Below are 144,179 nucleotides of genomic sequence, written 5' to 3' on the forward strand. Positions count from 1 at the left end.
CGTCGCACACAAGCCACTTTCCTACAGGCTTTTGCATCCCACCTCCACCCCATTCACCTCCATAGTAGCTCCTTCCCCTGCTCCCCTCAAATAGCTTTATCGGCACTAGAAATCCTACTTTCACATTGCTAAAGTGGAACAATCGATTAAAACATAACTTTCTTCTCTCCTACCTTCTCCCCCTCTCCCATTTCTCAGGTTCCTGCTGGGGGGTGACAGTCCATGCGCGCCGCAAGACGAACGCCATACGACCTCCTCCCCAAAGACTCCAGGGCCGGCGACCCCCCCCCCTCTGGAACCTACACACCCCATTTCATTCATTCATTCATTCATTCATTTACGGTCAATAAATCCCTTATACTTTCTCAATGGTGCGTTTCCTCCAACTAGTGAAGTGTCATTTACGTCCGGGTAGCTCAGTTGGTAGAGCTCTCGTCTTTGGACGACAAGGTCATGGGTTCAAACCCGGGCACCGTGAACTCGCCGTAGCACCATGGCTTGAGTCCTGTGGTAAGTGCTGGGAGCTGATGTTAGGTGTGTTAACAGAGAAAAAGGGAGATAAGAAAGGCAGCCACAGTCATGAAGGAAGTAAGCAGGAGTAAAATGAGATAATAGGTAATGCTGCATTCACATGGAATCAGGCAAGCGGTAGATGGCAAAAACTGCTGGACGGCATGGAACGGTAAAAAGATTAAATATTTTAACATTGATGCCGTCTGCCATTACCGTCGACGGTTCTGGCTGCCGGGATGCCGAGCCGTCCTGCCCCCATCCACTAAAATGAAGTTCGGTTTGCCGTCTACCGCTTGCCCGATTCCATGTGAATGCAGCATAAGGCAAAGAGAGGTGATGAGAGCTAAGATAAAGTATATGAGATGTACAGTAAGTATATGAGAGGTAAGGCAAAGAGAGATGGTGAGGGAGGGAGAAAAGGATTTGTACCAATTGGCTAGACAGTAGACAGTAGTGTAACAGGTTAAGGTGAGTATAGATGATAAGATGGTAGTGAGACCAACCATGCTGTACGGCTTGGAAACGGTGGCACTGATGAAAAGGGAGGTGGCAGAATTGTGGATGCCATGGTTCTGATTAGGAGTGACAAGGAAGGACATTATCAGAAATGACTAAATTAGAGGATCAGCCCAGGTTAGAAGGTTTGGAGATAAAGCAAGAGGTGAGGTTGAGATGGTTTGGACATGTGAAAAGGAGGGATGAACTGTATATTGGGAAAAGGATGCTGAAGCTGTAGCTGCCATGAGGAAGGCCAAAGAGGTTTAAGGATGCTGTGAGAGATGACTTGAAGGTGGCAGGTCAATGAGGTCATAGAGGAAGATGCAGAAAACAGAACCAAATGGGGTCCATGTGTGGTTCAGCCCTATGGAATGTAAAATGCATGTGTAGCAGGGTGGTATTAATTAAGGTACCCAACTACGCCTGCATCTAGGGAATTGCGCCCTAGGAAATCGTTTTAGGTGAGCTAAATAACTATAAGTAAACCTCCTGAACACATGATAACTCCCCACAAGGTTCGTTGTACTGAAGGATTAGAGGCAGAGGCGTGGCATCAAGTACAACAGTATACAAACACTTCATTCACTAGGTAAAATATCATAATATTTCTTAGACAACAGGTTAAAAACTGTATTAAGGTACTTCAGGATTACAAATTGTGCCACTCTGGGACTAGTGCTGAGGGTTACCAAGGGTGACAGCAGGTTGAGAGAGCAGATCACATCACATGGGCAGTAGGTGTGGTCCTGTGCTGTATGGTTCTTCTCGTCGTTGTGTGTAACATCCTGGGTCTGGTTCTGGGTCCTCTGGGACTTGAGCCTAAAGCAGACCCCATCGTTCGGTCATCCACTGCCCACTGTGGAGGCATCGCCCTGTTGTTTAGTGCAGGTTTCATCTTCCTGTTCTCCTGGCTGCTCATGGGGGTGGTATTAATGCTGTTTGTTCCAGGAGGGAACATGTATGCTCTGGTGTGTAAGCCCTGGAATGAGGGAGAGCAGTCAAAGCTAATTGACACTGCAGGTCTGATTGGGTTTGAGTTAGGTTCGATGCTGGGACTGAAAAACAACCTCACACTCACTGGTGTTTACAGTGACTGTCAGAAGAACATGTCTCTGTGGTCCACACTGCACATGGATGAGCTTATAAACCTGGAGGAGGGACTCAACATGTCCCAATACACTGATGTGATCATGAGTAGCGTTAACATTACTCCCATTATTTTGCTGAGCCATGTTGTTGACCAGATCGACAAGCTCCATGATGTCACCATCAACTTCACCAGGTTTACGGAGCAGATCGACATGATCTACAGCATTGATCTAAATCATATGTCAGAGGAACTTCAGAAAATTAAGGGGTATCCTAGGGGGATAACTATAGCGCATCAAAAACTGGGTAATGCACATAAAGAACTAATTACTCTAAAGAAAGTCCATGTATCTAACCTGAATTTGACCATAGAGAAACTTCGATCCAATGTGAATGAAACCAATAGAAAAGTCAGCAACGTGTTGGGCATAATGGGAAACGCTCAGGAGGTCATCAACAACTGCACAACACAACGGTTCATTAAGACTGAACACAGAGCATCTGTTGACAGTCAGTTGGACAACGTCACCGTCACATATGCTGAGTGCACCAACCTGACACAGCATGTGGCCCGTTGTGGACCGGTGGCCAGAGCTGTTGACTCAGTGAAGAACATCATCTGTGAAGACATGCTGGAGTCTCTGAACACTTTCTGGTTCAGTCTGGGCTTGTGTCTGATCTTCTTCATCCCCAGCATCATATTTTCTATTAAACTGGCCAAGTACTACAGGAGAATGGAGGAATCGGATAGGTACTACAAGAGAATGGAAGAAGCGAATAGATACGACAGGAGAATGAATGAATCAGATAGGGCTGTCGAATCATCTGTCAGACACGCGTCATCTCAAAACCTATAGCGCTTGTGCAAGGTTGCGCTGAAATTAGCCAGTTGCACTTGTGCACTGGCTAATTGATATACTTTATCGGCCCAAAACGTGCAGAGTTGTGGAAACTACAGAGGAATAAAGCTGATGGGCCATACAATTAAGTTATGGGACAGTAGTGGAAACTAGACTAAGGGCAGAGGTGAACATTTCTGAGCAGCAGTATAGTTTCATGCCAAGGAAGAGTACTACAGATGCAATATTTGCTTTGAGGATGTTGACAGAGAAGGTCAGAGGGAGCTGCATTGTGGGGGTTTTTTTATCTGGAGAAAGCATACGATAGGGTGCCGAGAGAGGAACTGTGGTATTGTATGAGGAAGTCTGGAGTGACAGAGAAGTATGTTTGAGTGATGCAGAACATGTATGGAAGTTGTAAGACAGTGGTGAGGTGTGCTATGGGTGAAGTTGTAAGACAGTGGTGAGGTGTGCTATGGGTGAAGTTGTAAGACAGTGGTGAGGTGTGCTATGGGTGAAGTTGTAAGACAGTGGTGAGGTGTGCTATGGGTGAAGTTGTAAGACAGTGGTGAGGTGTGCTATGGGTGAAGTTGTAAGACAGTGGTGAGGTGTGCTATGGGTGAAGTTGTAAGACAGAGGTGAGGTGTGCTATGGGTGAAGTTGTAAGACAGTGGTGAGGTGTGCTATGGGTGAAGTTGTAAGACAGTGGTGAGGTGTGCTATGGGTGAAGTTGTAAGACAGTGGTGAGGTGTGCTATGGGTGAAGTTGTAAGACAGTGGTGAGGTGTGCTATGGGTGAAGTTGTAAGACAGTGGTGAGGTGTGCTATGGGTGAAGTTGTAAGACAGTGGTGAGGTGTGCTATGGGTGAAGTTGTAAGACAGTGGTGAGGTGTGCTATGGGTGAAGTTGTAAGACAGTGGTGAGGTGTGCTATGGGTGAAGTTGTAAGACAGTGGTGAGGTGTGCTATGGGTGAAGTTGTAAGACAGTGGTGAGGTGTGCTATGGGTGAAGTTGTAAGACAGTGGTGAGGTGTGCTATGGGTGAAGTTGTAAGACAGAGGTGAGGTGTGCTATGGGTGAAGTTGTAAGACAGTGGTGAGGTGTGCTATGGGTGAAGTTGTAAGACAGTGGTGAGGTGTGCTATGGGTGAAGTTGTAAGACAGTGGTGAGGTGTGCTATGGGTGAAGTTGTAAGACAGTGGTGAGGTGTGCTATGGGTGAAGTTGTAAGACAGTGGTGAGGTGTGCTATGGGTGAAGTTGTAAGACAGTGGTGAGGTGTGCTATGGGTGAAGTTGTAAGACAGTGGTGAGGTGTGCTATGGGTGAAGTTGTAAGACAGAGGTGAGGTGTGCTATGGGTGAAGTTGTAAGACAGTGGTGAGGTGTGCTATGGGTGAAGTTGTAAGACAGTGGTGAGGTGTGCTATGGGTGAAGTTGTAAGACAGTGGTGAGGTGTGCTATGGGTGAAGTTGTAAGACAGTGGTGAGGTGTGCTATGGGTGAAGTTGTAAGACAGAGGTGAGGTGTGCTATGGGTGAAGTTGTAAGACAGTGGTGAGGTGTGCTATGGGTGAAGTTGTAAGACAGTGGTGAGGTGTGCTATGGGTGAAGTTGTAAGACAGTGGTGAGGTGTGCTATGGGTGAAGTTGTAAGACAGAGGTGAGGTGTGCTATGGGTGAAGTTGTAAGACAGTGGTGAGGTGTGCTATGGGTGAAGTTGTAAGACAGTGGTGAGGTGTGCTATGGGTGAAGTTGTAAGACAGTGGTGAGGTGTGCTATGGGTGAAGTTGTAAGACAGTGGTGAGGTGTGCTATGGGTGAAGTTGTAAGACAGTGGTGAGGTGTGCTATGGGTGAAGTTGTAAGACAGTGGTGAGGTGTGCTATGGGTGAAGTTGTAAGACAGTGGTGAGGTGTGCTATGGGTGAAGTTGTAAGACAGTGGTGAGGTGTGCTATGGGTGAAGTTGTAAGACAGTGGTGAGGTGTGCTATGGGTGAAGTTGTAAGACAGTGGTGAGGTGTGCTATGGGTGAAGTTGTAAGACAGAGGTGAGGTGTGCTATGGGTGAAGTTGTAAGACAGTGGTGAGGTGTGCTATGGGTGAAGTTGTAAGACAGTGGTGAGGTGTGCTATGGGTGAAGTTGTAAGACAGTGGTGAGGTGTGCTATGGGTGAAGTTGTAAGACAGTGGTGAGGTGTGCTATGGGTGAAGTTGTAAGACAGAGGTGAGGTGTGCTATGGGTGAAGTTGTAAGACAGTGGTGAGGTGTGCTATGGGTGAAGTTGTAAGACAGTGGTGAGGTGTGCTATGGGTGAAGTTGTAAGACAGTGGTGAGGTGTGCTATGGGTGAAGTTGTAAGACAGTGGTGAGGTGTGCTATGGGTGAAGTTGTAAGACAGTGGTGAGGTGTGCTATGGGTGAAGTTGTAAGACAGTGGTGAGGTGTGCTATGGGTGAAGTTGTAAGACAGTGGTGAGGTGTGCTATGGGTGAAGTTGTAAGACAGTGGTGAGGTGTGCTATGGGTGCAGTTGTAAGACAGTGGTGAGGTGTGCTATGGGTGAAGTTGTAAGACAGTGGTGAGGTGTGCTATGGGTGAAGTTGTAAGACAGTGGTGAGGTGTGCTATGGGTGAAGTTGTAAGACAGTGGTGAGGTGTGCTATGGGTGAAGTTGTAAGACAGTGGTGAGGTGTGCTATGGGTGAAGTTGTAAGACAGTGGTGAGGTGTGCTATGGGTGAAGTTGTAAGACAGTGGTGAGGTGTGCTGTGGGTGAAGTTGTAAGACAGTGGTGAGGTGTGCTATGGGTGAAGTTGTAAGACAGTGTTGAGGTGTGCTATGGGTGAAGTTGTAAGACAGTGGTGAGGTGTGCTATGGGTGTGACAGAGCAGTTCAAGGTGGAAGTGGGTCTGCATCAAGGATCAGCACTGAGTCCCTTCTTGTTCGCCATGGTGATGGACAGGCTGACGGCTGGACAGACGAGGTTAGTCAAGAATCCCCATGGACCGTGATGATTGCAGATGATATTGTGATCTGTAGTGAGAGCAGTGAGCAGGTAGAGGGATATCTAGAGAGGTGGAGAAGTGCCCTGGAAAGGAGAGGAATGAAGGTTCGCTGCAGCAAGACAGAATACATGTGCGTGAATGAGAGGAACCCAAGTGGAACAGTGAGGTTACAGGAAGTTGACGTGAAGAAGGTGGAGGACTTTTAAGTGCTTAGGGTCAACATTTCAGAGCAATGGAGAGTGTCGAAAAGAGGTAAAGAAACGAGTGCAAGCAGGTTGGAATGGGTTTTTATAACTGTGTCATACCATTGTGTTTCTCATGAATATCTGGGATATCTGTATCCTGTACATACAGTTGGTTGCTACTGAGATCGGCACATTTTTTTTGGCCTGTCCCACAAGTCACGCACCACTTGTGTGATATTCCTCTATGTGCCACTAGGGGCAGCAGCCATCTACTGCCTTGCTTGGTCACTAATCTCTCAAGAAAGATTCAGCTCAGAAGCTGAAAGGAACCCTTTTTTGCTTGCTCAGCAGCTCCTCTGAATTGAAAAATTGTGAATTCGTTCATTTGTTTGTTTCGGCTTGGGCTTATTTCAGGCTCAAATGCTAGTCTTAAAAAAACCTTTACTGTCATTTGTATTTAATTTAATTTGATTAAAGAAGGACTATGTAGCCTACAGTACTATTTGAAATGCCACCCATATTGTGAGTGGAAGTGGAACAAACTTCTTTCATTGCCTCATCACGCCATGCATGAATTTGCCATGTTTATAACATTTTAGACTGCACACGTAGGTGTTTATTATTAAAGAGGGAGTGCCACACATTTTTTGTATTTTTCCAATTTTGTCTCTATGAGGTGACAGTACTTCATTAGACACCCTGGACGAGTCGTTTTTATGTGCAATGGTGTATTAACTTTGTATTTTGGGTTTCTTCCTGGAGGCTGAACCCTTGACAGTCAAACGGGTCAATAAACAGTAATATAGTGACATCACACCATCAGCCCCTCCCCTTTAAAATACAACTACAGCTGTGGGTGCGGCTTCAGTTCAGGTGGATCACCACCAGGCAAACCAGATGATCATGTTTTAGGGTGGAAAGAAATCACGGCACTCCATCTTTAAACAAGCTTCTCCTCTATATGTTCCCAAAAGAATAAGCTGTCAACAGCCATGACGTTGATAGCTTATAATGTTTGTTGTTTTGGGTATAGCGTGTCACGTTACGCGCTGGACAGCGCAACATGAACCAGCTGAGGTTTAGCCTATACTAAATGTAGGCTACTCTGATTAATAGCAGACCTACAAGCTACAAGTGTGTTCGCAACTCATCATGAGCTTCAGAGCTTGTATCTCAAATCTGCTATGCAGGACATCGTAAAATATTCAACAAGAGAGCAGTGTTGTGCTACTTTTAGAAGTGGGGGGACCGGGAATGCCCGATAAGACACGTGTGCGCACATATGCGCGCATTTGCGCGTGCACGTGTGCAATGCGCGCAGACACACTATAAAACATGGAGACATGTAGGCCTATAGCCTATTTAGAAACAGGGTACAATCGTAGCCATAAAAGTAAAAAACTTAAAAACATATTTTTGCCCTAAAATAAATTTAGGCTTGAGAGAGGTGGGGGGATGACACCCCCCCCCCCCCCCTCTTAACTGGACTGTAAGATATCTTGTCCAGTGTGGTAGGGTCCACTTTAGGACCATTTTGATAGTGTTTGGGTCTAAAAATATGCATACGTTCTATCTGCCCAATATATAATTCTACCATGCAAAGTACTGTATGGACTGCATTATACCAAATTTTAGGTAAACGATAACAATTAATTCGTCTGAGTAGTAGCCATAACAAAATGCTTAAGGAATCCCTCTAGTACAGCGGATAACAGGAACCATCGTTCACTTTGTGATACAACGTGAAACTTGGGCATGTACATTCCTCTGGTCATCTCTTTAACTTTTTAAATATGGCAGTCATTTTGAAAAATGAATGAAATGCACGTAACTCGAGAACCGTTTGACCGTTTGACCCATCGACTTCACATTCGACACACACGTTCCACACCCCCACAGGGAGTGCAGTGCCAGGTATCGAGTCGGTCAGACCCACGGTTCTCCAGAACCACCACAAAAGGCTCTGGTCAGGCTCTGCCAGTGGGCCTAATGAGGCCAACTCCTTTCACGTGTGCAATTTCCAGCCTCTGCTTCAGCCAACTGAGGCTCAACCAATCAGGCTCTGCCAGTGGGCCCAATTGATTGCCAAGTACACTTTTCAGTTTGCAGTCTTCACACACAGGCACATACACAGATATCCATGTGGGACACCGGCTGACAGTTAAAACGGGTGCTATGGCAACGTATATCATTAGGTTCCCAAGTTGCATCGTTCCCAAGTAGGCCGGTGGCCGACTGCGACGGGCACGTACAGGTCTAGTGTGTCAAATTTGAAGTCGGTGGGGCGAACAGTTCTCGAATTACATCACACACACACACACACACACACACACACACACACACACACACACACACACACACACACACAACACACACACACACACACACACACACACACACACACACACACACACACACACACACACACACACACACACACACACACTTTATAGTTAGATGTAGCCATCTTGTTGTAGCCCAGGTCTCTTCTTCTAAAAGAGATCATTAAAATATGTCAATGGGCAATGCCATGAGTTTCGGAGGGGTTTTTAGTTCTAGGGGTGGACTAGAGGATAAATATAGGTATATTTATGGAGTTGGTTGGAACAACAGATGTTCAGGAGGTGGAGAAACACACATTGACTGCCCTCCACACCGATCTACCTGTCCCCATTTATACCTGCCCAATCCCACCCAGAAACCTCCATGTTTCTGCCGCCTCGCTGCGTCGCACACAAGCCACTTTCCTACAGGCTTTTGCATCCCACCTCCACCCCAGTCACCTCCATAGTAGCTCCTTCCCCTGCTCCCCTCAAATAGCTTTATCGGCACTAGAAATCCTACTTTCACATTGCTAAAGCGGAACAATCGATTAAAACAAAACTTTCTTCTCTCCTACCTTCTCCCCCTCTCCCATTTCTCAGGTTCCTGCTGGGGGGGTGACAGTCCATGCACGCCGCAAGACTAACGCCATACGACCTCCTCCCCAAAGACTCCAGGGCCGGCGACCCCCCCCCCTCTGGAACCTACACACCCCATTTAATTCATTCATTCATTCATTTACGGTCAATAAATCCCTTATACTTTCTCAATGGTGCGTTTCTTCCAACTAGTTAAGTGTCATTAACTTCCGGGTAGCTCAGTTGGTAGAGCTCTCGTCTTTGGACGACAAGGTCATGGGTTCAAACCCGGGCACCGTGGCGTGAACTCGCCGTAGCACCATGGCTTGAGTCCTGTGGTAAGTGCTGGGAGCTGATGTTAGGTGTGTTAACAGAGAAAAAGGGAGATAAGAAAGGCAGCCACAGTCATGAAGGAAGTAAGCAGGAGTAAAATGAGATAATAGGTAATGCTGCATTCACATGGAATCAGGCAAGCGGTAGACGGCAAAAACTGCTGGACGGCATGGAACGGTAAAAAGATTAAATATTTTAACATTGATGCCGTCTGCCGTTACCGTCGGCGGTTCTGGCTGCCGCGCCGTCCTGCCCCCGTCAACTAAAATGAAGTTCGGTTTGCCGTCTACCGCTTGCCCGATTCCATGTGAATGCAGCATAAGGCAAAGAGAGGTGATGAGAGCTAAGATAAAGTATATGAGATGTACAGTAAGTATATGAGAGGTAAGGCAAAGAGAGATGGTGAGGGAGGGAGAACAGGATTTGTACCAATTGGCTAGACAGCAGTGTAACAGGTTAAGGTGAGTATAGAGATGGAAATGTTCTAGCAAGCTAAGCCAGTTTATTGAGAATATGGAACGGAATGTGTCAGGAGTTATTTGTGACAGAAGGGTACCAGTGAGAGGGAAGATGTATAAGATGGTAGTGAGACCAACCATGCTGTACGGCTTGGAAACAGTGGCACTGATGAAAAGGGAGGTGGCAGAATTGCGGATGTCATGGTTCTGATAAGGAGTGACAAGGAAGGACATTATCAGAAATGACTAAATTAGAGGATCAGCCCAGGTTAGAAGGTTTGGAGATAAAGCAAGAGGTGAGCTTGAGATGGTTTGGACATGTGAAAAGGAGGGATGAACTGTATATTGGGAAACGGATGCTGAAGCTACATGTAGCTGCCATGAGGAAGGCCAAAGAGGTTTAAGGATGCTGTGAGAGATGACATGAAGGTGGCAGGTCATAGAGGAAGATGCAGAAAACAGAACCAAATGGGGTCCATGTGTGGTTCAGCCCTATGGAATGTAAAATGCATGTGTAGCAGGGTGGTATTAATTAAGGTACCCAACTACGCCTGCACCTAGGGAATTGCGCCCTAGGAAATAGTTTTGGGTGAGCTAATTAACTATAAGTAAACCTCCTGAACACATGATAACTCCCCACAAGGTTCGTTGTACTGAAGGATTAGAGGCAGAGGCGTGGCAACCAATCAGCATCAACCATGCTCATTTTTTGAGCACAGACAGACAGACTAACAAAGCCAGTTGGTGGTTTACACCACTCAAAAACTGTATTAAGGTACTTCAGGATTACAAATTGTGCCACTCTGGGACTGGTGCTGAGGGTTACCAAGGGTGACAGGGAACCAGCTAACCCGTCCACCCCAAGCCACAGTACACAAAAACAAATAAAAACAATCTGACGGGCACACAAAAAAGGAAGGGGACGGGCGTCGCCTGGTCCGGACGTGGGGCCTCAGCACCGGACCGAACAAAGAGAGACAAATTATGCATTAAGGAGGATTCAGACAATACACGGTTAAACACATCCGATCAGGGCATTCCCAGTTCATATAACATAATAATCAGAATGTTTCTTCCTTTGATTAGTGGATCAGTGGTTCAAGTGGTTGGTCAGTGTTGAAACTATATTCAGGCAAGGCAAAACAGCAGCGAGGCTTCCTTTCACCAAGCCCTGGAAACACAAGCCGCAGTGTTATACCAGCCAGGCCATTTCAATAAGGCGTCCGTGCAGAGACGGACAGTAGCACACACACAGGGACTAAAACGCAAGAGACAACCGGTCAAATTCATGCCCATAACTCTATAACAATATACACTGACTGCAGGCTTACCCGGGTTGAGCATAATGAATCAAGTGTGGTATCTGGAAACCACAATTAACATTAATATAGCATAAATAACCATGTTTTAAACTACAATGTAAACCTGGATCTTTGTCTCTCATGAGTGACATGTTTAGACAGGATGCATGGGCAGCTGCAGGAGGGACCCTAAAGATCTGGCTTGCTGATAGCATGCAGTAAACGGCCAGGACACCTACGGTTCTTCCTGTGCTTCCTTCCTGGTGACCATATATGGAGACAATTTGGACAATGTTGACCACTTTAGACTTCAGGGGGGTGGGGTAACCTGAGACCATCTTTGCATCTGTTGTTGTCTCTGTATAAAGACTCTACTGAAATGTCTATATGTGTTAGTCAGTGGCTCACACGCCGTGAGGCGGGTGGCCTAGCCCCATGGCTGTATTCTGTAAAAATAAATGGAACTCCGGAACAACCTTCATCTCCCTGTCTCTGCTGTTGACTTCATTCTCCGTGTTTTTAGTCTAAGTATTTAATATAAGGTCTGTTTATGCTCTATAAGGAGAGGAAAAGCAGACTCTCTTTGTAGTACATTTACTTCACAAGCAATACTGAAACCCATCAGGCCAGCTTTGTTTGAGGGACACATGTCATTAAGGACCTGCACACGCTGTGGGACTGCGTGGCATGCTGAAGCCCAAAGGGCAGCTCTGTTTGAGGGACACATGTCATCAAGGACCCGCACACGCTGTGGGACTCCGTGGCATGCTGAAGCCCAAAGGGCAGCTCTGTTTGAGGGACACATGTCATCAAGGACCTGCACACGCTGTGGGACTGCGTGGCATGCTGAAGCCCAAAGGGCCAGCTCTGTTTGAGGGACACATGTCATCAAGGACCCGCACACGCTGTGGGACTCCGTGGCATGCTGAAGCCCAAAGGGCAGCTCTGTTTGAGGGACACATGTCATTAAGGACCTGCACACGCTGTGGGACTGCGTGGCATGCTGAAGCCCAAAGGGCCAGCTCTGTTTGAGGGACACATGTCATCAAGGACCTGCACACGCTGTGGGACTGCATGGCATGCTGAAGCCCAAAGGGCAGCTCTGTTTGAGGGACACATGTCATCAAGGACCTGCACACGCTGTGGGACTGCATGGCATGCTGAAGCCCAAAGGGCCAGCTCTGTTTGAGGGACACATGTCATCAAGGACCCGCACACGCTGTGGGACTGCGTGGCATGCTGAAGCCCAAAGGGCCAGCTCTGTTCAGGAACAACACACACCAACTGAGGAGAAGCTAAAACATGAAATGAAATGAAATGATTACTATATTTACCCAGGGTATCTGGGCTAAGCTCAAGAACTTGTTTCCAGCCAGGCCCTGCTCATAGAACATTTCATCGTAGTGGTTCAATGCCTTGTTCAAGGGCATTTCAGCGGTGGTAATTTGAACGTGTCGGACCGCTGATTCGAACTGGCGACCTTCCGGTATCAAGACCGCTCTGCAATCCGTTCGGCCACCGCTGCAGAGTGTGTGCTGCTTAAATACTGCAGGCAATCAGTCCACTGATTATTGGGAGGAGGATGGGCAGAGTGGAAACCAACGCCCATACTGCTACACATGCATGGGCTAATGTAAAGTATTTAAAATATGGTTTTGATGCTCATATTATTATCCTTAGGAAGTATTACATTGTTTTTTAGTTAGCACATGTATTTCATATACTCCATAGGGCATCATCAACATCATCAACTTGTGCTGTCCCTATTGAGTGAATGACGAACTATAAAATAAATAAAATATTGAAGGTGTTTTAAAATTTCATTTTTTGTTATAGGCCTATAGGGCAAGTATAATGTATTAAGGCATATAGCACTTTATCTGTATTGCACTTTGTATGCATCAGCACTTTCTCCTGCCAATGTTGTCGGCTCTCTTTACTTTTTAATGTTTTTAAAAGTCTTTGCCTCTTTTTTAATGTGTCTATTGTTTTTAAATGTGAAGCAAATGTGAAGCATCATGAGTTTTAGTGGCAGCGGTGGCCGAACGGATTGCAGAGCGGTCTTGATACCGGAAGGTCGCCAGTTCGAATCAGCTGTCCGACACGTTAAAATGACCACCGCTGAAGTGCCCTTGAACAAGGCATTGAACCACTACGATGAAATGTGTTCTATGAGCAGGGCCTGGCTGGAAACAAGTTCTTGAGCTTAGCCCAGATACCCTGGGTAAATATAGTAATCATTTCATTTCAGTTGTGGAGAACGGTATCTTGCTCCCCTGTATGCCCAGTGTAGTCTATATTGTTGTATCTTGCTCCCCTGTATGCCCAGTGTAGCCTATATTGTTGTATCTTGCTCCCCTGTATGCCCAGTGTAGTCTATATTGTTGTATCTTGCTCCCCTGTATGCCCAGTGTAGTCTATATTGTTGTATCTTGCTCCCCTGTATGCTCAGTGTAGTCTATATTGTTGTATCTTGCTCCCCTGTATGCTCAGTGTAGTCTATATTGTTGTATCTTGCTCCCCTGTATGCTCAGTGTAGTCTATATTGTTGTATCTTGCTCCCCTGTATGCTCAGTGTAGTCTATATTGTTGTATCTTGCTCCCCTGTATGCTCAGTGTAGTCTATATTGTTGTATCTTGCTCCCCTGTATGCCCAGTGTAGTCTATATTGTTGTATCTTGCTCCCCTGTATGCTCAGTGTAGTCTATATTGTTGTATCTTGCTCCCCTGTATGCCCAGTGTAGTCTATATTGTTGTATCTTGCTCCCCTGTATGCCCAGTGTAGTCTATATTGTTGTATCTTGCTCCCCTGTATGCCCAGTGTAGCCTATATTGTTGTATCTTGCTCCCCTGTATGCCCAGTGTAGTCTATATTGTTGTATCTTGCTCCCCTGTATGCCCAGTGTAGTCTATATTGTTGTATCTTGCTCCCCTGTATGCTCAGTGTAGTCTATATTGTTGTATCTTGCTCCCCTGTATGCTCAGTGTAGTCTATATTGTTGTATCTTGCTCCCCTGTATGCCCAGTGTAGTCTATATTGTTGTATCTTGCTCCCCTGTATGCCCAGTGTAGTCTATATTGTTGTATCTTGCTCCCCTGTATGCTCAGTGTAGTCTATATTGTTGTATCTTGCTCCCCTGTATGCCCAGTGTAGTCTATATTGTTGTATCTTGCTCCCCTGTATGCCCAGTGTAGCCTATATTGTTGTATCTTGCTCCCCTGTATGCCCAGTGTAGTCTATATTGTTGTATCTTGCTCCCCTGTATGCCCAGTGTAGTCTATATTGTTGTATCTTGCTCCCCTGTATGCCCAGTGTAGTCTATATTGTTGTATCTTGCTCCCCTGTATGCCCAGTGTAGTCTATATTGTTGTATCTTGCTCCCCTGTATGCTCAGTGTAGTCTATATTGTTGTATCTTGCTCCCCTGTATGCTCAGTGTAGTCTATATTGTTGTATCTTGCTCCCCTGTATGCCCAGTGTAGTCTATATTGTTGTATCTTGCTCCCCTGTATGCCCAGTGTAGTCTATATTGTTGTATCTTGCTCCCCTGTATGCCCAGTGTAGTCTATATTGTTGTATCTTGCTCCCCTGTATGCCCAGTGTAGTCTATATTGTTGTATCTTGCTCCCCTGTATGCCCAGTGTAGTCTATATTGTTGTATCTTGCTCCCCTGTATGCTCAGTGTAGTCTATATTGTTGTATCTTGCTCCCCTGTATGCTCAGTGTAGTCTATATTGTTGTATCTTGCTCCCCTGTATGCTCAGTGTAGTCTATATTGTTGTATCTTGCTCCCCTGTATGCTCAGTGTAGTCTATATTGTTGTATCTTGCTCCCCTGTATGCCCAGTGTAGTCTATATTGTTGTATCTTGCTCCCCTGTATGCCCAGTGTAGTCTATATTGTGGAAGTGACAATAAAATCTGATTCTGATTCTGACTAATGCTCATTATAATATGGTACCATTTCTGTCTACTCAGTCTGTCTCTCAGAGGAGAGCTGTGGACAGTCCAGAAACCTGCCTACCAGTGACATCATCGATGGGGAATCCAAAGGCTTTCTATTACTGGAAAGTTAGCATGCTGTAAAGCAGTGGTTCCCAAACCTTTCCATGTCAAGGACCCCCAAATTGACACTCATCAGCCCACGGACCCCCATTTGAAGAGATATGCCATAAGAGAAGATTTTTACGGCTCTAGCAGTGATTCTCAACCCCCAAGGACTGGACCCCCAGTTTGACATGCATATTAGTCTACAGGCCTCCCATTTAATGGCATTTCTATCTCTGGGACCCCCAATTTATTTTGTAAAATCAATGTTAATTTAACTCTGAAATGGAAATGGTCCATTTGGTTCCATTTGTACACTCTCAGAGTTACAGACCCACAAGGTTCTGCTCCCTCAAGGACCCCTGGGGGTCACCGGACCACACTTTGGGAACCACTGCTGTAAAGGAAGCCATTGTTCTTGTGTTAATAAAAAATCACACCTGTGTCCAATGGACAATGTGTTAGGACAAATTTTGGGTTACACACACCAAAAGCTGGACATAGGAGGGGCTGTCGCCCCTCAAAAATAAAAATAATAATAAAATAAGCAACAACAACAACAACCTCAATCAATCAATCGGATTGATTGATTGATTGAAATATGTATTAACAGTTTGCAGAATTACAGTACATTTCAAGCACAAACTCAATACAAAGACTGTTAACTGTGAGTGGACGACCCAATTAAGCATTACACTTGTTTACAAGAGGGTCCACCATGTTCAATACATCAAAACATTTAGAGACGTACAAATAGACACTTCTATATACAGAACAGGAATTCATCTAATGTTTATGTCACTGGTTGGTGGGTTTCTGAACCCTCCTATGAGACAGACGAAAAAAGTGTTTACCATTTTATCATGAGCATACCCCAATTGTTTACTGTACATATCTATAATCTTTCTTATTACTACTTGTATATGTTGTTGTTTTTTGTTTTGTTTTTTTTGCATATTATTAAGGACTTGGGCTATCTGGGTCATCATTTTTATCCTTTTTAACATATATATATTTTTTTGTTAATAAAGTAATCAATCAATCAATCAATCAATCATGGATGTGTGATAGCGGATGTGTGGCAACGGAAATGTGGTCAGCTGAAAGGTTCGCGGTTTTCAATCCACTGTCTGTCTCCCTCAAGTGGACAAAGTTAAAATTACATGTAGAATTCTCATAACCCGGCCAAAGCAGCATGATCTTTTTTTATATAAAAACGTACAATGACCAATAAAAAGCCGTTATTCCTTTTAATATCGGTTTCTTTGATCGTGTTTGAAGTATGTTGGGAATTTTCTCATGGAACTATTTATCTATCATGGAGCTGTAAAGTAAAACGAATAAAATAAACCCTGTTCGGAATCCCTCGGACGCAACGTCACTTCAAGGCGACATGGTCTCACAATTTGAGTTTGAGCGCAGTGCATCAACAGACAGCAGTTATATATTTGTGGAGAGAAATATTTACATTTTAGACTTGTTTGTTCCATTATAGTGAACATGAACGTTGACATGCCGTCAGACGTGGACTCTTACGGGATAGAAGAATGTCCCAGTGATGAGGAGAGAGCAGCCAGCAGGTCAGAAACAACACCTTTTATTATTATAAACACATCTGTTATTAGCATGATGCTAAGCTAATGTCCCAGTGATGAGAGAGCAGCCAGGCTGCCAGCAGGTCAGAAATAACACCTATGTCCTATTATAAACACATCTGTTATTAGCATGATGTTATGTGGCTGCTAATGTCCCAGTGATGGGGAGAGAGCAGCTAGCAGGTCAGAAACAACACATTTTTAGCATGATGCTATGCTAATGCTAACCCACCGCTAACATGTAAACAAGGTGGTCACTAGCCTTAGTAGCCTAGGAACAGGGAGTGGGGAAAGGCAGATCTACCAAGCCCAAAACAATGGAGGTCCCTGATGTAAACAAGTCTTAATGCTTTTTCTCGTTTTATCCTTTTGGCAGTTTTTGTATTGACCTGTACCTTCCTTGGACTGTCACTGTACCCATTCTGCAATCTGTTAATACATTTTTGAGTGGTGTAAACCACTCCTATAACTGGCTTTGTTAGTCTGTGCAGAAAAAATGAGCATGGTTGCTATGTTCACCCTGTTGGGTGTGATTTCATTACGTCAGACATGATTTCATTACGTCAGACAGGCTATATAATACCTTACACCACTCAGTTCACACGGGTGTGATTTTTCAATCAATCAATCATCAATGTTAATGCATTTTTCAATCAATCAAACAACCATAGTTCACAACACGTCACTTAAGTTAACTGTTATATTGTGTGTAGTGTAGTTGTGTACTGTTATAGTTAGTGTAGTGTAGTCTATATACTTGACAAATTAGACTGAAATAGAGGGATATTTTCTCCTGGACAAATAGTCTATTATGGGGGTACAGCAATACATATTGAGTTTTGCTCTAAGACATACATGCACTCTAACTAGTGCATGTAGTGTAACAGTGTATGTATCTTATAACCAAACTTTGTGCAACATGAAACATGACCACGGGACAGCTACACTATTCATTTTCTAAGCTCCTGAGTCACAACAAGGAGCCTAATGCATGCAAGAAGCACCTTTGTTTGGACCTTGGCTTCAACACACATGACATTGATTCCCTTTCCCTATTCACACGTGATGTCACTGTAGCTAAAAGGATGTCTGCAAGATGGGGGTCCCTGACCCTCATCTCAAAAATATTTTGCTCCAAGGACCCCCAGAAGTGCATTCAAAGATTTGCACAAATTTTCCAAATAATAGCAGATTGTGACGTGCTATGAGCTTGTATATCTGCTATATGTAGCCAAATAAATCTAAAATGACACTGATGCTTTCCCGGTTTAATAGGTTTTAAGAGGCTTTAGTAGGCATACTCTTTAGCCTCTGTCATGAAGTGATGTTGAGTGTATATTATTATTTTAGATAGAATGGCTCGCAACTCACTTCTGTAACGATCCATTCCAAACTATATTAGACATGATGTTTGCACCCTTCCTCATAGGCTGGAAGATTGATATTGCATAACTTGCATGACATGGTGTCCATTTCAGCTGTTATGCATTTGGTACCTCACATGGCCACCAGGTGGGGTCGATACCTAATTTGTTTGTCTTTATAAATTCCTTTTGTTGCTTAGTTGACCGGGGTCCCCCAGTGCTCAATACCAGTAGTTCTCAAACAGTTAAAATATGTGGGACCCCCCCATGCTGTGCACAAGGAAGAATATACTGGAGTGGAAATAATGAAAAAACAAGAAAGTGGCCACACACGCTGATATTTTATTTAGGTCGCAGAGTAGACAGAAAAACAACTTTCGGACGTTAAGCCTTCTTCAGGGACCCCCCATACAACATTTGTGTTAAAATGTTTCAAAAATATTTAAAATCTTTCACTTTCTTTCCCCAGGATCTTTAGAAAATAACTGATCGTGATGTGTAAGCTATATTAACTAATTTCGCTGGGGTCTCCCCTAGGTCCTGTCATATTCGTCGAGTCGTGTGAGAACTACTGATTTATAGAAGGCATTTGTAGAATCAGACTCTTAAGGTCTTAACAGGCTAAAGCCAGAATGTAACGGTGTAGTAGCAGCGGGCGGCGGTGGCTCAGGAGTAGAGTGGCCGGATGGCAACCGCAAGGTTCCCAGTTCGAACCTCGGCTCCCCCACAGTTTGTCAAAGTGTCCTTGAGCAAGACTCTGAACCCCTAATTGCTCCTGATGTGCAGGTTGGTGCCTCTGGTTCCTCTGCCACACATTCATACACAGGTATGAATGTGTGTGTGAATGGGTGAATGTCACCCAATCTATGTAAAGCACCTTGGATAAAGGCGCTATATAAATGCACCATTTACAATGACCTTGTGGTGTGGTTCCAGTTCAGAGGACGAGCTGGAGGTCCTGCTGAACGGAACCCCAGACCAGAAGAGGAAGCTGATCCGAGAATATCTGACCGGAGAGAGCGAGTCGTCCAGCGGAGACGAGTTTGAGAAGGAGATGAACGCAGAGCTCAACTCCACCATCAGGACCATAGAGGGAAGCTGGGGAGGCACAGGTCTGAGACCGCACGCACTCACACACACACACACACAGGTCTGAGACTGCACACATTTACACACACACACACACACACACACACACACACACAGCCACACGCACAGGTCTGATGACCGCACGCACTCTCTCACACACACACACAGCCACACGCATGGGTCTGAGACTGCACGCATTCACACACACACAGCCAAACGCACAGATCTGAGACCGCATGCACTCACACACACACACACACACACAGCCACACGCACAGGTCTGATGACTCAGACCACGCACACACACACACACACAAACACACACACACACACACACACACACACACACACACACACACACACACACACACACACACACACACACACACACACACACACACACACAGCCACACGCACAGGTCTGATGACCACACACATGCACAGGTCTGATCACCACACACACGCATAGGTCTGATCACCACACACACAGCAACTTCACACCGAAACAATTGCCACATGGAAGGGCGGAAAAGAATAATAGACAGACCAGAGAGATGTGGAGAAGACCAGGGACGTTTGTGTGCCAGACCAGTATTTATTGATCTGATGTTGTTACAGAACATGATTCCCTTCACATGTATCACATTTAAGGACCGATAATGTATATATACTGTATATAATTGTTGTCCACCCTGTGGAAAATGCCTTCAAAGCCTAGTTACTCTTACAACCAATGATTTGAGATGAGACGAAACCGCTTTTAACATGATTTAAAATTATAAGACAAAAAGCAAAAACAGAATGCATGGATGCAAGCTTGTTGGTCACACATGAAAATGTCTGTCTGTCTGTCTTCCAGCAGAGGCAGCGGGACAGGCCAGTGTCCTCCCAGAGGGACAGACCAGCGTCCCAGTACCCCAAACTCTATATGACGATGTCTACTTTGACTCTGACTCTGACGAGGAAAACCGTCCAAGTACGTATTTTCTTCCATTTATTTGTGTACATACACTACAGTAATGTTGGTTTTACTCACTTTAGTTTTAAGTGCTTTAGCACTATGGTGCTTTGTAAATTAAGTTAATATTATGCATCTCTTCAGATTTGGTAGTGCTCTGTGAAAGTGTTTTTAAACATGACTCTTGTTAGATTCTCTTCTATTTCTAATTCCAGGCGCCACAGGAAAGAGGCGGAGCCAGCGGAGGATTCTGACCAATGACGAGCTGTTATACGATCCTGATGAGGATGACAGAGACCAGGCCTGGGTCGATGCCAAGAGGAGAGAGTACGACATGCCTTTAGTTCTGTCTTTACCACCGTGGTACCCCAGTGGGGACCCCCCAAAATAATCATATCTGAACTGGGGACCCCCCAAAATAATCATCTCTGAACTGGGGACACCCCAAAATAATGCCATTTGAACTGGGGACCCCCCAATATATTAATATTTGAACTGGGGACTCTGAAAACTATTTGGAATTGTCAGAGTTGATGCATTACATTTAGCTTGACTCCGTTCCCACAGATACATACTGTATTGTGAAAATAGCAGATTTACAACACTTTTAATTTTAATATTAATTTCACAATTTTTGCCTCTTATATTATTCTTTTTTTGAGGTATTAAAAAGGTCTTAAAAGTCCTTCCATTGTCGCTTAACTGTCATCAGGAGGGTCCCGACCCACAGGTTGAGAACCACTGTCTTAGACATATCTAGCACACAAGACTCCTTGTCTTGTCTGTCTCTATTGTCCAGGTAGAGTGGAAAGTAAGGTCAAATAATCTGTCTCCTTGTCTGTCTCTATTGTCCAGGTACAGTGGAAAGCGTGCCAAGTTGTGTAAAGGGACTGTCCAGAATCTGTCCAGCAGTGATGCTGTCCTCAACTGCCCCTCCTGTATGACCACACTCTGTCTGGACTGCCAGAGGTAAGAATATTAATACTAAGGATGTCCTCATGTGAATTTCAGCCATTTAGACCAGTTGCACCTATACATTTAATAATTTATATTAGGAGTGAACTCATAAGTGAAATGTGAAGTGATGAAACAAATGCAAAACAATGAGCAGACAAAATTGAAACCGGAGCACTATAGAATTGAAGCTGATGCATTGTCCTCTCTCTCCTGATTGGATGAAAATTGGTAACCCACCTGAAAGTTTATTTTCTGTTGGAGCTGGAGAGACAGGGAGACTGAATATAGAACGGAGCTTAATTATTTTATCTCAGCATACGTATCACTTTTATGTTTTAATAAAAATATAACTGATGATCCCACATGATTCTGCATTGATCAAGTGTGAATGTCTTTTTGGACTAAATATGGCTCTTTAGAGATAATTAGAGCACTAATAATCATCCTGCTGTTTGTTATTGTCATCTCTAACCAACCTCTGGACACAACAAATGCCAGAGTAATCGACTGCATGCAGTACTGTATATTTGAGCCTTTCTAGCCTCCCTGCTTGGCACTCAGCCAAGGGCTGTTTTGGGAGGCACATACTAGCGTCATGTCCATGGGGTGTTCTTACTTGTACATCAAGCTACCTCACACTACATGGTACATTGGTACATTTATATAGCGCCTTTTTATCCAAGGCGCTTTACATATATTGTGCATCATTTCACCCTTCACACACACACACACACACACACATTCATACACCGATGGCGGCGGAAACCATGCAAGGCACCAACCAGCACATCAGAAGCAATTTGGGGTTCAGTGTCTAGCTCAAGGACACTTCGACACTAACTCTGGGGAGCCCGGTTTCGAACAGGCAACCTTGCGGTTACCATCCAGCCACTCTAACCCTGAGCCACCGCCGCCCTATGGGCCACATAGCTTGGGAACCAACAAGGCTACTTATTTATTATATTTGATTATTTTTGCTTGATATGTTATACTGTTGAGGCATCATGTTGTATTATACTAAACTTGCATTGTGACATGGTCGTGTGTTTTTCTTCTGTTCCAGACACGACAGGTATCACTCTCAGTACAGAGCCATGTTTGTTCTGAACTGTAGCGTCAACACTGATGAGGTGCTACGATACAAAACACAAAACCACAAGAGAAACAGGAACAGGAAGAGGAAGAATACGCCGGCAGCAGCATCAACAACAACAACAACAACAACAACATTGGAAGCATCAACGTCAGCAGCAACATCAGCAGCCGTGTTGGACTCCGACGAGGTTTACCATCCTGTCCTGTGTTCAGAGTGCTCCACTGAAGTGGCCGTGTTTGATAGAGACGAAGTCTATCATTTCTTCAACATCCTGGCCAGTCACTGCTAAACTAGAAGGAGTGAATGTGAGCAACGACTTCGGACTGCGGTCGAACAATAACGACATGACACACTTACTGGCTGGGTTCACTCACGGCTCCAATGAACAGAATAACGGCAGCACTCACAATCTGTCCTTAACCCATTTAGGCCTGAGGACGATTCTACAAATGCCTTCTACATCCTGACAGTTTTCTGAAAACCCCATGTTTCTATATCAGTGCTCAAACTATTTCATGTCAAGGACAAAAATTATATGTATTTGGCCTCCGACCCCCATGTCAAAATATGTTGTTCCAGGGACCTTCCAGAAGCAAAGATTTGAGTTAAAAACGTTCACTCAAAAAGCTCGTAGCGCGGCACCGAGTGCCACGCTAGAATGGGTTAAAGTACTTTTATTTTAAAGTGAGAACAGACATTTTGCCATGTTGCCTGATAAACACACACCTGAACACACACTGACTCTGCTCAACACAGTGTCTGTATAATGTGTTGTAATATCAGACTGTTTGAGTTAGTCTATACAAGATGTCGAGTCCAACATCAAACAGAACCCAGGTGTTAGAGCTCCCATATCCTGGAGGAACAGTCAGCAATACATCATGCACTTCAATGAGAGAAATTTAATCTACCCTGGAAAATGGAATAAAAATAATCGAATACAGTGACAGACTTATCTTTGTTTTGTTAATTTGTTTTGGAGGTCTTTGAAGAGGTCTTAGAACAGTGGACTAGGGGATCTACACTCCAGCCTCCCTTGCTTTTAGGCAACCAATCGCTGTGATCCGTGGTTCGCAAAGTGGGCTCCAGGCCAGCCGAGGGCAGGGTGGGTTGTAGGTTAAGGCAATAGAATGACAGGAGAAAATTGAGTAGCGATATAAAATAACACTAACTAACTAGGATAGTAGCCCCTTCCCACTGATGTAACGTGACGTTGGGTCTTTGCTCTTTGGCCCCTAGATTAAGTCACATAAGGGAAGGCTACCATACCTGGTTTGAAGTTTATAGACACCCATATTTGGAACCAATAAACAATTTAATCTTTAAACCTTCACATAAGGGAAGGTTACCAATTACCATACCTAGTTTGAACTTTATCGACACCCATATTTAGAACCAATAAACGATTTAATCTTTAACATAAGGGAAGGTTACCAATTACCATACCTGGTTTGAAGTTTATCGACACCCATATTTAGAACCAATAAACAATGTAAATTAATCTTGCTTGTAGGATAATCGAAATAATTAGAAGCAGTGTTTTTTTTGGTAATCTTTTTATTTTGCCATTTCATAATCATACATACCAAATTTAATCAACTAAATTGATAAGTCTGTTGTACAATATGGTATTGTGAAAATAGCCAATCTACAAGCTCACGCATCGTTTTTAGGCATGTATATCATCCCCATTTATTTTGAGCATGTCATATGTGGGCATGTTAGAATATGGTGCCCGGATTTGGAGAGGTGAAAATGATTGAGCTCTGCAGAAGATTCATGATGCCAACTGTTGGTGTAATTGATGAATTCAGTTGTATAAAGGAGGCCCCTCAAAAAGTAAACATGGTACATGGTAACATTGTTACAGACTGCACTAAATCATAATTCCTTGCATGAAAGGCATCACATGAGTAGTAACTGATACATCACTTTTTGTTTTGTTTTTAGACCATGTCGAGACGAACAACCCACACTAATTTTCCATAATAAATTATGGATACGTTTTACAGGACCTATAGGCCTTTTCAGGGAGGGGTCAGAGTGAAGCCGTGACATCACTGACTAATCCTAGTAGGTATCTATCAGGAAGTGAATCAGTGAGTGACGTCACCAATCATACCTTGGAATGTTCACAGTAGTTTCGACACCAGGAAGTGAATCTCATTCTGAACTTCTGATTCCACAGAGAGAGGAGGAAAACAAGAAGGAATAAAAGTCTCTTTATTCGCAGTAGTTTTTAAACCGTTAAAGCAGTGATCGGTGTAATGATGTCGCTGGGAGACTGTTGGAAGCAGCTGTCGTGGTTTTATTACCAGTACCTGTTGGTCACAGCTCTGTACATGTTGGAGCCCTGGGAGAGGACCGTGTTCAGTATCCTTTTATAGCACTTAGCCTAGCATCATGCTAATACAAATTATTTGATGTTTACTCATCTTCTTAAACTGTGTTATAACCTTGTAGTAGCCTAGGATGCTAACGTGTAGCTTTAGCAGGCTAACATTGTGCTACTTGTGTCTGGACTTAGAAGACAGAATGATTGAAGGTGCAGCCTGTATGTGATGTTTTTCTGGTTAAAACAAAGTGTTTAGTTGAATAGCTTAAAGCTCTATCTACTGTATATTCTCATAGTAGTAATCAATCATTGCTATGGAGTGTTTGTTAAGTAACTGTGGTCAATGAGCTCTTTGTATACATTTTCAGATGGGTGACAAATTTGAATCTCTTGCCATCTTTACTCAAGTAATTTCATCGACTGAGGAGTGAATTGTACATGTTGTTCCAATTCTTAATCCTCAGTCCTCACTGTATTGTATTTTTTATTTTCTGTGTATGCTCTATCTTTGGATAAACTTGGTATCCTCCCCTGAAAATTCTATGGAGAGATACTCTAGCAATGATTACTAGTATAGAGCTATTTAACACTTATTTTAAATGTTAAATCACTTACACCTCCTTTTAATGTGTGCACTTTTACACATTTAAAGCAGACATTTAAGGGCCAGGCATTCCATTTTGATGGACTCGTTTTCCACAAATAATTATGAAAATAGCAGATCTACAAGATCACAACGCCATGCGTTGCGAGGTGTTGTGAGCTTGTATGACTGTAGATCAGCTATTTTCAGAATGTCTTGCGAATTCACTTTAGATGTTGTTTGGCAGAAACCTCATACATCTCAATATTTTAACATTCTATGTGTGGAAACCTTGCCCAAATTGGGAGTCATATGTAATGGATACATGTCATAAATGACTGGTGTCATATATAATGGATGACTGATGTCACATGCTGCTCACATGAAGTCTGAGATCCAAATGAGATTGAACAGTTGAAATCAAATAGCAGCGTTAAGTAGTGTGTAAAAAGTGTTTTATATGTGGACATGTTGTGTTAACATACTCTACCGGATGCTATTGGACGCTTTAAAGCCATGCCATGGCCCATAGCACTTACCCTACCCCCTTAGACAGCACTTTTTAGACTTAGATAGCATTTGATACAGACTTATAGCATGTTATGTAGACAGCACAATAATTGCATTGTATGTAGTCATAGCACTTCATAGTATATATGTACAGCATAGTATAGTATATATGTATAGTTTATATGTACAGTGTCATTATATAGATATGTTCTAGCTACGTTCTTAGCTTACGCATGTTTCTTGATAAATGCTTTTTATATATGTGATGTATTCCCATGCTTTTGTTCTTGCTAAATGTAAGTCGCTCTGGATTAAGAGCGTCTGCTAAATGCCTAAATTGTAAATTGATACAACCTAGGGCTGGGCATTTCACTGAAAATAATCAAAACCGATAGGTATCTCATAATTGACTAAATGAGATACCTAGTCTCTGAATACGTTAATTACATTATTGAATTCATTAATCGGGTCCCCTGCCGGAATTAATTTTGTATTGTCACAGACTCACAGCCTTTGTTATTAACTACAAATCTATTCATTACTGAACACATTTTCTCTTTAGGGTGAGTGAGTGTTGCTCTTCCTATGTCTCTCTCTCTGTAAATAGAGATGTAGTATATTGTTCTTTAACCGTGTTCCTCAGACTCTCTGCTGGTGTCGGTAGCAGGCATGGCCGTTTACACCGGCTACGTGTTCATGCCTCAGCACATCATGGCCATCCTGCGCTACTTCCAACTGGCCCAGTGACCCCGCGCCCACAACACTACTGTACCTGACTGACCACCTCCTGGACCAATAAAACTGGCCACACCACCCGACCCGACACAACCTGTCTGCCTGGCTTGACCAGCGGTTCTCCTCCTAGTGGGTGGGTGGTCCGGGGACCACCACAGGGGGTCTTTTGACTGGGTTCCATGACGTCATTCCCACTGCTAAAATGAGTTAATATAACATCACTTTTAACCACTGTAGATTGGCTATTCTAAACAAATCTTGGAAGACAAAAACATTTGAATATATTTTTTAAACAACGAAAATCTTGCATGGGGTCTCTCTGGCACAACATATTTCCAGATGGGGGTCCGCGCTCCGCGGCCAAATACATATTCATTTGGGGGTCGAGAAGAACCACGTGGCTTCACCGCTGTGTGTCTTTTATGAATTATGGTTGGAGGGGTGGAGGTCCCCTCAATGTTACTCATTCCCAACTACTGTAGTTTTCTGAACCTCTACCACGTGGATAAGCTGCTGCTGTGAAGGATATGGAGGTGTGTGGAGTGGACCAGGTCTCATCACTGACCTCCTTGAAGGGTTGTTATTTGCTGGATTCGGGGTGACACGCAGCATCTGTTTGTTTTCAGCTTTTAGTTTGTTTTTCTTCTCCTGCTGTGTCGCACACAAAACATGTCTAGACTCCAAATGACATGAAACATTCAAGCCTTGTTGATGTTGGCGTCTGTAAGGAGCGAATGGAATGGATCCGATATATCGCTGAAGTTGTTTTGCTGATTGATGGCTCGTTTGAACTTCTCCACACATGATAATATATTTTTATTTGATATGTATTCCACCGCTTCTGAAATCTCTTTTTATACATGATTCCACTGCTTAAACACCAGGAAATTTCCCCTTCAAAATGGCATATCTTTCTCACGAGGTGTGTTTATAATCTTGCCTACACATTTGTAAAGTTTTGTAGTTGGACTCATGACCTAATATACTGTAAATATATTATATTATTACTGGAAATAGCAACTGTAATAATTAAATATTTTCTCATTAGCTTTAAAAATAGAGTTGACTATCTCGGATCCGTAAGAAGTTATCAATAATAGATACAGCCTATCACTGATGTACAGAGTTAAATTAATAGCGTCAGAATTATCTTTTATTGCCAGGTATGTTTTGCACAAAATGCGGACTTTGTTTCTGTGCGGTTGGTGCATTAACACTGAAAGACGACATTAAACAAGAAAGACTCTTAATGACAACTTGGCCTCACTGTCCCATCTTTAGCTATCAATGTGGTTTGGGATGCTTTAGGATTCTTAAGGATTCTCTCTTAACGGTCCGATTCCTTAAGGGTTCCCTTTACAATTCCTATACTATAAGAGGGAGAGTGTACTGTACAGGGTCCATTTGGTTCCATTTGTACATAGTTATGGTGGTCCTTGAAATTATAATATTTGAGAACCACTGGTAGCCTATTGTAATTACATAGCAGACGTGAAGTCCACATGCAGTACCTACCAGCTCTGACAGTGTGATACAAATTGGTTCCGAATTCAGGTCCCTTAATGTTGGATCCAGTTCCTTCAGTTCCAGAACCCAAGCCTAGCTATCAATGTGTCACCTTGCTAAAATAATGGCCTATGACTTTCATTCTTTTTTAAGTTTATCAGAAAATAGGGAAAAAAAGTTAATCAAAACAAACTCTTAATCATTTCACGCAAAAAGTTTATAACAATATGTGTCGTATCATTATACAGTACGTGACTTACCCGGGCCATGCATGTAGACTTGGGCCATTATATATATTTGTTTGCCTAAGTCACAATTGTTTTTGACTTTGGCAGCATGAGATGTCTTAGGGCACACACACTCTTGACAGTCGTAGGCCATACTACTGGGGCAGGAACAGCATGCTCTTTTCAATAAGGATATACGTGATTTTAGGTGGTCAGTGTCATGAAGAGTTGATTAAGTCAACATTATCATTGTCCTCAAAATAATGACTTGGGCCATTATTTTAGGAAGGTGGTGTGTGACCTTTATGAATCACCATGTGGTGAGGCATGGACAGGATGGACCTGGTCCTTTACGGATCCCTCGAGGGAAACTCAATTCAGGTTATGAAATGGAAAGATAAGCAGCACGGCCAAGTTCAAAAGGGAGAGAAAGAAAAAGTTGTCTGGTTGTAAAGACATTGATTTAGTCTGTACATTTAGATACAGAACAGTAGTGTAATTTAAGACAACATTGAGTCCAGTGGTTTTCACCCAGTGGTCCTTGCGGGATTCCAGGTGGTCCCCAGCTAAATGATGGAGAGTTGTTTGTTGGTAACCAAATGGACCCTGATTAGATCTTTAACTCTTGAGAGTATAACATTAAATGCTTTTTGTTATTGCTTAATGTAAGTCGCTCTGGATTAAGAGCGTCTGCTAAATGCCTAAATTGTAAATTGTATGAAACGATCAAGTTACAATCTCAAGAGTTAGATTATTGTTAAACATCTGCATTACTTAATTTACAAGAAGTGGTATGTGCATGCATAAAGTCAGTGGCAAAGTGAGTTTAACGTCATTTAATGCATTCAGATCTGACTTTTCTGTTTGGATGTCTGGGCTCAAGGTCAGAAAGTAGTTTTTTGCCACTCAGTAGTGAAATGAAATGAAATGATTACTATATTTACCCAGGGTATCTGGGCTAAGCTCAAGAACTTGTTTCCAGCCAGGCCCTGCTCATAGAACATTTCATCGTAGTGGTTCAATGCCTTGTTCAAGGGCACTTCAGCGGTGGTAATTTTAACGTGTCGGACAGCTGATTCGAACTGGCGACCTTCCGGTATCAAGACCGCTCCGCTATCCGTTCGGCCACCGCTGCCACACAATAATGATGACGTGCGCAGATACTCTATTGTTATTTTGATCAACCTTTTGCCTGTTATCTCCCCTATGGTACAACATCAATACAACATGGAAATTCATGGAAATTGGACAAAATCTTATCCAATGACAACAAAATATTCTAAGGTAAATCTCTTCAAATGTGGTCTGTGGCTCAAATGTTGAATATATAATTATGGTCCTTGATATGAAAGGGTTGAAACCCAAAGTAGTCTATAGAGATGGATTCATTAAGACACCAGCTAGTCCAGTGGTTCCCAAAGTGGGGTCCGGGGACCCCTAGGGGTCCTTGAGAGAGTTCCAGCTAAATGATCATTAGGAACCAAATGGACCTATGGGTCTGTAACTCAGAGAGTATACAAATGGACCCGTTCAATTTGTATACTCTCAGAGTTAAATTAACTTTAATTTTACAATATACATTGGGGTCCCAGAGATACAAATACCATTAAATGGGGGACCGTAGCCTAATTCAGGTCAAACTGAGGGTCCTTGAAATGAAAATGGTTGAGAATCACTGCTATAGTCGTAAAACTCTATGGGGGGTGCTTGGCATATATTTTTTAATGGGGGTCCGCGGGCTAATGAGTGTCAATGTGGGGGTCCTTGCCATGAAAAGGTTTGAAAACCACTGAGCTAGTCTATATAAAGACGTTCATTAAAGACGTGCATTGATCTCTAATCAATAAAGCAGACCTGGGCAGACGTAAAAGGTTACTTTGAAATTAGAAAATAAAATGTACTGTAAATAGAAGAGCAGGGAGACAAAATGAAACGGCCCCAATTATATACAGTAAGTACAACATTGCATTTTATTGATTAAGAACAAATTACATCGTGCTTTATGACTTGAACTCTGATATGTTACATATCGCCATCACTTGGGTGATTTTCAAAATTTCAAGCCTTTTCATATGGATGGATCATTATCTGCATTTGAGCCACGGACCATCATTATTTTTATGAGACAAATTTTGTTGTAGAGATAATGTTGATCAAAAGAACAATTATTCTACATTCTCTAATTGAGGAGACTTCTTGTAATGCAGATGTTTAACATGTCAATAATTTAACTCTTGAGACTCTCAAGAGATCTATGGGTCCATTTGGTTAACAACTCTCCATCATTTAGCTGGGGACCACCTGGAGGCTGAGCCTCCTTAAGGACCATTTAAGGACCACCAGACCACTGGTTGAAAAGCCACTAGTTTAGGCAAATTACATTAGGCATATTATTTAGACTTTTAGCCCATATATTTCACAGACTCACACTGTGTCAGACCAAATGAAATGATAGAAAGGGGACTTATTGATCATTCAGCTCTCTAGCATACTTGTATAGATAAGTAAACCCTATGACGTCACGTTACGTCACACCGGAGAGAGTTTCCCGTCCCGTCGTGCATCGCGTCGCATGGTGAAGATGTCCCATCGTGCACCGCGGTAGCAGCAGAGGCTGGGAGAGCCAAAATGGCGACAGGCTGAATCCACAAAAACTCTTCTTGTGACAGACAGTCAAAAACAAAAAAACAACAAGCAAGCACAGCCTTCCCTCAAACACCTCCCCAGCTAACTAAGACACTAAAACAGAAAACAGCGCTCCGGGAGGGGGACGGAAAACAAACAACAACACAAGAAGGGAAAGAAAGTCAGGAGAGCAAAACAGGAGGAATAAATAGATTTTCCAACTACTACTTCTACTGAAAGAAAAATGGAAGAACACCCCGGCGACGGAGGAGGAGGAGGAGGAGGGCTTGTCGGGATGGCCGGGAATCAGCAGCAGGCAGGCCGGGAGCAGCACGCCGCCACCCCGGCGCCCAGCCCCGTGCCCCCCGCCGGTCCTCCTCCGGGGAGCTCCGGCGGATCGGGCTCCGGCAGCAGCGGGCTGCTGCAGCACGGCCAGCCGGAGGAGATGCTGCCTCCCCGGCCGCAGCAGTACACCATCCCCGGCATACTGCACTACATCCAGCACGAGTGGGCCCGCTTCGAGATGGAGAGAGCCCACTGGGAGGTGGAGAGGGCCGAGCTGCAGGTCAGACAACCACCGTACTACTAATGGAATAATAAAACATATTACAGTTAAACTTTATCATTTTAAGGCCCCCCCTTGTTTGGTTACGGTATGCTAGCCTTCACGACCATATGGGCACCCATAAGAGTGTACAAATGGAACCAAATGGACCCTTTTGCGTCCATTTGGTTCCATGTGTACAGTACTCTGAGTTACAGATCTGTAAATACCAAAACAGAATAAAAACTATAAGAAACACTTAAGTTATTCTGACTGTCGGCATGCTTTGCTAACCTTTTTTTTCCTGAGTGTACAAATGGAACCAACTGTTTTTACATAGATGTAAAAACAGTTATTACATATACCCAAATAAAGGGTCCATTTGTACACTCTCAGACAGAATAGAATATGAATGCCCAAATAACCAAAGGGTCCATTTGGTTCTGTTTATTTTCTACACTCTCAGAGTTACAGATCTGTAAAAAAACAACAACAACCCCAAAACAATAGTCAAACTGACAACAATAACAAACCCTTAGGTTCTGAGACTGCCAGCTGCTAAGTGCTAACTAAAAATCCTCAGTGTTATTTTAACTCTGTAACTGTAAACATATGGACCCTTGTGTCACCAATGTTGTTTGTTTGATATTGAAGTGTCATAACTATACTAACTAATAATAGATGTCTCAACTAAATTCCCTATACAATCCATTAATGAATAAAATTAACACTGTCCTATGTTATGGTGTAGTGCTAGGTTTGATGATTATATATACCCAACAGCATATTGTGTGGTTATTTTTGATCAGAGAAGTGATTTGTTACTTGTAGTAGTTAGTACCAGCGTAGCCATATTGGATTGGTCCACAGCCACTCGATACTAGTAGTAGTAGTACTACTACTGTCATGCTAGCTTTAGCTAATGTGTTGATTTGTTGTTGTCATCGTGGACAGACTTCTAATAACACACAACAGTAAAGAGAAGAGACGCTATAGAACCACGAATGGTTGTCATGCTAGCCTAGCAGCTAACTGAAGCCATGCTGTGCTGAGAATGATCCTCTGATCAACAGCATTGATGACACTGACCCCTCTGTGTCGGTCAACCCACCGTCCAGCCTGGGTGCAAATCAATTTATAGTATCATGATGCCTAATGGAGAGAGAGAAAGACAGATGGTCAGAGAGAAAGAGAAAGTGAGAGAACGAGAGGAAGAGATAGAAGACAGAATGAGTGACAGAGTGAGAGAGAGAGAGAGAGAGAGAGAGAGAGAGAGAGAGAGAGAGAGAGAGAGAGAGACAGTGGGTCAGAGAGAGCGAGAGAAAAAAAAAAGACAGAATGAGAGAGAGGTGAAGTGACAGTCCGTATTTGTCCTAACACACCCTCAAGTAGGTTAACTGAACTGGAGGCGTGCGTGTGTGTGTGTGTGTGTGTGTGTGTGCATGTGCTCATGCGTGTGCATCCCTGTAGAGATGTGTGTGTGTGTGTGTACGTGTGTGTGTGTGTGTGTGTGTGTGAGTGCTGCATGCCTTTACCGTGACTGCATCTGACGTCAGAAATAAGAGCTGCTCGCTGTCCCCCACCGCTGTGGCTCACAAACATGATTCAACCTAATATGGAATTCCATACAGTTTACAGAATGAATACACAGAGCATAATAATATACACATACAGCACAGTTTGAATATCTAATACTGTACAACAATACATGCAGTATAAAGAATGTGTCCTCATGTACAGTAAGGTTCTCTGCCTGTGATTCATGGGATCTGGTAACCAGGGTATTGCACAATAATATGGCTATTACTCAACAACTATTGCTTTATTAATATTACAAAACGATTACTCTATTCTTTATGTTACTATAATAATACAGTAATGTGATTATTGGAATGATGTGGTTGTGTGTATATGTCACAGTGTGTGTAGAAAGCAGAGCCGTGTCCTCTGATGACCTCCGAGAATGGCCTTCGTGATGATATCAGACACAAGAAGAGATCAGACATCTTATTTCGGCCCTAAACCATTCACTGCTTTATAAATCAACAGCAGTAAATTGAAAGTAAATCCTTTGACAGACAGGGAGCCGGCCAGGGTAAAGCTCTTAAGAACTGGAGTGAGATCATGAGATGATCCACTTTCTTGGTATTTACTAGGACGCAAGCAGCATATCAGAGTTCTGAATCAACTGCAGTCGTGTTGTGTGATTGTTTTAGTAGACATTTATAGTGGTCAAGTCTACTTGAACTTGAAGGTGAATGCATGGACAAGTCTTTCTGCTGACACATAAGTCCTTCAATATATGTTTAAGCTGATGGAAGCTGATTTTATGTTTTTATTCTTCATTTAAAAGTGTAACTGCAATTTCTAGGATGCACAATATCATTTCACCCAGGTCCCAATCACACCTTTAATTTATACCCGGTTTAAACTTGTGATGTAACAAGAAGACTTGAATAACTTGACGTTCACATTGTTATTGGTTTGGCCAAGTCTATTAGTGTTTTACTTGTACAGTTACAGTAACTGACAACAAGTCTATTAGGCTGTGTTTTACTTGTACAGTTACAGTAACTGACAGATTCAGCCCTATTGATTATAGAGCGCCATCGATATATTTTTGGCCACATATCAGTGTGTGTCTAATGACAACTGCTTAAGCTTTATCAACTGTAACACATACAGGGTTCTAGGAATGGACAATTAATCGGTTATCATATCGGTATCGAACGATGTTGTTGTTAAAATGCAATATCAGTATCGAACCGGTATCAAAATAATGTATAGTTTCTAGCCGATTTTATAATAATTATGTTTGAATGTGAAGTTGAAAAAGCCAAGCCTTTTGTGACGATGATGAAGGCTGCAGATCGATGATGAAGGCTGCAGATCGATTCAGTGCTTTCTGGGTAAGCTTTCAAAAGAGTCAGCAAGTTGGAATACTATACTACATTTACATTCAAGCTGTTTAACATTAACAACATTTCAGTCTATCCGTAGTTTGGGAATAAAGAAGAGCAGGGACGAATTATTTTCATAATCCTCAAGGGGGCCCGTTCCCCCCCCCGCAGCCCCGCCTCCCCCCCCCCCCAAGGGGACAGGCAACGCGGTCCACCCCCCACCACCCCCCGCCCCGGACAGACAGGAAAACAGACGTGTTAAGGTGTCAGACTTGGATGGTTAGAGCAGCGCGATTACATACAAAGTCAATGCAAGCGAGAATTGCGCGGGCGACCTGATGCGGGACGAACGGAGGCGAATATATATTCAGGTCCAATTCCTCATGGGGGCCGAGATCCCTGGTCCAATTCCTCATGGGGGCCCTGGCCCCCCGGCCCCCACAGACTCTACGTCGTTGAAGAAGAGGCATTGCTTTTTCAAATTGACTGTTTATAGGCTATGCCTTTTTCAGAAAGGAACTTGTTTTTTATAAAGGTTATGGTTATAAATATTAAGGTTATCGACCATAACGGCAAATATGTTGACGTATGGGTTACAGGATCGGCCGGAAATGTCACATCGATCATCCCTAGAGAGGTCCCAATCGTTACCATGCCAACGACCCCTAAACAGCCATACATAGTCTCTGGCTGTGTCGCCCCCGTATTGCAAAATAGCTTTAAAGAAGAAGATAAGAAAAAGAAGGTCCCACCCAGCTCATCATCTTTTTTTTAAAGAGAGCAAATGTTCCGTTATAATAATAGAGTCCAAGGTGAAGAACGCACATCCAAAAATAAAGTTGCACGGGGCGCTGGACGACAAAACATTACACTGGAGAGAAGAAGGGAAGTCAGCACACTGTACACCAGCAGCTCCAAGGAGATCGTTTTATTGAGGACAACATTTCCACCTCGCACAGGTCTTCTTCAACATCTAACAAGCAATAGACTTATTATATGATAACATGATGCCCAAAATAGGACAGTGGTTAAACTGGAACAATGACCTTATGAATTGAATGTTTCATATTTAGTTTTTATTTTGTTCCCCCTGGGCGTCAGACTAGTGCCTCAGGAGGTAGAGTGACCGCTTGGGAACCTAAAGGTTACCAGTTCGATCCCGGGCTTCCCCAGAGTTAGTGTCGAAGTGTCCTTGAGCAAGACACTGAACCCCTAATTGCTCCTGATGTGCAGTTTGGTGCCTTGCATGGTTTCCTCTGCCATCGTGTGTGAATGGGTGAATGTAATGCACAAATTATGTAAAGCACCTTGGATAAAGGCACTATATAAATGCGCCATTTACCATTTCCCTATATTATGTTTTGTTTTATTATAATTTTTCCTTCCTTGTTTCCAAATAGCTCTAGGACGGTGCCCCCTGGGGCCCACGGCCCACACTTTAAAAAGCTTTGAGTTAACTGTCTCTCACTGTCCATCTGTCTGTCTCTCTCACTGTGTGGTCTGTCTGTCTGTCTGTCTGTCTGTCTGTCTGTGGTCCAGGCCAGGATAGCGTTCCTCCAGGGAGAGAGGAAAGGACAAGAGAACCTGAAGAATGATTTGGTCCGACGAATAAAAATGTTGGAATACGCTTTGAAACAAGAGAGGCAAGTTACAATAACAGACATTCATCTTCATAACAATATATTGTTATGACTAGGGATGGAGCTGGAAACCTGATACCCGAAAAAACCTGATGACAAGCTTATTGAGGACCCGGTATCAATTAGCTTTGGGCTTATCAAGACTGTTATTGAGCATAGAGGCCCATGACATGTTTAAACAATCAAAACAAATAAATCTAATTACCCATGCTGGCACAAACATGTCTGTTTAAAAGTGTATTGATACCTGCCAACCTGTCCAGGGAAACAAAATTACGCTTTTAAAGTGATTGTAGCGTAGCCTACACACATTAACCAGTTAACAGTTTCTTCAATATGATTTTCCAAAATTAAAAAGGTCAATTGCCTTCTGTCTGTAGTGCAAGTGATATCTTTTGGTTAAATATATAAGCATTTTCTGCTTATAAAGAGCTGAAGATACATGGAGATTATATCGTAATTATTACATTGCTGAAATGGTTGACTTAACCCATTTTGGGCGGGAAGCCGGGAACCCCTTTTGGTGTTAGCATTATGTTATGCTTTAGCTATTGGAAAATAGCAGATCTACAAGCTCATAGCGCGCCACCGAGTGGCACGCTACAAGCTTGTAGGTCTGCTATTTTTGAAAAATCGACTGACATAGAAACATAGCTTTTTCAGAAAACTGTCAGGATGTAGAAGACATTTTTAGAATCTGATCTCAGGTCAAAATCGGTTAATGTTAGGCAAAAATATTTTTAACTTAATTTAATTTTAAATGGTGGTCAACTCAGTCACTCACAATAATAAAAGCCAATAAAGACCAATAATGAAAGATACTGGTTCTGTTCAGAATGTATTGTCGTCTCCTGTCTTTCCACAAAATAATGATTGATACTGGGCTTGATAAGCCTGATCAAGAAGGTGCTCATTATCAATACAAATCTACAAGCTCCATCCCAGATATATTTATATAAATGTGTTATGATTAGAATGGAATATGTGTCAGTGCTGCAATCAATGTATATAAAAAAGAGTGTTCAGATGCTTTATATTAAATATTAATATGATGATTATTAATATTATTTATATGCATATTTTATGTTTACCCCGCAGAGCAAAATATCACAAATTAAAATATGGAACAGAGTTGAACCAGGGAGTCAAAACGTCCAGCTACCAGACAGGTAGGACATCACATATACTGTACTTACTGTACAGAACTCCTGTGATGCTGATCTACAGGACTTTTAGCTCTGCTCAGTCCAGTGGTTTGTGAGATTAGCCCCGGGACAGGACAGACTCACAGACCCTCTTCTAGAGCAGGGGTTCTCAACGTTTTTGGCCGGGGACCCCCGGAAATGCTTTGGCAACGTCTCGGGACCCCCGCCCCGCCCCCTCCCGACCCCCAATATAAATTGACTGCTACAATAACCTTAAACCATTTTCGGCGGGAACCCCTTTTGGTGTTTTAAGCATTGTTATAATTTAGCTATTGAAAAATAGCAGATCTACAAGCTCATAGCGCGCCACCGAGTGGCGCGCTACGAGCTTGTAGGTCTGCTATTTTTGAAAAATCGTGAAAATAATTTTTTTTTTTTAATAATTTGGGGACCCCCTAAAATAATTTGGCGACCCCCCGAGGGGTCGCGACCCACGGGTTGAGAACCCCTGTTCTAGAGGTAACCAGAATGCTCGCCTTAAAACACGCGGGCAGAAACCTCTTATCTCCATATTTAAACTTGTTTTGTTAGTTTTTTAATCAAAAGTAGCAGATCAGCAAGCTTGAAACGTGGCGCAAAGACACACACTATGAGCTTGTAGATCTGCTACTTTTGAATTTGAATCCAGACAAGTTGAAGTTTGGGACATATGAGGTTTCCACCCGATAGCGGCAAGATTTCAAGCTTACTTTGAATTGGGTCAATCTAGAATTTAGGAAAAAGTAGCAGATTGAGCTTGTAGATGTGCTACTTTTGCTATTATTTTATTCTAAACAGTTTTGGACATACAGTATGTGCAAAACTGTATGTCCACCCGACAGAGATGATATCCTGATAACCGTAAAACAATGGAATCATGTAGATCTCTGGATTCACATCATGGGTCAGCATCATAGCATTTCTTCCTATGACATCTTGGTCAGGCATGTAAATGTGCCGAAGTCCTGACATCATTCCCACTACCCCTGACTGACATCATGGTCAGGGGAAGTCCTGACATCATTCCCACTACCCCTGCATTGGTCACGGAATTTAAGTAGCCATTTCTATTGTGCTATGCATCCCATGTCTATGATGTATTAAATCACAATGTATTATAATCTGCTTAACAGTTAACACTGTATATTATTTATTTGTAATTATTAAGGGCTCATTAATTATTTATTATCATAAAACAAAGCATTCTATAATGCAGAGGAAACCATGCACGGCCAGCAGGGCACCGACCTGCTCATCAGGGGGTTCAGAGTCTTGCTCAAGGACACGTCGACACTAACTCTGGGATTAGCCTGGCATTGAACTTGAAACCTTTCGGTTCCCAAGCGGCTACTCTACTCTACCTCCATAGCCGGTGCTGTGTTCCTACCCCCTAAAATGTTTTTTTGAGCCCCCCCCAAAAAATGTTCTGCCCGCTGTCACCTTTCCACCCCTGCTCTGTTTGCATGCCTGCTTCTGACATCATACTTACTGACGTCATCTTAGTGATGTCATTGATGACTGACGTCATCAAACTGATATCATTGATGACTGACATCATAGACCAGCCACATGAAGTCTAAGATCCACATGGAAGTATGCCATTCATTTTGGGGTAAACATTAATTTTAATATGAGATAATGAAAAGGGGAGCTCGTTTTATAGACATTACAAACAGTACAACACCATACATCCACATGACATTTCCCTCTCCTCTCCTCTCCTCTCCTCTCCTCTCCTCTCCTCTCCTCTCCTCTCCTCTCCTCTCCTCTCCCCTCCTCTCATCTCCAGAGGAATATAAAGACACAGAGGTGTCAGCAGTTCCTGCCAACAGTCAGCTGACTTGGAAACAGGGAAGACAGCTTCTACGACAGTAAGACACACACTCTCTCTCGCTCTCTCTCTGACGAGTGGATAGGGTAAAACATGAATGACGCTAAGTGGAAAAGCTTGTTTTGTGTGTGTGTAAATATTATGAATAATATTTTACCAACGGTTTTATAGAGGTGTTGTTTAACATGGAACAAGACACTATTAGCACGAGAGCCTGGTCAATATATCAATATAAATATATATTTTTGGTGGATTGATATCGACATCAGCAACTATGTAGCCAATAGGCGAACAGCAAACACTATAAAATGTTCAAACATTAACAAGAAGCTTCCCAATCTGTTGTGTTGTGAGCCTGCAGAAGAGCTATTGTCTGTTTTTGTTGTTGTTTTAAGCCATTTTACAATGAGAGTCTATGGATCTTTTGGGATCCTTGTAGATACATAGCCGCAATTTGCAACTCTAGATTTTTTTTATAATGGGATGAATCTGGAGTTGCAATTCCCTCCATTGACTCCCCACTCATCCAATTTGGTTTGTGATCTGCTAGTCTTAAACAACGTTAAACTCACCAACATTGCAGCTGTAGTCCAAGCTTGAATTATCCTCTTTCAATCTGCCGAGCTTGTTTTTCATAAAAATCCCCCGTAGACATGTTATGAGCTACTTTCTGTCAAGACATCCTCTGCAGGTGATTCTTTTTCTAAGTGTTGCAGTTTGGAAGCAGGGCCGTTCAGTGACTTATGACGAGTGCTTCCAAACTCCAGCACATAATTTCTTGACAGAAAGTAGCTCATAACATATTTACGGGGGATTTTTATGAAAAACAAGCTCGGCAGATTGAAAGAGGATAATTCAAGCTTGGACTACAGCTGCAATGTTGGTGAGTTTAACGTTGTTTAAGACAAGCAGATCACAAACCAAATTGGATGAGTGGGGAGTCAATGGAGGGTATTGCAACTCTAGATTCATCCCATTATAAAAACATCTAGAGTTGCAAATTGCGGCTAGCAGATACAGTACCTTTATTATCCCACGGGGGAAATCAGTATCCCTGCTGTCAGCTGTGGCTTGTTGTCAGAGCTGTTAACTTGAGATTTTTAGCCACCGAAAGCTGGAATTCAAAAAACATTGGTCTGTGTGAAAGATCATTTTAAGTAATTGTTGATTGATTGTTTGATTGATTGATTGATAGCTATCTTTATTGATCATGACATGAAAACCATTTCACATCATGTAAGTTAATGCAATACAACTGCCTGGTTCATGTGCAGTGCGTCTGCCTACTCTTCCATTGACACATGGAAGGGAGGACACCTACTGGTGGACACGAGGTATTGCATGATATACATAGAGTAGTCTGGTTTACAGCTCAACACCGACAGACATGTTGCAGCAGGAGGAGACGTGGGTTTGAATCCCTAGCAGAACACACACATTACAGACTGCAGCTTCAAGGGCCTTGCAAACGTGAAGCAATGAACGCAGGCCTTTATTCAGGCCTGAATCAACGACCGGTCTGCTACAGGTCTGCTCAAGAGGGGCGCAACAACGTAAGCGTAAAAAAAAGAAGCTAAACAGAATCCATGTCTGGTGAGTCGCGGGTGTACTGTGCACGTACCGAGCACGCACGCAACAAATTCACGGGACCGCGCTCACGTAAATACGCTTGCGTTGTCGCACCCCGACTTCTCAGAGCAAAAACGCAGGTCTCATTGAAAATGAACTATAGGCGTGTTTTATTGCTCCCTGTTTGCAAGGACCTTTAAGCTCTGTTTTATATTCTGTCAAAAAGTGGTTCCCCTCTCTCTCTCTCTCTCTCTCTCTCTCTCTCTCTCTCTCTCTCTCTCTGTGTGTGTCTCTGTCTCTCCCAGGTATCTCCAGGACGTAGGCTACACAGACACCATCCTAGATGTTCGCTGTCAGTGGTTAATCTCTCTCTCTCTCTCTCTCTCTCTCTCTCTCTGTGTGTGTCTCTATGTCTCTCTCCCAGGTATCTCCAGGAGGTAGGCTACACAGACACCATCCTAGATGTTCGTTGTCAGTGGTTAATCTCTCTCTCTCTGTGTGTCTCTGTCTCTCCCAGGTATCTCCAGGAGGTAGGCTACACAGACACCATCCTAGATGTTCGTTGTCAGTGGTTAATATCTCTCTCTCTCTGTGTGTCTCTATGTCTCTCTCTCAGGTATCTCCAGGAGGTAGGCTACACAGACACCATCCTAGATGTTCGTTGTCAGTGGTTAATCTCTCTCTCTCTGTGTGTCTATGTCTCTCTCTCAGGTATCTCCAGGAGGTAGGCTACACAGACACCATCCTAGATGTTCGCTGTCAGTGGTTCATCTCTCTCTCTCTCTCTGTGTGTCTCTATGTCTCTCTCCCAGGTATCTCCAGGAGGTAGGCTACACAGACACCATCCTAGATGTTCGCTGTCAGAGAGTTCGTTCTCTGTTGGGTTTGTCGTCCTCTCAGCATAACGGCTCCCTGCTCATCAATGGGAACGACGCCAAGAGGAAAGAGCAGGAGCTCAAGAGGTACGTACACACACGCGTGCACGTGCACACACACACACACACACACACACGCACACACTCTCATGCGTAGGGGTTTCTAGCTAGTTGACGACTGTCTACAAGACAACCAGTGAACTAGTTTGTAAATGTGTGGTTTCATGCTAGTGAAGTGTTTACTAGATATACTAGATAACTAAACTCCTTCTTCTACCGAAGTTCGGAAACGTAACTTCAGTAGATTATTTCTCACCTTCAATAATACCAGTTGGTACCAATCGTTGATTAGTCTACAACAAGGTAAACCGCAAGGATCGCAGAATGAGCAGCACGGCTAAACGTGTTGGTAGATCTCCCAAAATTCCCCAATATGCTTCTGTCGGTAATCACTGTCATTTTGGTGGCTTATTTGGTGTCAGTCTTGCTCAAGGACACTTAGACAGAAACTCTGGGGGAGCCTGGGATGGTTCCCAACCGGCAACTCTACCCCTGAGCCACTGCCACCTCTGTAATACCTGTGATTATTCATTTATACTCTGTGTGTGTGTGTGTGTGCGTGTCCGTGTGCATGTGTAGGAGTCCTGACGTGTTGGAGACGTTTAACTTCTTGGAGAACGCCGACGACAGCGATGAAGACGAGGATGATGAGGGAGACATTATTGATGACATCACAGATAAACACAGACCGAAGAAACATAAAACAAAGGTAGACGCACGCATGCGCATACACACACAGTCATACACACACACAACACGCATGCACACACACACAGTCATACACACACACACCACGCATGCACACACACACACACAGTCATACACACACACACCACGCATGCACACACACACACACAGTCATACACACACACAACACGCATGCACACACACACAGTCATACACACACACACCACGCATGCACACACACACACAGTCATACACACACACAACACACAATTGGTAAATGAATGCCCTACTACTTGATCATACTACAGCGTGCAGACTCACAGACCCTCTTCTAGAATGGCCCGGGGAACCTAAATGGGGTTTCTTTTCTGTTCAGGTTGTATATTTGAATTAAATATGTAACTTTGTACTTTTATATTGGCAGTCAATGTGACTCTGGTCACCTTGCCCAAATGTGGAGTCGTACTGTACATCATAGATATGTCATGAAAGGCTGGTCACAGGAACTCAGAAATCTACCATTGGAGCCAAACCGTTGAAAATATAGTATATCGTCGTTGTCGCCTAGTCTGCCAGAAACCTCTTATCTATTATTTTAACCTTTTCTGTTCTTTTAGTATATTTACACCCTACTTGATCATACTACAGTGTCACACAAAAGTAACGTGAAAAGTAATAGTTTTTGTGTGTGTGTGTGTGTGTGTGTGTGTGTGTGTGTGCGTAGATGTGTAACGAGGGTCTGGCTACAGAGCAGGGTGACGATGAGGAGGAGGAGGAGGAAGTGATGAAGGAGTTTGATTTCCTGGAGGGTGAAGGGGAGGGGGCCGGGGAGGCCCGCAGCTCTGGAGACGGAACGGAATGGGGTGAGGCACACACGCACGCACGCACACACACACAAAACTGTATACTATGACAGAACAGTACACAGGGGTGTAGGGAATCCGAAAGTTCCGGTTGAATCCCTGTGCTTCAAAGGGGTTTCTAATATCAAAGTGTCCTTGAGCAAGACACTGAACATAGGCCTCAAAATGTACATTATCTTGGTAAAACTGGTCCTCCCAACTCGAATGGTTTGTTGAACCAGCAAAAATAATGTAAGAAACATTTAGGACTGAGGCCGATTCTAAAAGAAACAGACATTATGCAGGAGTCATCTGTGTGGCTCCAGAGAGATTAAACCAGTGTTGTAGTGTAGCTAGTGTTGTAGCTACTGTTAGATAGTGACTCAACTATCACAGTGACATCTCTGCTCTGTCATGTCACTTCTGAGTAGAGATTAAACCAGTGTTGTAGTGTAGCTAGTGTTGTAGCTACTGTTAGATAGTGACTCAACTATCACAGTGACATCTCTGCTCTGTCATGTCACTTCTGAGTAGAGATTAAACCAGTGTTGTAGTGTAGCTAGTGTTGTAGCTACTGTTAGATAGTGACTCAACTATCACAGTGACATCTCTGCTCTGTCATGTCACTTCTGAGTAGAGATTAAACCAGTGTTGTAGTGTAGCTAGTGTTGTAGCTACTGTTAGATAGTGACTCAACTATCACAGTGACATCTCTGCTCTGTCATGTCACTTCTGAGTAGAGATTAAACCAGTGTTGTAGTGTAGCTAGTGTTGTAGCTACTGTTAGATAGTGACTCAACTATCACAGTGACATCTCTGCTCTGTCATGTCACTTCTGAGTATTCTGCACTATGCACTTTTGACTTACATTATTGCCCTGTTCTTTTTTGTCTTTGAGTGTTTTTAGGTTTTTATCATGTTTTATTACACGGCTTGGTTGAATGCTTGATTCTGATTGGTCAGTTGCCAAATTCAGTGGTGTGTTATTCCTTGATAATGACCACTCCGCTCTATAACAGACCACTGCCTAATCAAAGGCTCGGAGTTTGGTTTTTATGCTGTATCCAACATGACAGCCATGTAAAACAACACACATTTAACTAAACAACATGCTTTCAAGAATGTTTTTGAAAACATTTGAAGCGACAAATAGAGAATGCTCTACCGGAAAATGTATTCCATTTGATCAACACTCACTTCCTTGTTTCCGAGGCGACTCGTTGCCTCTGCGGGGCCAACTTGGAATACTTTCATTACCGTAACGCAAGGCAGAACTTTGTTTTGTTGTCACTTTTGGGTCAATGTATTAATCAGTGTAGATGGTCATTGTTGGGAGATAATTCACTGACAGGTTGATTAACCCTTAGAAGATGAAAGACGCCAATTGGCGTCTTCATCAGAATTCCGTAAATGATCAATGACGCCAATTGGCGTCTTCACAGTTTTTGATGAATCTAAACATATTAATATGCTCCGAAGCGCTGTTTAAATTCCTGAGCTTATATTCCAACTACATTACCCAGAAAACCCGTGTCACGTGACACACGTGTACGTGTTGCCATTGGAAGCTGGTCCCACCCCCTGTAAACAGTGGGGGCAGAGGGAGTCTTCATAGTTTTCATTGTTTTGCCTGTTTGCCGTCTCGCCCGAGCGATTTTCTAGCAGAAAAAGTTGAAAGCAGTACTATTTATTTGAGCGAGTTTTGTGGTAGTAGTATTGATCCATACGCGTCCCAGTCGCCTTCTCCAGGCGGAGTAGCCCTGGTCCAGTGCTTACAGCGAGACTCGCTGCTCCCTCCCTCCTTTTTTCATTGTCTCCCCATCGTCGTCCGATGAGCTATACCGGGAAACCATTGAAGAAGACGATCAACCCGGAATGTTTTGAGGTAATCTTATTGTAGAAAATGCCCTTCTATAGTGATCAGAAATCATAAGATGATCGCTACAAATAGATGCTTGGATAATTACTACTACTAGTCAGATCATGACGCCAGAATGACTCACCACGATGGCCCCCAGCCATTAGCCAGCACCGAAGGTGCTGGCTAATGGTGTTGGTCGGTGCATTGGTGCTGGCTAAGGGCTGGAGGGGTTGGTTGGTGCAGTACAAATGTATCGTAGCAGGCATGCACGCATGGCAGTACAAGTATTTTATATTGTAGCGTGCCTTATAGGCGATCTGATCTTTAGAGTAATGTTCGCTCCTTTTATTTACTGTCTACAAAGACGGAGAACAAACATGCATCGTTTACTGAAGCAACGCGTGGTTTTGATGACGTTGCTACAAGGATCGGAGGGGGGACGGGGAGTGAAGCTAACAGTAGCGTATTATATAAGATCTGTATGACGTTTCATTGACGTCTGAGCTTGCATGATAATTGCATTCATTGTATATTGTATACAATCATGATTGTACATTGTTTAGTGTGTCTCCGTGTGATGATGATGATGACGATGATGTCAGATAGCCTACGTCCCCCCCCCCCCCCCAACTGGCTATTGGCCGGGCTGACTACAGCTAAATGTTTATTTTTATATATTTAGAACTGGCATCGGAGGAGGAGGATGATGATGATGATGATGATGATGAAGACGACGAAGAGTCAAGACTGCGATGGAGTTCTCCGACACTGAACCGGATGCATTCATTCATTTCAGTTGTTGTTTTTTTTTAAATTTAGCCTACACACACACACCGTCAAGAACAACTGGAATGCAGTGGTTTGGGGACACTGGGGAGTTTGGGGACAACTGTTTTGTATGTAGGCCTATTTATTTTCTGTAATATTTATTATAATTGTATTATGTTAGTAGTCATACAAAATAAAAGACAAGCTTTTACAATGAGTTAGACCTGTCATGGCTATTTTGTTCACTAGTCTGAGGTTTATGGTTTGACTAAGCGAGTTTCAACTGTGATTTACTCTGTAACGGTAGATGGTAAGAACCCAATTTTTTTGTTATAATACAGTATACATTCAAGTCTATATTTTGATACATATCATGGGCACAAAGTCATATCAAAACAATGTCCTTGGATGAGTTTTTTATCAAAACTGTTTCTTCACAACAGGTTTTTGAGATACATGCATGAATAGACACGGTACTGGTAAGACTATGTAAACATGGTATATATCAAAATGTGCGTTAGAATGTCTAATTTTACCCCAAAAAAGAATTGAGTTTATATGATGTTCCATTTCAGAGCTAGGGGGACTTTTAGCTGGATAGGTCAGATTGATCATGACTGACCATGCTATTTATAGATGGCAAAATATCTACAGTGGTACATGTGAGAAACTTTTTATTTTATTTTAATTGAACTAGACAACTCACCCTTTAAAATGAGATATTGCATGGCTATGTACGCCCAGCAGAAAAAAAGTTATTTAGAAAATAAAACTTCAACCGGTCATAACTTTTTTTGTTGTCCTAGAAACACTACCCAGTGTAAATGCAGGCTCTTTTAAATGGCTTCCAACACCACAACTAAACATTTTATCAACTCAGTTCATTTTTTTTCCTGGAAGCAGACAAGCCAAGCTTTCTCTGAAGGTCTTTCGTTGTCACACATTCACAACAGAGAATTTTCAATAAATCATTCAAAAACGCCATTCTGCCATAGAGAAGTCTAAAAACTATATAGAAATCCATGAAACTCTCAAAGAGTTAAGCACCGATGGTTAATCACCCTGAAGGTGAGCGTGAGTTTTTCATATCATATATGTACCTAAACCGTGCATCTAAGTGACAATAAAGCGAATCTCTCTCTCTCTCTCTCTCTCTCAGTGGAGCCGCTGTCCTTCCCAACAGGAAGTGGGAAGTCTTTCATGCTGGGGGCGGGGCCAGACGACGTCCTAGAGAGCGTCCTCGGATTGGGCGAGCTCGCCGACCTCACGGTTACCAACGACGAGACGGACTACAGCTACGACGTAAGACGCGCGCACACACAGACAGACAGACAGACAGAGACACACACACACACACACACACACACACGGTTCACTGACGCATCCTGCTCCTCCACAGCTGTTGTCCAATAAGGATTCTTCGTTCCGTAAGACGTGGAGTCCTCAGTTCGTCCTGCGGAGCCACTTTGACGGAGTCCGCTGCCTGGCCTTCCATCCTGTGGAGCCCTGCTTGATCACCGTCTCTGAAGACCACACAGTTAAGCTGTGGAACCTCACCAAAACGCTACCTACTAAAAAGTACGTAGGTACTAATGCTGTTACTACCACTAGTTGTACTACTACTACTGACTATTCAGACAGTAGACTATACAGTAGACACTGCATTAACTCACATAGGGCTGTCTGGGTGGCACAGGGATAGAGTTTCTGCCCTCCTCTGGGTGGCACAGGGATAGAGTTTCTGCCTCCTCTGGGTGGCACAGGGATAGAGTTTCTGCCTCCTCTGGGTGGCACAGGGATAGAGTTTATGCCTCCTCTGGGTGGCACAGGGATAGAGTTTCTGCCCTCCTCTGGGTGGCACAGGGATAGAGTTTCTGCCCTCCTCTGGGTGGCACAGGGATAGAGTTTATGCCTCCTCTGGGTGGCACAGGGATAGAGTTTATGCCTCCTCTGGGTGGCACAGGGATAGAGTTTCTGCCCTCCTCTGGGTGGCACAGGGATAGAGTTTCTGCCTCCTCTGGGTGGCACAGGGATAGAGTTTATGCCTCCTCTGGGTGGCACAGGGATAGAGTTTCTGCCCTCCTCTGGGTGGCACAGGGATAGAGTTTCTGCCCTCCTCTGGGTGGCACAGGGATAGAGTTTCTGCCCTCCTCTGGGTGGCACAGGGATAGAGTTTATGCCCTCCTCTGGGTGGCACAGGGATAGAGTTTCTGCCCTCCTCTGGGTGGCACAGGGATAGAGTTTCTGCCCTCCTCTGGGTGGCACAGGGATAGAGTTTCTGCCCTCCTCTGGGTGGCACAGGGATAGAGTTTCTGCCCTCCTCTGGGTGGCACAGGGATAGAGTTTCTGCCCTCCTCTGGGTGGCACAGGGATAGAGTTTCTGCCCTCCTCTGTGGAAACTGTGATTTGATTCCTCTGCAGTTGCTTCCGCTTAGCGCTGGGACGATAGGAATGTCATGTCACCATTATGTGGCCAAGATAATTGCAAGTAACGCTATTATCGTGATGATCAACAAACTCTTAAAATGTTATATGAACCACTTGAACCCCACCATCATCCATATTCTGGGGTGAACATTTGCTCAGAAATAGCCGCTCTACAAGCTTGTCGCTCTACAGCCTTGTAGATCGTAAATCGTTTGGTGAATATATTTGGTGTAGAGTGGAAAAGAACGTACCTAGTGTGCTCTTTGCAGGTCCGTTTGCCTAAGGATTGAGGGTTTAAGACGAGTGGTACCGCATATGCAGCTCAGCAAACGTGAATTGGTTGTGAAGAGTGTAATGTATGATAGAGGACAATTTCAACATAATCCCTGCGATATGATTATTGTGAGGTTTTTTCTCATGATTAACGATTATCGTCCCATGCCTACTTACGCTTCATGTCTTCTATGAAAGCTTGGCACGGATTGGCACGCACTGAAAACGCTACTTTCGATTATTGGTTATTTTAAAATGAACGAGTATATTTGAAGTGGTCAAACTAGCAATAGAATACATGTTCAGAAGAAGCATCTTCCATAAGCATGAATGGTCTCACAAATGTCATGAAAGCAAAGGCTAAAGCCTCAATTTGTGGTTTCCAGTCATTTTCAGTCACAGGATTTGATTTAGTTTCATTCCATGGGATGGAGACTTCTGGCCCTATCTTGGGCAAAGTTTATACCTAAACTTGTATTTTACTATCTTGAAAAAACATTTTTTAAATGGTTCAACTAGCCGATCTACATGGACACATTGTGTGCTTGTAGATCTACATGGACACATTGTGTGCTTGTAGTACTTGTTTTTTCAAAATAGGGAGTTTCATGTGGTTGTCTGCGCCTTCCCCAACACCAACACTAGGGGTCAGCAGTGAGCCTTCCCCAACACCAACACTAGGGGTCAGCAGTGACAGCGACTTCACTAAATACTACACATGAGGAGGGATTGGCATAATTGGGGAGAAAATGAAAACATTGACTTGTGGTCTGTCGGTGATGATGACCATATTTCTGCTGATTATGATAATGATGTTCATGAAGCTGTCTGTGTTTTTATAGAAGTGCCTCATTCGATGTGGAGCCCATCTACACGTTCAGAGCTCACAGGTACACACACACACACACACACACACACACACACACACACACAGCGACAATACACATGCAAACTCCTAAGGTGATACATTGTGTTTGTGTGTATGTCCTTGTGTTTGTTCAGCGGAGCGGTGTTGTCGTTAGCGGTTAGCTCCAGTGGAGCTCAGTGTTTTACTGGAGGAGTGGACTCTACCATCTGCTGCTGGAACGTACCAAGTTCTACTGTTGACCCATACCAGAACTATGGTATAGTGCACACACACACACACACACACACACACACACACACACACACACACCCATACATTGGTTATTTTTTTTTATTTTTTTGACAAAACATAATGACATAACCATTAACCCCTCCCCTCCCTGGTCCAATCAGATCCCACGGTGCTGGCGGGCTCCTGGGCGGGCCACACAGATGCTGTGTGGGGATTGGCTTACAGCGGCATTAAGAACCGCCTCCTGTCGTGTTCTGCGGACGGAACGGTCAAGCTGTGGAACCCGGAGGAGAAGGAACCATGTATCAACACCTTCTCTGCTAACACAGGTTGGAACTTTGATGGATCCTGTTTTTTATTTTTTAGTACACAGGTTAAAAAAACAAACACCAAATGGATGAGACATGACGGAACAGAGGCTTGTTTCCATTGTGGTACATTCAAACATTGAACACTCTTAACAACTTAGACAAACGCTAAATATCAAAATGTACGATTCATGATAAATCTAGAACGTGACGATAAACTCTAGAGCAATCTCCACTCACACTCCTCTCAGCCATGCAGCTACACAGACACATCACACAGACACATCACACTCCTCTCAGCCATGCAGCTACACAGACACATCCACAGACACATCACACTCCTCTCAGCCATGCAGCTACACAGACACATCACACAGACACATCACACTCCTCTCAGCCATGCAGCTACACAGACACATCACACAGACACATCACACTCCTCTCAGCCATGCAGCTACACAGACACATCACACAGACACATCACACTCCTCTCAGCCATGCAGCTACACAGACACATCACACAGACACATCACACTCCTCTCAGCCATGCAGCTACACAGACACATCACACAGACACATCACACTCCTCTCAGCCATGCAGCTACACAGACACATCCACAGACACATCACACTCCTCTCAGCCATGCAGCTACACAGACACATCACACTCCTCTCAGCCATGCAGCTACACAGACACATCCCACAGACACATCACACAGACACATCCCACTCCTCTCAGCCATGCAGCTACACAGACACATTACACAGACACATCACACTCCTCTCAGCCATGCAGCTACACAGACACATCCACAGACACATCACACTCCTCTCAGCCATGCAGCTACACAGACACATCCCACAGACACATCACACAGACACATCCCACTCCTCTCAGCCATGCAGCTACACAGACACATTACACAGACACATCACACTCCTCTCAGCCATGCAGCTACACAGACACATCCACAGACACATCACACTCCTCTCAGCCATGCAGCTACACAGACACATCCCACAGACACATCACACAGACACATCCCACTCCTCTCAGCCATGCAGCTACACAGACACATCACACAGACACATTACACAGACACATCACACTCCTCTCAGCCATGCAGCTACACAGACACATCCCAGACACATCCTCTCAGCCATGCAGCTACACAGACACATCACACAGACACATCACACAGACACATCCCAGGCACACTCCTCTCAGCCATGCAGCTACACAGACACATCACACAGACACATCACACAGACACATCCCAGGCACACTTTATTAGGCCTATAGCCCTGTCCTTTAGTAGGCCTATAGCCCTGTCCTTTATTAGGCCTATAGCCCTGTCCTTCATTAGGCCTATAGCCCTGTCCTTTAGTAGGCCTATAGCCCTGTCCTTTATTAGGCCTATAGCCCTGTCCTTTATTAGGCCTATAGCCCTGTCCTTTATTAGGCCTATAGCCCTGTCCTTTAGTAGGCCTATAGCCCTGTCCTTTATTAGGCCTATAGCCCTGTCCTTCATTAGGCCTATAGCCCTGTCCTTTAGTAGGCCTATAGCCCTGTCCTTTATTAGGCCTATAGCCCTGTCCTTTATTAGGCCTATAGCCCTGTCCTTTATTAGGCCTATAGCCCTGTCCTTTATTAGGCCTATAGCCCTGTCCTTTAGTAGGCCTATAGCCCTGTCCTTTATTAGGCCTATAGCCCTGTCCTTTATTAGGCCTATAGCCCTGTCCTTTATTAGGCCTATAGCCCTGTCCTTTATTAGGCCTATAGCCCTGTCCTTCATTAGGCCTATAGCCCTGTCCTTTAGTAGGCCTATAGCCCTGTCCTTTATTAGGCCTATAGCCCTGTCCTTTATTAGGCCTATAGCCCTGTCCTGTTTGGATGACAATATTGCCTTTCCAACAGATTAAAAAAAAAGAAAAACTAAAAAACGATTATCGATTATTAATTTTAATAATCGATTTCGGGTCCTATTAACGATTATCGATTCATTCGACCCATCCCTACCCCAAATGAATATGTATTATTTGGCCCCACATCTGAAGTGTGTGTGTGTGTGTGTGTGTGTGTGTGTGTGTGTGTGTGTGTGTGTGTGTGTGTGTGTGGTGCGCATGTGTAGAACACGGCATCCCGACGTCGGTAGATTTCATCGGCTGTGACCCCGCCCACATGGTGACAGCATTCAGCAGTGGAGATATCGTGACCTTTGACCTGGAGACCTCACAGCCAACCCTGGTCCTCCACGGACAAGGAGACACAAGTACGAACACACACACGCACACACGTCTAACTTTAAAAATCATTTTGAACTATAAGGGGCCGTATCAAACCAGCAGCAAGTGTGCTCCTCTATCCGTGCGAGCTCTAGGGACACACTATTCACACTTAGGGATGGAGCTCATTCATTTACGAGGACCATATCCATCAGGCTTATCGAGCCGGGTTCTTATCGAGCCAGGTTCTTATCGAGCCGGGTTCTTATATCGAGCCAGGTTCTTATCGAGCCAGGTTCTTATCGAGCCAGGTTCTTATATCGAGCCGGGTTCTTATCGATCTTATCGAGCCAGGTTCTTATCGAGCCAGGTTCTTATCGAGCCAGGTTCTTATCGAGCCAGGTTCTTATATCGAGCCGGGTTCTTATCGATCTTATCGAGCCGGGTTCTTATCGAGCCAGGTTCTTATCGAGCCAGGTTCTTATCGAGCCGGGTTCTTATCGAGCCAGGTTCTTATCGAGCCAGGTTCTTATCGAGCCAGGTTCTTATCGAGCCAGGTTCTTATCGAGCCAGGTTCTTATCGAGCCAGGTTCTTATCGAGCCAGGTTCTTATCGAGCCAGGTTCTTATCGAGCCAGGTTCTTATCGAGCCGGGTTCTTATCGAGCCAGGTTCTTATCGAGCCAGGTTCTTATCGAGCCAGGTTCTTATCGAGCCAGGTTCTTATCGAGCCAGGTTCTTATCGAGCCGGGTTCTTATCGAGCCAGGTTCTTATCGAGCCGGGTTCTTATCGAGCCGGGTTCTTATCGAGCCAGGTTCTTATCGAGCCAGGTTCTTATCGAGCCAGGTTCTTATCGAGCCCGGTTCTTATCGAGCCAGGTTCTTATCGATCTTATCGAGCCGGGTTCTTATCGAGCCGGGTTCTTATCGAGCCGGGTTCTTATCGAGCCAGGTTCTTATCGAGCCGGGTTCTTATCGAGCCAGGTTCTTATCGAGCCAGGTTCTTATCGAGCCAGGTTCTTATCGAGCCAGGTTCTTATCGAGCCGGGTTCTTATCGAGCCAGGTTCTTATCGAGCCGGGTTCTTATCGATCTTATCGAGCCAGGTTCTTATCGAGCCAGGTTCTTATCGAGCCAGGTTCTTATCGAGCCAGGTTCTTATCGAGCCGGGTTCTTATCGAGCCGGGTTCTTATCGAGCCAGGTTCTTATCGAGCCAGGTTCTTATCGAGCCGGGTTCTTATCGAGCCGGGTTCTTATCGAGCCAGGTTCTTATCGAGCCAGGTTCTTATCGAGCCAGGTTCTTATCGAGCCAGGTTCTTATCGAGCCAGGTTCTTATCGAGCCAGGTTCTTATCGAGCCGGGTTCTTATCGAGCCAGGTTCTTATCGAGCCAGGTTCTTATCGAGCCGGGTTCTTATCGAGCCAGGTTCTTATCGAGCCAGGTTCTTATCGAGCCGGGTTCTTATCGAGCCAGGTTCTTATCGAGCCGGGTTCTTATCGAGCCAGGTTCTTATAGAGCCAGGTTCTTATCGAGCCAGGTTCTTATCGAGCCGGGTTCTTATCGAGCCGGGTTCTTATCGAGCCGGGTTCTTATCGAGCTGGGTTCTTATCGAGCCGGGTTCTTATCGAGCCAGGTTCTTATCGAGCCAGGTTCTTATCGAGCCAGGTTCTTATCGAGCCGGGTTCTTATCGAGCCAGGTTCTTATCGAGCCGGGTTCTTATCGAGCCGGGTTCTTATCGAGCCGGGTTCTTATCGAGCCGGGTTCTTATCGAGCCGGGTTCTTATCGAGCCGGGTTCTTATCGAGCCGGGTTCTTATCGAGCCGGGTTCTTATCGAGCTGGGTTCTTATCGAGCCGGGTTCTTATCGAGCCAGGTTCTTATCGAGCCAGGTTCTTATCGAGCCAGGTTCTTATCGAGCTCACTATCAAGCATTTCTTATTATTTTGTGGAAAGACGGGAGACGACAAATTCTGAACAGAACCTGAACTTGTTTTATTGGCCAGTTGTGAGTGACTGTGAGTTTGTCTCACCACCATCTAAAATTAAATGAAGATGACAAAGGTCATAAATAGTTTTGCCTAACATTAAAACAACCATTAATTTGTGCAATAAGTGTTAAATGGCTTCATGTTATGAATAGTACTGTAATAATTACTATAAAATCTCCATGTACCTTCAGCTCTTTATAAACAGAAAATGCATATTTCTTTTAAGCAAAAAATCTCACTTGCACTACATTTTACTAGGGCCTTCAAATACAGTACTTTTCAAATTGTGTTTACCTGGGCAGCGTTGGTTGTCAGGTATCAATACACTTTTAGACCGACATGTTTGTGCCAGCATGGGCAATGGGCTCTATGCAGCCAACACGTCCGCGTTTTGTAGGAATAGAGTTTAGTACTTTATACAACACTATTTCATTTGATAATGTGATGCCATAGTTTTTCATAGTTTGTATTATTTGTGTTGCAACGTTGACATGACGACATGAGTTAGAAACGTCTTAAATCTCCTGTTAAAAACTAGAGTTCTTCATGGATTTCTCCGGTGTTGCCATGTCCGCTTGTTATAAGCGACTTGGGGCTTGGCTTCTTTTCATAGACCTGATTGCTTATTTCTCTCACACAATCTGGCGACACCTACCTCTCATCTCCAGCTGTTATACACAGCAGTGTAACAACCGGTGCTGCCAGATTGTGTGAGAGAAATAAGCAATCAGGTCTATGAAAAGAAGCCACTCCACAAATGAGCTACTATAATACTTAATATTTATATTAAGTATTACTATAGGACATCGGCAGCTACTTGAGAATAGCAGATCACAATGCGTCGTTGTGAGCTTGTAGATCAGATATTTTCCAAAACTGTTTTTGTTTTATACAATTAAAAAATAAAAACCTGGCACAAAACATTCAGATGGGAGTCCGTGTGCACAAATACATGGGGGTCCTTGGCTTTATGACAATGTTTGAGCAGAATCACAGGTTTAGGGAACAAGCCTAAATAAGCATACACTTTAGTAGCAAGCCCCAAAAAACGCAGCCTAACCTGTCAATATTTTCAAGCAACTTTACTGAAAAACAAGACCAAAGTCGCTTATAACAAGCGGACATGGCAACACCGGAGAAATCCATGAAGAACTCTCGTTTTTAACAGATTTAAGACGTTTCTAACTCATGTCGTCATGTCAACGTCGCAACACAAATAATACAAACTATGAAAAACTATGGCATCACATTATCAAATGAAATAGTGTTGCATAAAGTACTGAACTTTATTCCTACAAAATCACCACTGTACGTTCACAGTCATAGTTAGCTTCCGACCCTGGATAGCCCATCTCCCATGCTCTGGACTATTCTCTCAGGGTACCTCTTGTCCTATGTATATAGCTCCCAGCCTTATATATAAGGATTATTTATTATATGTTCCATGGTTGTTTTGTTTGTACAGTATGTTTGTGTATAGTTTCATGTTACAAAGTGGACCACAATGGAAACAAGCGAAGGCTTTTTTGTGTCTAAGTCCATTTGGCGTTTTTTTAAAATGATGTAATTTTCTGTAATTTTCTTAAACTGCCAATAAAGTATTCTATCTATCTATCTACAGTGAATGAGTGGCTGCCGACCGTAAGCGTTCCGGCAGCCCAAACTGAACGCGGAAGTGTTGGCTGCATAGAGCCCATTAGATTTATTTCTTGATCGCCTCTTGATTGGCGTCATGGGCCGCTATGCTCAATAACAGGCTTGATAAGCCCAAAGCTTATTGATACCGGGTACTCAATAAGCTTGTTATCGGGTTTTTTCGGGTATCGGTTTTCAAGATCCCTCCCTATTCATACTGTGTGCGAGCGATGTGGACATGATATTCAAAGCACTCGTTAGCTCAAAAGACATTCTCTGTGGACACGGCCGCTAAAACAACCGTTTATCTTGTGATGAGCCCGGGAAGATTGTCCTCCTACTCACAATGTCTGTTTCTACTGTACTGCATGGGAATATTTGGCCCTCACAAATATCACAATGCAAGTAGTGTACACACACTAGTAGTTACACAGTGAGTAACTGTTAGTGCAGTGATAATAATAAACTATCGGGTATAATCCATGTTTGTGACGCCGGCCTCCTTGTGATCCCCAAAAAGATCAAGCTCAAAACCTGGGTTGACAGGGCCTTCTCTCTGGCCGCCCCTTCCCTCTGGAATGCCCTCCCCCAAACACATCAGAGATGCCCCCTCCATCCCTACCTTCAAAACCCCACTGAAAACCCACCTGTTTAGACTATAACCATCCCAAGCTGACTTGTTTTTAACTTGTTATTACATGTACTGTTTTACTGGTTTTAATTCTTATTTTACTTGTTTTCTTCTAATAAAGTTGTCCTTTTCTTATTCCCTCCCCGGCCCCCCACACATGTAAAGCGTCTTTGAGTACCCATGAAAAGCGCTATATAAGTCCCAGATATTATTATGTTTTAAGGCCGAAGGCATGGGGAGAGAGTTTTGCACTCTGTCCGTCCGTGTGTGTGTGTCCGTCCGTCCGTCCTTCCGTCTGTGAACAGCTAATCTCCGGCACCGTTAACCCGGTCAATGCCAAATTCTGCACACACACTCCATGGATGCCAACGATGAACCTCTGCCCCAAAATTTCCAGAACGGCCTGTTATAGCGCCACCAGGAGGCCGCTTTGTGCAAAACAAGTTTTTGGACAGTACACCTACAGATTTTGTCCAAACATCACGCAAATTGGTACACAGTCTCTCTAGAGCCATTCAACGAAACGGGTCTTTCAGATTTCTCAGACTCCATCCTGATTGGCTAAGATTGGCTTCCAACGTTCGCAGGAGTGCTCAGTTTCAAACAAAATGCTGCAAATCATGAACACATTGTTTGATTTCCGTGAAATTGTGCACGCACATTCCCACTAGGCCGAGGAAGAAATGCCACATGAACATTTTCAACTCAGCCTCATGGTGGCGCTATAACTGGCCGAAAAGTGTTTTTACCGCTAACTGCACGGATCTGTGGATAACTTTGTATGCCAACTCCCTAGAGGCCAAGGAAAAACCTTTGCCTGGAATTTTTCACATCTGCTCTTTATAGCGCCACCAGGAGGCCGACATATGTAAAACACATTTTCTAATATTACTCCTTCAGATTTTATCCAAATTTCACGCAAATCGGTACACATCTTCTTCATAATCATGTGATCAAGACGGGTTTGTTTGATTTCTCATCATCCACCCTCATTGGCTACGATTGGCTTCTAAACTTTTCAGGAGTAGCCCGCTTTGTACCCTTTTTGTACAAATCGCCACAACTACTCAACGCAGCGTCCGATTGTGGTGAAACTGCATGCATATTCCCACTAGGCTTTGGAAGAAATGCCACTTGACCGTTTTCAAATCAGCCTCTTGGTGGCGCTACAACAGGCCAAGCCACGTCACACACACACGTTTATATTGCTCCTAAACATTTTGCCAAACATCACACACACACTCCTATCCTCCTGGTGGTGAACTGTGCCCAGAAGGGCACTTTTTCTAGTTATTATTGTGTCAGGTATAAACCATGTTGTTTGTGTCATGTTGTGTCAGGTATCAACCACATCAACAGGGTGGTGAGTCACCCTACGCTGCCCATCACCATCACAGCTCACGAGGACAGACACATCAAGTTCTTTGATAACAAATCAGGTGAGAGTTTGACTGCATTAATCACACGCCTTGTTTCCACACAGCTGTGTAGTCAGCCTTCTGATTGGTCCCCATCCGACCACAGAGCAGGCTCCTTCCTCCTTGTTCTGCCCTCGTTCGGCCTCCTTCGGGATGTTGATGACTTTGCTATACATTAAACGTTAAAAATATTAAACTTAACCACTTATGGCCACCCTAATTAACAGTGGATTGTGCCTTCTACCTGCACTATTCATATTTTTAATTCATCGTTTTAATGTATCTCATTTTGACACGGCAATCCTATAGTATTAGAGACCCAGTCCTGATGGTGGTAACTTCACCATTATGCCGATTTTGACCGAATAGAGCTAATCTGGCGATGTCATTTCCGGTTCAACGGATCACAACATCCGCTAGCTTTCTGCACGTGTTACACAGTCATCTGTCCGGGATGCTAAGGGATCATTGTTTATTTTAATGACTAAGTCAAATTAAGCTCTAATCAAGCCCCAAATATCGCATATTACGCAGCTATGCACATAAAGCGAGAGCGTGCACGCGAAGATTTCGGCTGGTAGATTACATCGGCCGTTAGCCAAACTAGCCAAAAGTTGCTACATTATGCTACATTAAGCCCCCGATTATAGGAAATAAAACAATTACGTCAACGGTAATGAGGGATTTTTTAGGCCATAAGGGGGTTTAAAAAAAAGAAAGAAAAACAACAAATAAAACAAAATAATAATAACGTGGGTTGGATAAGAAACACCCCCGAATAAGGAAGGATGTTTTGCAGAGGCCTAAATCAGAGGGCGGAATGGGATTACCTAACTTCAAACTCTATTACTGGGCGTGTAATTTACGTGCGCTCTCATTTTGGCTCCAAGATCAATTGCCTACGTGGGCATTTATTGAAGGTCAATGTTGCCCCCCAACATCGTTGTCAGCTTTAATCTTTTCCCCAGTGGCCTCAAAATATACTAAGTTGCCAAAGAATTCCATAGTCTCGCATTCTCTCAAAATCTGGCTCTCAATACGAAGGCATTTCGGTTGGCACCCGGGTTCTGTGCGCGCACCACTGGTCGCTAACCATGCTTTTTCACCTTCCCTTTCTGACTCATTGTTTAAAGTGTGGCATAGAAATGGTATTCACTCCTTCAAAGATCTTCATATTGATGGGTTATTTTATTTCCGATCTTTGAACAAATACGACGCAAATTTACCCCAATCACATTTTTTTAGATTTCTACAGATACGACATTTTTTAACACAGCACACTGCTTCATTTCCAAACATACCTACCAACTCATCAATGGAATCTATATTTCTACCTGACCCATTGGTCAAAGGAGGTGTTTCTATTATTTATAATTCTCTCTCATGTTTAGATAGTAATGCCTCAGGCAATTTAAAATATTACACAGGTTCCGACTCACACTACACTTATGAAAGATGTTATGCACTATTTGCAATTGGAAAAGATAAAGTTTGAATTGAGAGGGAGTGAAGATAGATTTTACCAGACATGGCAACCCTTCATTGACTATTTCAATAGGTGCACGCTAACCCCTCCTACACAATAGATAACATAATCAAAAATTGGAAAATATTTGTTTTTCTCATTTAAAAAAAAAATGTCGTGTTGGGAAAGTTTGAGAGCAAGAGTGTCCTGTTGTCTTTATTTTGTTTGTCTGTTCACATTTGTCACTGTTTAACTGTTTTTTGTTTTTTCTTGTTTATCACATTTATGTACCTTTTTTATTATGTATTGTATTTGGAACATTTACACTACCTGTCGCTATTATTTTTTTCATTTTATGTCACTTAATTACTCATTATCTGTCAATGATATTCTGAAGTTATGTCATAATACAAAATGCCTAATAAAAACAGTAAAAAAACAATAATAACGTGGGTAATACGTGTGTGCAGGGAAAGTGATCCATGCCATGGTGGCTCACCTGGACGCAGTGACCAGTCTGGCTGTGGACCCAAACGGCATCTATCTGATGTCGGGCAGTAAGTGACCAATCAGCTCTAAGATCTATTAAAGCAGAGGCTCTCAGTGTAGCCATGTTCCTAGCCTTTTCTCATCTCAGAGGAGAAAAGCCTGAGTTTATAAGATGGAATGGTTGTATACATATTTTTGTTTTGTACCAATCACAACACAGGTTTCATGCAAGGTAAACCAAAAATGCCAAATATCAGTATGTCTGTGTACTGCAGACATTCGACAGGTATTTCCCAGTGTGTTCTCAAAGTAGGCTCTGGGGACGCTATTGAGAACCAAATTGACCCTTATGGGTCTGTAACTCTGAGAGTTTTTTGAATTTGGCCTTCCAGGCAGTACCTCTTATCAACCAGTAGGTGTCCTACCGGGATTCTAAGTAATCAGTATCTCAATAGAAGAGCAGAGAGACTAAATGCAACCATGGCAGTAGTTTACTGTATTTATATAATATTAGTTTACTGTATTAAGAGTGTACATTTGTGCATTTTGCTAAGTTCATTGTTTGCCTGGTATGCTATACTTTCAAATGTGCATTTAAATAGTACATTGTAGTGCTGCACAATTAATCAATAAAACGTTCGCAATCTAGATTTAGACACCTATGAGATCTCATTTCTAAATTTGAGCAAGAAACGTGCAGCACTAGTTGGCTGTCCAATTCATTATAGTTACTCTTGTGTTTTTGCTACAATAGAGAGACTTTAAGAGAGGTTTAAGTCGAGCACTTTGATGTGGTCAGTAGAGGTTGTAACCATAGACAGAAAGGTAGACGCCCCTTTAGGGCCTATGTGCAAAAGTGAGGGCAAGCTTCCAGCGTTGCTGCTTCACTGGTCTAGCCAGTTTAGCCAGACAATATTGGGAGAGGCAACAGTCTGGCACCCCAAGACTATACCAGCTACATTGAAAATGAGGGCTTGCCCTCAACCTGTACTTGCGAGTATAATTAAAGGTGATGAATAGAGCTTCTGCATGCATCACAGAGCGGACATTGCGATATTCGGGTCTGACAAGTCCCGGAAAAGTAGTCACTTGAGTAGCAGCATGGCTTCCACACTTCAAGCGCACGTCCGCCCTCACGTCGATACGCATGGCTCAAACGAACTGCAACGGCCAATGATGCATCTACGGTATTTTCCTTTTATATCTATGGTTGTAACGTCTTGGTCTGTGTCGCCCCCCCTCAGGCCACGACTGCTCGGTGCGCCTGTGGAACCTGGACAGTAAGACGTGCGTTCAGGAAATCACGGCGCACAGGAAGAAGAGCGAGGAGGCCATCTACGACGTGACCTTTCACCCCTCCAAAGCCTACATCGCCTCGGCGGGGGCCGATGCCCTCGCCAGGGTCTACGTGTGAGGAGAGTCTGGTCCGGGCACCACCTGATGAAACGGCCTCTGTAACTCTGAGAGCGTACTGAATGGAATCAGTTTCTACGCTCTGAGAGTCACATTAGCACAGAGGGTTTCTACACTGTAGGTCCCAGAGATTTTTAAAATTCTGGCGTGGTGGTCTAATCCAGTGCTTCTCAACCTGTGGTTCGCCAAACATTGGCCAAATTGAAATATAAGAGACATTTTTGAAAATAGGCGATCTATTTTGAGGCGTCGTGAGCTTGTGAGATCTGCTATTTACAATATTACAATATTTAATCTGTGGAGCCGAGTCAAACTAAATGTAATGAATGCCTCCTCCTCAAAGTGCTGTCAGGTTGGGGGCTTCCTAGTTCAAATATGATGATCATTTTGGAGGGGCCCCCAGTTCAAATATGATGATTATTTTGGAGGGGCCCCCAGTTCAAATATGATGATCATTTTGGAGGGGCCCCCAGTTCAAATATGATGATCATTTTGGAGGGGCCCCCAGTTCAAATATGATGATCATGTTGGGGGGGCCCCCAGTTCCAATATGATGATCATTTTGGAGGGGCCCCCAGTTCAAATATGATGATCATTTTGGGATCACGGCCTGAAAAGGTTGAGAACCACTGCTCTAATGCATATAGAGCTGGGTGTCCTTGAAGTAAAAAAAAAAAAAGAGTTGAGAATCACTGAATTAAACAATACGGGAACCCTAATCTAATTTATGTAACTCTGAGAGTGTACAAATGGACCTGTAAGACAGGTCCATTTGGTCGCGTTTGTACCCTCTCAGAGTTCCATACCCGCCATGGTCCATTTGGACCGCAGGTGGAGCCCCGGGCCGGACCTTGAGAACCATTGGTGTAGAGGACGACACAAAGACCCTTCAACTGAAACACTGCTGCTCCTGAACGCTACAGCCTATGGGATGGATGGATGGGTGGGGGGGGAGGAGGTGGTTGCCATGGCCACGTTCCCATCCTCTGGGTGGGTGACCCGGCGTTTTAAAGTCCCGCCCCCCTGCTCGTCGTCATTGTGGTGGGAAAATGAACTGTTTTTGGCCAATCATTGTCATCCTTTTCAAGCATTATTTGCATATTTAACATAATTAGTGTAAAATAAAGTGTTTTTTAATTAAGAATCCTCTCTGCTATAGCCCCGCCCCCGCACATCTGTCTACACCTGTCTCACACACTGCAGGACTAAAACCTGTCTTACTGCAGGATTAAAACCTGTCTCACTGCAGGACTACAAACTGTCTCACTGCAGAAATAAATCCTGTCTCATCAGGCACAACCAACTAGTTACCATGGCAACAGTTGCTAGGTAACAGGTGAGTGTGTGTTGCTTGGTGCGGTGGGGGTGGGGGGCGTATTTTAACGGTCATACGGATTCATTAAAACCTTTGTTTTATTCTGTAAAACTATTTTATTTTCAAACATGCTAAAAATGTGTGGTGTACCAAACTACATTTTTGTTTTGTCTAATTGCATGATTCATACCCACGATCAAGTACCACGATTAGTATCGACCATCAAAGTATTTTTTCTAGTCTTCCGAAACAAGGAGGAAAAACAAAAAAACATTCTGATCAGTTTGGTGTTTTGTACTTTTTATTTGTTTTACAAACGACAGGTTTGAAAGATTGTGTCTCAGAGAAGCAAAACAAGGAACGGCTGAAAAGTAATGTATATATAAAATGTCTATAATATTAAATGTTGTAAAGTGTACTCGCAGCCTGTTCAGACTCTGTGTTTGTTCTGGCTGATGAAGACCATGACATTTCCCTTTTAAAGGTTAATTATTAAACGGTTCTATTTTAACAGTTATTCCCGAGTATATTTTCAATACCTCGAGATCTCTCAGTTCTTTAGTGTTTTCTGTTTTACTGCTTTTAAGTTGTTCTACTGTGATGTGATTCTACTTTCAGTTGAGTGTACGGGTAACGGATATTATCCATACTATAGATGATAGCTGTTGCCAGGACAGGGTTAGGGGTGCCCTCTGCCCACACGTGAACACGAGAACTACTTTTAAAATGACCAGCTCAACTATATCTACCGACCCTGCACCCAAAAACATATGGTCCCATTGCTGAAAATACTTTGAAAATGTACCTGAGGGGGCTTTGGAATAGCGTTGATGACGTTACATATACGACAAACACACTAGGGATGGGAAATGGAGGGGAATACGTTGAATTGGTAGTTATTTTTATGTACTGTATAACTTTGTAATGCTACTGACATTTGCGCCTAAACACTGGGTTTGCCTACTACAGAAGGGCCCTTCTCGATGTCAATCACTCAACACACCAATTCATTCACTAATAGTTTTTTAATATTTGGTTTATTTGTTTTTAGGGGCATGCACAGCCTTTGTGTTTTGGGCACCCCTGTTTCATAGGTTCTAGAGCCAGACGCATATGTCAGTTTGGCCGATATATCAGTACCATTATTTAACTTTTTTTGCAGTGGTGATTGCAGTGGTGAGTGGTGGTAACAATGTGACCACTGTAAGCCTTCCGTCCCTATTCTAGGCATGCCATTATAGGATAAATGTTTAAAACATATTTTTTTTTTTAGCCCCTTTCCCAATTGTGTTCGTATAGATGCTGGACGAGTGGATTCAAACCCCCATGATCAGACCGACCTTTTTGAATATTAGGGCTTACGTGGTTAGATTAATCTGTAGCTATTGTTCTGCTTATAAGTTAGTTTCCTGGTAGAAACTCAAATCTTAAGTTTTTGATTTTTGATTTTTTTTTAGCTTCTTGGCAAAAAGCTATGGTTTCGGTCGGGCTCTACTACGTTAATGATAATTGTCTTTATTGTCTCCTCAGGGATGTTTATCTTCACAGTTCCAACAGAAAAGCGCATAGCTATAGAGCACAGAACAACACAATACATGAAGTCTACAGTATACACAACAACCATCCTGTCACTCCCTCTGATATGAACTGGAGACGAAGGCAGTATAGTAGCATGTAGGCATACTGGAAGTTTATTTTGCTCAAAAACCTACGTCAAAACTGACGAAACAAAGACGAACTATAATCAGTGATCAAATAATAAACAACTTAGGGTTGGCGAGTACAGCATCTTGCAATGGGTCTGGTCCACAAGATTCGATACACCACCAAGATACCCATGTACCTGTCTAGATACTTCCTTAATGTTAACGAAGTCCACACCCACAACACCAGAGGGAGTGCAACGAACCATGTACAACCCAGATTCGGCACAAACAAGGGACTAAATTCTTTTCGCTCCTATGCCACCAAAATGTGGAACGCCCTACCAACAGTCATTAAGACATTTGAATCCCTTGACTCCTTCAAAACCGCTCTCAAAGGGCACCTACGGACGGCTGCAATTCGAAACTGGCCCCCGTAAAATCTGAATCCCCCCCCCACCGCCCCCCCCCCCCCCCTTTTCCCCTCACTGTATATGTTTATTTTCCCTTTTTACCTCCATTATGATGAATTCCTGTTCTGTTCTTTGTCTATATAGAAGTGTCTATTTGTACTCTACATTTAGCTGGAAAGGTCAAAACGCCACGATGCGCTCTTTTCATCGCTGGAAAGGTCAAAACGCTAAATGTTTTGCTAAATGTCTCTAAATGTTTTGATGAATTGAACATGGTGGACCCTGTTGGAAACAAGTGTAATGCTTAATTGGGTCGTCCACTCACAGTTAACTGCCTTTGTATTGAGTTTGTGCTCGAAATGTACTGTAATTCTGCAAACTGTTAATAAATATTTCAATCAATCAATCAAAAACCAACCATACGTAAAGCTGTGACTCCGCCCACCCCCGGGGGAAGTTGTGATTTGCTCTCGTTCACTGCAATGCAATTTGCGGCATTTTCAAAACAATATTGAGCAGAGTAGCGATTATCAAACGTATTTGCAATGCCATACGTTGAAAGATCTGTTGCCCGTGGACAAGGCACGCTACCTCCGCAAGTTAGATAGCATCGGCATAGATGTTTGTCCGTATGTGATTAAGGATTGGACCAAGTTGCATTGGCAGCCATAGAAAATTCTTACCCCAGGCTAAAACCGGATGTGACGTTTCTGGGCGTTCCTGTCTAGCTTGGTGTCAGTGTACAGAAATAAAATATACATAATATAGAACTGACACATTGTAGCAAACAACAAATACCAAAAACAAATATCAAAATAATAACGAAATCATAATTGTGGCAGCAAAACATCCTATCAGGAGGCAGTTTGTTTAATGCTGCAATGTCTGCCTGGACTGCTAGGCCAGCCCATGCAGGCCCTGACTATAAAGCTTTTTATTTATTTTTAATATTTGTTTTGGGGCTTTTTATGCTTTTATTGAATGATAGGACAGTAGACTAAGTAGGAAATGGGGATAAACATGTGGAGTGGCATGCAGCAATGGTCGTCGGGATCGGGATTCGAACTCGCGACCCGCTGTCAGGCTGGCATTCAGCCTATAGGGTGCCCGGCCCGCCACGCTGCATGGCGGCCCAGGCCGTCTAAAAGCTTGTTTTTAAATATTTTATCTTAAAATAAGAAACGTCTCTCTCACACGTACGCCAGCAGTGTGCCAGTGATCACCCTCCCCGTGCCAATGCTAACCTGACTCCGCCACACGAAAGAGACGCTTCACAATCATTTGCTTCACAGCTGGCCACTGCACTGGCTGTGTTGTGAACTTGTGACTCAATACCGCCCCCAACTGGCGGAGTCAGGTTAGGTCAGGTTACCATCCTGTGTTCAACTGTCATGAAAGTAACAGTGGTTCAGAATGAATTAATAGTTTATTTCGGTGCTGTACATTTACTTGATAAGTTTCATCATTTGCATTTAAGTTTTACAAAGAGGTGGTACCGAATATGTCTAGGCTGTGGCTCAGGAGGTAGAGCAGGTCGTCCAATGATCCATGGGTCGGCGGTTCGAATCCCGGCTCCTCCTGTCTACATGTCGAAGTGTCCTTGGGCAAGACACTGAACCCCAAATTGCTCCCGATGTGCTGGTTGGTTGGTACCTACTACCTTGCATGACTTCCGCCGCAATCGGTGTATGAAATGAATGTGTGTGTGAATGGGTGAATGTAATGCACAAGCTATTTAAAGCCTTGGATAAAGGCGCTTATATATAAATGCACATTTACCATTTTAGGCTGAAGCCGAAGCTTATTTTGCCTAGCCTTTTTTAAGAAAAGAAACAAAATACAAATACAAATAAAAAATTAAGCATTTTTTTTTAGAACGTAGTCTTCTCAACTCAACGTGAGGTCCGCGCACCACCAGGGGTGTTAAAAGGCCGATTATGCAAAAACATTTAAACGTTTAAAATTAATATCACACGTTTATGATGCATATTTTAATGTAGCCATAGCTAATAAACAGCCTATACTGTTGAACATGAACAGCAGCATTAAAAGCCACACAACACTAATTTAGTGATACGTCTGACATTTGTGTGACACCTTTGTACAATAAAGTTTTATTAGAGCCTGTGTTTGTAAACAGCCTCTCTGCTAATTCACCCCCATTCCTGGGAGTCAGTTCAGCCAGTGCAGTGCGTCAGCTCTCTCTCTCTCTCTCTCTCTCTCTCTCTCTCTCTCTCTCTCTCTCTCTCTCTCTCTCTCTCGCACTGGACTGGGCTGGACCAGGGCTAGGCTAGCTTTAGAATGAATACTGCAGGCTGTTGTGTTGTGTTCAGAACCATGGACAGCTCCTCTCCCTGTGTCTCTCATAGCAGCGATGCATGCTATCTTCTTCTCTGACAGTTTTAAAGTGACTTTGATTTCTACGGAGCCTCTAGTCTAAAGGGACACGGTCGTGAAGACACACACACACACACACACACACACACACACACACACACACACACACACACACACACACACACACACACACACACACACACACACACACACATCGAGGTCCATTATGTATTCAGCATTTGAGACACACAGACCACCAATAAAGAATATTGTTGTTATCGTTGGATAATAGTTTTGTCCACAATTAAATAATGCTGCATTGATGTGGTACCATAGCAGAGAAAACAGGTAAATGTTTATCAAAATAATGATTCTACATCTTTCTTTCATTTTACAGCTAGAGTTAAAGATCTCTAAGGGTCCATTTGGTTACCAATGCTCTCCATCATTTAGCTGGGGATCAGCACTGGTGGTCCCCGGACCACTGGTTGAGAACCACTGCTTTAGACTTTTTAATTAAATTTGTACCAAAAGTACTGTAAACGTATTGCTTCTCTCTGTGCTGAGAGACCTTGAATCATGAATGGCCTCTTGTTCTGAAGGGAGTGACTGTCTGTCTCACTGATAAAATGTTCCTGTTAAACTATTTGATGAAGTCCTCTGAGTTGTGACACATTCAAGGTTGCAGCACACAGTACAAACATGTTATTGATGAACTCCTCTAAGTGACACATTCTAGGTTGCAGCACACAGTACGAACATGTTATTACACACTCAGTAACAATCAGTATAGTTATGCCACAGAACCTCTTTATTATTTCACTTTGTAATATAGTTACTATTGTATAAGATGGTTTGTCGTATCACATGTCCCAGGTCTTGTAAGACCAAAACGTACTTACAGAGCCCTGATGCTGTCAACACATTTTGAGGATATTTTTAATAACAGACCGAGAACAAAGCTAGGTCACGGGAATTCAACTTTAAGTATCTTTTTAATAGCCATTTTCTTCAGCCAACCATGACTCCTATCTGCCTGGAACATTCCTGCATGTTCTGTCTGTGTGGTCTGGGATGGATGGATGGATGGATGGATGGATGGATGGATGGGGGAATGTGGAAAACCTAAATGGACTCAGAGCTATAGGTCACACAGTCACACTAATCAAAACATCTCGGAAGTTTTGAATAGTATGAACACTTGTACCGTACCAGGATCAACATCCGTGCCCTACGTACAGGGTGCACCGGCCTACACTTCATGTCTACTTGGGTACGGTACGGAACCAGACCACTTCATGTCTACTTGGGTACGATACGGAACCAGACCACTTCATGTCTACTTGGGTACGGTACGGAACCAGACCACTTCATGTCTACTTGGGTACGGTACGGAACCAGACCACTTCATGTCTACTTGGGTACGGTACGGAACCAGACCACTTCATGTCTACTTGGGTACGGTACGGAACCAGACCACTTCATGTCTACTTGGGTACGGTACGGAACCAGACCACTTCATGTCTACTTGGGTACGGTACGGAACCAGACCACTTCATGTCTACTTGGGTACGGTACGGAACCAGACCACTTCATGTCTACTTGGGTACGGTACGGAACCAGACCACTTCATGTCTACTTGGGTACGGTACGGAACCAGACCACTTCATGTCTACTTGGGTACGGTACGGAACCAGACCACTTCATGTCTACTTGGGTACGGTACGGAACCAGACCACTTCATGTCTACTTGGGTACGGTACGGAACCAGACCACAATCCCTGAAGAAGAGCATTCCAGGTGGTGGTTTTCAATAGATTATCCTGCATCGTGGCTGAGTGTGACCTTTACACTTCTGCACCAATCCAACCAATACACAGAAGCACGTCATTTGACCTCTTCCTCCCTCCCTCCCTCCCTCCCTCCCTCTCTCTCTCTCTCTCCCTCCCAGGCCTCCCTCACAATGAAAAAGGCAACATACCAGTTAGTGTATATGTAATTATGGCTATAACTATACATGGTATAACTATAACTATACATGGAAAGCCTAAAGTGTTTAGAATCATTTAAACTTTAACTTAAGATGACATACTAGCAGTCATGTTGATTTGAGATAACTGCATGAACCCAAGACCCAAGTACAGTAGCAGCAAACCAAGACATGAGCAGCAAGAACAGGCAAAGGGGAGGGGGGGGGGGGGGTACTGTGTGTGTCTAAATGCAGAGGAGGAGAAGAGGGGTGGGGGGGGGGGGGGGACTGTGTGTGTCTAAATGCAGAGGGGAAGAGGGGGGGGGGGGGGGGCTGCAGACAGTGGGGCGACTGTGGCTCAGGAGGTAGAGCAGGTCGTTCAATGATCCATGGGTCGGCGGTTCGAATCCCGGCTCCTCCTGGCTACATGTCGAAGTGTCCTTGGGCAAGACACTGAACCCCACATTGCTCCTGATGTGCTGGTTGGTACCTTGCATGGCTTCCGCCGCAATCGGTGTATGAATGGGTGAATGTAATGCACAATCTATGTAAAGCGCCTTAGATAAAGGCGCTATATAAATGCACCATTTACCATTTGTTCTCTGACCTGTAGCCTCGTGGACCGCAGGGCAGGCCTTTTGTTATAGTGTCCATGTGACACAACAGATGTTTGATTCATGATAAACTGTGTTATTAATTCAGAGCACATTTACAGTATAACACCTACTATCACCCTCTTTAATCCATGTACTGTATGTTGGATTTCATTTCATAAATAACCTTCTGCTATAAAGGACAGTAAAAGACACAAGTAAAGGACATAAAGAGACATTTATTGACATTCAGTTCAAATTCTGGACAGATTCATGGTCAGCATTAAATTGGCATTTCTTTCCCCTTAAATGTATAAAAAAACAAATGAATGTATGCTTTGGAAAATGGACATAATAATATAGTCAAGTATACCTGATTTTAACATGCAGGTACATCATTATCAGACCATTCAACATCTTGTAATGACTGCCAGGTTTTGTAGCATTACGTTAGTAAAAATTATAATATTGGTCCTTAAATGCTACTACAAAAATATATTATTATTTTGCCGCACATTTGTAAAAAGTATTGGTCCTTAAATGTTTTACAAAAATATATTATTTTTGCAGCACATTTGTAAAAAGTATTGGTCCTTAAATGTTTTACAAAAATATATTATTTTTGCAGCACATTTGTAATCAAATATTAAAAATAAAATGTGTTCTCATGGGGGACCAATGTTCAGTTATTCCTTTCCTGTCCCATAGTTTAGTTTAGTTTAGTTTAGTTTAGTTTAGTTTAGTTTAGTTAGTATTTGCACACAATCACACAGATATAACAATCAACACATCTGTCTAACTATACAGTACATCCTGTAGTTCCATCAATACTCTCTACATTACTGTACATGTAGTTCCATCAATACTCTCTACATTACTGTACATGTAGTTCCATCAATACTCTCCATATGATGTACATTACTGTACATGGAGTACATCCTGTGTAGATCATCTTTACACCTGTGTAATTACTACAGCTATTGTTAAACACACTTGTTAGTTTAGTTTACACACACAGAGAAATAAAAGTGTCAACTAGAACCTAAACTGGTTCCAGGAAGGACCTTTCAGACCAAGGTTATATTTAAAGAACCATTTAAATGAAGGGTTCTATAAAGAACCATGAAAAGGTCCCTCTAATAATTACAGCTGAAAAGGTTCTCTAGAACCATTCACTAAATAAAGAAGAAGCATTTATTAAACACCATTATTTTTCTGTGTGTAGTGCATGTATCATTTGCAAACAGTCATACAGCATAAAGTACAGTTGAAAAAAAGACTATTCTAAAACCTTTCTGACCATTTATTCACTACCATCACACTGTAATGAACCCCTTTAACCCTGATCCTATAGGATCAGAGGTCAGAGGTTAAACCCTGTCTGCAGTGAACACCTTTTTTTTTTTTTTTTCATTGATCTTTTTATTAGAGGTTAGGCAACAGTATATGGTGTCATTTCAGTCACATCATTTATACATTAGTTGTTTAGGCATACTGCACATGAAATGACAACATTTTACAATACTTCTGATGGAATTGCTTTGCCCACTCAATTTTTCATTTCAAAACCCATACACAAACAAACATAACAGACATCAGAAAGTAATACAATAAAAAGTGCATAAAGAACATGGTACAAAAACACATTTTTTAAATGAATACAATAAACATTAAAAACATGTACAAATAATAATCATAAGCAGACAGAGAGAAGAATAAATTATAGAAGGAAGGATAGAAAGAGGGGAAAGAGAGAAGGGGGGGGATGGGGGGGGGGGCGATCACTCAATGAGTAGGGACTAGTAGGCTATTAAAGAATAACAATAAAGGATCCCATTTCTCTTGGAATGTATTGAGATTACCTCTGGTAGAATATCTGATTTTCTCCAATTTCAAAAAGGACATTACTTCTCTCAACCATTGGGTACTAGAGGGTGGTCTAGTAGATTTCCACTGGAGAAGTAGATGGCGTCTTACTATTAGGGAGGTAAAAGCCAAAACCTCCAGCTGTCTGGGAGTGTATAGATCGTAGTCTTCTGGGACCCCAAAAATTGCAATGTGTGGAGAAATGTTTACAGGAAATGTGAATATTTTGGACATCGTGTCGAAGTAATTCTTCCAGAGGTTAACCAGAAGTGGACATGAATAAAACATATGTGTTAAATTACAGGGTGAGGAGTGGCATTTGTCACAGCTATCTGCTACGTTGGGATAAATTCGTGATAGTTTGGCTTTGGAGAAATGAATTCTAAATAATACCTTAAATTGAATTAGAGTGAGACGCGCACAAGTTGAGCTTTTGTAAAAAGTACTTAGAGCTGCATCCCACCAATCATCATCGAATGTCAGACCAAGTTCAGCCTCCCAAGCCTCCTTGATCCTGTTATTGTTGGGGGCACTATCTAAAGATAGGAGATTATCATAAATCTGAGATATTCGTGATTTCTCAAATGGGTCGGACTGAATGAACTGCTCCCATACCTGAGTCGGAGGTAGCTGTGGAAAGTTTGGGAATAGTGATTGAACACAATGTCTGACTTGAAAATACCGAAAAAGATGGGAGCAGTGAACACCTTTAACCCTGATCCTATAGGATCAGAGGTCAGAGGTTAAACCCTGTCTGCAGTGAACACCTCGTTTCATCCAGGAGACATGAAGGAAAAATAGTTTAAAAAAACCTTTCTCTGTAAAGGCACAAAGTAACTCCATCTGATCAATACATCACACTGCTGCTCAAATCAATGAACCACTTTAACCACATTGCAATGAAGCACTTTAACCCTGGAGAGACACGTATATGGAAAGTGTAAAGTTTTTAATCAAATGAAAACAGGGTTTAACCCATGAAGACCTGAGGGGACGATTCCACAAGTTTCCTTCTAAATCAGTAGTTCTCAAAGTGTTTGGTGCCCAAGGACCCCCAAAATGATGATGTATTTGTCCGTGGACCCCTCACCTGAAATTGTTTTGTGCCAGGGACCCCCCAGAAGAGAAGATTTGCGTAAAGAAAATAATCTAAATTATTCAAAAACACTTTCAATATTTTTTCAAAAAATAGCAGATCTACAAGCTCACAGCGTGGCACGAAGTGACGCGCTGTGAGCTTGTAGATCTGCTATTTCTCTAATAGCCAAATCTAAAATGACACAACAGATGCGTTCCCGGTTTGGATGGCTTTAAAGGTTAATTAAATGAGAACATTTACTCCAGGCTTTAAGAGGTTAATTAATCAGCGTGTGTGAGGTGTTTCTTAGAGGTTAACATCTACAAATTATTAACCTTCATATTTCTTGAAGCAGATTTGGTAGGAGGGGTCTGGAGTTGGAGCAGGGAGCTGAGAGTACACCTCGTTGATCCAGGGGACCATCTCAGGAACGTTGTGGTACAGAGCAGGAAAGATCCCTTCCCAGAAGTGAACACCATAGACGAACCAGTCGCCGTCCTTCACACACATCAGTGGTCCGCCCCCGTCCTTCTGTAACAACAGGAAGTTGTGTTGTTCAGAGTGTGTTTTAATGTGATAAATATCATGGTAATGTTTCCATCTGTGTGTCACTCACCCAGGAGGGACGAGTCTCAGCGGCTGCAGTACAGATGGTATACTTGGTGATGAGGTATTTCCAGATAGGATCAGTGCCCTCTCTGCACTGCTGGTTGGTGATGGTCCTCACAGAGCCTTCATAGAGAAGGTCAGTGGTGTGTGGAAATCCTGGGAAACACACACAGGACGTACACACACTTTATAAATAGAGGACAATTATATTCCATTAAATATAGACATATAGATATATTTTAACCACTTGTTTGCCTATAATAACATGACAAAAATAGGGACAATAGAGGTATGTATTTATTGTTCACACATTTTCAAAAATAGCGATCTATAAGCTCATAACATGTGATGTGCTGTGATCTTGTAGATCTATTTCTACTCTGAATATAATATTGAGATGAATTTCCAGTGAAGTGTCTAAGCAGTCGTACAGGAAGTCCCGCCCTAAAGCCCTACAGGAAGTGACGTTAATGCTGTGCAGATCTGTTTACATCCCAGGACATGAAAGCTGTGCTGTGATTGGTCAAAGAAAGACAGCGTCCAGCAATGTAAGTCCCGCCCCATTATCAGTACATGATGATAATGTGACCAATCACATTCCTTGTGAGCCTGTATGGATGTGTGTGTGTTGTTTCCTCACCTCCTTTGTCCCGCCCCCACCCAGCGACCAGGCACGTCGAACCAACCGGAAGAACGTCACCAGCCTGAGGAAGACAGATGGGTCTAACATGGTTGGTGAAGTTGACAGGATGGGACAGTCTGGCCAGAAACATGCCACCCCAAGGCAAGCTGGTGCGGTTGGGATGCCTGAATGCCTAAAGAGAAAAGACAGACACATGTTTAGATAAAAACACAGAAGACCTGTTTCCAAAACATTTTCAAAAGAGGCTCAGTTCGTAGATCTATTTTCAAAGGATTTTAACAAACTGTGGAACCTGTTTGACTGAACTGAAGAGCAGATAGTTCAGTGCTTTGCTCAAAGGACACATCGGCTGTTGGAATCTAACCTACAATAATCACCAAGCTCCTCCCTGACACTCAGTCCTCAAACACAACTTTAACAGCAGAGAGGGGGGGGGGGGGGGGGGGGGGGGGGGGCAGACCACTGCAGTAAGTGGTCTGTCAAAGGTCTTGACCTTTGACCTCTACCAGCTGAATTAATGAATAATAAATTAATACATATAATATAAACATTATAATGTATTGTTCGTTATGGAACATGTTCTGACATATTGAAGTTCATACCTCTGCTATCATGATCTTCTGAGTCGGTTCAGAGGTCGAGGAACGGTCATGTGCTCCGAAGGTCACATAGAGACCAACCCTGGGGAAACAACAGAAACAAATGATTATTTCATTTTAAATCCTTTATCAATAAGTAACTATTTAACATTTGTCTATAAGTAGCAGCTATGGGTTGGTTTTAAAACATTACATATTTAATCACTTTAGCTCTAAATACTTTGTTAAAATAGCCGATCTACAAGGTGAAAACACGTTGCTGTGGCACGTTGTGAACTTGTAGATCAGCTATTTTAGATCAGCTAATTAATACCAAAATAAGACCAGGGTTTAAATGGTTAAATACACATTAAACACTAAGACCTGAGGCTGATTCTATAAATTCACTCTTAGCTTGAATGTTGTGTCCATATATGGACATCTTGTACCTAGAATGACTAATGAGCAGAATGAGGTCAGGTTGGATCAGAGGAAGTGAAAGACAGAGAGATGATAATAAACTGTGTTTAATTATATCTCATGGTTAATGTATGTTTATTACCTGGCGTATTGAGTCACAACAAAGGACTCGTTAATCAGGACAGCACCATACAAGAATATATAAGGTCCAGGGGTCTGAAAGACAGAATAAAGGGTGAATCAAAGACAGAATAAAGGGTGAATCAAAGACAGAATAAAGGGTGATCTTGTAGATCGTCTCTTTTTGTCGTGTGACGTCGTCGTATAATGGAGCATAAATGAAACACTCCAACATAATATGACCATGTTCTATTAGCTCAGTGGTTCTCAAAGAGGGGTCTGGGGACCATAGAGGTCCCTGAGGGGGTTCCAGGGGGTCCCTGAGGGTCTCCAGGGGTCCTGAGGGGGTTCCAGGGGTCCTGAAAGGGTTCCAGGGGTCCCTGAGGGGGTTCTAGAGGGTTCCAGGGGGTCCCCGGCCAAATGTGTTAGGCCTACTAAAGTATGAAAATCACTTCAACCACTTTCTATACAATTTGAAAATAGACGATCTACAAGCTCACAACGCGTCGCATCGTGGTGAGCTGGTAGATCTGCTGTTTTACAAACATCTTGAAATAAATTGAATATATTTGGGGGTCCGTCGCCAAATACATATTCATTTGGGGGTCCTTGACACGACAGCATTGAGAACCACTGTATTAACTGAAGCTGAAATGTAAATGTATTAATTACCTCGATGTAAGCCATCCAAGGCAGAGAGTGAGGAGGAGCTTCCTGCCCGTTCTCGACGCGTCCAACAGGAACATTCCTCTTCCCACACTGTGGCTTTGGGGGCGGAGTCGGGGGCGGAGTCGGGGGCGGCTTTGGGCTCATCTCTAAACATGATAAACACAACATGCAGACAGCTCTGTGAATAACAGCTAAATGTGTGTGTGTGTGTGTGTGTGTGTGTGTGTGTGTGTGTGTGTGTGTGTGTGTGTGTGTGTGTGTGTGTGTGTGTGTGTGTGTGTGTGTGTGTGTGTGTGTGTGTGCGTGCGTGCGTGCGTGCGTGCGTGCGTGCGTGCGTGCGTGCGTGCGTGCGTGCGTGCGTGCGTGCGTGCGTGCGTGCGTGCGTGCGTGCGTGCGTGCGTGCGTGCGTGCGTGTAATACACTGTATATCACTTGAAGCCTAGCATCCCTATTCTGAGGTGAGCATTCGGCGAAAACAGCAGATCTACAAGCTCTCAACGCATCGCAACGAGACACGTTGAGAGCTTGTAGATCTGCTATTTTCACTTAGAGCCCTCCGCTCAACTCAGTATGAAGGAGTTTAAGTGTGCCAGCAGGACATTACTTAAAACATCAACACACACACATACGTTTTATGGACTCTTCCATGAAGGTCTCCTGGTATTCCTCGTAAACAGCTGGACTGTTTGGAGCTCCACAGTCAGGCGGCCCTCTGATATTGGAACCGACCTGGATCAAGTCATCGCCTACTTTCACCACCAGGGGAGCACCTGAGTCACCCTGATAAGACACAAGTGAAGCATTGTTCAGTAGGATGTCACAGCAGTGACGACACAGAAACGTGTGTGTGTGTGTGTGTGTGTGTGTGTGTGTGTGTGTGTGTGTGTGTGTGTGTGTGTGTGTGTGTGTGTGTGTGTGTGTGTGTGTGTGTGTGTGTGTGTGTGTGTGTGTGTGTGTGTGTGTGTGTGTGTGTGTGTGCGCGTGCGCCTGTGTGGGAGGAGGATCAATTAGCATAACGACTAAATTAAGGAAAAATAATAATTGGCTACTCTAAGTTTAGGGAATAAAAGGTGGCACCATTTCCGTGTCAGAGGAGGGGTGTGGGTGACTGTTAAGACCTGCCTACCAGTGACATCATCATTAGGCAGGTTTGGTCAATTAAAACTTGACATCTTTTTACATTTTACTTATTTTTTTTTTCTCTATGGCTGAAGTGCTCCATTAAGCGAGCGTTTTTAAACTCAAATCTTTGCTTCTGGGGGGGTTCCTGGAACAACAGATGGGGGTCGGTGGCCAAATACATATATATTTGGGGGTCCTTTGACATGAAAATGTTTGAGAACCACTGACATAGAAACATGGGGTTTTTCAGAAAACTGTCAGGATTTAGAAGGCATTTGTAGAATCGTCCTCAGGTCTAAATGGGTTAAGATGTGAATGGTATGTGCTGTTCTCACGTAGCAGATGTCATGGCCGCCCGCGTCATTTCCAGCACAGATCATGTCGTCCGTCACCTTTCCATAGTATTTCCGCTTACATTGGCCGTGGTCGTTTACCGTCACGTTGACTCCTTGGAGTGTCCTCGGGGCCGGTAGATCTGTAAATACACACAAACAGAACAGAACCATTATCTCTCTCTCTCTCTCTCTCTCTGTGTGTGTGTGTGTGTGTGTGTGTGTGTGTGTGTGTGTGTGTGTGTGTGTGTGTGTGTGTGTGTGTGTGTGTGTGTGTGTGTGTGTGTGTGTGTGTGTGTGTGTGTGTGTGTGTGTGTGTGTGTGTGTGCGCGCGCGCGCACGCGCGCGCGCGCGCAGGGTTCTGACTGCAAGATTAACAACTTTTCAACGCTGCGTCTATTGTGGGTTATTATGGAGAAAAAAAAAGTTTTCAGAAAATAGCAGATCTACAAGCTCACATTGTGTGCATACAGTGAACAGTGGAAGCATTTAAAACCTAAATGTCATTGTTAATGCGATTATTGTAGATCTGCTTTTTTCACCAAATGTTGGCCTATTATGACTTGGCCAGAATAGGGAGGCGATCAATACTGTTATTAATGCTGCTGTTATTATCAAAACATTATTCAGTGAAATTCTACGTGTACTGCACTCAAAGTGTGGTCCGGGGCCCTCCAGGGGTACTTGGACTCTAATGTATACAAGTCCATGTGTCCCAATGTGATTATCTTTGGTCCCAGGGTGCCATCTTGGGGGTCCCGTGCCGTGCCGTGCCTACCTGATGTTCCGTTTTTACCCCAGCCGTACACCGTGGCGTTGGTGCCAGTCGGGAAGACGCTGCCCTCGGCTGCGAAACACGCAGGCTTGATGTTCTTCACAGGTCGGTCCAGTTTGACCATCGCCTGGTCGTACGCCCAACTCCTGTCAGGGATGAGTCAGAATAATCCAATATTAGTTATTAAAACCCATTCTGGGCGGGAAGTTACCCCTTTTGGTGTTTTAAGCATCATGTTATACTTTAGCTGTTGAAAAATAGCAGATCTACAAGCTCATAGCGCGGCACCGAGTGCCGCGCTATGAGCTTGTAGGTCTGCTATTTTGAAAAATCGTGTAAATGTGGCTCAAATCAGATGGGGATCCACGGACAATTACATATCATTTTTGGCGTCCTTGACATGAAATAGTTTGAGCACCACTGATATAGAAACATAGGTTTTTTGGACCCAGTAATCACTGACCCGTGCACAATATCCCTACCTTGGATTATTTTGATCCCACTTTGGGTGGACCCTGTAATCACTGACGCGTCTCGTCTCACCGCCTTCGCCATCCAGGTTGGACCGCCCAAAGACGAGGGTCAACAGCTTTATGTTATACTTCCTGCATGGAAGAGAAACATAGCCCTATAAATGTCCCATTTAGTGATTATGCTATCATATTCAACAGTTGTCTTCATGCATGCACAACAACCATATAGTGTGTGTGTGTTTGTGTGTGTGTGTGTGTGTGTGTGTCTGTGTGTGTGTTTGTGTGTGTGTGTGTGTGTGTGTGTGTGTCTGTGTGTGTCTGTGTGTGTGTGTGTGTGTGTGTGTGTGTGTGTGTGTGTGTGTGTGTGTGTGTGTATATGTATATACATACACGTGAGCTCACATCGCCATGCGTTTTGAGTGTGTACATCTGCGACACACCATCGTAAGACAAAGTATAGCTGCATGTGATTTGCTTTAACATTACATAGCACTCTCTCTCTCTCTCTCTCTCTCTCTCTCTCTACCTCCCCCCTATCTCTCTCCCCCCTCTCTCTCTCCCTCTCTCTCTCTCTCTCTCTCTCTCTCTCTCTACCTCCCCCCCTATCTCTCTCCCCCTCTCTCTCTCTCTCTCTCTCTCTCTCTCTCTCTCTACCTCCCCCTATCTCTCTCCCCCCTCTCTCTCCCTCTCTCTCTCTCTCTCTACCTCCCCCTATCTCTATCCCCCCTCTCTCTCTCTCTCTCTCTCTCTCTCTCTCTTTCTCTCTCTCTCTCTCTACCTCCCCTATCTTCTCTCTCTCTCTCTCCCTCTCTCTCTCTCTCTCTCTCTCTCTCTACCTCCCCCTATCTCTCTCCCCCCCTCTCTCTCTCTCTCTCTCTCTCTCTCTCTCTCTCTCTTTTCTCTCTCTCTCTCTCTCTCTACCTCCCCCTATCTCTCTCTCTCTCTCTCTCTCCCCTATCTCTCCCCCCCCTCTCTCTCTCCTCTCCCTCTCTATCTCTCTCTCTCTACCTCCCCCCTATCTCTCTCCCCCCTCTCTCTCCTCTACCTCCCCCCTCTCTCTCTACCTCTCTCTATACCCCCCCTCTCTCTCTACCTCTCCCTCCCTCCCACCCTCTCTCTCTCCCTCTCTCTACCTCTCTCCCCCCCCCCCCCCTCTCTCTCCCCGTCACCCCCTCAGCAAAACGTTCTATCACTTTGCACATGAATGTAAAAAGATGAACGTTTTGTTACTTACTTTATGCAATATGCAGTAGTATACACGAACTGGGACGTCACGAGACTTCCGTGGCAGATGTGGGTTTCGCCATTACCAATGCTGGTAATTGACGGCACTTCGGCAACATCGACTGGATTCCCTCCAACGATCTTTGGGCTTCTCGGCTGGGCTCCCCCCGCCATGACCGTGCCAGCAACTGCAACAGAGTCAGCGGACTGCTTTCCACCTGGAAGAGACACAGATCACAGATATACAATTAACCACTAAAGAACCCATAGGCTCATGTAGACTAGACTTCATTGTATGATTAATTAAAACAAATACATCTTGCACCACCCTTACCCCTTATCCCTAAACATATTTGACATTTTTTACTATTTTAAAACGTTTAAAAATAGTTCAACTAGCCAATCTACATCGACACGTTGTTAGCTTGTAGATCGGCTATTTGTACTATTTTAAAATGTTTTAAAATAGTAGAAAAATTATAAAATACGTTTAGGGATTAGGGACAAATAATTATCCTAAGGGATAAGTGTTAAATATCTCTATATTTTAATAGTATCCTAATCATTGCTATAGCCTCCAGTAAAAAGGGGTCTCCCTCTTTTAACCATGATTCACGTGAAATAGGAATTGATGCAGACAAATTGGAACTGTAATAATATTAGATTTAGCTATGATAAGTTGTCTTACCGCAGAGCAGAGCCACCAAAACCACTATTCCCAAAACTATGCCGGCACCGAGGCCAGCAATCACGTAAGGATGTTTAGGACGCAGGCCGCGGCGCCACCATTTGTCAGCCATCTTGGCACACAGAGCCCCAGATCTGAAACACACAAGAACACACATACTTTGATCACAGCAGCGCAAGGAGTCCAAGGACCAAACCGCTTCAGCATGGAATAAATTAACATTGATTTTACAACATAAATTCAGGGGTCCCAGAGATAGAAATGCCATTAAATGGGGGTCCGTAGACTATAATGCATGTGGGCGGTCCTTGAAATTAAAACGGTTGAGAATCACTGCTATAGAGCCGTGAACATCTTCTCTAATGGGGTTATGGGGGTCCCTGGCATATCTTTTTAAATGTGGGGGTCTGCGGGGGCTACATGTACATTTCGGGGCCCTTGACATGAAACAGACTGAGTCACAATCACCGACTTAAGGCAAGCGCGTTCACGTGAAGTCTGCGCTCTGCGAGTCTTAACTTTATGCAGGCGCGTGACCGTGACAGAGTTTACTAAAGTTTATCTGCATGTGGCTGCTGCTAGGCCATTCAGCCTATCAGCGCTCATTCTGCTAGGCCATTCAGCCTATCAGCGCTCATTGTGCTAGGCCCCGCCCCCCGACAGCTCGGCATGAGCCATTCAGTCTATCAGTGGACAGCGACATGCATGCGGCCTACAGGCAGGGCTGGACTGGCCACCCGGTCTGGGCCAAATTCACGCGAAAATGCCCGGGCCGAATTTTTGTCCCAGTCCAGCCCTGCCTACAGGCTGATATATGCTCGCGCGTGGAAAATGGATGAAATGATTAGCAGACGGAATATTAATTACTAAACACAATAGACATTTATAGCTGCAACTTTCCCCCCAAAATACTATTTTACAGAGAAGGTTAGGTGGGGTCCTGAGCTGAGAGGCTCCTCACCCTGCAGAATATTAGACTTTCAACAACACAAAACAGCCTTCATTTGTTTCGATGAGCAGCAAAGTAGTAGAATGGTAAATGGTGCATTTATTATTATTATTATTATTATTATTGCACCTTTAAATTGGCACCGATGGTGGTGTCCAGTCCATGCCCTGGACACAGTTTTCCCCTCACTGTATATGTTTCTTTTCCCTTTTTACCTCCATTATGATGAATTCCTGTACTGTTCTTTGTCTATATAGAAGTGTCTATTTGTACGTCTCTAAATGTTTTGATGAATTGAACATGGTGGACCCTGTTGTAAACAAGTGTAATGCTTAATTGGGTCGTCCACTCACAGTTAACAGCCTTTGTATTGAGTTTGTGCTTGAAATGTACTGTAATTCTGCAAACTGTTAATAACATTTTCAATCAATCAATCAATCAATCAATCACACATTTAGCTCTTGTCCATAGCCTAATGCTTCTATGATTCTGCCCTGCATAGATCATTAGGCTATGGACCAGAGCTACATGCAGCATTCGGCGCTGCTCTCCCGTACACCATGGACTACACCATGGACTCCATGGTGTACGGGAGGGCAGCGCCGTAGCAGCTGTGTCCATGCCTGCATGCCAGGACACAATAACTCCATAACTCTCTGCGTGAACAGAGCGCTAGAATTCTCCCTTTCAAAGAACGCTTATTTTCCAATGCCGGAGCGGTTGCACAAAGACCCGCCCGGCAGCAGCACTGTTTTATGACATGTATTTGTGCCGCGCGTGTTTGTTTGTTTGATTGATTGATTGATTGTATTGATTCAATTGTGTATAAGTATTTTTGTTGACAAAGTTGTAAATGATCGAGTCAACAGTATGTATATATCCATAACATAAGCAAGCATTACGCTACAATACAGTAGACAGTAGTTCTGTCTTTCAATCATTTTATTAATATTATTATCACAATTACATTACCTGATTATCTTTCTTCTTAATTAAATACAAACTATAGTTTAAGATAGTTTAAACTCTATACCGTCATATGCCTACATCTGTCGCGCGAATTATCAAAACATTAGAAAGTAGCTGGCGTATCAGATTGTGAAAATATAATAATAATAATAATAATAATAATAATAATAATAATAATAATAATAATAATAATAATAATAATAATAATAATAATAATAATAATAATAACAACTTCAACAAAGAAAACGTATAAATACAAATACAAATACATTGCATTAAACAGTGCTGCCGGGCGGGTCTCTGCGCAACCGTTCCATGATTTAACGTTCTCAAATAGAGACGGAACTGAAATGACGATATATATATTTAGAAATATAAGAACTATTTAATTCACAGTGAACAAACATCTGAGTTTTCTCATTCATTTAAATAACCGCTCAGAGGACACCAACGTCTAATTCATTCCTATACAAGGTGACTGCTAGAAACATAAATCAACTATACCAATAATAGCCAACAGCATAAGTAAACTAACTAAACATAAAGATCCTAAGATCGCTGTCTGCTTTGCCACGCGGCGCGCTCCTTCTGCGGGCAAACATATTGGCACCTACTGGCACCATGCACGCGACGCGACGCGCTCCGATCCGATAACACACTTTACTATTTGTCTCAGACATGCCAAATAAAACCAACATTCTGTCTTAAATTGCTGCTTGATAATTCCATGACACATTTTAAATTTATTCCACATAGCTGAACTTTTCCACGAGATTAATTCACTCGGACAATTCTCTACGTGCTAATAAAATACAACTACAGTACAAATAAATATATTCCGTATGTATACACACTGTCAAATGGAAGACAATTAGTGAAATGCTGAATGCACTTTTCCGTTATGTCTTAAAGTTGACCTTAACACCAATGTGTCCTGGCAGCAAATTGCCGGCTGCAACTTTTCCGTTTTTCAACTACATACTACACAACAACTTCAACAAGACACACTGGTTGAATCCGAATGCGTTTAGCCAACACCTGCAGTCCCACAACAACACAGTATAATAAACCAGCCTATAAGATATCAATGTCGTTACTTATATATTTCAGATTAAAACTCACATTTGTGGAGTCAAGACGCTCCGCGTGCAGGTCTTTCAATATCTCCGCAACTTAATTCCCAGTTTCCTCCTTCAGCTCAGACTGAACTGTGATGACTGACTATGATTCTCCATGTGGGCTGGTCAGTGGTCAACCTGTGCTGTTGAACCCCCCCTCTCTCTCTCTCTCTCTCTCTCTATCTCTCTCTCTCTCTCTCTCTCCGTGCGTGTGCGTGCGTGCGTGCATGTGACAATGAAAGCTATATCAACTTCCTCAAAACGTGATTGAAGTCATTCTGCATCACGTGACTCCACTGTGACTCAACAGAACACAAACAGGCTTCATTGCTTCAAAGTAGCCGTATGTTCTCTCATGCCGAAACAAGCCCTTTACATTGAACTGGCACCATGACGTTCCATCCACATGTATCGTTGTATCAGTGGCTTTAATGTGTCACTGAATCATCTAATCCTGAAGATGAAAACACCAGCCTGCCAAAGGCCAAATGTTTGGTGCTTTATGCTAACTTAATTGTCCATGAAAAATAAAATACATGATTTATGCATAAATAAATAGCATTGCATTAAAAAAAAAAACATAGTGGGTGTACATCATTACAGTTTACACGCTATTCACACGTAGGCCTACACACACACACACACACACACACACACACACACACACACACACACACACACACACACACACACACACACAAAATACACCGGATATAGCACAGTTGCTAATTTTCATCCGCAGTCCTCACAAGAAACACAAAACGGAAAACAGACAGGCAAACAGTGGAATACATTTACATAGCATTACATAGGGAACAGCAGCATAAAAAAGAAATAATGATGAATGGTTGCAGCTTTGGTTTTCAAGCAACCATGTAGCACAATCCCTTATACGCAGAAGAAGGCCATTCCATGCTACACCCCCCCCCCCCCCCCCCCCCCCCCCACACACACACACACACACACACACACACACACACACACACTATAGACAGAGTTCAGCACCATGGACAGCGCCGCCTCCTATAGGCTCATAATATGGGCTCTGCCTCCTCCGACTGACACACAGACACAGTGGCCCTTTTTAGATTGACTGGCCTAGAAGGGTTAAAAAGTGGTTTCAATTGCTTCCTGGTGCGATATTTATAGCAAATCTATCTGACTGGGGTCCCCGGACCCCCTGGAACCCTGTCAAGGACCCGCAGGGCAGGGGGTCCCCGGACCCCAGATTGAGAACACAGAACTAGCGCACAGGGCCGTGCAGAGAGCACTGAGGGGGCAGGTGCCCAAACCCCACAAAAAGGCACATGTGCTGTTTTTGGGCTGTTTTATTTTTGTGGCTATGGCCAAATTTAGTCCAAGGAGTGTTTTTCATGCAAAACTAATGGTTGGAATGGATTCAGAACCATGAAAACCCCCTAGTTTGACACGTCACATGCTACTTAAAGCATAATGAAATTTAGAAAATATTGCCTTATAATAAGGTGTCAATCATAAATTATTCTATAAACACTTTCAAGAAAATCCCCTGTGATATGGTAAATAAGAGAATGGATAAAAAGTGGTTTCATTTGCTTTCTGGTGCGATATGTATAGCTCATTCTGACTGAGGACCCCCTGGAAGTTGGAACCCCGTCAAGGACCCGCAGGGGGTCCCCGGACCCCAGATTGAGAACCACAGAACTAGCGCATACATGTGGACGGATGTTGTTGTTGTTCTTCTTCGTTGGTGTTTTAGTCTCACTCGATGCTGGAGGACTGGACATATACAATATATTAATATTGCAAATATGAGTTCCATTGGGACACCTATAGGTGAGTGGCCATGTGTGTTGCACTGCGGACACACAGTGCTTTTGTGTGCTTTTGCTATAAAATAGACCCATTGACTGTATGTTTACCAGTGGGTTAGCCTAGCCTCAGTAGCCTGGTAGCTAGAGTCCCATTGAAATGCATGGGGCTTTTGGGCTAAGCTAGGCTAGGCTAAGCATATAGTACATACTAGCCTTGGACCAAGACTGGCAGATATTTATATATCGATCAGACATGTCAGAATTAAACAAAAATAATAATGTAAAACAATCTGCAAGTCCTGATCCGAGGGAAAGTTTATACTAACTTTGTCCAGGCTAGGCTAGGCTAGGTGAGGTGTAGCTCTGGTCCATAGCTCTAATGCGCTGGTGAGGTGTAGCTCTGGTCCATAGCTCTAATGCGCTGGTGAGGTGTAGCTCTGGTCCATAGCTCTAATGCGCAGCGCATTACTGCGCATTAGAGCTAGGTGAGGTGGTTGGGTGGTTCAGATGAAATGGAAAGCAAACAGACAGTAGACTATCTAGATTCTAGAAGAAGAAAATACAAACGTTTGTTTATCTAGTAACAGACATACATACAGCATTACTAAAACTAAACAACCCCAAATAGGTCTTGAAACATGATGCACATAAAGTTATGACTGTCTGTCTCTCAGACAGCAATCGTTGTCACTTTGTTGTGGGGTTAGTTCACTTTACACTAGCTGTTGCTTATAATTACAGAATTTAGAATGCATTTCATGTAATATTCAAGGTTTTTATTTTTTACATAAAAAGTGTCACAACATAATAATAATGCTCTGAATTAGTATGTTATGGTATTTCTGTAAGGCTGCAACGATTAGATAGATAGATAGATAGATAGATAGATAATTTATTGATCTCAGAGGGGAAATTCAGATGATCCCATAGCTCATACAATAAGGTTAAAAACTTAAAATACATCACACAAAAAGGGGGGACACGGATTAAAAAGACAAATTTTAAAAATATATTATGAATAAGCATATAAATAACGGTAATAAAGGTGTCACTAGATATTGCACATAGACCCATACATAACGAGATGCTAGAAAGCCTATAGTCCAGTCCATAAGCCTAGCGGCTGGCCGTGGAGTTAAAGAGTCTGATTGCTGTTGGTACGAAAGTGTTCTTGAATCGTTTGTTCTTACACGTCAAAGAACGGAACAGATCCTTGTGACCACTTTTCTGGTCTGCCAAGCTTTTGTGGAGAGGATGACTTACATTGTCCATTATGGGCCGCATCTTGTTTTGTGTGCATCTCTCTGTCCACAACAGACTCCAGTGAGTGAGTCCGGCCTCTCCCCCAGTACTGAGCCAGCCGCCTTCACCAGTCTGTTCAGCCGCTTGGCATCTTTATCCATCACACTGCCTCCCCAGTAGGGCTGACCCAAAATCCATTAATCGACGATCGATCGATATGCACGGGAATCGATCTTGAAATAAAAAATCGAATAGTCATTAAAAAAAAAGCGGCCGCTTTTGGTCCGCGGGCCGGCCGCTTTTGGTCCGCGAGCCATGCTCGCGCCTCGCAGACCTCGCAACGCCTCCTCCCCTCTCCCCCCTCACTCGTGGTAACAACAAGGAAGTCAACAAGAACAGCTGCAGCCTGCAGTCATGGCGCCCCAAAATAAATCAAAAGTGTAGAATCCCTGATTCTGGATAGAATCAGGGATTCTATCCATCCCTGATTCCCTGCCACAACAACCCCTTCGGATTCGGAACGCATCTTCTCCAAAGCGGGATTTATTGTCTCTTTTCTGCACTAATATAAGTACGGTAACTAACTATAATATTGCACTCTCAGAGACAGAGACGCTTTTTAGGTTGTGCGAACGGTGTGGCCGCACAGGGCCTCACGGAGTCGCGCCTGCGAGACGGCATTTTTTTATTCGTTGAAATGGAACGGCTTTACGTGTCTCTCTCTCTCTCTCTCTCTCTCTCTCTCTCTCTCTCTCTCTCTCTAAGCAATTCTCTCTCTCTCTCTCTCTCTCTCTCTCTCTCTCTCTCTCAGCAATTCTCTCTCTCTCTCTCTCTCTCTCTCTCTCTCTAAACAAATTAAGAAGGTTGATCACAAAGTTAGTGTGGTAGGCTATAGGCTACTTTGATGGGAATGCGACGCGATTCAGAACACCTGCCTGGGTGCAGTGCGAACAGTGAATCATTATATAGTTTCTTACCTTGTGGTTCGTGCTGGTTTGAAGAAAGAAGAATTATAGGCATAATCCAATTATAATCCAAGGTTTGTTTGTCTGGAGGATGGAGATCCAACACTATGTCATATTATTAAAGTAGGCCAAGTAAACTTTAAGAAGAGCTGGTCAGTGAGAAGCTGCTCCGCTCTTCTAATTGATCTGACCTATATTTGGGAGGTACCATTCTGGCGGGTGGAAGGACTAGGCTCTGTGGGTTGACTCCTGTCCGGGCCCCTCCTATGTCTCACCAGGTCCACTCCTGCTCTCACCAGGTCAGGCCCTGTGTGTTGCACCAGAGTCCCAGCACCAGGCACTTTATTCAGGAATGGTGGATTCTCGAGCCTCAACGGTTCCGCAGGCTCCACCTTGCCCTTGGTGGTGCCGCTTGAGGCTTGAATGGCCCTCCTAAAGGCCTCACCGTGGGTTTGTTGGGCTTATTCCGGAGGACACAGGCTGGGGCGCCAACCCATACTGCTCCCGGGTGCCGTCTAATTTCCGGCTGCCACCCGTCTCTCCGGTGGTCACCAGACTATACCTGGTTGTCACGTAGTCTATTCCTATGAGTCACTATAAATAGAATAACTAAAACAAAATACATACATACATACATGGATGCACCTGGGACGTATCCTCAGTGATGTATCCCAAGGTCATCGGGGTTTCGGGTCTCCCAACATCATACCCCTCACTCAGGTGACCCAGCCGGGGTGATCAAGTCCCGACTTACGTCCCAGTAGCTACCCTCGATCAGTCCCATTAGGGAAAAACCAGGGCAGGGTTCTAGTGTAACATGTAACTAAACTAAAGAGGAGCCATCTCTCTTCCCTTACAATCTGATGATAGTTGCACATGCACAGTAGCGACTGCAAAGCAAAATATGACAACAATGCAGAATCACATGGTATCCAAAAACATCTAATGTCTGAGGCCATTTTACCCTCAACATCTTATTTATAAGATGGCATAGGCCTACTGATGGCATAGGCAGAGGGAACACGCCGCCAGCACCCATAGCGTCCCCAGCGGTAATCGAACCTTCGGACCTTCTAGCTGTGAGGCGACAGCTTGTATCTGCCAAGTTTTTGTTTCATAAACATCCAGCATAGACATGTTATGATCTACTTTCTGCCAATCAATTCTGTGCATGTGATTCTTTTTCTAAGTGTTTGGGTGAAGGCCTGGTGACGCGAGGTTTGTGTTTGGTATGGGTGTGTTTTCAATTGTGCTTCCAAACTCCCAACACAAATAATGGTGTTTTTTTAATGAAACAAAGACTTAAGTTGACAGATGCAAAGCTTTCTGTACAGCTGCAATGTTGGTGAGTTTAACGTAGCTTAATACAATTAGATCAGAGTCAGACATTTCTGTTAGTAGTCAAGGGTTGGTATTCCAACTCCAGATTTCAGATATAAAAACAATTGGCTCTAATCGTTGCTTGAAGCTACCTGGACCCCACTTAGACAGAACAGACATGTCTGTGACCTGTCTACAGCACTATGACCTGTCTGTGACCTGTCTACAGCACTATGACCTGTCTGTGGCTCTGTCTACAGCACTATGACCTGTCTGTGGCTCTGTCTACAGTACTATGACCTGTCTGTGGCTCTGTCTACAGCACTATGACCTGTCTGTTCTGTCTGTCTACAGTATGACCTGTCTGTGGTTCTGTCTACTCTGTTGACCTGTCTGTCTGTTCTGTCTACAGTACGACCTGTCGGCCTCCATGTTCTCTCCAGATGAGACGGCACGGTGTTCCAGCCCAGGTGGAGGAGGTGGGGTGACCATGAAGGCTGCCAGCCCAGTGTCCAGCAGGTCAACCTCTCACATTTACCTGAGGACCTCAGGGCTCTGGGATGTTAGATTAAAGGTGGCAGAGAGTGATTTATTGCCCCATTTAGTGATTTATCACCTTTAAAATGTTGTCTAAAATGATGGGCGAGCCAGTTGAAGTGTAGCCTCGGAAACCCAGATGTTTTTATTTCCAGGGAGAGAAAAAAAGTCTTGGTCCGAGTCCACATCAATATGGCATACAGTAGCGCAAACGTCGATCACTCTCTGCTGATTTCTGATCGTCTGCACCTTTGTTGAATTGACGCACACACACACACACACACACACACACACACACACACACACACACACACACACACACACACACACACACACACACACACACACACACACACACATATCTCTCTCTCTGTCGCTCTAATTAATTAGTCTCATCATGTCTAGATTCTCCCGGCGGATCCTGCCGGGAGCTGCCTATGCCATAGAAAGCATAGGTGGACCCCAGGCTAGTTGCAGTGAGACCAGGGCAGGGCTAATATGCTCACGTCTTTTAGTAGCTGTACTAGAGAGGCCAGCCTCTGCATTCTGTACAAGCTGAGTGACGACTGCTCTATGCTGGTGATAAGGAGTTGAAATAAGGACATGGTTCAGTGACTTGCTCACACTAAAGGAAACACTGAACAAAACATCCTTTTGTTTTAGTGCCCCGGCCACTTGGAATGACCTACAGCTTAAATTAAAGATCTGTTCTCCCATGACATACGGGCAATTTAGGTCTACATTGATGTGACAATGAAATTGAACTGTGATGTGTATCTCGTCAACACTGCAGATGAGGGAAACCTCAATGTCTTTCGAGAATACAGTCGGCCTGAATTGCCATCTCCAGTTGATGGCGGGAGAGATGTGCCTTAACTTTTAGTGAGAAGGAGGGAGAAGAGTCTTGGACGTGTGGAGCGTTGTCCTGGCTGTTGGTAGTGAAGTCTTTCTGCCAGCCTCCCTGTGTTGGCTGATCTGATTCTGAGCGAGTCTGTGTGTGTGTGTGTGTGTGTGTGGGGGGGGGGGGGGGGGGGGGGGGGGGGACACTTTGAAGATAGGAAGTGGGAGTGCCATACCTTTGGTTGCTCTGTGCAGTAACCGGGCCCACAAATGTTTTTTTGTCAAGTATGACAAATATCTTATCAAGACCTGTTAGGAGAATATTAATTCTCCTCTTGCTAATATACAATTAATTCTCTATAATTTTTCATTTTAACATGTTGCTCTCATAATGTAAATGCTGACTGCAAATAGCTCTCCAGTGGGCCCCTCGTATCATAATTAATACCATTTGACAGACACACTCCCCTGCCTTCTCCAAGGTCAGAGGCTCTGAAAGAGAACGGGCATCATACCTTTTTCTCAGACGCTTATCTTATCAGGTCGGAGACTCCCATGCTACAACTCATCAATGGGTCACTGTCTTTGTTCCGGCCTAAACTGCACTCCTTGGTGAAAGCAAATCAGTTGTACTCTTGTAATTAACAACTTGTCATATAGGACCACCTCTTTTTTACAGATCCTGTGTGTTTTATATACTAAAACCAAAGTGCATTTGCTCATGTTCGTGCGAAGTCTCTGTTGAGGAGAACTCGTGTCTTCATCATTTTGTACAATCTTACCGTGGAATAAATATACCATTCAGACCAGGCAAATTCTTCAGAGTTCCTTTATTTTCTCACCTTGTGTAAAAAAGTCTTCTAACAGACCTTATCAAATATCCCCATTATGCAAGTTTAGAGGGAGTGTACAATTCTATATTGTTGTTGATTTGATACTGTTGACTGACAATGAGTACATGTTTAGCTATAAATTTAAAACGATATTCTGGGTTGTGGCTTTCAGACTGAAGCAGAAAATGGAGAGTGAGTCATCTGTCTTTTTTTGACAGATTGAAAATAATTATACAATTGGCACAGTATAATATATATATATATATATATATATATATATATATATATATATATCGGTTTTTGTCTTTTATGAAGAAAAAAAAACCAGACAGACAAAAAGAAAACCCTCAATCCCTCCCACCCTACTGCTCAGTGACTACATTAAATACAAGGGTTAGGGTTAACCCTAACCCTAACCCAAGATGATATGCTGTCATGGAAAACATTGTAAATGATGATAGACGGTCAACCACATCAGAATTGAGATCACGATTATTATTTTTTTTCCATCAAAATATTTGTCTGTAGTTGCTGAACATTATTACATTAAAATGTAGCACCTGGAGTGGCTTTCAACAGACAACATCAAAGTGCTTGACTTAGGGGCGCCCGCTGGCCTAGTGGTCCAGGCGCATGCCACATATAGGCTTTGGCCTGACAGCGTGTCGCGTGTTCGAGTCCCATTCATGACAACCTGTTCTGCGTGTCTCTCCCCTTCTCCCTCTTTCCTGTCTGTCTTCGCTTGATACGATCAATAAAGGCACAAAGACATAAGAGTAACTATGCTGCAAATTTAGAAATGAGGATTGCAGGTGTCTGGCAAGGCAAGGGTTAACATCAGTCACGCTAGGATAAGGAGCTCGGGGGGAAGATTAACCCTTGGTTAGGAAGCACATCCTGTGTGTGTGTGTGTGTGTTAGTCTTAGGGTTTTGAGTAACTGAATCCTTTTGGCTTGGACAGAGAGTCCTGCAGCAAATCCTCAAAAAAGGCCATCGTTTTTGAGATACCCCTCCCTGAGGTAGAACCAAACACAAGTTTTATTTTGGGGAAAAAAATAGTTTTTGGCTATTCTTTAGACCTACCTCAATCTATTCTTTAGACCTACCTCAATCTATTCTTTAGACCTACCTCAATCTATTCTTTAGACCTACCTCAATCTATTCTTTAGACCTACCTCAATCTATTCTTTAGACCTACCTCAATCTATTCTTTAGACCTACCTCAATCTATTCTTTAGACCTACCTCAATCTATTCTTTAGACCTACCTCAATCTATTCTTTAGACCTACCTCAATCTATTCTTTAGACCTACCTCAATCTCTGAAAAAGGCAAATCCGAATGGGGTAAAGGGGACAAAAAACTAAAAAGCCTATAACTTGAGAATGTATCTTCATAAAATGTACTGAGGTATGAACCAGGTTTCTACCCTATGTGTGTGTTGTGTGTGTGTGTGTGTGTGTGTGTGTGTGGGGGGGGGGGGGGTGTATGAGGTATGAACCAGGTTTCTACCCTATGTGTGTGTTGTGTGTGGGTCCAGCTGTGTGTGTGTGTGTGTGTGTGGGGGGGGGGGGGGGGGGGTGTGGGGGGGGGGGGGTATGAGGTATGAACCAGGTTTCTACCCTATGTGTGTGTTGTGTGTGGGTCCAGCTGTGTGTGTGTGTGTGTGTGTGTGTGTGGGGGGGGGGGGGGGGGTATGAGGTATGAACCAGGTTTCTACCTTACGTCACTAAAGAGTCAGAATGTAATTTACCTAAAGAAATACTGAAATATTGTCCTTTAAACATACATTAATTTAGGTGGAAATTTGTGGTGAGGACCTTTACTTTCTCTCATTTACAAGAAAAACATATATTCCTGTCTGATCTGCTGTTGCTGCATTGCCTAGGACGCTATTAAACAATATCCAGTGATTGTTTGGAGTTATCTAGTACAGTTTTATTGCAAATCAGATTTCTTTAGACATGCCTAGTCTAGCAGCCCTCAGATTTTGAGACAACCGCCATATATATATATATATATATATATATATATATATATATATATATATATATTATATATATATATATATATAGTTTTCTTGATTGTTGTGAACTTTTATTTTGGTGTGAAAGATAAAGAGGGTTCCTTCACTTCAGTGGTTCCCAAACGTCTTCACGTCAAGGACCCCCAGATTGATACTAACACAGACCCCTAGACCCCCCATAGACCCCCCATAGACCCCCCATAGACCCATAGACCCCCCATAGACCCATAGACCATAGACCCATAGACCCCCCATAGACCCATAGACCATAGACCCATAGACCCCCCATAGACCCATAGACCATAGACCCCTAGACCCCCCATAGACCCCCATAGACCCCCCATAGACCCATAGACCCACACATAGACCCATAGACCATAGACCCATAGACCCATAGACCCACACATAGACCCATAGACCATAGACCCATAGACCCCTAGACCATAGACCCATAGACCATAGACCCATAGACCCATAGACCCACAGACCCACAGACCCATAGACCCACAGACCCATAGACCCACAGACCCATAGACCCACAGACCCATAGACCCATAGACCCATAGACCCATACATAGACCCATACATAGACCCATAGACCCATACATAACGAGATGCTAGAAAGCCTATAGTCCAGTCCATAAGGACCCCCAAATTGATACTAACACAGACCCATAGACCCATAGACCCATAGACCCATAGACCCATACATAGACCCATACATAGACCCATACATAGACCCATAGACCCATACATAACGAGATGCTAGAAAGCCTATAGTCCAGTCCATAAGCCTAGCGGCTGGCCGTGGAGTTAAAGAGTCTGATTGATACTAACATAGACCCATAGACCCATAGACCCATAGACCCATACATAGACCCATAGACCCATAGACCCATACATAGACCCATACATAGACCCATACATAGACCCATAGACCCATAGACCCATAGACCCATAGACCCATACATAACGAGATGCTAGAAAGCCTATAGTCCAGTCCATAAGCCTAGCGGCTGGCCGTGGAGTTAAAGAGTCTGATTGATACTAACATAGACCCATAGACCCATAGACCCATACATAGACCCATAGACCCATACATAACGAGATGCTAGAAAGCCTATAGTCCAGTCCATAAGCCTAGCGGCTGGCCGTGGAGTTAAAGAGTCTGATTGCTGTTGGTACGAAAGTGTTCTTGAATCGTTTGTTCTTACACGTCAAAGAACGGAACAGATCCTTGTGACCACTTTTCTGGTCTGCCAAGCTTTTGTGGAGAGGATGACTTACATTGTCCATTATGGGCCGCATCTTGTTTTGTGTGCATCTCTCTGTCCACAACAGACTCCAGTGAGTGAGTCCGGCCTCTCCCCCAGTACTGAGCCAGCCGCCTTCACCAGTCTGTTCAGCCGCTTGGCATCTTTATCCATCACACTGCCTCCCCAGTAGGGCTGACCCAAAATCCATTAATCGACGATCGATCGATATGCACGGGAATCGATCTTGAAATAAAAAATAGTCAGTGGTCCGCGGGCCGGCCGCTTTTGGTCCGCGGGCCGGCCGCTTTTGGTCCGCGAGCCATGCTCGCGCCTCGCAGACCTCGCAACGCCTCCTCCCCTCTCCCCCCTCACTCGTGGTAACAACAAGGAAGTCAACAAGATTCTGGATAGAATCAGGGATTCTATCCATCCCTGATTCCCTGCCACAACAACCCCTTCGGATTCGGAACGCATCTTCTCCAAAGCGGGATTTATTGTCTCTTTTCTGCACTAATATAAGTACGGTAACTAACTATAATATTGCACTCTCAGAGACAGAGACGCTTTTTAGGTAGTGCGAACGGTGCGGCCGCACAGGGCCTCACGGAGTCGCGCCTGCGAGACGGCATTTTTTTATTCGTTGAAATGGAACGGCTTCACGTGTCTCTCTCTCTCTCTCTCTCTCTCTCTCTAAGCAATTCTCTCTCTCTCTCTCTCTCTCTCTCTCTCAGCAATTCTCTCTCTCTCTCTCTCTCTCTCTCTAAGCAAATTAAGAAGGTTGATCACAAAGTTAGTGTGGTAGGCTATAGGCTACTTTGATGGGAATGCGACGCGATTAAGAACACCTGCCTGGGTGCTGTGCGAACAGTGAATCATTATATAGTTTCTTACCTTGTGGCTCGTGCTGGTTTGAAGAAAGAAGAATTATAGGCATAATCCAATTATAATCCAAGGTTTGTTTGTCTGGAGGATGGAGATCCAACACTATGGCATATTATTAAAGTAGGCCAAGTAAACTTTAAGAAGAGCTGGTCAGTGAGAAGCTGCTCCACTCTTCTAATTGATCTGACCTATATTTGCGCAACTGACTGGCATTTGGTAGCCTAGTAATTATACTTATTTGGCAGCACCTGCAATTCAGTAATTTATAGGCCTACACATTTCAAAAGGCTTTCATATGCTATTAATATTTTTTCTAATAAGGTTTGTCCTTATAGACTTACGTCCAATTAGCTACCCTCGATCAGTCCCAGGGCCACACAATCCGTTCCTCCTGAACTACTCTGCCGGGACTGGGAGGTACCATTCTGGCGCGTGGAAGGACTAGGCTCTGTGGGTTGACTCCTGTCCGGGCCCCTCCTATGTCTCACCAGGTCCACTCCTGCTCTCACCAGGTCAGGCCCTGTGCGTTGCACCAGACTCCCAGCACCAGGCACTTTATTCAGGAATGGTGGATTCTCGAGCCTCAATGGTTCCGCAGGCTCCACCTTGCCCTTGGTGGTGCCGCTTGAGGCTTGAATGGCCCTCCTAAAGGCCTCACCGTGGGTTTGTTGGGCTTCTTCCTCACGGAGGACACAGGCTGGGGCGCCAACCCATACTGCTCCCGGGTGCCGTCTACTTTCCGGCTGTCACCCGTCTCTCCGGTGGTCACCAGACTATACCTGGTTGTCACGTAGTCTATTCCTATGAGTCACTATAAATAGAATAACTAAAACAAAATACATACATACATACATTGATGCACCTGGGACGTATCCTCAGTGATGTATCCCAAGGTCATCGGGGTTTCGGGTCTCCCAACATCATACCCCTCACTCAGGTGACCCAGCCGGGGTGATAAAGTCCCGACTTACGTCCCAGTAGCTAACCTCGATCAGTCCCATTAGGGAAAAACCAGGGCAGGGTTCTAGTGTAACATGTAACTAAACTAAAGAGGAGCCATCTCTCTTCCCTTACAATCTGATGATAGTTGCACATGCACAGTAGCGACTGCAAAGCAAAATATGACAACAATGCAGAATCACATGGTATCCAAAAACATCTAATGTCTGAGGCCATTTTACCCTCAACATCTTATTTATAAGATGGCATAGGCCTACTGATGGCATAGGCAGAGGGAACACGCCGCCAGCACCCATAGCGTCCCCAGCGGTAATCGAACCTTCGGACCTTCTAGCTGTGAGGCGACATTACTACCAACTGTGCCTTCCTCTTTGTATCTGCCATAAACATCCATCATAGACATGTTATGATCTACTTTCTGCCAATCAATTCTGTGCATGTGATTCTTTTTCTAAGTGTTTGGGTGAAGGCCTGGTGACGCGAGGTTTGTGTTTGGTATGGGTGTGTTTTCAATTGTGCTTCCAAACTCCCAACACACATAATGGTGTTTTTTTTCTCTGAGGACCTCAGGGCTCTGGGATGTTAGATTAAAGGTGGCAGAGAGTGATTTATTGCCCCATTTAGTGATTTATCACCTTTAAAATGTTGTCTAAAATGATGGGCGAGCCAGTTGAAGTGTAGCCTCGGAAACCCAGATGTTTTTATTTCCAGGGAGAGAAAAAAAGTCTTGGTCCGAGTCCACATCAATATGGCATACAGTAGCGCAAACGTCGATCACGCTCTGCTGATTTCTGATCGTCTGCACCTTTGTTGAATTGACGCGCACACACACACACATACACACACACACACACATACACACACACACACACACACACACACACACACACACACACACACACACACACACACACTCATCTCTCTCTCTGTCGCTCTAATTAATTAGTCTTATGTCTAGATTCTCCCGGCGGATCCTGCCGGGAGCTGCCTATGCCATAGAAAGCATAGGTGGACCCCAGGCTAGTTAGGAGAAGAGAAGGAGGGAGAAGAGTCTTGGACAGCTGTTGGTAGTGACGTTTTTCTGCCAGCCTTCCTGTGTTGGCTGATCTGATTCTGAGCGAGTGTGTGTGTGGGGGTGGGGGACTTTTGAAGATAGGGAGTGGGAGTGGATGCTCTGTGCAGTAACTGGGCCCACAAAAAATAAATATACATTTCTTGGTCTTTGTCAAGTATGACAAATATCTTAGAAAATGGAGAGTGAGTCATCTGTCTTTTGTTTTTGTCAAAGAACAACAGGTTGAAAATAATTCTACAATTGGCACAGTATACATCAGTTTTTGTCTTTTATGAAAAAGGAAATGAAAAAAATAGAAAAACCTCCCACCCTATTGCTCAGTGACACTGCATGAAATAAAGTAGCAAGATGATATGCTGTCATGGAAAACATTTGAAATGATGATGATGATAGACAGTATCAGTATCCTGTCCATTAGGTGCTTATCAAAGTGTCTCTATTCTCTCTGTGTACTATTTATTTCATTTAGCCAATGTTTAAATGCAGCAGTAGTGCTGCACGTTTCTGGCTCAAATGTGAATCTCGATTTTCCTCCACAAGAATTGAGATCACAATTCTAATTATTTTCCATCCGTCTTTAGTCTGTAGTTGCTCCTCAACGTCAGATGGTCCAAGTACTGCAAGCTAAAAATGCCTTATTTTGAAACGTTCATACATTTATTTTGTGAAAATGAAGGAAATGCACAGTAAAAACCATAGAGTATATAAAAGGATAGAGACTGAACTGGCGCGAAGCTCCGCCCCCCCAGCTATTCATGTCAGTGGAAGTTGCTCAGTGGCGTTTTGAAGCACCCGGAAGACTGCCGGAAGTACCTCCTTCGGACCTCAAATTTGAGGTCCGGGCGGGGTGACGTAGGGAGTGATGGTCCTACGTGTTAAAGCCCAGCTGCACAGGGTTTCCTCGTCATGAATCCACGGGTCCGCCTGTAGTCCCTCCTCCTACCACTAGGGCCCAGAGCTTCAACGTTGAATAGCCTCACTGGCCCCTTGGTAAAAACCCACATTTCCATCCAAACCGCAGTGAACAAAAACAAAATGAGGCTTTATTCACAAGAGAACATTATAATGGAACAAATTATCACAGCAGGTGAATAAATAAATAAGTGCTTAATACTCAGCTGACATCAGGCCATTAATTAATATCTAAATAAGGAATCAATCAATAATAATCGTGTGTAGACCTAATGTGTAGATAATGAAAGCATCAAGTTCAAGTATCTATACATCAAACAATATACATGTATAAACATAATGCTAAAACATAGTGCTGCACAAATCTTGCTCACGTTTAGAAATGAGGATCGCATACAGTAGGTGGCTGAGTTTAGATCTTTTTTTAAATTAATTATTTGTGAAACACTATACAGGAGCCTCCTCCTTTTTCCAGTGTGTGAACATTTTAGTTTGTTGCTGTAATCAGACCATATGAGAGGAGTTGTTTCTGTGCTCTCGTCAACGTAGAAATGGAGTCTGATGATCCCACAATACTTACAATACTTACAGTACAAGATCAGGGCCAATATTATGAATACTCAGTGAGTCATCAGTGTTGACTGGGGAGAGCTGAACCAGCAAGGCGAGGGTTAACAGCAGTCATGCTTGGATAAGGAGCTGGGGGGGAGATTAACCCTTGGTTAGGTGGCACTTCTCCTGTTGTATTGTGCGTGCGTGCGTGCGTGCGTGCGTGCGTGCGTGCGTGCGTGCGTGCGTGCGTGGGAGAAAGGGAGTATATTAGAGTCGTGTGATCAAAGAAGGGAACGGGTGGTTTCGTCTGAATAAACAGTTCATAATAGATGGTAAAATTTTTATGTAACCTATCGCCAGGACATATTTTTTAATTGTAGTGATTCAGGGCTGGAGCCAGGCTGTTGCAAAGTGGGAGAGAGATGGAATTTGGAAATGTCTCTCTGGAGGCCATTTTAATGTACTGCGCCATTTGGCACAGTTTACTTTACACTGAGGGACACAAACGCTTTTGTCCTAAAAGAAGGCAGCATGCACGACTCCATCTCGTCTCCATCACTTTGACCATTTTGCCGTTGCACGCTCGGGAAAGACATTTTTAACCCATTCTGGACGGGAACCCTTTTGGTTTTTTAAGCATTATTATGTTATACTTTAGCTATTGAAAAATAGCAGATCTACAAGCTACGAGCTTGTAGATTGCTATTTTTGAAAAATCACATATGTGGCGTAAATCTTATAATATATATACGTTTTTAAGTAAAATCTTAGCTTTTTGTCCCTGGAACAATATATTTTCAGATGGGGGTCCACGGCCAAATTCAGATAAATCTGGGGGTCCTTGACATGAAAAAGGCACCACTGACATAAACATAAGGTTTTCAGAAAACTAGTCTAAATGGTTTAAACAAGAGAAGAAAACCAGCACTCACAGAGTGAGGTGCCTCGTCCCAATCATTCTTAATAATTAAAGAAGGAGCAACTCCAAATTCTGTACTACAATTTATGAGGCACAGTCACACATACATCACACCAATTCAAATTTAAATACATGCAGAAACATGGATGGAAAAAAAGAGATTGTCCTAAACCACCAACCAAGTTTCTAAGTCACATGCATTTTCTTTAAATTAATTACCATGTGTGTGTGTGTGCGTGCGTGCGTGCGTGCGTGCGTGCGTGCGTCACACTACCCTATGAAGCTTACCACCAAGGCTCTGTTGTCCTCCATATTGTCATCCATGACATGGTGAGGGTGAACAGTAAGGGTGACAACATGGTATCTCAGGGAGTTGTGTTGGTGACATAGTCTACTCTGCAGCCAAGCCTAGATCCACTTGCATCACTGACAGCTTCAGTGATGCACTGTATGTACATACAGTATGTATGCTCTAGTCTGGATGTATGATATTGAAGATGCTGATGAAGTCAAAGAACATGACTCTCACAGTGCTATGACATGACGTGACGTCAGGTGTGTGTGGGTTCTGTGGAACATGTTGAAACTGGCATCTCCCACACCAATGTTTTCCTAGTATGCAATTTAATGTTTTTTTTTAACGTACATGAAGACATAATCATAGTTGTAACATGTTAATTTGAGGTGAACTACATTATTGGGTTATTCATATTCTGGACTTTCCCTCCCCAAAAATGATGACCATTATTAACTTATGGCCTACTATCACCTATCACCTCCCATTCAGAATGACCTAATTTGTCTTTTTCAGGGGATGGGTGTGTCTAAAGAAATCTTATTTGCAATAAAACTGTACTAGATAACTCCATAGAACCACTGGATATTGTTTAATAGCATTCTATGCAATAGCATATTAGAATATATGCTTTTCTTGTAAATGAGAGAAAGTACAGGAGTCCTCACCACAAAAGTAAAATTTCCACCTAAATTAATGTATGTTTAAATGACAATATTTAGGTATTTCTTTAGGTAAATTACAATCTGACTCTTTGGTGATGTAGGGTAGACACCTGGTTCATACCTCAGCTAATTCTATGAAGATACGAGTATTCTTATAGGCTTTTTTGTCCCCTTTGCCCTATTCGGATTTGCCTTTTTCAGAGATTGAGGTAGGTGTAGAATAGCCAAACTTCACAACAATCCATTTCATATATGGGAGACCCTAAAGATAAGAAAGAACATGGTTGTGTTTGGTTCTACCTGGGCCTCTGCTGCCAGACTATCTGAGACCTTGTGTCACAGTGACAGCACAGTCCTTATCTAGCCAGTAGAATGTGGCTGGATCGACTTTGGAAACATTTCCTGCTGTTTTCAGCAGCATGCATGTCCTTCACTGTGTTGTACCAGTAGAGAGAACCATCTTCCAGACCACAGATGCACTTTGTTTTAGATTCCATAATGGCATTCCCGGCTAAAATTAACGTTTAATGTCCATGGAATGAGGTGTCCACCGTCTTTGACAAATCACTGTCACAAGTTTTAGTGTGACATTTACAGCTTTATTGTCACATCACAGTTTTACAAGTAAATTCGTTTTTGTGCATAGTTCAGATTTTTCCAAGGAAAATAAGAAAGGGAAGAAGAGGCGTGGGAGGGTTTGAGCAAAACTTTTACCATAAACACCTGGTAGAAACACATTTTTGTCCCTCATCTTTCACGTCCTCAAAAACATTGTTATCCTTCCTTCCTGGTGTTTATCTCAACATGTTTGGTTACAAACACATCCTCGGCTCACATACACTTGTGATATTACCTTCGGTGACATTTGTTCATCATGGTACAAATCATGATTCATGACATACAGATGGCACATCATTAGTTACAAATGCATCATCGCATAAATCTGTAGCGTTGTCGGCAACATTTGTTTCAACTTCAAGGTTCTCAACTGTTGACATATCAGCTGACTGTACTGCCTGTTTACAACTGTTGACATATCAGCTGACTGTACTGCCTGCACCGTTTGGTGGGTTCAATATAAAGCAAATTGTATCCATTTCTGTTCCTTTCCTTTCTTGTAAACACCTCTGTCTTTGTGTTTCACAATATTATTTTATTTTAATTTTACGCCTACACCTGTTCTCTTCTCGGTACACCACGTGTTTCTGTGTTGTCAGCAGTGAGTTCTGTTTAGTTTCTCAGCCCATCATCAGCTCCATTGACTGTCTGTCAATTGTTGATTGACAGACAGTCAGCACACCTGACCTGACCTTATGGATTTGTGCCTCACAGTGACCAGATCTCACACCTGGCATAGTTAACTGGAAACAATATTAACTCAACAGTCTGTGTACTAGTTAAGCTGTTACCCATCATACTAGTAAGCGGCGTGTTGTAAACTCAGCATTTTAGTACACAGTGTGTTGGTTAAACCTAACACAGCATACTAGTAAACAGTGCATTGTTAAAACCCAGCATGCAGGTCAGTACAGAGGCCACAGTGATGTCATAGTTGGCACAAAGCCTTAACAAAGTGGGAGAGAGCGAGGCTGCCTAATTAAATAGCAGGTCCTAGGAAGGGAGGCGTCTGGAGATCTGTTGCCCCCATCAGGTCACTTTGATGTACTGTATCCTTGAAATAAATGAAAGCAACTGAGAATGGTATCTTGAACAAGCCTAATGGATGGATTGATTGGTTTAACTGTTTGTGTAGCAGGTCTGCTGGCTGATGCACGCTCTCTGTCTGAGGTTGCCAGAGAAGAGAACTTCAGATCCAGCTATGGATACGACATCCCTCTGAAGGTGAATATTATCTATTGGTCTGAGAACACAGAGGGATCACATGCTTGGCCGTGTAGTTTATTGGACCTCCGATTTGATTTGCTTTAGGCCACTTCACTGTTTTATCTTTGATTCATTGATTGAATAGTTTGACGATTTAAACTAAGGTACAAGTTAAAACATTCCAAATGGATAAAACAAAAAGCCAGACTTGCAAAGCGACAAAAGGAAACTCAACCAGGTGCTTCAAAGATCAGTGGGACTGGAATCATTTTTTTACTTTTATAAATAAAGTATCGGTTTTTATCCACCCTCATTTTTAACTTTTTGAGTGCTCGGATCACCACCTTGTCTTTTAAAAAGCCAGGCTTGTTTCCATTGTGGTCCATTAAACATTCAAGACTCAAACATTCCTGTAGGTCCATTATGGGCTGGGCTTCTTCGGAGGCATGACACTTAAACAAAGAATAATCATCAACTCAAAGGTAGGTCTCTCTGTCAGTTTATCTACCAACTTTGGTAGATAAACCAAAGTAGTTAAGTAGAGCTACAGTACATCTCTCTGTCATCGATTGGGCCCGCATTAAACTAGAGTTCTCAAAGCCTGTGGCCTAATTGCATAACCGACGTTGAAATTAAAAACGTTTCAGAACCGCTGTATCCCCCTATCAATAACTCAGCCTGTGAACACTTGAATACAGAGAGAGTTTTGTCGGTGTCGCATTCCTTCACGGTCCTTCATGGTCCTTCACGGTCCTTCACGGTCCTTCACGGTCCTTCACGGTCCTTCATGGTCCTTCACGGTCCTTCACGGTCCTTCACGGTCCTTCACGGTCCTTCACGGTCCTTCACGGTGAATGAAGAATCCTAGTTGATGAATTGAAGTAATAACGTGCATGTCAAATCGACTAGCAAATCGAGTGGCAAAGTGAGTTTAATCTAATCCAGGTCCAGCTCTAATGCAACCTGACTTTCAGGTTCGAATCCTGATGACCTCTGCTGTGTGTCATTCCTCTCTCTCTCTCTCTCTCTCTCTCTCTCTCTCTCTCTCTCTCTCTCTCTCTCTCTCTCTCTCTCTCTCTCTCAATTCAAAGGAGCATTATTGTCATGAGAAAACGTACGTGGCAAAAGTGGAACAAGACAATGGAGATAGAGTATGTACAAATAAATATTGAATATAGATGGGAATAAAATAAAGGTGTAAACAGCTGTGTTCCATTGACACTTTGAGTAACACTTGAGTAATATCTTGTGAAACTATAAAAAGATTTTTATAGCATTTTCTGTCAGATAGTTATACAATATACATCCATATAGGAGACGTTAGCTTTACACTTCTGAAAGTTGACAGCAGCATTTCAATGTTAGTTAAAGTTAGTTCCTCTGTTTATATAGGCCTAACAGTATTTCTATGTAGCGAAGTAATTTGCTGTAAACAGTGTAGGTAGGGTATAAACAGTGTACAAACAATGATTTGAATTCATTAACCCCTTTCGGTGTTAGCATTATGTTATGCTTTAGCTATTGAAAAATAGCAGATCTACAAGCTCTTAGCGCGCCACCGAGTGGCGCGCTAAGAGCTTGTAGGTCTGCTATTTTTGAAAAATCGGAGAACGACTGACATAGAAACATAGCTTTTTCAGAAAACTGTCAGGATGTAGAAGACATTTTTAGAATCTAAATGCAGTGTAAACACTGTGTTACTATTTGAGTGACTGTGTTTGTGGACAAGTGGATGTTCATTGTTTATTTACCTGGTACCTGGTATGCTATAGTTTATTTACCTGGTACCTGGTATGCTATAGTTTATTTACCTGGTACCTGGTATGCTATAGTTTATTTACCTGGTACCTGGTATGCTATAGTTTATTTACCTGGTATGCTATAGTTTATTTACCTGGTACCTGGTATGCTATAGTTTATTTACCTGGTACCTGGTATGCTATAGTTTATTTACCTGGTACCTGGTATGCTATAGTTTATTTACCTGGTACCTGGTATGCTATAGTTTATTTACCTGGTACCTGGTATGCTATAGTTTATTTACCTGGTACCTGGTATGCTATAGTTTATTTACCTGGTACCTGGTATGCTATAGTTTATTTACCTGGTACCTGGTATGCTATAGTTTATTTACCTGGTACCTGGTATGCTATAGTTTATTTACCTGGTACCTGGTATGCTATAGTTTATTTACCTGGTACCTGGGTATGCTATAGTTTATTTACCTGGTACCTGGTATGCTATAGTTTATTTACCTGGTACCTGGTATGCTATAGTTTATTTACCTGGTACCTGGTATGCTATAGTTTATTTACCTGGTATGCTATAGTTTATTTACCTGGTACCTGGTATGCTATAGTTTCAAATGTACAGATGGTTATTACATTTTTCATGGATCCTATAGTTTCTAATAATACATTGTTGATCCTATAGTTTCTTGAGGCACTAACACTGTCTCTGCATCCTATGTGTGTGTTTCCTTTTCTTATTATTGTAGGTCGCTCTTGATAAAAGAATGTCTGCTAAATGCTTAAAGGACCACTTCACCACTTTTCAACCTATCTTCATATAATTGGTCCTTACTGATGATCATGATAAAATAGCACCATGTTTTTCTACACAGTTCCGTCTAACTACGCCTCTCAGCCATTGTAAAATACCTGGTAACCTGAGACCTCTCGTGGCTTATTGCTTTATTCATTTAACTCTGAGAGTGTACATTTGTTCCAGAGTTACAGACCCATAAGGGTCCATTTGGTTACAAACTATCATTTAGATGGGACTGCCTCAAGGACCCCTGGGGGTCCCCGGACCCCACTTTGGACTGCCTCAAGGACCCCTGGGGGTCCCCGGACCCCACTTTGGACTGCCTGAAGGACCCCTGGGGGTCCCCGTACCCCACTTTGGACTGCCTCAAGGACCCCTGGGGGTCCCCGGACCCCACTTTGGGAACCACTGTGTTAAGGTGTAATGTCTTTGTCTCTGTCGCCCCCCACAGGCCTGCTGCTCTCTGTCGCCCCCCACAGGCCTGCTGCTCTCTGTCGCCCCCCACAGGCCTGCTGCTCTCTGTCGCCCCCCACAGGCCTGCTGCTCTCTGTCGCCCCCCACAGGCCTGCTGCTCTCTGTCGCCCCCCACAGGCCTGCTGCTCTCTGTCGCCCCCCACAGGCCTGCTGCTCTCTGTCGCCCCCCACAGGCCTGCCGCTCTCTGTCGCCCCCCACAGGCCTGCTGCTCTCTGTCGCCCCCCACAGGCCTGCTGCTCTCTGTCGCCCCCCACAGGCCTGCTGCTCGGTGCTCCTGTGTCTCTGTCGCCCCCCACAGGCCTGCTGCTCGGTGCTCCTGTGTCTCTGTCGCCCCCCACAGGCCTGCTGCTCTCTGTCGCCCCCCACAGGCCTGCTGCTCGGTGCTCCTGTGTCTCTGTCGCCCCCCACAGGCCTGCTGCTCGGTGCTCCTGTGTCTCTGTCGCCCCCCACAGGCCTGCTGCTCGGTGCTCCTGTGTCTCTGTCGCCCCCCACAGGCCTGCTGCTCGGTGCTCCTGTGTCTCTGTCGCCCCCCACAGGCCTGCTGCTCGGTGCTCCTGTGTCTCTGTCGCCCCCCACAGGCCTGCTGCTCGGTGCTCCTGTGTCTCTGTCGCCCCCCACAGGCCTGCTGCTCGGTGCTCCTGTGTCTCTGTCGCTCCCCACAGGCCTGCTGCTCGGTGCTCCTGTGTCTCTGTCGCTCCCCACAGGCCTGCTGCTCGGTGCTCCTGTGTGTCTGTCGCCCCCCACAGGCCTGCCGCTCGGTGCTCCTGTGTCTCTGTCGCCCCCCCACAGGCCTGCCGCTCGGTGCTCCTGTGTCTCTGTCGCCCCCCACAGGCCTGCTGCTCGGTGCTCCTGTGTCTCTGTCGCCCCCCACAGGCCTGCTGCTCGGTGCTCCTGTGTCTCTGTCGCCCCCCACAGGCCTGCTGCTCGATGCTCCTGTGTCTCTGTCGCCCCCCACAGGCCTGCTGCTCGGTGCTCCTGTGTAACATGGAGGGCAGGAAGGCCTCAATCACACTATTGAGACGACTGTCTTGTCCGTGTCTTGTGTCTTGTCCGTGCTTAATGGCCGCCCCCAATGCATTTCCAATAGAAGTCACATGGTTTGACCAAACATTTTTGTTTGATGGCTGTGTTCTGCCCCCCTCCCCCGCATCAAACAAAAATGTTTGGCCAAACCATGTGACTTCCATTGGAAATGCATTGGGGGGGCGGCCATTAAACACGGACAAGACATAAGACACGGACAAGACAAATGTTTTTTAGGTGTGATCACCCTGTGGACCATCTACGACGTGACCTTTCACCCTGTGGACCAGCTACGACGTGACCTTTCACCCTGTGGACCAGCTACGAGGTGACCTTTCACCCTGTGGACCATCTACGAGGTGACCTTTCACCCTGTGGACCAGCTACGAGGTGACCTTTCACCCTGTGGACCAGCTATGATGTGACCTTTCACCCTGTGGACCAGCTACGACGTGACCTTTCACCCTGTGGACCAGCTACGACGTGACCTTTCACCCTGTGGACCAGCTACGACGTGACCTTTCACCCTGTGGACCATCTATGACGTGACCTTTCACCCTGTGGACCAGCTACGACGTGACCTTTCACCCTGTGGACCAGCTACGACGTGACCTTTCACCCTGTGGACCAGCTACGACGTGACCTTTCACCCTGTGGACCATCTACGACGTGACCTTTCACCCTGTGGACCAGCTACGACGTGACCTTTCACCCTGTGGACCAGCTACGACGTGACCTTTCACCCTGTGGACCATCTACGACGTGACCTTTCACCCTGTGGACCAGCTACGACGTGACCTTTCACCCTGTGGACCAGCTACGACGTGACCTTTCACCCTGTGGACTGTGGAGCAGTCTGCTCAGGGTTAGATCTTAAAGATGGACTGCCGTGATTAATTTCCACCCTAAAACATGATCATCAGGTATTATTATTATATATGGAGGAAGATGCGTTTAAAAAAATGTGTGAAGTGAATGTTGATTAGGTGATGTAATGGTGATGTGTAAAACAAACGGTGCCAACACAAAGGCTTTCTGTAGGTGTTGTACAACACCTACAGAAAGCCTAATAGGATGGACATTCAGGATAGTACAACACCTACAGAAACCCTAGTGGACATTCAGGATAGTACAACACCTATAGCCTCACTCACACAGTCTGCACCGCAGGGATGGTGACTTTGGGGAAGTTAGTGAATGTTGCTGGGCCGAGTTTACTACGCCGTAGCTGTAGGTCAGTCCGCTACGTGGGGTACATCTTGGGTAGGTCAGTCCGCTACGTGGAGTACATCTTGGGTAGGTCAGTCCGCTACGTGGAGTACATCTTGGGTAGGTCAGTCCGCTACGTGGAGTACATCTTGGGTAGGTCAGTCCGCTACGTGGGGTACATCTTGGGTAGGTCAGTCCGCTACGTGGAGTACATCTTGGGTAGGTCAGTCCGCTACGTGGGGTACATCTTGGGTAGGTCAGTCCGCTACGTGGAGTACATCTTGGGTAGGTCAGTCCGCTACGTGGAGTACATCTTGGGTAGGTCAGTCCGCTACGTGGAGTACATCTTGGGTAGGTCAGTCCACTACGTGGAGTACATCTTGGGTAGGTCAGTCCGCTACGTGGAGTACATCTTGGGTAGGTCAGTCCGCTACTTGGAGTACATCTTGGGTAGGTCAGTCCTCTACGTGGAGTACATCTTGGGTAGGTCAGTCCGCTACGTGGAGTACATCTTGGGTAGGTCAGTCCGCTACGTGGGGTACATCTTAAGCGATGGGCAGAGAGACTGTCTGAGAAGGATTTAGATCTTTTGAGGATCTACACTACAGTGAGGGAGAGGAAACCCCTGACGAAGAGGACCCTTTACCGCAGTTAAAGCTTTTTTCCTGATCTGAAGGGCTGTTCAGAACCTTTTACTAGATGAGAAAGAGGTTCAAAGTGTTGATTTATAGTTTATACACAGTAAATGGAAAGGGGTTGTTACATGTGCTCTGTTATAGCTCTTAAGAGAGGGAAACTAAATGGTAAAGATGATACAGTGTGGAGAAGGTATTTTGATAAGACTGATGAAAGCAAACCAGGGTGGAGAGCCTTGTTGTTTTATAACTCCCCTCAAAGAAACAGACCTTGGGACTTGCAGTGGAGGATTCTCCATGAGGCCGTGGCAGTTCATTCAATGGTGTCAAAAAACTGTTTCAAATGAGAGTCCCTTCTGCAGAGAGGTGGAGACTATTTCTCATTGTTTTTTGGAATGTGACGGGACTGCATGGTATTTGACATGATAGAAAGTTTGTTTTTATTGTTTTAAGAGAAATGGTCTAAAGTTGTTTTTATACTCGGAGCAGGTTACAGGAGAAACAACGTGACAAAGTGGCAATTTCTGAATTTCCTTTTTAGGTGAAGCAAAGATGGCGATATATTTGACCAGAAGGAACAAGATGGGGAAAAGAAGTGACGCAGGTCAGTGTTTTCATCTTACTGGTCAGGGCAAGGGTATGGATAGACTTTAGATATCATCACAAGAGATGAAAAGGGTATGGATAGACTTTAGATATCATCACAAGAGATGAAAAGGGTATGGATAGACTTTAGATATCATCACAAGGGTATGGATAGACTTTAGATATCATCACAAGAGATGAAAAGCCTGCACACTTTTGTGCAACAATGGTGTTATAAATAATTATGTTATCTGTTCAGTCGAGGATGAGGTTTTAGTTTTATATTCGGGTAAAATGCCCTTGTTTCATAATGTTTTAATATTTTAGTGAAAAGAAGTGTGAGAACAAAGTTGTTGTTTTTAAGGTTGGAAATAAAGCTTTTTTTTAAAAGTCAAAAGTCTCTCTTTCTCTCTGCACTGACGTGTACATGCATCCCATCAATCTTTTCCGATGCTGTTTTCCTCCCAGTGTGGAAGAAGGAGGTTTAGGGTGGATGTTTACTGTGATCTCTCGCTCTTGAAATACTGTACCGTGGTTTATGTTGTGTCAACTTGTCTGTGATTCTCATGGAGTCTGCAGATATATAAGGGAAACAGCACAGTGGGACTGAATGCTGCCATGGAGTCAGAGAGGTTGACACCTTTCCTCTCCATTCATTTGCATTGTTTGGTTTCTGAGTGTTTGCCTTTTCTTTTGTCCTTGCCTGAATCCAATCTGCAAAAGAAATGTGCAAGCCCTGCCTCCTGATCCATTTGTTTTTTTACTTTTCATTTTCCACTGACTTTGTGCTCTGTGACTGATACTGCTCTGTGACACCGCTCTGTGACACCGCTCTGTGACACCGCTCTGTGACACCGCTCTGTGACTGACACCGCTCTGTGACACCGCTCTGTGACACCGCTCTGTGACTGACACCGCTCTGTGACACCGCTCTGTGACACCGCTCTGTGACACCGCTCTGTGACTGACACCGCTCTGTGACACCGCTCTGTGACTGACACCGCTCTGTGACACCGCTCTGTGACACCGCTCTGTGACTGACACCGCTCTGTGACACCGCTCTGTGACACCGCTCTGTGACTGACACCGCTCTGTGACACCGCTCTGTGACTGACACCGCTCTGTGACACCGCTCTGTGACTGATACCGCTCTGTGACACCGCTCTGTGACTGACACCGCTCTGTGACACCGCTCTGTGACTGATACCGCTCTGTGACACCGCTCTGTGACTGACACCGCTCTGTGACACCGCTCTGTGACTGACACCGCTCTGTGACACCGCTCTGTGACTGACACCGCTCTGTGACACCGCTCTGTGACTGACACCGCTCTGTGACACCGCTCTGTGACTGACACCGCTCTGTGACACCGCTCTGTGACTGACACCGCTCTGTGACACCGCTCTGTGACTGACACAGTCAAGCACAAATGGTCCAAAAGGATAGCACCGAAGAAAGAGCTTGCTGTCTTGTTTCCTATAGCGCCCTTCAAAAAGAAAATGTCTTAATACGTTGTCCACCACTGGTCACAGTGTAAACATAAGAGTCCAATAACGACGAGCCCTGATGAACCAAACTAAAAAAAATAACCAATCATTTCAAAATCCACTCAAACCTCTAAAATCAACTCTGGAGTGTCAGGGCACTTATTGCTCTTGCTGGACTACAGAACAGCCTTAAATGTACGTAAGATAAATACCATGCTGGACTCCAGAACAGCCTAAATCTAACAATCTACTGCAGGCCGATGCCTTACTTACCTTACCTTACTCCTCTTCGTCCCCTATGGGACTTAAGGCTTCAATGAGCGCTCTCCATTGCATCTGATCCCTGGCAGCATGTCCTCTCCCCAGGACAGGTTGATCTGTTCCAGCTCCTCACAGTTCTGCGCCAGGTGGTTTTGGGCCTCCCAGGTTTTCTTTTCCCTGGTGGTGTCCATCTTAAGGCCACCTTTGTGATGCAGTCCTGCTCCATCCTCGGTACATGTCCTATAGCCATCTCAGGCGTCTGTGTGTAATGTCCTTGGTGATGCTCCGGCTCCCTGTTTGTTTGTACAGTTCATTGTTTGATCAAATAGATCTGACATACGTCTGAGGCATCTGTTGTGGAACACTTCTATTCTCCTAGTGTCTGTCGTGACCACTCTCCAGCTCTCAGAACCATACAGCAGAACAGAGCAGGCCGATGCACACACTGTGCATCCTGACTTCTGCTGCTGTGACGGTGGGGTGCAGGTCGCACTTCTAAATTCATAGCAGACACACACACTACCATGGAAATCGATACTTTTTGTTGTGATGACGTGTAATTATCTTCCAAGGAGCTGTGATAGAAGCCGTATAATAAGTGGCCATTATAAGAACACGCATAAGAAATGAAGAAGTATGGAAAGGTATAACTATGAAGTACACTTTCACATTGGTGTATTGAAATATTGATCGTGAAACGTATTTCTACAGTCCCTGACCAGAATGCAGTACTGTGTAGTACTAAACATCAACCAGAATGAATGTGTTATTATAATAATAATACACTTTATTTATATAGCACCTTTTTAAACAATGCTACAAAGTGCTTAAAAATATAAAATAAAACCATCATCATCACAACAATTACAGCCAAAAATATAATGAGGGGGAATAAAGGGGTCAACTTCTGACGGTTAAAAAAAGGCCTCTCTGTAGAAATGGGTCTTTTATTTTGTTTTGTTTTTAATTGTGAGGGAACTACAGCTACAGTAGCAAACCTGAGGTCCAGTGGGAGTCTGTTCCAGAGGGGGCCACTGGCTGCATAAGGCCCTAGCTGTCATTGGTCACCAGATTGGTGTTATAGGGACCTCTAGTAGGGCTAAATTAGAGCAGTGGTTCCCAAAGTGGGGTCCTTGAGGGAGTTCCAGGGGGTTCCAGAGGGGGCCACTGGCTGCATAAGGCCCTAGCCGTCACCCTTGGTAACCAGATTGGTCTTATAGGGACCTCTAGTATAGGGCTAAATTAGAGCAGTCAGCAGTGGTTCCCAAAGTCGGGTCCAGGGACCCCTAGGGGTCCTTGAGGGAGTTCCAGGGGGTTCCAGAGGGGGCCACTGGCTGCATAAGGCCCTAGCCGCCTTGGTAACCAGATTGGTCTTATAGGGACCTCTAGTATAGGGCTAAATTAGAGCAGTCAGCAGTGGTTCCCAAAGTGGGGTCCAGGGACCCCTAGTGGTCCTTGAGGGAGTTCCAGGGGGTCCCACCCGAGCTAAATCCTACTATAAATGCGCCACGTCTCTGTCTGCGTGTTGTGACAGTCCGAAATTGTCCCCGAACCGTCTGTTCATTCATGACACCTGTCACTCTCACCCCTGGGAACCGCCTATCTTAAAATGTCCCGTTGATTGCGCCGTGTGGAGACAGACAGTCGGAGAGAAAGACGTTCAGCGTTGGACTTGGCCCTGTGTGAACGAGGAAGTTAGCCCCTCGATTCTCCGCGTTGGTTGATACGGCCCTGTGTGAACGAGGAAGTTAGCCCCTCGATTCTCCGCGTTGGTTGATACGTTTAGTCCGTAAAAGTGGCGTAGACTCGGGCTTGTTAAAGTGAACTGCAACCCTTCCACAACGGACCCGCATCCTGATCATGTTTCTGTTCCTGTCAGCTGTCACGGAGCGGTGCAGTGGCATTCCCTTCTCTTGTTATTATTTCCAAGCGCTTGTTTTGTTTATTGTTTTGTTGTTTTGGGACCTTGTAAATTAAGAGCCGATCTACTCTGTTAGACGGACTCATACTGACATTCGATCCCGTTTAATCGCGTCATTTTGGCGTGGATCTGGAACAATTGAATTCTTACCCGGCACGGCCCGTGGTACGCTGGCATTTGTTTGACGAACTTGGTAGGCTAGTTGGTTGTAAAGGGATTGAACCTGTGAATTACAAATGAAATGCTGTCATGGTGATCGGTCCTTGGAGTTTTTTTTTCAAACATTTGAACTGTTTTGTTTGATAATTCCGGTGATGAACTGAGTTGTTTATGTGGGTTGAAACTGAGTTGACAAAGTGTTTGTGGTGTTTTATTTCTTGGTGTAAAGGGTTTTGCATTTTAATATGTAGCCTAAGTCCTGTGTCGGTTTCACCAGTGGTTAACCCAGATGAGGAAGAAAAAACTCATAAAAATCACACCCGTGTGAACTGAGTGGTGTAAGGTCTTATATAGACTGATCAGCTGTGGTCTGACGTAAGGAAATGTGAACTGGGTGACCATAGCAACCATGCTCATTTTTTGAGTGGTGTAAACCACTCAAAAACTGGCTTTGTTAGTTTAGTGTCTCAAAAAATGAGCACGGTTGCTATGGTCACCCAGTTCACACGGGTGTGATTTCATTACGTCAGACATTACGCCAGACCACAGCTGATCAGTCTATATAAGACCTTACACCACTCAGTTCACACGGGTGTGATTTTTTGGTACGGACAGACACGTAAACTAACAAAGCCAGTTGTAGGAGTGGTTTACACCACTCAAAAAAGGAGAATATTATTTTCTCTGGTAGACAGGAGTCTACCTGGCACCCCTAAAAATAACCGCGGAAACCGTGTGTGTGTGTGTGTGTGTGGCTGTAATGCACATGAACTCGAGAACCGTTTGCCCCACCGACTTCAAATTCGACACACGCGTTCCACACCCCCACAGGGAGTGCAGTGCCCGGTATCGAGTCGGTCGGACCCACGGTTCTCCAGAACCACCACAAAAGGCTCTGGTCAGGCTCTGCCAGTGGGCCTAATGAGCCAAAGTCCCCTCACCTGTGCAGTTTCCAGCCTCTGCCTCAGCCAATTGATTGTCATGGCAACCCCACACCTGCAAATTGATTACTTAACGGTTAAGTAATCAATTGGTTAAGTCTTAACCACTAGGCAGACAGACAGATATCTCCATGTGAGACAGACAGCTAAAACGGGTAGTATGACAAGTTGACAACGGGTATTAGGCTCGTTGCATCGTTCTCAACCTCAAGTAGGCCGGTGGCCGACGGGCATATACAGGTCTTAACTAGGTTAATAGGAACCAAATGGACCCTAATGGGTCTGTAACTCTGAGTGTACAAATTTGTACACTAAATTAACATTGATTTTACAATATAAATTGGGGGTCCCAGTCCCAGAGATAGAAATGCCATTAAATGGGGGTCTGTAGACTAATGCATGTCAAACTGAGGGTCCTTGAAATTAAACGGGTTGAGAATCACTGCTAGAGCCGTAAAGATCTTCTCTTATGGGCATATATTTATATATATATATATATATATATATATATATATATATATATATATATATATATATATATATATATATATATTTTTCTAATGGTGGTCTGCGGGCTAATTGGTGTCAATTTGGGGGTCCTTGACATCAGAACATTTGGGAAGCACTGACTTAGAGGACCTCAGGCCACGGACAGGCACATGTGTTGTAGCCTGGAACTCACCTATGCTTTTTATGGCAGCTCCCGGCCGGGAGAAACTGCGCAGCTGCGCGACATGAGACTAATTACTTAGAGCGACAGAGAGAGAGAGAGAGGGGAGTGTGTGTGTGTACATGTGTGCGTGTGTGTCAATTTAACAAAGGTGCAGACGATCAGAAATCAGCAGAGAGTCAGCGATGTTTGCGCTACTCTATGTCGTATTGAAGTGGACTCGGACCCAGACTTTTTTTTCCTCCCTGGAAATAAAAACGTCTAGGTTTCCGAGGCTACATGTGTTGTGGTTCCAGGAGGTCAGATATGTATTGTGGTGCTATAGGCCGTGAAGAGCTTTAAAAGTCAACAATATAATATTGTTACTAACAACATCTGTATGGGGGGCTACCAAGGCTGAGTGAGAAGATGGCAGCTGGGAGAAGGAGGCCGGTCCGACACTGCCATTGACCCCCGGGAGCTCCCAATGCAGCAGAGGAGGAAGGCACTGCCATTGACCCCCGGGAGCTCCCCATGCAGCAGAGGAGGAAGGCACTGCCATTGACCCCCGGGAGCTCCCATGCAGCAGAGGAGGAAGGCACTGCCATTGACCCCCGGGAGCTCCCAATGCAGCAGAGGAGGAAGGCACTGCCATTGACCCCCGGGAGCTCCCATGCAGCAGAGGAGGAAGGCACTGCCATTGACCCCCGGGAGCTCCCCATGCAGCAGAGGAGGAAGGCACTGCCATTGACCCCCGGGAGCTCCCAATGCAGCAGAGGAGGAAGGCACTGCCATTGACCCCCGGGAGCTCCCAATGCAGCAGAGGAGGAAGGCACTGCCATTGACCCCCGGGAGCTCCCCATGCAGCAGAGGAGGAAGGCACTGCCATTGACCCCCGGGAGCTCCCAATGCAGCAGAGGAGGAAGGCACTGCCATTGACCCCCGGGAGCTCCCAATGCAGCAGAGGAGGAAGGCACTGCCATTGACCCCCGGGAGCTCCCAATGCAGCAGAGGAGGAAGGCACTGCCATTGACCCCCGGGAGCTCCCAATGCAGCAGAGGAGGAAGGCACTGCCATTGACCCCCGGGAGCTCCCATGCAGCAGAGGAGGAAGACACTGCCATTGACCCCCGGGAGCTCCCAATGCAGCAGAGGAGGAAGGCACTTCCATTGACCCCCGGGAGCAATCTAGTGCATCTAGTCTGCTATGGTTGCTGCCATTTAGCAAAGTCTGATTAAGCATTTTAATTGACAGAGGAACACATGACTTGTCGATTGGAAATTTGAACTATTCAAAAATGTTTTTCAAAATAGTAAAAAATCACACGTGTGAAGTGAGGGGCGCTCTTATCATTGTACATCATCATCGTCTCATGAACAACTGAATTGATGTGATTGGTTAGCCGTTTTGCTTGTGTAGCAGAGTGGCTCAGAGCCTCTGCCTGATGGCCTCAATAGTCTAATATCTCCCCCAGTCCAGGCGTATATCCCTTTGGTCTAGTGGTTAAGATGTTGGACTTTCACGCGGGAGACCCGAGTTCCAATCCCGGGCGTTACACTTGCTGACAGGTGTGGACAAAAGCTGTATATTGGAGGGGCTAGCGCCCCTCAAAAAAGGAAAAGTAGTTTAGGGATGAGGGCTTTAGCATGGACGAAAATAGAGCCTAAAGTGTCCTGTCCAAAAGGCCCTGTACGGGTGTGTAACTCTGAGAGTAGCTTACAATGTGTTTTCTCAGAGTTATGGGGGTCCTTGAAATGAAATAGTTTGAGAACCACTACACACTAAATGGAACGGAGCCTTAAAGGACCACTTCACCACTTTTCAACCTATCTTCATAGGTCCTCACTAATAATCATGATAAAATGGAACGATTTTTTTCCACTCATTCTGTGTCTCATAGGAGGGCCGTGGGCAGTTTAGAAACCGTCTTCCAGTGACGACATCATTAGGCAGATTTTTTTTTTTAATAAGATTGTTTTTACAAAAATGTTTAGATTTTCATTATCGTGAGAACGATGGCTTCCATTTTCGCATTGCAACTTTTCAGGACTAGAAAGCCTGCAGTTTCTATTAGCTTGTATTCCCCATCGATGATGTCACTGGAAGACGGTTTCTGAACTGCCCACAGCCCTCCTATGAGACACAGACCGAGTAGAAAAAAATGCGCCATTTTTTCATGATTATTAGTGAGGACCTATTATATGAAGATAGGTTGAAAAGTGGTGAAGTGGTCCTTTAATGAGTATCATCTGTAACACCTGTGAAGGCAGTATGGAAGCAGCCTTGGAAGTAGGAAGAGGTATTCTGTGTGCATAGACTAGAGCCTATAGCCCATTGCTTATGGCTCAGGGGAGACATTAGACTGTGTGCATAGAGCCTATAGCCCATTGCTTATGGCTCAGGGGAGATATTAGACTTTTGAAGCCATGGACCATATGCAGACCGCGGCCATCTTACCATATACGTTAATGGCAAGGTGCTAACAAGGTGCAACTTCCCATTGGCAGCCCATTCATCCAAACAGAAACGTCCTATCTGATTGTATTACACAACGTCAAACTCACCGACATTGCAGCTGTACAAAAAGCTTGAATTATTCTCTTTCTATCCTCAAAGTGTTTGTTTCATAAAAGTCCACTGTAGATGTTATGAGTTACTTTCTGTCCTTGCAGGTGATTATTTTTCTAAGTGTTGCAGTTTGGAAGTGCTCGTTAGATATCACTCACCGGCCCTGCGTACCACCCGTTTTGAATTTGCACACAATGCAGGAGGCAGCAGGACGTTGCTTTACGGCAACTCTGATGGCAAGATGGCTGCGGTCTGCAAATGGTCAATCAGGCTGACTTGAGCCACTCTGCTACATGCATTAGTCTGGCCATGCCAGCATACAACATTCTGCTACATGCATTAGTCTGGCCATGCCAGTATACAACACTCTGCTACATGCATTAGTCTGGCCATGCCAGTATACAACACTCTGCTACATGCATTAGTCTGGCCATGCCAGCATACAACACTCTGCTACATGCATTAGTCTGGCCATGCCAGAATACAACACTCTGCTACATGCATTAGTCTGGCCATGCCAGAATACAACACTCTGCTACATGCATTAGTCTGGCCATGCCAGCATACAACACTCTGCTACATGCATTAGTCTGGCCATGCCAGAATACAACACTCTGCTACATGCATTAGTCTGGCCATGCCAGCATACAACACTCTGCTACATGCATTAGTCTGGCCATGCCAGTATACAACACTCTGCTACATGCATTAGTCTGGCCATGCCAGCATACAACACTCTGCTACATGCATTAGTCTGGCCATGCCAGCATACAACACTCTGCTACATGCATTAGTCTGGCCATGCCAGCATACAACACTCTGCTACATGCATTAGTCTGGCCATGCCAGCATACAACACTCTGCTACATGCATTAGTCTGGCCATGCCAGCATACAACACTCTGCTACATGCATTAGTCTGGCCATGCCAGTATACAACACTCTGCTACATGCATTAGTCTGGCCATGCCAGTATACAACACTCTGCTACATGCATTAGTCTGGCCATGCCAGCATACAACACTCTGCTACATGTATTAGTCTGGCCATGCCAGTATACAACACTCTGCTACATGCATTAGTCTGGCCATGCCAGCATACAACACTCTGCTACATGCATTAGTCTGGCCATGCCAGCATACAACACTCTGCTACATGCATTAGTCTGGCCATGCCAGTATACAACACTCTGCTACATGCATTAGTCTGGCCATGCCAGTATACAACACTCTGCTACATGCATTAGTCTGGCCATGCCAGTATACAACACTCTGCTACATGCATTAGTCTGGCCATGCCAGCATACAACACTCTGCTACATGCATTAGTCTGGCCATGCCAGCATACAACACTCTGCTACATGCATTAGTCTGGCCATGCCATTATACAACACTCTGCTACATGCATTAGTCTGGCCATGCCAGTATACAACACTCTGCTACATGCATTAGTCTGGCCATGCCAGTATACAACACTCTGCTACATGCATTAGTCTGGCCATGCCAGCATACAACACTCTGCTACATGCATTAGTCTGGCCATGCCAGCATACAACACTCTGCTACATGCATTAGTCTGGCCATGCCAGTATACAACACTCTGCTACATGCATTAGTCTGGCCATGCCAGTATACAACACTCTGCTATGTGCATTAGTCTGGCCATGCCAGTATACAACACTCTGCTACATGCATTAGTCTGGCCATGCCAGCATACAACACTCTGCTACATGCATTAGTCTGGCCATGCCAGCATACAACACTCTGCTACATGCATTAGTCTGGCCATGCCATTATACAACACTCTGCTACATGCATTAGTCTGGCCATGCCAGTATACAACACTCTGCTACATGCATTAGTCTGGCCATGCCAGTATACAACACTCTGCTACATGCATTAGTCTGGCCATGCCAGTATACAACACTCTGCTACATGCATTAGTCTGGCCATGCCAGTATACAACACTCTGCTACATGCATTAGTCTGGCCATGCCAGTATACAACACTCTGCTACATGCATTAGTCTGGCCATGCCAGTATACAACACTCTGCTACATGCATTAGTCTGGCCATGCCAGCATACAACACTCTGCTACATGCATTAGTCTGGCCATGCCAGTATACAACACTCTGCTACATGTATTAGTCTGGCCATGCCAGTATACAACACTCTGCTACATGTATTAGTCTGGCCATGCCAGTATACAACACTCTGCTACATGCATTAGTCTGGCCATGCCAGTATACAACACTCTGCTACATGCATTAGTCTGGCCATGCCAGCATACAACACTCTGCTACATGTATTAGTCTGGCCATGCCAGTATACAACACTCTGCTACATGTATTAGTCTGGCCATGCCAGTATACAACACTCTGCTACATGCATTAGTCTGGCCATGCCAGTATACAACACTCTGCTACATGCATTAGTCTGGCCATGCCAGCATACAACACTCTGCTACATGCATTAGTCTGGCCATGCCAGCATACAACACTCTGCTACATGCATTAGTCTGGCCATGCCAGTATACAACACTCTGCTACATGCATTAGTCTGGCCATGCCAGCATACAACACTCTGCTACATGCATTAGTCTGGCCATGCCAGTATACAACACTCTGCTACATGCATTAGTCTGGCCATGCCAGTATACAACACTCTGCTACATGCATTAGTCTGGCCATGCCAGCATACAACACTCTGCTACATGCATTAGTCTGGCCATGCCAGTATACAACACTCTGCTACATGCATTAGTCTGGCCATGCCAGCATACAACACTCTGCTACATGCATTAGTCTGGCCATGCCAGAATACAACACTCTGCTACATGTATTAGTCTGGCCATGCCAGTATACAACACTCTGCTACATGCATTAGTCTGGCCATGCCAGTATACAACATTCTGCTATATGTATTAGTCTGGCCATGCCAGAATACAACACTCTGCTACATGTATTAGTCTGGCCATGCCAGTATACAACACTCTGCTACATGCATTAGTCTGGCCATGCCAGTATACAACATTCTGCTATATGTATTAGTCTGGCCATGCCAGCATACAACACTCTGCTACATGCATTAGTCTGGCCATGCCAGTATACAACACTCTGCTACATGCATTAGTCTGGCCATGCCAGTATACAACACTCTGCTACATGCATTAGTCTGGCCATGCCAGTATACAACACTCTGCTACATGCATTAGTCTGGCCATGCCAGTATACAACACTCTGCTACATGCATTAGTCTGGCCATGCCAGCATACAACACTCTGCTACATGCATTAGTCTGGCCATGCCAGTATACAACACTCTGCTACATGCATTAGTCTGGCCATGCCAGTATACAACACTCTGCTACATGCATTAGTCTGGCCATGCCAGCATACAACACACTGCTACATGCATTAGTCTGGCCATGCCAGAATACAACACTCTGCTACATGTATTAGTCTGGCCATGCCAGTATACAACATTCTGCTATATGTATTAGTCTGGCCATGCCAGCATACAACACTCTGCTACATGCATTAGTCTGGCCCTGCCAGTATACAACACTCTGCTACATGCATTAGTCTGGCCATGCCAGTATACAACACTCTGCTACATGCATTAGTCTGGCCATGCCAGTATACAACACTCTGCTACATGCATTAGTCTGGCCATGCCAGTATACAACACTCTGCTACATGCATTAGTCTGGCCATGCCAGCATACAACACTCTGCTACATGCATTAGTCTGGCCATGCCAGTATACAACACTCTGCTACATGCATTAGTCTGGCCATGCCAGTATACAACACTCTGCTACATGCATTAGTCTGGCCATGCCAGTATACAACACTCTGCTACATGCATTAGTATCTGGCCATGCCAGTATACAACACTCTGCTACATGCATTAGTCTGGCCATGCCAGTATACAACAGCAGAGATTATATCATATGCAATACCCAATTCAACAGCACAGTTCCCTGTGTAGTGCTGTGGGGGGAAATCAACTCTTTGTTCCCCAGCTCTACACTCACTGATCTAACAGCTGAGAACACATTCTTGCTCAGAAGTTAAATAGAATGTCAACCTTCAGGCAGTACTGCCTGCAACCAGTAGGTGTCACACCAGACTACAGGATCGATAGTTCTCAATAGGAGAGAAGAGCAGGGAGTTAGTGGTTTACATTAAAAGGAACATTATTGTCTCCGTCCATCCGTGTGTCCGTCCGTCTGTGAACAGCTAATCTCCGGCACCGTTAACCCGGGCGATGCCAAATTTTGCACACACACTCCCTGGATGCCAACGATGAAACTCTGCTCCAAAATGTCCAGAACGGCCTGTTATAGCGCCACCAGGAGGCTGACTTTTGAAAAACACATTTTTTTTATATTACTCCTCCAGATTCTGTCAAAGAATCCCGCAAATCGTCTCTCTCTCTCTCTTCCAGACGTGGATCCACGCGTCAGTGTTGCTGGGGAGTGGGGGTCTGTACTTTGCGTTCGTGGTGGTCTTCAGTGTGTCCTGTGTGAGCTGCAGCCCCCCCACCAACCCCCTGGGGGTGGAGACCCTACAGCTGACACAGCCCCTCTTCTACCTGGTGTGTGTGCTCACTACTGTGATAGCACTGCTGCCCAGGTACGCACACACACACACACACACAAGCACACACACATACTGTAAAAGCACGCCGGTCGCCCGCGCACACACCCCAAGGTACACCAGCATCAGGTAGACACGCATGCACATATGCATGCGTGTTTATTACTTCCAAGGTTTTCACACACACACACACACACACACACATACACACACACACACACAGGTTAAGCATATGAATGCATGGACATACTGCCACACAGTTAGTTTGAGGGACGTAATTGATGTTCTTGTCATTTATTCCTCAACTTCCCCTTTGTTTCATAACGCTCTCTATGTCTCTCTGTCATGTCTCTCTATGTCATGTCTCTCTATGTCATGTCTCTCTATGTCATGTCTCTCATGTCTCTCTATGTCATGTCTCTCTATGTCATGTCTCTCTATGTAATGTATATCTATGTCATGTCTCTCTATGTCATGTCTCTCTATGTCATGTCTCTCTATGTCATGTCTCTCTATGTCATGTCTCTCTATGTCATGTATCTCTATGTCATGTATCTCTATGGTTGTAGCTCACTGTTCAACTGTACATCATTTTACTGTAAACACTAAAACCTGAAATGCTGATTCACCTGCGTGTACTACAGTGACTGTGTTCACCTGTACTACAGTGACTGATGTTGTCCCTTTCAATGCATTGATGGCATTCCAATCTGCATGTGCATACTCTCTATACCAGTGTGTGTTTGTGTGTGTACACACACACACACAGTCACACACACACCTCCCTCTCTGTGTGTGTGCGCTCCATTGCAGGGTGGTGTTCCGCGCCGTCCTCAACAGCGTGTGTCCCAGCTCTGTGACGCGAGCCTTCCTGCGGGAGCGCGCTGAGCCTGCCGCGTACGCCCGGAGGATGCAGCGCTGGAACCAGGCCCACTCCAGAGCCCACCGCGCGCGAGGGGGACCCCCTCGAACGACAGGCCCACTCCAGAGCCCACCGTGAGGGGGACCCCCCCGAACGACAGGCCCACTCCAGAGCCCACCGTGAGGGGGACCCCCCCGAACGACAGGCCGCCGGAGCTGGCTCCGTGCTCTCCTGAAAACCCAACCACACCCTCCTCCCTTCCCCCTATAGTCCCATCCAGAGGGGGGTCCCGACTCGCCGCGTGCACGGAGGAAGATTCGAGGCTAATTTGTGCTTTGTTTGCACGGCCGTGTCGTTCCGACGAGCGTCCGGACCACTGTTTCTCTACGTAGGGTCCGGGGGACCCCCATGGGTCATTTTAATATTATGTACCCTGTCAGGGATTGAGAGTGTACAAAATGGAACCAAATGGTCCGTAACTATGAGGTTGTACAAGTGGAACCAAATGGACTCGTAATGGTCCGTAACTATGTCAGTGTACAAGTGGAACCAAATGGACCTGTGATGGTCCGTAACTATGTCAGTGTACAAGTGGAACCAAATGGACCCGTGATGGTCCGTAACTCTGAGAGTGTACTAATAGAACCAAGAGTGTAACAAAGTGTCCACAGGAGGATTCAACACATAAGGCCTCGATCCCTTCGCTGACGCCTGCAGGTCAAGAGGTCAAAGCAAGCAAGGTCCAGGAAGTGGCTGAAATGATGAATTGATTGGATGAATCAATCAATGAATGAATGAATGATGCCACTGATGGAAACGTGTGCAGATACGTCTGTCTGTCTGTCTGTCTGTCTGTCTGTCTGTCTGTCTGTCTGTCTGTCTGTCTGTCTGTCTGACAGTCAGACATCTGTGCAATAGCGAGGTCCGACATCCCCCCATCTGAAGCACTATCACAGATCAAATCCAGCCATTCACAGTACGGGGAAGTGCTGCGGTATATCGTTGCTTTCGGGTGGAAACCCTGTATGTCCAAAACTTTTACTTTTCAGGAAATGGAGGAGAAGTTATTTATATTTAGTCACAAGCTCTTGTTGATACTTTTCATTAGTTCAGTATTTATTAAAAAAGAATCCCAGACTCACTTTCCAGCCCAAGCTCGTGGATTGGTCATTTTTGCAACATTATTTTGGCCAAAACGTTTGAGGCCTTTAAAAAAGGTTGAAATGTGGATATTTGATGAATTGTAGAGAAGACACTGGAGCAGCTCGGACAAATTGAAGCCTCTTTTTATTAAGGTAATAAATACGAGTAATGTCTGATGTTTCTATGCTACTGCCTCTTCCTCGGTGTCCTGTTCCTGTGATACACACAGTGCTTGTAGGTTCTATGCTACTGCCTCTTCCTCTGTGTCCTGTTCCTGTGATACACACCGTGCTTGTAGGTTCTATGCTACTGCCTCTTCCTCTGTGTCCTGTTCCTGTGATACACACAGTGCTTGTAGTTTCTATGCTACTGCCTCTTCCTCGGTGTCCTGTTCCTGTGATACACACAGTGCTTGTAGTTTCTATGCTACTGCCTCTTCCTCTGTGTCCTGTTCCTGTGATACACACCGTGCTTGTAGTTTCTATGCTACTGCCTCTTCCTCTGTGTCCTGTTCCTGTGATACACACAGTGCTTGTAGTTTCTATGCTACTGCCTCTTCCTCGGTGTCCTGTTCCTGTGATACACACAGTGCTTGTAGTTTCTATGCTACTGCCTCTTCCTCGGTGTCCTGTTCCTGTGATACACACAGTGCTTGTAGGTTCTATGCTACTGCCTCTTCCTCTGTGTCCTGTTCCTGTGATACACACCGTGCTTGTAGGTTCTATGCTACTGCCTCTTCCTCTGTGTCCTGTTCCTGTGATACACACAGTGCTTGTAGTTTCTATGCTACTGCCTCTTCCTCGGTGTCCTGTTCCTGTGATACACACAGTGCTTGTAGTTTCTATGCTACTGCCTCTTCCTCTGTGTCCTGTTCCTGTGATACACACCGTGCTTGTAGTTTCTATGCTACTGCCTCTTCCTCGGTGTCCTGTTCCTGTGATACACACAGTGCTTGTAGTTTCTATGCTACTGCCTCTTCCTCTGTGTCCTGTTCCTGTGATACACACCGTGCTTGTAGTTTCTATGCTACTGCCTCTTCCTCTGTGTCCTGTTCCTGTGATACACACCGTGCTTGTAGTTTCTATGCTACTGCCTCTTCCTCTGTGTCCTGTTCCTGTGATACACACCGTGCTTGTAGTTTCTATGCTACTGCCTCTTCCTCTGTGTCCTGTTCCTGTGATACACACAGTGCTTGTAGTTTCTATGCTACTGCCTCTTCCTCGGTGTCCTGTTCCTGTGATACACACAGTGCTTGTAGTTTCTATGCTACTGCCTCTTCCTCGGTGTCCTGTTCCTGTGATACACACAGTGCTTGTAGTTTCTATGCTACTGCCTCTTCCTCTGTGTCCTGTTCCTGTGATACACACAGTGCTTGTAGTTTCTATGCTACTGCCTCTTCCTCTGTGTCCTGTTCCTGTGATACACACAGTGCTTGTAGTTTCTATGCTACTGCCTCTTCCTCGGTGTCCTGTTCCTGTGATACACACAGTGCTTGTAGTTTCTATGCTACTGCCTCTTCCTCTGTGTCCTGTTCCTGTGATACACACAGTGCTTGTAGTTTCTATGCTACTGCCTCTTCCTCTGTGTCCTGTTCCTGTGATACACACAGTGCTTGTAGTTTCTATGCTACTGCCTCTTCCTCTGTGTCCTGTTCCTGTGATACACACAGTGCTTGTAGTTTCTATGCTACTGCCTCTTCCTCTGTGTCCTGTTCCTGTGATACACACAGTGCTTGTAGTTTCTATGCTACTGCCTCTTCCTCGGTGTCCTGTTCCTGTGATACACACAGTGCTTGTAGTTTCTATGCTACTGCCTCTTCCTCGGTGTCCTGTTCCTGTGATACACACAGTGCTTGTAGTTTCTATGCTACTGCCTCTTCCTCTGTGTCCTGTTCCTGTGATACACACAGTGCTTGTAGTTTCTATGCTACTGCCTCTTCCTCGGTGTCCTGTTCCTGTGATACACACAGTGCTTGTAGTTTCTATGCTACTGCCTCTTCCTCGGTGTCCTGTTCCTGTGATACACACAGTGCTTGTAGTTTCTATGCTACTGCCTCTTCCTCGGTGTCCTGTTCCTGTGATACACACAGTGCTTGTAGTTTCTATGCTACTGCCTCTTCCTCTGTGTCCTGTTCCTGTGATACACACAGTGCTTGTAGTTTCTATGCTACTGCCTCTTCCTCGGTGTCCTGTTCCTGTGATACACACAGTGCTTGTAGTTTCTATGCTACTGCCTCTTCCTCGGTGTCCTGTTCCTGTGACGCACACCGTGCTTGCCTCGTTGGGATGTCAGTAGACTCCCAGGGGGCAGTATTATGCGTGTCTTAAGTACCAGGTCTTATTACTTAACTTAAGACCTGGAGGCGTGATCAATGCCATTTGGCAGCATTGGCCACGCCGCCAGGTCAAACAGCATAAGGAGCGATACAGAATCCTTACTATTATCAGACACATAGGAGCGTCTAGGTTCATTCATTTTGAAATGGAAACCAAAATGATTAATTCCTTATTGTGGAAAGCTGTTAACTATGTTCCTATGAGGCCTTCTTTCATTCTTATTTAACCGCAGTAAAACTATGCCTCAACCCTAACCCTATTCCTAAACGTATAACCTCAGGAAAACAATGCCTAAACCTAAACTTATTCCTATACCTTATCCTCGCGAGTGTGTTTTGGGGCGAGCATTCCGGTTACCGATGCAGAGAAGTGAAGTTTGATGCTCTGTCGCTGGAGAGGAGAGGAGAGGAGAGGAGAGGAGCGCAACAGCGCATCTTTACCATAGAAATGCATGGCAGACTGGCACTGCCAGCTAAATGCAAAAATGCTTTATGTGAATAGAGGTTATGCAGGAAGTGAACACCTACTGAGTGGCAAAAAACAACTTCCTGGCCTTGACAGCCCATACATCCAAACAGAAACGTCCTATCTGATTGCATTAAACAATGTTAAACTCACCGGCATTGCAGATAGAAGGAGGATAATTCAAGCTTTCCGTACAGCTGCAAAGTTTTTGCATACACATTATTATGAGTGTCACATTTTGGAAGCGCTCGTTTTCAATAACGCAACGTCCTGCTGCCTCCTGCATTATGTGCAATTTAGAAACGGGTGGTGCACCGGACCGTCCAACGAGTGGTGCGCCGGACCATCCAACGAGTGGTGCGCCGGACCGTCCAACGAGTGGTGCGCCGGACCGTCCAACGAGTGGTGCGCCGGACCATCCAACGGGTGGTGCGCCGGACCGTCCAACGAGTGGTGCGCCGGACCATCCAACGGGTGGTGCGCCGGACCATCCAACGGGTGGTGCGCCGGACCATCCAACGAGTGCTCATGCTGCTCTGTGTTTTGCCACTCAGTCTAGATGTGGGGGCGTGTCCCGGTGGAAAAGTGATGCATGCACATTGTGCATACTCTAGTGTTTAGATTAACATACTCTCTAGGGCCCTTCAGTGTGGGGATAACATACTCTCTAGGGCCCTTCAGTGTGGGGATAACATACTCTCTAGGGCCCTTCAGTGTGGGGATAACATACTCTCTAGGGCCCTTCAGTGTGGGGATAACATACTCTCTAGGGCCCTTCAGTGTGGGGATAACATACTCTCTAGGGCCCTTCAGTGTGGGGATAACATACTCTCTAGGGCTCTTCAGTGTGGGGATAACATACTCTCTAGGGCTCTTCAGTGTGCAGATAACATACTCTCTAGGGCCCTTCAGTGTGGGGATAACATACTCTCTAGGGCCCTTCAGTGTGGGGATAACATACTCTCTAGGGCCCTTCAGTGTGGGGATAACATACTCTCTAGGGCCCTTTAGTGTGGGGATAACATACTCTCTAGGGCCCTTCAGTGTGGGGATAACATACTCTCTAGGGCCCTTCAGTGTGGGGATAACATACTCTCTAGGGCCCTTCAGTTAGGGGATAACATACTCTAGGGCCCTTCAGTGTGGGGATAACATACTCTCTAGGGCCCTTCAGTGTGGGGATAACATACTCTCTAGGGCCCTTCAGTGTGGGGATAACATACTCTCTAGTGTTGGGCATGCCACTGTGCACAGCAGTCTATTGCTTCCGTCCTGAATTTGAACTGCGTCCTCATGAACAACACAGGTATGCATGAAAATGGGTTCATCATACCAGAGAGTTTTATGGACGAATTAACGAATGTCGAAATGTATTTGGTTTAGATTTTTTTTTCTTCTTTTTTTTCAAAGGGGCTGTTACAGTAGCCTGGCTAATAAGCCAGACTAATATCACACAACACTGTCGCGGTATATTAGTCTGGGCTGGCTCCACTTGGATTTCATTTCCCGGGGGGCGGGTTCAAACATTTTCTCTTTGACGCAATTGGTCAGAGCTACTGTCAGTCAAAAGTCTCAAGCATTGAACGTCACTGTACCAAAGCCCGCCCATATTGCATACCGTGTCCCGATTGGTCCGACCTGTTCTCGGTTGTAGGAAAGAGGCGTGCTACTGAGCCTCGCCAGACCGTAATCCGCTGGTAGGTAATTTTTTTTTGCCAACGGCTGATTCGGTCTGGTTTATTAACCAGGCTACTGTTACAGTAGGTATACCTTTCTGTTTATTTGTTTTGTTACCTGCTCTAAGCTGTAGTTGTTTTAAGAGAAATGATTACAGCGGTGTTTGGTAGTAAGGGCGTAAATTTGCTGAGTCATATTGACTTACATTTGGAGCCGGGGTTCTGTAGATGGGCGGTTCTCAACGCGGGGTCCGGGGAGCTAATTGATTGATACCAGTACTTAAGTTAGAAACCAAACCTGGACCATTACATGTCTAACTCTGAGAGAGTGCAAATGCCCTTACGGGTCACACACTCAAGAGTGGTGGTCCGTGGCCTTAATCCCAAACCGCACCAATGATTCGCCAATTGCAACCAAAATTTGGTTGCAATTGGTGAATTTAATGGTTGCGAGTATAGTTTCATGTAGTTGCAAGCAACCACAGTGCCGGCCCGCCGTATACGTGAACTATAGGCGACCACCTAGGGTCCCGGGAGTTGCTAGAGGTCCCCTGAACATGTCATGTGGACTTTCCGTTCCTGGTCTCGGGTCTAAAAGGGTTAAAGTTGGACCCGTTCCATAGAAGTTATATTAATGAACCTGTCTAACCACCTGCCATGAGGAACCATGCACCATAGTTACCTGTCTAACCACCTGCCATGAGGAACCATGCACCATAGTTATATTAATGAACCTGTCTAACCACCTGCCATGAGGAACCAGTTATATTAATGAACCTGTCTAACCACCTGCCATGAGGAACCAGTTATATTAATGAACCTGTCTAACCACCTGCCATGAGGAACCATGCACCATAGTTACCTGTCTAACCACCTGCCATGAGGAACCATGCACCATAGTTACCTGTCTAACCACCTGCCATGAGGAACCATGCACCATAGTTACCTGTCTAACCACCTGCCATGAGGAACCATGCACCATAGTTACCTCTAACCACCTGCCATGAGGAACCATGCACCATAGTTCTATTAATGAACCTGTCTAACCACCTGCCATGAGGAAACATGCACCATAGTTCTATTAATGAACCTGTCTAACCACCTGCCATGAGGAACCATGCACCATAGTTACCTGTCTAACCACCTGCCATGAGGAACCATGCACCATAGTTACCTCTAACCACCTGCCATGAGGAACCATGCACCATAGTTCTATTAATGAACCTGTCTAACCACCTGCCATGAGGAACCATGCACCATAGTTACCGCAGTCACACTCCTGGATTGTCATACACACAGACCAGCATCTAAAATTATAAAGTATGATTCTTTCACTCATACGTATAACAAATTAATATATATGTGGACCACGCCAACTGTTCTATACACATCCCATGGAAGGTACTGTGTTATTATTCTTATTTATAATGGAGTCAACATGAATGATTGAACATGATTTATAAATAATGTCTGCCTTAATTTGACTGTATTTGACTTTGTAATGAATGTAATGTTGACATCTTGTGTTGACACTGAATGACAACTAAACGACACAGTTGGGCTCACTCGTGTGTGTGTGTGTGTGTGTGTGTGTGTGGGGGGGTGGGTGGGTGTGTGTATAGGTGCAGACTATTTGTCTTTATATTTGGCAGCCTAGGGCATATGCACAGACTGGTTAGAGGGTTCCAACAACTTGGGATGCCCAAAAAGGAGGCAAAAAGGCTGGCAAAGTATTGTGGTGTCTCTGCTATAATTGGCAGCCGTCATATATGGCAGAGACGCTGTTACTTATACCCGTAGAGTACTGAGTGACATGCCTGTTACTTATACCCATAGAGTACTGAGTGACATGCCTGTTACTTATACCCATAGAGTACTGAGTGACATGCCTGTTACTTATACCCATAGAGTACTGAGTGACATGCCTGTTACTTATACCCATAGAGTACTGAGTGACATGCCTGTTACTTATACCCATAGAGTACTGAGTGACATGCCTGTTCCTTATACCCATAGAGTACTGAGTGACATGCCTGTTGTATCATGAAAACACATGCCATGACTTTGCAGATGTAACTTTAATGCACCTATAATATTTGTGTCCTTGTATGCATATCCTTTGTGTGGACATAAATAAATGGTTAAAGTGTGTGTGTGTGTGTGTGTGTGCGATGCATATTACAGAAGTGATATTAGTATGATAGTGTCGCTACACGAGGCTAGGCAAAGTCAAAGAGTTAACATTGCATGATTTAATTTGTTCAATGTTAACAACACAATGTTAACAACACAATGTTAACAACACAACACTGGGAAGTGTTTGCTTGTAGATCTGCTAGATTTATATACCCTATGAATATATATATAGACTAGAGAGAGGTGTGGGGGGGGGGGGGGGCACAATAGTGGAATAAAAAGTACAATATTTGCCTCAGAGATGTAGTTATAGTCGGGTGGAAGTGAAAATGTCGAAGAAAGGAAAGGAAATACAATAATGTGTGTGTGTGTGTGTGTGTGTGAGAGAGCGAGAGTGTGTGAGTGCGTGCGAGCGACACCAGGGGACACTTTGGTTTGTATTTCCCTGGGCTGGCTGTGTGTCTGTCTCCTCCTCCTCCTATAAGCTACACAGCTGACAGTCTGCTCAACCTCATTCTACTGTTCACTGCAGTGTAGTGACGGACCATGAGTTACTACAGCGACTCTTCTGATGAGACCAGCGATGAACTGGAGACTCTGGGGTAAGACAACTAGCAACTACCTAGACTAGTATAATTTAGAACTGGAGACTCTGGGGTAAGACAACTAGCAACTACCTAGACTAGTATCATTTAGAACTGGAGACTCTGGGGTAAGACAACTAGCAACTACCTAGACTAGTATAATTTAGAACTGGAGGCTCTGGGGTAAGACAACTAGCAACTACCTAGACTAGTATCATTTAGAACTGGAGACTCTGGGGTAAGACAACTAGCAACTACCTAGACTAGTATCATTTAGAACTGGAGACTCTGGGGTAAGACAACTAGCAACTACCTAGACTAGTATCATTTAGAACTGGAGACTCTGGGGTAAGACAACTAGCAACTACCTAGACTAGTATCATTTAGAACTGGAGACTCTGGGGTAAGACAACTAGCAACTACCTAGACTAGTATCATTTAGAACTGGAGACTCTGGGGTAAGACAACTAGCAACTACCTAGACTAGTATCATTTAGAACTGGAGACTCTGGGGTAAGACAACTAGAAACTACCTAGACTAGTATCATTTAGAATAGGGATGCACCGAAAGGGAAATTCTTGGCCGAATACCGAATATAGGAAACAGTTGGCCGAAAACCAAATACCGAATATGATTAATATTATATATCTTTTTTCCTACCATTGCTGTCATGGCCGTTCCTTAAAGCTACCTGATTTATGGCAAAAAAAATGGTTATGGCAAAACTTAACTTAAATAATAATCATGGGTCCATAAAACATTTATTCAACTCTTTTGAATGCATTCATTGCACACACTATTCGGTGATATATTTAGGCCGAAAATGCATTTTTAGCCATTTTCTGCCAAATATTTTCTGCCGAATATTTTCTGCGGCCGAATATTCGGTGCATCACTAATTTAGAACAGTGGTTTTCAACCCTTTCAAGGCTCATTATTTATGCATCATTTGAGTCCCAATTCCAGCTGTATTGATGTTGGTGGTACAGGAGAGAGAACAGTTCCATGCTGTATTGATGTTGGTGGTACAGGAGAGAGAACAGTTCCATGCTGTATTGATGTTGGTGGTACAGGAGAGAGAACAGTTCCATGCTGTATTGATGTTGGTGGTACAGGAGAGAGAACAGTTCCATGCTGTATTGATGTTGGTGGTACAGGAGAGAGAACAGTTCCATGCTGTATTGATGTTGGTGGTACAGGAGAGAGAACAGTTCCATGCTGTATTGATGTTGGTGGTACAGGAGAGAGAACAGTTCCATGCTGTATTGATGTTGGTGGTACAGGAGAGAGAACAGTTCCATGCTGTATTGATGTTGGTGGTACAGGAGAGAGAACAGTTCCATGCTGTATTGATGTTGGTGGTACAGGAGAGAGAACAGTTCCATGCTGTATTGATGTTGGTGGTACAGGAGAGAGAACAGTTCCATGCTGTATTGATGTTGGTGGTACAGGAGAGAGAACAGGTCCATGCTGTATTGATGTTGGTGGTACAGGAGAGAGAACAGTTCCATGCTGTATTGATGTTGGTGGTACAGGAGAGAGAACAGTTCCATGCTGTATTGATGTTGGTGGTACAGGAGAGAGAACAGTTCCATGCTGTATTGATGTTGGTGGTACAGGAGAGAGAACAGTTCCATGCTGTATTGATGTTGGTGGTACAGGAGAGAGAACAGTTCCATGCTGTATTGATGTTGGTGGTACAGGAGAGAGAACAGTTCCATGCTGTATTGATGTTGGTGGTACAGGAGAGAGAACAGTTCCATGCTGTATTGATGTTGGTGGTACAGGAGAGAGAACAGTTCCATGCTGTATTGATGTTGGTGGTACAGGAGAGAGAACAGGCAAACAATAAACGATACAAAATAATACCATTCTTCTACATTCTCTAATTGTGTAGACTTCTAGTAATGCAAATGTTTTAGCCTACATTAATTTAGCTCTTGACGGTAAAAATGAATCAGAATGGTCCATTTGGTTTCTTTTCACGCTCTCAAGAGTTAAATATCTATAAGGGTCCATTTGGTTACCAACTCTCAACTCATTTAAGGTTAACTGGGGAGCACCTGGGACCCCGTCAAGGACCACTGGTGGTCCCCGGACCCCTGGTTGAATACTACTGATTTTTGAATATGGATAATTTCATTGCACTTTGTGTGGAGGGTGTTAAAGAAAAGGCTCATATGTGTGTGGAGTGTTTAACTGTGGCTGATGGCAGCTCCCCTGCTGTGTGGAGTGTTTAACTGTGGCTGATGGCAGCTCCCTGCTGTGTGGAGTGTTTAACTGTGGCTGATGGCAGCTCCCTGCTGTGTGGAGTGTTTAACTGTGGCTGATGGCAGCTCCCCTGCTGTGTGGAGTGTTTAACTGTGGCTGATGGCAGCTCCCTGCTGTGTGGAGTGTTTAACTGTGGCTGATGGCAGCTCCCTGCTGTGTGGAGTGTTTAACTGTGGCTGATGGCAGCTCCCTGCTGTGTGGAGTGTTTAACTGTGGCTGATGGCAGCTCCCCTGCTGTGTGGAGTGTTTAACTGTGGCTGATGGCAGCTCCCTGCTGTGTGGAGTGTTTAACTGTGGCTGATGGCAGCTCCCCTGCTGTGTGGAGTGTTTAACTGTGGCTGATGGCAGCTCCCTGCTGTGTGGAGTGTTTAACTGTGGCTGATGGCAGCTCCCTGCTGTGTGGAGTGTTTAACTGTGGCTGATGGCAGCTCCCTGCTGTGTGGAGTGTTTAACTGTGGCTGATGGCAGCTCCCCTGCTGTGTGGAGTGTTTAACTGTGGCTGATGGCAGCTCCCCTGCTGTGTGGAGTGTTTAACTGTGGCTGATGGCAGCTCCCTGCTGTGTGGAGTGTTTAACTGTGGCTGATGGCAGCTCCCTGCTGTGTGGAGTGTTTAACTGTGGCTGATGGCAGCTCCCTGCTGTGTGGAGTGTTTAACTGTGGCTGATGGCAGCTCCCTGCTGTGTGGAGTGTTTAACTGTGGCTGATGGCAGCTCCCTGCTGTGTGGAGTGTTTAACTGTGGCTGATGGCAGCTCCCCTGCTGTGTGGAGTGTTTAACTGTGGCTGATGGCAGCTCCCCTGCTGTGTGGAGTGTTTAACTGTGGCTGATGGCAGCTCCCTGCTGTGTGGAGTGTTTAACTGTGGCTGATTGCAGCTCCCTGCTGTGTGGAGTGTTTAACTGTGGCTGATGGCAGCTCCCCTGCTGTGTGGAGTGTTTAACTGTGGCTGATTGCAGCTCCCTGCTGTGTGGAGTGTTTAACTGTGGCTGATTGCAGCTCCCTGCTGTGTGGAGTGTTTAACTGTGGCTGATGGCAGCTCCCTGCTGTGTGGAGTGTTTAACTGTGGCTGATGGCAGCTCCCTGCTGTGTGGAGTGTTTAACTGTGGCTGATGGCAGCTCCCCTGCTGTGTGGAGTGTTTAACTGTGGCTGATGGCAGCTCCCTGCTGTGTGGAGTGTTTAACTGTGGCTGATGGCAGCTCCCCTGCTGTGTGGAGTGTTTAACTGTGGCTGATGGCAGCTCCCCTGCTGTGTGGAGTGTTTAACTGTGGCTGATGGCAGCTCCCTGCTGTGTGGAGTGTTTAACTGTGGCTGATGGCAGCTCCCCTGCTGTTTAAAGGCTCATATGTGTGTGGAGTGTTTAACTGTGGCTGATGGCAGCTCCCCTGCTGTGTGGAGTGTTTAACTGTGGCTGATGGCAGCTCCCCTGCTGTTTAAAAGGCTCATATGTGTGTGGAGTGTTTAACTGTGGCTGATGGCAGCTCCCCTGCTGTGTGGAGTGTTTAACTGTGGCTGATTGCAGCTCCCTGCTGTGTGGAGTGTTTAACTGTGGCTGATTGCAGCTCCCTGCTGTGTGGAGTGTTTAACTGTGGCTGATTGCAGCTCCCTGCTGTGTGGAGTGTTTAACTGTGGCTGATGGCAGCTCCCCTGCTGTTTAAAGGCTCATATGTGTGTGGAGTGTTTAACTGTGGCTGATTGCAGCTCCCCTGCTGTGTGGAGTGTTTAACTGTGGCTGATGGCAGCTCCCCTGCTGTGTGGAGTGTTTAACTGTGGCTGATGGCAGCTCCCCTGCTGTGTGGAGTGTTTAACTGTGGCTGATTGCAGCTCCCCTGCTGTTTATTGTGACATATTATGCTTTCAAATGACGACATTTACAGCACAGTTTGCAAAATCCTGGCAAGGCTTTAAATTATGTCCTCTGTTTTGTTTTGTCGTGTATTAACCCATTTAGGCCTGACGTCGAAATAAATAAAAAGTATTTATTATATTTTCACGATTTTTCAAAAATAGCAGTCCTACAAGCTCTACGAGGTTGTAGATCTGCTATTTTTCAATAGCTAAAGTAGAACATAATGCTTAAGACCCCAAAAGGGGTTCCCGTACAGAATGGGCTAAGGTAGGGTAAGATTAAAACAAAATGGTTTAAGTTAAAGCTTTATAAATATTAAATATTGTTAAAGGGTTTGTTTGCTCAGTAACAAGGTTGGCGAAGTGGGGTCCGGCGGGGATTCCCAGGGGTCCTTGGGGGGGTTCCCAGGGGGTCCACAGTGAAATGTGGAACAGCTAGCCCATTTGAAAAGATAGAATTAGATATCAATTTTGCGGTCCTGGAGGTGTGAGAACCACTGATGTAGGTTGAGCTTAACCACATTTTCAGATCCTCTTTACGGCTGCGCACCTGTGAAAATGAAACCTGTACTCCGATGGTGATTGGTGACATTTTAACCTGTAATTTCATTATCAGATGTATTTGTATAACCTGCCATTTCATATAGATAGATGGTGCCATTTTATAACCTGTCATTTCATAGATGTCATTGGTGTCATTTTGAGCTATTTGTTTAGATGATGTGATTTGAACCTTCAGATGGTACTCATGGTAGTATCATTGAATCTTCAGATGGTACTCATGGTAGTATCATTGAACCTTCAGATGGTACTCATGGTAGTATCATTGAACCTTCAGATGGTACTCATGGTAGTATAATTTAGATGATGTGATTTGAATCTTCAGATGGTACTCATGGTAGTATCATTTAGATGTTTAGATGATGTGATTTGAACCTTCAGATGGTACTCATGGTAGTATCATTTAGATGTTTAGATTATGTGATTTGAATCTTTAGATGGTACTCATGGTAGTATCATTTAGATGTTTAGATGATGTGATTTGAATCTTCAGATGGTACTCATGGTAGTATCATTGAACCTTCAGATGGTACTCATGGTAGTATAATTTTTGACCTGCTATCATTTCATTAATAGATGGTATATGATTTTCACGCCCAGACGGTATAATTTTAACCTCTCATTAACAGGTGGTATAATTTTAATCATTAACAGGTGGTATAATTCTAACCTCTCATTAACAGGTGGTATAATTTTAATCATTAACAGATGGTATAATTCTAACCTCTCATTAACAGGTGGTATAATTTTAATCATTAACAGATGGTATAATTCTAACCTCTCATTAACAGGTGGTATAATTTTAATCATTAACAGATGGTATAATTTTAACCTCTCATTAACAGGTGGTATAATTTTAACCTCTCATTAACAGGTGGTATAATTTTAACCTCTCATTAACGGGTGGTATAATTTTTTTTTATTTGAACCATTAACAGGTGGTATCATTATGGGCTGTCTCGTCATGCGGCCGAGGCTCTCCTCATGTCTAACGGTCGTGACGGCAGCTATCTGCTGAGGAACAGTAATGAAGGACCAGGCTGCTTCGCTCTGTCTGTGAGGTATGGATGATCTCTGTCTCTGTGAATACATTTTTATTTTGTCCAATCTGTATGGTAGAATATTTGTATACCATTGAGGCAGATGGTTGTATGTGGACCGTCCATCCTGTGTCTGGGTTGGACATGACCTTTGACCTTTGACAACCACCTGGAACCCCACTCTGAGAACCAGTGCATTAAACATCAACATTCATCCCCGTCACGTTTGTCGTTGTCATTTGTGTACCGGCGTGGCGTCCAGGTCGACGGATTCGGTGAAGCATTTCCACAGCGCTGTCATTTTATACTAGCCTGGCATTAGCTAGTATTGTCGCAGTCCCTGCGACATACTAGCGTCATGTCCAGGGGGTGTACTTTTACATCACGCTGCCTCACGCTACGGAAACAGGAGATGTTTCCCTATGGGCCTCATGGCTCGGCATGGCTACTTACTTACTGGCATTAGCCAGACAAGACAGTTGGAGACAAAACACAAACCTCAGGGGTAGAGTGGCTGGATGCTAACCGTAAGGTTGCCAGTTCGAACCTGGGCTCCCCCAGAGTTACTGTCGAAGTGTCCTTGAGCAAGACACTGAACCCCTAATTGCTCCCGATGTGCTGGTTGGTGCCTTGCATGGTTTCTGCTGCCATCGGTGTATGAATGTGTGTGTGAATGGGTGAATGTGATGCACAATCTCTGTAAAGCGCCTTGGATAAAGGCGCTATATAAATGCACCATTTACCATTTAGCCAGACTGATAACCGGTACCGTGGAGTATACTGTGGTGGAATGTGTGGGTGAATCCACATTATCAGTCTGGCTAATGCCAGGCTAATGTCATCCCGTGCAGGGCCAAGGACTCGGTGAAGCATTTCCATGTGACCAGAAGGGACAACGTCTATGCGTTTGGTTTCAACGAGTTTGCGTCCCTACGGGAGTTTGTCAACCACTTCGCCAACCAGCCTCTAGTGGGCAGTGACACAGGTACTGACCAACCAGCCTCTAGTGGGCAGTGACACAGGTACTGACCAACCAGCCTCTAGTGGGCAGTGACACAGGTACTGACCAACCAGCCTCTAGTGGGCAGTGACACAGGTACTGACCAACCAGCCTCTAGTGGGCAGTGACACAGGTACTGACCAACCAGCCTCTAGTGGGCAGTGACACAGGTACTGACCAACCAGCCTCTAGTGGGCAGTGACACAGGTACTGACCAACCAGCCTCTAGTGGGCAGTGACACAGGTACTGACCAACCAGCCTCTAGTGGGCAGTGACACAGGTACTGACCAACCAGCCTCTAGTGGGCAGTGACACAGGTACTGACCAACCAGCCTCTAGTGGGCAGTGACACAGGTACTGACTTAAGCAATTATTACACCACTTCTGCTGCGTCCCTGCAGCAACGCAGGCGTGCCATTAATGACGGTAAAGCACAACCTCAAGTGTAATGTTGCAATTATACAACAGCTACCCTTGAAAAAAACTCCATTTCATTATAAAGAGAGAATCAACCAGGTGCTAAAAGTTTAAAAGTAGACTGGTGCTTCAAAGATCGGTGGGACTGGAATACTGAAGAAAAGGTGGCGATCCGAGCACTCAAAAAGGTATAAAAATGAGGAGAGGGTGGATATAAAATCAAGGTGCTTTATTAGAAAAGTTTAAAAGGCCAACATGTTTCGACTCACAAAGGAGTCTTCATCAGGGCAGGTATCAATTTCATTATAGCTAAGATATTCGCTAAAAACTCCCAAGAAAATCGGGAGCCTATAGAGCGTCCCCTGTCATGCCGACGCCAGGCCCAGGAAATGATTCCCAATGCATTTTTCCCATGGACATTTCAAAAAGTATTTATTTAAAGACGGTTACGCCGCGGACAAAGCCAACTCGAGTCGTGACAAATCGTGACAATAAACACAATATTTTGGACAAACAAATAATATAAGAAGAAAAACAACAAAAAAGTGTTTTTTTCTTCTTTCAAATTCTTTGTTTGGCCCAAAAAGTTGTGTTTGTTGTCATGATTTGTCACGACAAGAGTTGGCTTTGTACGAGGCTTAAAAGGTCTTTAAATAAATACTTTTTGAAAAGTCTATGAGGAAAATGAACAGAGAATTATTTCCTGGGCCCTGGTAGGGGGCGGGACTGCGACGCTAGTCTATAGCAACCCAGCCGTCTCTGCTCTGGGAGAGCAGCGAGACTGTCTCTCTGCTCTGGGAGAGCAGCGAGACTGTCTCTCTGCTCTGGGAGAGCAGCGAGACTGTCTCTCTGCTCTGGGAGAGCAGCGAGACTGTCTCTCTGCTCTGGGAGAGCAGCTCATTTAACCTGTTATGCCCCAAGGGGGTCCAGGGGGAAAATCCGTAGAATCAACATTGAAATTGCAGATTGATTAGGTCTGATTAGATTTATTGAGTGCTGTTCAGAGGTAAACAGCCCCCGCCGGCGGGGGGGCAATGTAGTCCAGTAATAATGTAATTTGACCTCTAACTAATTGGGCTAAATTTGGCCATAGCAACTTGCCAAAATGTGATGACGTCAGCACATTTTGGCAAGTTGCTATGGCCACATTTAGCCCAATGAGTGTTTTTATGCAAAACTAATGCTTGGAATGGATTCAGCATCATGAAAACCCCCTAGTTTGATATGTCACATGCTAAGGAAATTTAGAAAATATTGCTTTATAATAGGATGTCAATGGTGGCCATACTGTACAGGCCATTTTCAACACTTTCCCCTCAGACGATTCCAGGCAACTTTTTTTCCGTTATTCAGGATATATTGAAGATGCAAAATCAGCTGAGTGCGGTTTTTTTGCAATTAGTTAGAGGTTGATCCTGTATTTTCCATAGATTTCCTGTACTAATGGGGCTCAAGAGGTTTGTTTAAGCACGGCTATACATTATTAGTGCAATATATAACTATATATAACTGTACAAAAGGTTATGGATTATGTACAATTGTACATTCATAGCTTTAGGTCGGCCCCTAAATAATTGGCAAAACACTAAGATTTTAATGATGACACCGTTAAAGGTTCAGTGTGTGAACTGTCTGGCTGTCCTGAACTGTCTGGCTGTCTGTCCTGAACTGTCTGTCTGTCCTGAACTGTCTGGCTGTCTGTCCTGAACTGTCTGGCTGTCCTGAACTGTCTGGCTGTCTGTCCTGAACTGTCTGTCTGTCCTGAACTGTCTGGCTGTCTGTCCTGAACTGTCTGTCTGTCTGTCCTGAACTGTCTGGCTGTCCTGAACTGTCTGGCTGTCTGTCCTGAACTGTCTGTCTGTCCTGAACTGTCTGGCTGTCTGTCCTGAACTGTCTGTCTGTCTGTCCTGAACTGTCTGGCTGTCCTGAACTGTCTGGCTGTCCTGAACTGTCTGTCTGTCTGTCCTGAACTGTCTGTCTGTCTGTCCTGAACTGTCTGGCTGTCCTGAACTGTCTGTCTGTCTGTCTGTCCTGAACTGTCTGGCTGTCCTGAACTGTCTGTCTGGCTGTCCTGAACTGTCTGGCTGTCCTGAACTGTCTGGCTGTCCTGAACTGTCTGGCTGTCCTGAACTGTCTGGCTGTCTGTCCTGAACTGTCTGTCTGTCTGTCCTGAACTGTCTGTCTGTCCTGAACTGTCTGTCTGTCTGTCCTGAACTGTCTGTCTGTCCTGAACTGTCTGTCTGTCCTGAACTGTCTGTCTGTCTGTCCTGAACTGTCTGTCTGTCCTGAACTGTCTGTCTGTCTGTCCTGAACTGTCTGTCTGTCCTGAACTGTCTGTCTGTCCTGAACTGTCTGGCTGTCCTGAACTGTCTGTCTGTCCTGAACTGTCTGGCTGTCCTGAACTGTCTGGCTGTCCTGAACTGTCTGTCTGGCTGTCCTGAACTGTCTGGCTGTCCTGAACTGTCTGGCTGTCCTGAACTGTCTGTCTGTCTGTCCTGAACTGTCTGGCTGTCCTGAACTGTCTGTCTGTCCTGAACTGTCTGTCTGTCCTGAACTGTCTGGCTGTCCTGAACTGTCTGGCTGTCCTGAACTGTCTGTCTGTCCTGAACTGTCTGTCTGTCCTGAACTGTCTGGCTGTCCTGAACTGTCTGGCTGTCCTGAACTGTCTGTCTGTCCTGAACTGTCTGGCTGTCCTGAACTGTCTGTCTGTCCTGAACTGTCTGGCTGTCCTGAACTGTCTGTCTGGCTGTCCTGAACTGTCTGGCTGTCCCGAACTGTCTGTCTGTCCTGAACTGTCTGTCTGTCCTGCAGGAACTCTCCTAGTCCTCAGCTGTCCGTATCCCAGAGACGTGGAGGAACCGTCCATCTATGAGTCGGTCAGAGTTCACACCGCCATACAGACTGGACGCACCAACAGTGACCTGGTGCCCAACGCCCCCTCTGTAAGACACACACACACACACACACACACACACACACACACACACACACACACACACACACACACACACACACACACACACACACACACACACACACACACCGCCATACAGACTGGACGCACCAACAGTGACCTGGTGCCTAACGCCCCCTCTGTAACACACACACACACACACACACACACACACACACACACACACACACACACACACACACACACACACACACACACACACACACACACACACACACACACACACCGCCATACAGACTGGACGCACCAACAGTGACCTGGTGCCCAACGCCCCCTCTGTAAGACACACACACACACACACACACACACACACACACACACACACACACACACCGCCATACAGACTGGACGCACCAACAGTGACCTGGTGCCCAACGCCCCCTCTGTAAGACACACACACACACACACACACACACACACACACACACACACACACACACACACCGCTATACAGATTGGACGCACCAACAGTGACCTGGTGCCCAACGCCCCCTCTGTAAGACACACACACACACACACACACACACACACACCGCTATACAGATTGGACGCACCAACAGTGACCTGGTGCCCAACGCCCCCTCTGTAAGACACACACACACACACACACCGCCATACAGACTGGACGCACCAACAGTGACCTGGTGCCCAACGCCCCCTCTGTAAGACACACACACACGCACGCCCGCGCACGCACGCACACACACACACACACACATACACACACACACACACACACACACTTTGATTGTACGTGAGTTTGTAAGTGAGGACAGAGGAATGCACACTACTCACAACTCACAACAAAACATATTATTATCCACCTGTCCCCGTTTTGAATAAATAGCAAAACAAATAGCAGATCTACAAGCTACTTTTGTGTGACACTGTCTTATGAAGTATGAAACGGAGGACATTATGAAAGAAAAAACAACACCACTATATAGGCTGGATAGCCGAAACATTTTACTGCAAGTCATATTGAGAAATAAAGAACTGACTTACCGATATCTATATTCTCTCTTACCAAATGTTCATGTTTTAAGACGACAACACACCAGAAGAGTCGGAGTGCGTTGGTCACAAAAAGTTCAGGAGAAAAAACAACATAAAAATATGGAAATACGACGTTTCTGTAGTATATTAGTAGTGAACATGTCTGTTCATATGGAGCTACAGTAACATGTGAATATATTTTTCCTTTTTCCACAGCTGGGCACAAAGGACGGCTATTTGGTCAAACAAGGAGGTGTAGTGAAGGTAGGTTACCGTAAGATCACTGCGTCAGTCGTGGTGAAGGAATTACTTCACGCATTTTCAATCTGATCTTCATATACACGGTTAATTGGTGCTAATGCTCATTGTAAGATGGCACCATTTCTTTCTATTTGGTCTGTGTCTCAGAGGAGGGCTGTGGACAGTTCAGAAACCCATTGGTAGTAGGCAGGTTTGTTATTTCAAACTAGATTTAAGCCTGCCTGCCTGCCTGCCTGCCTGCCTGCCTGCCTTATTTGTATGCAAGAACAGTGGCTTCTATCCCAGCATGTAGCATTTCCAGGAAGAGAAAGGCTGTAGTTTCTATTATCTTGGAATCCCCACCGATGATTTCCACAGCCCACCAATGAGACGCAGAAGTGGGCTGTGCTTGATCTCAGAGGAGAAATGTGTTAAAGCAGCGATCGCACCAGAATGAACCCAAACAGTATGTGAACTGTACAAAATATGACAAAGAATGTAATGTGCTGGGCTTTATTCATAGTTTACTATGCATGTGTAGAAGATGTATGGTATACATACAGTGTATACTTTGTAGTGCTGCACAATTAATGGAAAAAAGATTGAGATCTAGATTCAGACTCCTATGCAGTCTCACTTTGTGAAGAATCGTGCAGCACTAGTTGCTGTCCATCGCGAGACATGGCCAAAGCATTTTCATATTTTTTGCATTGATTATAATAGCAGTTGTAACTTGTATTTTGTGTTGCAGAGCTGGAAACAGAGATGGTTCACGCTAAACCGATACGACCTCAAGTACTTCAAAGATAAAATGGTAGGTTTGGAAGTTTCATGGCTTGTTGTTTGTGAATGAACTTCATAGAAATTGCATTTTTGAGTATTTTCCAAAGTATGTACACCGTCTGTCTGTCTGTCTGTCTGTCTGTCTGTCTGTCTGTCTGTCTGTCTGTCTGTCTGTCACAGTTTTCCAGTGTCCGTGTGGTATTTGTTGGAGTGTCTAGGAGCAAGTCCTCTCTCAGTCAGTTCTGTCACTGTGTGATATAGATAGTATCTAACTGTAGTGATAACATTCTCTCTCTCTCTCTCTCTCTCTCTCTCTCTCTCTCTCTCTCTCTCTCTCTCTCTCTCTCTCTCTCTCTCTCTCTCTCAGTTCAATGAGCCCATTCGTACCCTGGACCTGAGGGCCTGCTCTGCTGTGCAGTTTGACTACTCCCAGGACAGAGTCAACTGTTTCTGGTGAGTGCATGGGACATTACTCCCGATGTGTTACAAAATGTTACAATATTGCTTCAACATTACAGAGCCAAGTATTGAGGGTTTAAGGTTTGAAAATGCACATTAACACAAATCCAACATTAATCCATTGAGACCTGGAACGCCTCCATGTCACGTTAGCGTTTAACCACATTAACCATTAACCCATTTTGGGTGGGAACCCCTTTTGGTGTTTTAAACATTATGTTATAATTTAGCTATTGAAAAATACCAGATCTACAAGCTCATAGCGCGCCACCGAGTGGTGCGCTATGAACTTGTAGGTCTGCTATTTTTGAAAAATCGTTAAAATGTGCCTCAAATCTTTCCGAAAATTGTCATGATTTAGAAAACTTTTTTTTTTTAATTTCGACGTCAGGCCTGAATGGGTTAATAGAAAAGAGCATACGTGTGTAAACAAAAGGTAATGACAGTGGTGTCAAACAAATCTATATGAAGCTATCTATGAATTTTATGAATTTTTTGTATTTTTTTTATTTTTGGCCTGGAGCTAAACGGTTTGTGAACCACTGCTGCCTGCTGTGGCAGACACTCTTATCATCAGTGGGCCACAGGGGGGCCACAGGGGGGCCACAGGGGGGCCACAGGGGGCCACAGGGGGGCCACAGGGGGGCCACAGGGGGGCCACAGGGGGCCACAGGTTGGGAATCAGACACTCTTATCATCAGTGGGCCACAGGGGGGCCACAGGGGGGCCACAGGGGGCCACAGGGGGCCACAGGTTGGGAATCAGACACTCTTATCATCAGTGGGCCACAGGTTGGGAATCAGACACTCTTATCATCAGTGGGCCACAGGTTGGGAATCAGACACTCTTATCATCAGTGGGCCACAGGTTGGGAATCAGACACTCTTATCATCAGTGGGCCACAGGTTGGGAATCAGACACTCTTATCATCAGTGGGCCACTCTATTTTCTTTTCTTTTTTCTCGTAGCTGATAGCAGCTGCATTGCATCACATTCAGTCAACTGTAGAACCGGTCTGAGCTGTTGAGGGAAAATGGAAAAAAAATGTCGGCAATAAATCTTTGCTCAAATGAACGTGTGCAGAAGAATGAACCTCTCCCACAGGTCTATCCATCCAAAATAAATGATTTACATTTATGATCAGGGCCTTCTGCATTATGGATGAGTGGATGGATGGATGGATGGATGGATGAATGAATGAATGAATGAATGAACTAAAAGGAAAGTAATTAATGGACTAAAAGAAAAGTAATTACACTTTTTGACTGCCGTTCCCCAGGGGTCAGCCTGCTTTGCCCCTCTCAGAGCCGATTTACAAGCTCATGCACAACTTGTCGCGATGCGTTGTCTGCTTGTAGAACATTATATGTATTTGGCCGCGGACCCCCGTCTGTAAATGTTTTGTGCCCCCCCCCCCCCCCCCCGAACAGACGAGTTCTGTCTTAAAAAAAGCTTGTATATCTGACAACGACTGTTCCAAACCACTGTTTTAAAAAGAGCTTTCTGAAAACCTTATGTTGCTATATTTACATATATAGCTAAGAATCTCAAATGACACGGATGCTTTTCCAGTTTTAAATGGGCTAATAATCTGTGTCATACAAACTTCCGCTGGCCTTTTGGGTTTTGACACAGCCGGCACGTTTTTTATTTTAGCAAGCGGTTATGTTTCAC

General features: G+C 44.5%; 4 protein-coding genes across 6 annotated transcripts in view; all 4 read left to right on the forward strand.

Annotated features, from left to right (window-relative positions):
• The first annotated feature begins 16,503 nt into the window (after positions 1-16,503).
• Positions 16,504-23,150, forward strand: eapp (e2f-associated phosphoprotein). Of its 2 annotated transcripts, none has more exons than XM_079528532.1 (6): positions 16,504-16,728; positions 19,044-19,219; positions 20,059-20,172; positions 20,370-20,481; positions 21,010-21,123; positions 22,175-23,150. In XM_079528532.1, exons 1-6 carry the CDS (start codon positions 16,649-16,651, stop codon positions 22,494-22,496), a joined length of 918 nt encoding a protein of 305 aa, XP_079384658.1. In that variant the 5' UTR covers positions 16,504-16,648; the 3' UTR covers positions 22,497-23,150. The 2 variants fall into 2 exon arrangements, with proteins under 2 accessions (XP_079384658.1, XP_079384657.1); XM_079528531.1 differs by having other exon boundaries at positions 16,506-16,728; positions 20,056-20,172.
• A 1,151-nt stretch (positions 23,151-24,301) lies between these two features.
• sptssa (serine palmitoyltransferase, small subunit A) lies at positions 24,302-27,626 on the forward strand. The gene is made up of 2 exons (XM_079528534.1): positions 24,302-24,580; positions 26,279-27,626. Exons 1-2 carry the CDS (start codon positions 24,475-24,477, stop codon positions 26,380-26,382), a joined length of 210 nt encoding a protein of 69 aa, XP_079384660.1. The 5' UTR covers positions 24,302-24,474; the 3' UTR covers positions 26,383-27,626.
• Positions 27,627-30,660: 3,034 nt separating this feature from the next.
• strn3 (striatin, calmodulin binding protein 3) lies at positions 30,661-62,685 on the forward strand. 2 transcript variants are annotated; one of them, XR_013792337.1, is made up of 17 exons: positions 30,661-31,293; positions 35,712-35,815; positions 36,911-36,981; positions 38,786-38,867; positions 41,209-41,358; positions 41,911-42,040; positions 42,743-42,881; positions 46,649-46,791; positions 46,889-47,067; positions 49,032-49,079; positions 49,192-49,313; positions 49,450-49,617; positions 51,729-51,869; positions 57,415-57,513; positions 59,428-59,514; positions 60,691-61,401; positions 61,438-62,685. XR_013792337.1 is itself a non-coding variant. In XM_079528936.1 (16 exons), the coding sequence occupies exons 1-16, from the start codon at positions 30,973-30,975 to the stop codon at positions 60,858-60,860; spliced, it is 2,154 nt and encodes a 717-aa protein (XP_079385062.1). In that variant the 5' UTR covers positions 30,661-30,972; the 3' UTR covers positions 60,861-62,685. The 2 variants fall into 2 exon arrangements, 1 of the variants encoding a protein (XP_079385062.1); XM_079528936.1 differs by having other exon boundaries at positions 60,691-62,685.
• A 67,119-nt stretch (positions 62,686-129,804) lies between these two features.
• LOC306942569 (dual adapter for phosphotyrosine and 3-phosphotyrosine and 3-phosphoinositide-like) overlaps positions 129,805-144,179 on the forward strand; it is a 20,664-nt gene continuing 6,289 nt past the window's right edge. The window contains exons 1-7 of the mRNA XM_079528558.1: positions 129,805-129,937; positions 135,534-135,656; positions 136,487-136,620; positions 139,865-139,995; positions 141,240-141,287; positions 142,015-142,077; positions 142,414-142,499. Coding sequence (XP_079384684.1) covers positions 129,882-129,937; positions 135,534-135,656; positions 136,487-136,620; positions 139,865-139,995; positions 141,240-141,287; positions 142,015-142,077; positions 142,414-142,499 — 641 coding nt within the window. The 5' untranslated portion in view covers positions 129,805-129,881. The remainder of the gene's footprint in view (positions 129,938-135,533; positions 135,657-136,486; positions 136,621-139,864; positions 139,996-141,239; positions 141,288-142,014; positions 142,078-142,413; positions 142,500-144,179) is intronic.

Source organism: Electrona antarctica (genome assembly GCF_951216825.1).
Source record: "Electrona antarctica genome assembly, chromosome: 18".
Taxonomy (NCBI): domain Eukaryota; kingdom Metazoa; phylum Chordata; class Actinopteri; order Myctophiformes; family Myctophidae; genus Electrona; species Electrona antarctica.

What these genes read in the sequence shown, in the direction of transcription:
- eapp (XM_079528531.1), top strand. Translation starts at nt 16,649, where the DNA reads ATGAACGTTGACATGCCGTCAGACGTGGACTCTTACGGGATAGAAGAA. An exon ending in GGGAAGCTGGGGAGGCACAG is followed by an intron (nt 19,220 to 20,055) that starts GTCTGAGACCGC and finishes TCTGTCTTCCAG; the next exon opens with CAGAGGCAGCGGGACAGGCC. An exon ending in GTCGATGCCAAGAGGAGAGA is followed by an intron (nt 20,482 to 21,009) that starts GTACGACATGCC and finishes TCTATTGTCCAG; the next exon opens with GTACAGTGGAAAGCGTGCCA.
- sptssa (XM_079528534.1), top strand. Translation starts at nt 24,475, where the DNA reads ATGATGTCGCTGGGAGACTGTTGGAAGCAGCTGTCGTGGTTTTATTAC. An exon ending in CTGGGAGAGGACCGTGTTCA is followed by an intron (nt 24,581 to 26,278) that starts GTATCCTTTTAT and finishes CGTGTTCCTCAG; the next exon opens with ACTCTCTGCTGGTGTCGGTA.
- strn3 (XM_079528936.1), top strand. Translation starts at nt 30,973, where the DNA reads ATGGAAGAACACCCCGGCGACGGAGGAGGAGGAGGAGGAGGGCTTGTC. An exon ending in AGACGGACTACAGCTACGAC is followed by an intron (nt 46,792 to 46,888) that starts GTAAGACGCGCG and finishes GCTCCTCCACAG; the next exon opens with CTGTTGTCCAATAAGGATTC. An exon ending in TACACGTTCAGAGCTCACAG is followed by an intron (nt 49,080 to 49,191) that starts GTACACACACAC and finishes GTGTTTGTTCAG; the next exon opens with CGGAGCGGTGTTGTCGTTAG.